Source organism: Suncus etruscus, chromosome 12 (genome assembly GCF_024139225.1).
Source record: "Suncus etruscus isolate mSunEtr1 chromosome 12, mSunEtr1.pri.cur, whole genome shotgun sequence".
Taxonomy (NCBI): domain Eukaryota; kingdom Metazoa; phylum Chordata; class Mammalia; order Eulipotyphla; family Soricidae; genus Suncus; species Suncus etruscus.
The window spans coordinates 10,747,017-10,888,959 of record NC_064859.1 but is presented as its reverse complement, the minus strand read 5'-3'; the positions used below and the strand labels follow the sequence as shown (position 1 = coordinate 10,888,959).

Genomic DNA, 141,943 nt, shown 5'->3' with positions numbered 1-141,943 from the left:
CTTAAAACACCCATTCCAGGAAAATTGTCTCTGACTAAATTCAAGCTAATCTGATGATGGTTTCTCCTGGCCTCCTGTGAAGTGGTGATTGAAAGAGGAATACGTATTCCCTGAGCTCCTAAATCCCTGAGAATTTCAAACGTGAAGAGAGCAATGAAGGTGACTCTTGCTAAGTTCAAGGGGTGACTACTGAACCCCATCTAAGGATGGAGGCTAGTTGCCAGGAGATTCTGTTTTGAGGTTAGAGGGTTGAAGTTTCATGTCCAGCAGAGGAGTTGGGGTTAGAGATTAAATCAATGGCCAATTCTTCAAGTTGTCTGTACTCTCAGGAGTACACGACTCCAGAGCGTTGGGTCATTGAGCTGGTGTCCAGAGAGGACCTAGTGGCCCTTTCCTACATGGGTGCCTGGTCCTACCCATCTCTTTCATCTAAATGTTCATCTGTGACCTTGGCCATTCATTTATAATAAACTAGCAACAGTAAGTAAAATGTTCCTCTGAGTCCCATGAGTTTCTGAGAGCTCAGAAATAGGGTTAGGGAAACTCTGGTTCACATGAGCCCTCGGTCAGGAGGACAGCCAACAACCTAGCCTTCAAGCAAGCAATAGGGCTGTTGAGATCTTTATATTATACATGGTAAGGGTAATAACTTGTTCTTGTGAGACTTATAGAACTGAAATCCTAGGACACTCAAACCTGGGCCTTCTTCCTAGAACCTGCCTCCCACACTCTCATCCCTAGAGCTTTGATGGAAGCATCCAGCCCCAAAGCTAGGTCAGGCAGAATTTCAGAGGGATCTTCAAGGAAGGTACACTTGACCCATTTTACCACCAAAACTTCTGTCGATGCCTGGGTCTTGAATCTGAAATGTAGCAGAACTGTTTTCTCTGTATATGCAGAGGGTCCAGTGAAGGCCTTGGGCCACCCTCAGTGCCTGCTGGGTCTGATGTGGCCACCCTCAGTGTCTGCTCACTCTACCTCCTGCACAATCAGGATCAGGGAAGAGCAACTCATGTGCCCAATGGGAATGTTGAAGCCGAAACAGCTCAAACCTCTCAGAGTTCCCCCCAGGTTGCTCCCCTTTCTCCCCAAGAAAGAGTCCAGGACCTCTCTGATCTGCAAGAAATATGGAGAATGAACAAAACAGTTGCAGCTTTGTCCTAAAGAAAAAGCCCCAATAGATTCATTGATATCTGGTATAACCTATTTATGTATCTTTGGCCTCTGGTGAATCCTATGCAAGCCTGTCTGAACAATATTTTTGAATACATCAAATGAAACACTCATGCTTTCAAGGAAAGAGAATTGTGTTGGAATCAATTTATGAAACAAGTTTTTCAACATGGCAGTGACAAGCATCTCAACTCACGTTATGAAATGCCAGATCTCATCCTGTATCTATTAAGCACCTTCAAAGCAGTGATGTACCGGAGTATTTCAGGATGTCAATGTCAACTCAAAGGTGGAGGAAGATACTGTGAGAGTTCACAAATAGACTGGGCCTGCCACCTTTACAAAGGAAAAAAAATCTACTCAACTCCCCCATCCCAGAAATCTACCTTCTTTTTCAAATGAGGTGAGCTTAGGCCACACCTGGTAATGCTCAGGCTTTACTCCTGATTCTGTGCTCTGTAGCCATTCATGGTGGTGCCTGGGGGACATGATGTGATGTCAAGGATCAAACTGGGGTCAGCTGCATTCAAGGCAAGTGCCTTATCCCCTGAACTATCACCCTAGTCTTCTATCTTCTTTAATCAAGTAATCAAGCAGAAAATGTCCCCCAATTGCATATAAGACCACTGACACCTCCAGAGCTAACATTGTGCCTGATAGAATAAGGGTACTATTGGCTACTTTGGGAAACCATCTTAGGTATCGTGTCCATGACAACATTATTTTACTTTCTTTTGTGGGTTTTAAAAATGTGTTTTATAGGGCCGGAGAGAAAGCACAGTGGTAGGGCATTTGCCTCTCATGCAGAAGGACGGTGGTTCAAATCACGGCATCTTATATGGTTTCCCGAGCCTGCCAGGAGCGATTTCTGAGCATAGAGCCAAGAGTAACCCCTGAACACTGCCAGGTGTGACCCAAAAAAACCAAAAATTTTTTCTTTAAAAATGTGTCTTACTTGAGTCACTGTAATTTACAGCATTCTTCCTGATAAGGTTTCATACATATAATGTTCCAATCCCTCCCCTACCAGAGTGTCCACTTCTTTCTGCTATTGCCTCAGGGGACACTACCCCAACTCAGGTCAGCTCAGTTCTACTGAGTTCTTAGGTTCTATTGCCTTCTGCCATTAGTTGATCTCTTACTAGTGTTCCTTTATATCCCACATATGACAGTCCATCCTGTCTGTCCCTCTCCTTCTGACTGACTTCCCTCAGTATGATACTCCTTGGATCTATCCACATAGCTGCAAATTGCATAATTTTATCTTTTCCTATAGCTGAGTAGTATCCCACCACAGTTTGGAAGTTGCTTTTTATTTTTTATTCACCAATACCACATTCTTGAAAGAACTGAAAACTTCAAGATTAGTGTGAAAAAAAATATGCATTTTTTTCCCACCCAAGTTCACAGACTTTGAAAGACAAGTTAGCATCTTCACTACTTTCAAGGCAAGGGTGATAGCAAAGAGGGGAGGGCACTTGCCTTGCACATGGCTAACCTGGGTCTGATCCTCGGCATCCCATATAGTCCCTGAGCACCATCAGGAATGCGTAGCCAGGACTAACCCCTGAACACCATTAGTTTTGCTCCCTAAAAAAAGCCAAAGTGACTATTTTCTTGTGCCACAGTCTGGCTCCTAGGTATCCCCTGGAGTATTCTAGAACTGTGCGGGACTTGGTTGAATGCTTCTGCTAGGCCCTGCCAAGGGCCTCTGTGAAAACTCAGCCTCCTATTAAAGAAGCTTTCATTTCCTTTGAATAAGTAGCAAGGCTGAGGGAGGTGTTAGGTAACAGGCTGAGCCTGCTACAGGGAGAAATGTTCCAGAACAGTCCATCCTGAAGAAAACATCCTCCATCACACTGCTGCTCAGAGGCACGGGAGGGGCAGCTGGAATGAACCTCCAGCAGCAGCCAATGCTTTCAATGAGGTGCCTCTGCTGAAAGTAAACATGAGGAAGGTGTCACTGCCCTGGCTTGTCCTTGTACCCAGTCAGCTCCGGTTGCCCCAGGCCCTGCCAGGGAAACAGGGGAGGGCCCTGGCCTTGCGTAGCACTCAGTCCCACCCCTATGGCATTGATGAGCCGGCTTGGCACTTAGGCTGGTTCTCTGCTCCCCTTTCTGCTGCGGTCGGATCACAGCTCATTCCACATTAGCTCAGAGGAGCCATAAAGGACTGTGGCTACCTGCCCAGATCCTGCAGGCCGACCTTGGTTCGGTGCCCTCCACTGCCTATTCACTGATGTAACCTGCATGCAACAGTTTTACCCTCTGTGACATGTACCTGCCTCTCTGAGCCCACCAGGAGTGATCTGTGAACACTAAGCAAGGAGTAAATCTCGCAAGGGAAAAAAAATTTTTCATCCCACTTCTTATGAAAAATGATGGAAAGGGAAACAGATTCGATAGCTGGAGAAACTGACTGTCATGGCAGAAAGCTACAAATGGCCTTGTCTGTAGAAAAAGAGGGGCCACAGCTGCCTCCAAAGGATGGAGTGGAGTATTCTAAGGTCCTTCCACCTCTCTGTGAGGCTAACCACTTTGAAGAAAGATGGAAGATCCTGACCTTTGACCCCCAAGGTACAGCAGTAACTTTGAGTAGGAGGCTACAGCTTCAGCTGTGCCCAGTAACCAGCACTGGCCCCGGGACAGGGATGAAGTCAGGGCCATGAACCTACTCTGTGAGCCTGTTAGTCCTACTTGTTTGTGTTTTCATGCGTAGAAGTATTTCCCAGGGGGTGGGCCTGTGCTTGACTTCCACTAAGGTCTCAAAAGTTAAGAACTACAACTCTCCAAATGGGTCTTATCCCACCTCATGCGGTGAAACTGTACAAGCCATGGACCTCTCTCGCCTTCTGCCAAGCCTCTCACCCTAGGGGTAAAATAATGTGCATTGGTGGGATCCACATATTTCAAAATATCTTTACTATTCTCACTTTGGAAAGTTGGAGAGAGACAGGCAATAAACACGAGCGCCAGAAATCCATCCTAGGTGTAGTAGATAAGGTAGATTAGGAAGACAGAAAGGAGTGAAGAACTCTCCTCTAACCTTGTGATCTCTCCAGCTGTCATCCAATCAAATCATCACTAGACAGATTAGTCGGAATATAGAAAAGACTAATTTCCATTTTTGACTTGCTTGATTTTTACCCCATTCTATTGCTTTTCTTCTCTTCAAACGAATCACATAACTTGAACCATCTCAAATTGAGGGGGAAATAATGGAGGGTACCAAGACCAAACAGTTGTATGATCACTAAGTAGTAATAAAAATGGTCGGACTTAAACACCAAATCCAAAGCCAATGACAAAAGAACCTATACCCAATCTACAACAAGCTAGACACAGAGGGGACCACTTATACTAGCATCCCGGGGGTGACGGAGGGGGATATGGAATGCAAGCTGGGAACGGCAGTGGAGGGAGGACAACTTTGGTGATGGGAATCCCCTGATTCACTGTTAATATGTACCTAAAATATTACTGAGAAAGATATGTAATCCACTTTGGTCAAAATAAAAATTATTTTAAAAAAAGAAAAGACTAAATTATATACTCATGGAGAATTTGCATGGATATGGATTCTAAAGCTGCTGGTGAAGATGGAAGTTTATATCCTGTACTTGAAGAGAAGTAGAGACCTAATCTTCCAATAGAGAGAGAAGACAGGTCACACAACAAATACAGGGTGACTCAGAGGACAAAGACTTGATTTGCCCTGCTAAATCCATAGCTATCTCTGAAAGATTCTGATAAAAAAAAAAATCTCAATTCTGGGCTGTCCACTTGCAACATAGCCATGGCAGCTACTACTAATTCCCTCCCCCCCACTTAATGCAGTGAGATTACACCAGAAAGGAGAATTGCTAAATTATAGATTTTGTTAAATGGAAATAACATAACAGACTGGAAGAGAAAGACCTAAAGTATGAGTAGATCTCTCTGAGCTATGTTAGATTCTGTTCTATTTTTTTTCAACAACATATGCTTTTTAAAAAGACACATAAGGGGGCAGAGCAATAGCAAAGCAGGTAGGGTATTTTTCTTGCATGCAGCCTACCTGTTTAATCTCAAACCCACCAGGATAATTTTTGAGTGCAACCCTGAAAGTAAGTAATCCCTGAGCACAGCCAGGTGTAGGCCCCCCAAGAATAATAAAAGACAAAAAACAAGTCAATGTGTGGGTTTCATTGAAGCTAAGTCTCCTGTTAAAGGGCAATGTTCTAAAAACTGTAAGTTCCCGTTTTGTGAATTAATTGTGATTCTATTAAGAAAAGAGAACTGTTCTTTGTAGACAAAAGGTCCTGTTTTTTGTTTTTTTTTTAAATCAAATTCTGAGTAATCTCAAGTTTATTCTTCAAGGTAGTAAAGGGAGTGGTAAAGGCTTTTGGTGATCATGTGGTGATCGTGTTGTGGCTTTAACTTTTAGCGTAAAATAATCCACATGCAAACATGACATACTGTCCTGAATTCCTTGGGGAGAACTGTAATTCATGGACACTAACCAGGCCTTCCATGATCTTTTTCATGCCTTTTCTCTCTCCTAACTCTCCCCAAAGCTCAGATAAAAACCACCTTTTCCCTCCAGACAGACACACAGAGCTTCCTCTCAACCTCAAATCCCAGTCTGGTGATAAGTATTGGGGTGGGAAGTAGGGGGCAATCTAGCTCTTTTCTGCCCTTCTTCAGTCTATGAACTTCCCCACAGAGGGAGCCTAGCAGAAAATTTAAACACAGTGACAATAAAGCACCTTAACAACTCTTCAGCCTGGTTTTGGGAAGATAAGCATATTGGTTTTACTGACTGGAATTAGACAAAGATTGAGTTGACTGACTAGTTGGCTTTGTCAACTCTTACAAGGGGTGACATACAGCTTTCCATAACAAATATGGGCTATAAAAGAAGCTAATTGAAACTACACATCCACCAATGGCCCCTAGCCCCAATTCTGCCCAGATCCAAGGTTTGTAATACAACAAATACAGGCAAATTTCCCATCAAGAGATAGCACAGTGTTTGTCTTGCACATAGCCAACCCAAGTTTTAATCCCAGGCACCCCATCTGATTCCCTAGCCCCATCAGAAGTTAATTCCTGAGCACAGAGGAGAAGTATCTGAATAACATATGACCCACATGATCCCCTGAGCATCACTGTATATGGGAAGAAGGAGGATATACATATAGAGCAGGAGAAGGAAGAGGAGAAGGAGGGAGGGGGCAGGAAGGAAGGAAGGAAGGGAGGGAGGGGAGGGAGGGGAGGGAGGGAGGGGAGTGAGGAAGGAAGGAAGGAAGGAAGGAAGGAGAGGAAGGAAGGAAGGAAGGAAGGAGGAAGGAAGGAGGAAGGAAAGGAAGGAAGGAAGGAAGGAGGGAGGGGAGGGAGGGGAGGGGAGGGAGGGAGGGAGGGAGGGAGGGAGGGAAGTGGAGGGGAGGGAATGAAGAAGGGAGGGAAGGGAAGGGAAGGAGGAAGGGAAGGAGGGAAGGGGGAGGAAAGATAGAAAAGGAAGTTTGATCTTCAGGGGCCAGAGTAAAAATATAGTAGGTAGAGCACTTGCCTTGTGCATAGCTGAACCAGGTTTAATTCCCAATGCCCCAAATAGTTCCCTGAGTTCCCCATGAATAATCCTGAGCACAGAGCCATGAGTATTACTCCCTGAGCACTACCAGAAATAACATCTGAGGAAGGAATAACTAAATAAAAGCAGATTTGTTAAGTTAGAATAACAAGTCTGGAGGAGAAAGACCTGAAGTATTGAATAAATTTCCTTTGGCCTATGTTAGATTCTGTTCTGTTTTTTTCTTTTTTTAAGCAAGCTTTTTAAAAAAAATTTTTTTTTAAATAATTTGGATATGGCCCCACAAATACACAACAAAATATGTTAAAGAAAGTTCGGTCTTCAATAGGAAGCTTGTCTCTGCAATAAGGGTGAAGTGGAGAAGAAGTTAGGAAAGGATCACTAGAACAATGGAGAAGGGAGAAGAGCCTGTCTAAAGGCAGGCTAAGTGGGGCCGGAGGGAAATTGGGGCCTCTGGTGGAGGGAAGTGGACACTGGTAAAGAGATTGGTGTTAAAACATTGTAAACATTTTAAAGTTAAAAATGAATAACTTTGTAATTGTTATTCATGGGTAATTAGAAAATAATAATATTATCTTTGAAAGAATGTTTGCCATTTAGAGGGGGAAAAGTTCAGTAACTAAACATATTTCTATTTTCTAAATATCCCTCTCCCCCAATGACAAATCATGGCTTAGCAACTCATGAAGGACAGTTTGGGGAATAGCTGAGAGGTGGCTCTGAGGGAGGTACTCTGAGGGGGAAATGTTTTTCAGGACAAGAGGAATTATTTTCTAGGGGGTGAACATAATGTGTGTATCCATAATTTTTTAACATATGCATGTTTGCATATGACCCATGTGTGTGAGATAGCATTTGCCTATTTACATATATGTGTTGCTTGTATATTCCTGTTTTTTGCTGTGCGAAAGAAATCTTCCATGTACTTGTCAGTCCCAAAATTAAAGTCTTGCTAAAGCTACATGTATTGGTTAATAATCTGGGGACTTAATGTAAGCCTATCCCATGAGGAAATCTCCTTTCACAAATGCCCATGAATTTCACGGTCTAGATTGCCCTTAACTACACTTGTGTGATCCAGGAAGCCTTTTCTCTGGGGTTTTGCTGCTCCTCTCCCTGGCTCCAGCCCTCCCCTCCTTCCTACATAATCAGTTGCACGCAATGAACCCTCTGCCCCCTCCCACCCTGCAGTCACATCAGACTGTTACTGCTCGTTCTTTAACATTGACTTATTGTTTAAATTGTCTGTTCTGTTGCCACGGGTGATAGGATCAATATTGAAAAAATTGAATGCCTGGAACTCAACTGTGAATAACTTTTGTAAACCTTGGTGCCCTCAAATTTTTATTTTTTATTGTTGGTGCCCTCATTTTTTTAACGATTTTAAATCCAGTCTATATTTTACTTATGTTCTGTGGAGAGAGTTCTTTGAAGAAGTTATGTTGGCTGGTCACTTCCCTCTCAGAATCAAGAGCTCTTGTATTCTTCTATACATATCCATCAGGTGCTGGCAGGCCAGAAGAGAGATGGCCCGAGTTCCACAGTCCTTGGGTGGGGGATATTTGCTGACTCAGCCTTTGCACTAAACTCAGAAGGACAGAAGCCTTTCAGCCTAATGCAGGATGACTGCCCGCTATGACTAGGAGAACTTGTACAACAGTGATAATGTCTCCCTTTGGTCTACTTGTGTGTGCCTCATCCTATGGTGTGTGTGTGTGTGTGGTGTGTGTGTGTGTGTGTGTGTGTGTGTGTTGGGAACTATCCTAAAACCTCTCTCATACCCTACACACAAATCAGAGTATCTAATACACAAATCAGTCAATGTGAATTTATTGATTCTAGAACAACCTCAGCTTATGAACTCTGAAATGCTGACTCTCGTATAGGAAGAAGCTACAAAGCACATTTCAATGACCCTGATCAGGCCAGAGCTAATTAATTCAAGATGCTCATAAGCCATCCATCTGCTGGGATGGAGGAAGCTCTGGAGAAACTTTCTCTCTAGCTATTCTTACATATGATCATAAACTCAGTGGCTAATGACAAGAGAATTATGCTTTCACCCCAGTAAGTCTAAAATCATGGTGAGAACAGGACTTTGCTCTTTCTTTTCTAAAAGGATAGTCTGATTCTTGTCTCCTCTAGCTGCTGGTAATCACCAATGTCCCTTGACTCAGGGTCACATCACTTCCCATCTTATAATAAAGCCTTTTCCTTTGTGACACAAAATCTCCCTCTGGCTCCCTCTTAGAAAGACCCACTACCTTGCATTAGAAGCTCCCTGAGTAACCTAGAATACTCTAGGCATCACCAAATCTTTAAGGGAAACCAGGATGTTATTCAATGGCAGTATATACCTTGGGTGGAGAGGACATGGGTTCTAGTCTCAGCACTAAATCAATAAATCAATAAATTGATTGATTAATTGATTGATTTTTAATTCTTAAATGGATCATATCTGCATTTTTTTTTCAGATAACATGACAAGTGTAAAATCCAGGCACTGGAGACTAATATCTCTGAGCAATGTTGTCTGGCCTATTTCAGGTGAAGATTTTTTGGAAAATATGGAACAAGGTTCTCAATTAAAAAGGTATCACAGATCTTGAACTGAACTGAGATGAGTGAGCCCAGGCAAGACCTCACCAGAGAGAAAAAAATTAAAATATTGACTAACAGCAACGGGAGCAGCTGTAGGCTGTGGGCATAATTTGGATTTTAAAAAGTACCATTTTGAACTAAATTGGTGAGTGAGACTAGACAAGAGCACGGCCACTCAACTTTTTTATGTGACTTCACATTTCTTCTAGTAAGGAGCCCTACCACAACACCTAAAAAACACACCTAAAAAAACACTACTAAGGTCAAAATGGAAGACAATGCAGAACCCATCACACCTTGTGACTGAGATGCAATTTCTGAAGAATCAACAAATACCAGCCACCTACATAGCCTCTTTGATCAGGAGTTTAGAGAGGAAATGTTAAAGCTGTTCAAACAACTCAAAGAAACCATGGAAAGGATCCATAAGTCTCAGAGGGTATGAAAGTAGAAATAAGAAAAATCCAAACAGAAGTATCAGGATTGAAAACCTGATAGATACAATGATAACCTCACTGGAAAGCTTCACCAGCAGAGTAACAGATGCTGAACACAGAATCAATAAGAAGGAAGGAAGGAAGGAAGGAAGGAAGGAAGGAAGGAAGGAAGGAGGAAGGAAGGAAGGAAGGAAGGAAGGAAGGGAGGAGGAGGAGGAGGGAAGGAGGAGGGAGGGAGGGAGGGGACGGAGGGAGGGGGAGGTGAGGGAGGAGGGAGGGAGGAAGAGGGAGGAGGAGAAGGGAGGGAGGGAGAGGAAAGAGAGAGAAAGAAAGAAAGAAAGAAAGAAGAAAGAAAGAAAGAAAGAAAGAAAGAAAGAAAGAAAGAAAGAAAGAAAGAAAAGAAAGGAAGGAAAGAAAGGAATGAAGAAGAAAGACAAGGAAGGAAGGAAGGAAGGAAGGAAGGAAGGAAGGAAGGAAGGAAGGAAGGAAGGAAGGAAGGAAGGAAGGAAGGAAGGAGAAAGAAGAAAGAGAAAGAAAGAAAGAAGAAAGAAAGAAAGAAAGAAAGAAAGAAAGAAAGAAAGAAAGAAAGAAAAGAAAGAAAGAAGAAAGAAAGAAAGAAAGAAAGAAAGGAAGGAAGGAAGGAAAGGAAGGAAGGAAGGAAGGAAGGAGAGAGAAGAGAAGGAGAGAGAGGAAAGAAAGAAAGAAAGAAAGAAAGAAAGAAAGAAAGAAAGAAAGAAAGAAAGAAAGAAAGAAAGAAAGAAAGAAAGAAGGAAAGGAAGGAAGGAAGGAAGGAAGGAAGGAAGGAAGGAAAGAAAGAAAGAAAGAAAGAAAGAAAGAAAGAGAAAGAGAGAAAGAAAGAAAGAAAGAAAGAAAGAAAGAAAGAAAGAAAGAAAGAAAGAAAGAAAGAAAGAAAGAAAGGAAGGAAGGAAGGAAGGAAGGAAGGAAGGAGAGAGAGAGAGAGAAAGAAAGAAAGAAAGAAAGAAAGAAAGAAAGAAAGAAAGAAAGAAAGAAAGAAAGAAAGAAAGAAAGAAAGTAGAAAGAAAGAAAGGAAAGAAAGAAACAAAGAAACAAAGAAAGAAATAAAGAGAAAAAGAAATAAAGAAACAGACAAAGAAATAAAGAAGGAAAGAAAGAAAGAAAGAAAGGAAAGAGAAAGAAAGAAAGAAAGAAGAAAGAAGAAAGAAAGAAAGAAAGTAGAAAGAAAGAAGAAAGAAAGAAAGAAAGAAAGAAAGAAAGAAAGAAAGAAAGAAGAAGAAAGAAAGAAAGAAAGAAAGAAAGAGATTTACAGCAGATTTATCAATTTATCACAAGCAACCCTTTTACCAGGGGTCTCAAACTTTTTAAACAGGGGGCTAGTTCACTGTCCCTCAGACCATTGGAGGGTCTGACTATAGTAAAAACAAAACTTATGAACGAATTCTTATGCACACTGCATATATCTTATTTTGCAATGAAGAAACAAAACAGATACAAGTACAATATGTGGCCCGCGGGCCATAGTTTGAGGACCACTGCTAGGCCCAAAGGCAGTGGTGGGATATAGTGGGGAAAACTCAGCTGAAATGAATGTCTCACCAAGAATATTTCACCCAGCCAGACTTTCATTCAGTTTTGAAGGATATACGGCTTCATGGAAAAATAACAGCTCAGGAACTTTACAGACTTACCAATCTTAAAAGGACTGAAGGGTCTACTTTAAGACAAAGCAGACCCCACAAACATACCAAGTTTTTTACAAAAACATGACACAAAATTTCATGACAATAATCTCTCTCAATGCCAATGGACTAAATGCACCAGTTAAGAGACACAGAGCAGGGGCCGGCGTGGTGGCACTAGACGTAAGGTGTCTGCCTTGCCAGCACAAGCCTAGGACAGACCTCGGTTCGATTCCTCGGCATCCCGTATGGTTCGCCAAGCCAGGAGCGACTTCCGAGCGCATAGCCAGGAGTAACCCCTGAGCACCACTGGGTGTGACCCAAAAAAAAAAAAAAAAGACACAGAGTAGGGGCTGGAGAGAGAGCATCTGTCTTGCATGCAGAAAGATGGCGGTTTGAATCCTGACATCCCATATGGTCCTCTGAGCCTTCCAGGAACAATTTCTGAGCATAGAGCCAGGAGTAACCCCTGAGTGCTGCCGGGTGTGACCCCAAAACAAAAAACAAACAAACAAAAAAAAAACAAGACACAGAGTAGGGGCCAGAGAGATGGCATAGAGGTAGGGCATTTGCCTTGCATGCAGAAGGACAGTGGTTCGAATCCCAGCATCCCATATGGTTCCCTGAGCCTGCAAGCAGTGATTTCTGAGCATAGAGTCAGAGTGACCCCTGAGAGATGCCAGGTGTGACCAAAACATACCTACATACATACATACATAAATAAATAAATAAATAAATAAATAAATAAATAAATAAATAAATAAATAAATAAATAGAGACAGAGTAAGAAAATGGATCAGGTATTGAATCCAACTTTTTTTTTTTTGCCTACAAGAAACAGATCTGAATAGTCAGAAAAAACACAGACTAAAAGTCACAGGTTGAAGAACAATCATTCAAGCAAACAACTCCCTTAAAAAGGCTGAGGTGGCCATAATAATATCAGACAATATAGACTTTAGGCTTAAAAAAGGTTATAAGAGATGAAGTGGAGTATATCTTAATAATCAAGGGATATGTACACCAGGAAGAAACCACACTCCTAAACATACGTTCACCCAATAAGGGGCCAATAAAACACTTAAAACAGGGCCCGGAGAGATAGCACAGCGGGTTTGCCTTGCAAGCAGCCGATCCAGGACCAAAGGTGGTTGGTTTGAATCCCAGTGTCCCATATGGTCCCCCGTGCCTGCCAGGAGCTATTTCTGAGCAGACAGCCGGGAGTAACCCCTGAGCACCACTGGGTGTGACCCAAAGACCAAAAAAAAAAAAAAAAAAAAAAAAAAAAAAACACTTAAAACAACTGCTAATAGACTTGAAGATATCAGGAGTAGCACAGTAATAGTGGGAGACTTCAGCACTGCCTGTCAACCAGGTTAAAACTTAACAAGGATTGGGACCAGAGTGATAGCACAGTGGTAGGGCATTTGCCTTGCCTGCTGCCAATGCAGGACAAACCCCAGTTCAATTCCCAGCATCCTATATGCCCCCCCATGCCTGCCAGGAGCAATTTCTGAGCACAGAGCCAGGAATAACCCCTGAGCGCTGCAGGGTGTGACCTAAAACAAAAACAAAACAACAACAACAACAACTTAACAAGAATATACTGGCTCTGAAGGAAGAAATGGAAGAGAGTGGCTTATATATGAGAGAGTGGGTGTATATATGGCTTTTCTTCCCTAGAAATCTGAATACATATTCTTCTCCAATGCACATGGAACATTTTTGCTGGGCCATAAAACAAAACTCCATAAAATCAAAAGGATATCAATTATCTTCTCAGATCATGATGCACTGGAAATAGAAGTGAATTACAGACACAGAGAAAAAAAAATGAATACCTGGAAATTAAACATCTCACTACTGTACTGTGGGTCAGAGACAAAACTCAAAAAGGAAATCAAAAGATTTCTAGAAACAAATGAGAATGAGGACACGAATTAACAGAATTTGTGGGACATAGAAAAAGTAATAGTAAGAGGAAATTTATAGTTTTGCAAGCATTCATCAGGAAAGAAGATCCTACATAAATAACTTAATGGCATGGCTTAAAAAAAAAACAAAAATGATGCAAAAAAATAAAAAATGATCAACAAAATAAACCAAAAATAAGCAGGCAGTACTAAATAATAAAACTTAGAGCAGAAATTAATGAGTTAGAAACATAAAAAGCAATCCAAAAGATCAATGAAAACAAGTTGGTTCTTTGAAAAAATAAATGAGATTGATAAACCATTAGCAAGACTCACATAGAGAGAAACTTAATAACTGAATTATAAATGAAAGGGGAAGGTCACTACAGATACCACAGAAATTCAAAGAGTAATCAGAGATTAGTTTGAGACTTTTTATACCACAAAACAAGAAAACCTGAAAGAAATGGATAAATTCTTAGAATCCTATACCCTCCCAAGGTTGAACCAACGTGATCTGGATCACAGTGACCTATGGATCACAATGAATTCTCTCAAACCTTTAATGAGAATCTACTTCCAATCCTGAACAGGCTCTTCCAGGAAATTGAAAGAAACATAAATACTCCCAAATAGTTTCTATGAAGCTAACACCATCCTGACACCAAAAGCAGACAGAGACATCACACATCATCATCATCATCATCATCATCATCATCATCTCTATGGGCTGATAAACCTGATACAAAGATCCTCAACAAAATACTGGCAAATAGAATCCAATAGCTCATCAAGAAACTTATACACCATGACCAAGTAAGAATCATTTCAGAGATGATTTAACGTATGCAGGTCAATCAATATAATACACCATATCAATAAAAATAAAAATAAAAATTATGTGATCAAATTAATAGATGCCGATAAAGCATTTGAGATATAGCACCCATTCATGATATAGACTCTCAACAAGATGAAAATTGAATTTTTCTCAATATAGTCAAGGCCATTTACCACAAATCCATAACAAATATAATAAATATTTAATGTGTAAAATATAAAAAACTTTCTTCTAAGATCCAGCACAAGACAAGGTTGCCCCCTCACACCACTTCTATTCAATATCATGCTGAAGTACTTGCCATAGCAATCAGGGAAGGAAAAGACATCAAGGACATCCAGATAGGAAAAGAAGAAGTCAAGTGTGCACTATTTGCAGATTATATGATACTATACTTATAAAATCCTGATGACTCTACCAAAAAGCTTTTAGAACCAACAAATTTGTATAAGTGGCAGGTTACAAAATTAATACACAAAAACCCATGGCTATTTATATACAATAGTGAAAGAGAAAAAAGAAGTCATTAAAAAACTATTTTGCCTCGGAAAATCAAGAACCTTATAGTCAATTTAAATAAGGAGATGAGGGGCCGGTGAGGTGGCGTTAGAGGTAAGGCGTCTGTCTTGCAAGCGCTAGCCAAGGAAGGACTGCAGTTCGATCCTCCGGCGTCCCATATGGTTCCCCCAAGCCAGGGGCAAGTTCTGAGCGCTTAGCCAGGAGTAACCCCTGAGCATCAAACGGGTGTGGTTGAAAAAAAAAGAAAAAAATAAATAAGGAGATGAAAAGCCAATACAAGGAAAACTACAAAATACTGCTTCAAGAAATAAGTGGACAGGAAATGGAGATATACACTTTTGCTGATAGATTGGGAGGATTAACATCATTTAAATGGCAAGATTTTCCAAAGCATTGTGAAGATTTAATGCAATCTCTATAAGAATTTTTATGACATTTTACAAAAAAGTGGATCTTCTTTTCAACACTCTTGAAACTCATATGAAACAATAAATTGCTCATGAATAGCTAAAACAATCCTTGAGGAAACTAAGGGAGGCATCACTTTCCTCAATTTTAAATTTTACAAATAAATCAGTAGTCATTAAAGCAGCATAGAATTGGAATAAAGACGGATCTTCAGATCAATGGAATAGACTTGAATATTCTGAGACTGACCCCTCCAGATATACAATCAATTAATCTTTAATAAAGGGGTAACAAATATAAAGTGGAGCAAGGGAAGCCTCTTTAATAAGTGGTGTGGGGAAACTGATCAACTATACGCAAAAAAAAAGTGAACTCAGATCTCTCTTTAACACCATACATGAAGGGCAAATAAAAATATATCAAAGACCTTAATATAAGGCTTGAAAACATAAGGTGTATAGAGGAAAAGTAGAGAAAACAGCCCATGACATCTAAGCTAAAGGCATCTTCAAAAATGAAGCACCACTGTCCAAGCAAATGGAAGCAAAGGTAAAGGGATTACATTAAACTAAGAATCTTCTGCACTTCAGAGGAAATAGTGACTAAGATACAAAGGCTACCCACAGTATGGGAGAGACATTCACCCAATACCCAACTGACAAAGGGTAAATATCTGAGATATACAAGACATGGATAGAACATAGCAAGAAGAAAAAATATATAACGCCATCTAAAAATGGGGAGAAGAAATGAACAGACAGTTCCTCAAAAAAGAAATACAGATGGCCAAAAGGCACAGGGGGAAAAAATGCTCCACATCACTAATCATCAAGGAGATGCAAATTAAAACAACAATGAGATGTTGTTTCATACCACACATCACAAAAAAAAAAAAAAAAAAAAAACCCAAGAACAACCAGTGCTGGCTTGTATGCAGGGAGAAAGGGACTCTTACTCACTGCTGGTGGGAATGTAAACCGGTCCAGCCTTTTTTAAAAACAATATGAATATTTCTCAAAAAATTAACAATTGATGTTCCATATGACCCAGCAATACCACTCCTAAAGATATATCCTAGGAACCCAAAATAACAAATGCAGAAAAGCCCTCTGCATTCCTATGTTCATCACAGCACTGTATTCAATAGCTAAACTCTGGAAGCAACCCAACTGCCAGAAAATAGATAAGTTGCTAACAAAACTGTGGTGTATTTATACAATGGAATACTACATAGCTGTTAGAAAAAATGGTCATAAAATTTGCTTAAAATTAGATGATATGGAGATTTTTTATATGGAGATTATTATGCTGAGTGTAATGAGTCAGAGGTAAAGGGATAGATACAGAATAATCTTACTAACTTGTGGGTATAAAAAAAATAAGTAGTAATATTTAAAGACAATAGAGATGAGGATCAGGAGGACCAGCCCATGGTAGGAAGCTCGCCATAAAAAGCGGTAAGTGCAGTTAGAGTAGTGAATGGTCCACTGAGACAATGATAATTGGAACTGATCACTCTGCATAAGAACTGGATGATGAAAAGGGATAAAGTGATTTCATGGTTCCCCTTCATTAGCAATAGTGCAAACCACAGTGTCAAAAAAAGAAAAGAGAGAAGTGTTGTGAGCTGCTGCATATTGTGAGCCGGTCCATCTGGCCCCAGTCTCTATTTTTTCTAGGCATTATTACAATAATATCCTTAATTTTTCTTAAAACCTATATATGAGTGAGACTATTCTGTGTCTAAGGAGAGAGAAATAAAATGTGTACCCTAGAGGCAGGCAGGAGAGGGCAGGTGGGAGGAAAACTGAGAGCATGGGTGGCAGGAAAAGTGCACTAGTGAAGGGTGGTGGACAGTCTATAACTGAAACTCAACCATGAACAATTTTGTCACCGCGGTGCTTATATAAAGTCATATTTTTTTTTAAAAATGTATCACATTTTAATGACAAGGATATGTCCTACTACACATTGAACTTGGCCAGTCAATGGCAGCTGCTGAGTTAACCCCACACTTTCCACACTACCGAGCATAGTGGGAGCCCAATGCCCCCAAAGACCCACAACCAGCTTTGATTGGTATCCTATGGTTCTGAATGAAACATGGCCAGGACTATTTTCACTTTCCTCCAAAGAGAGATCCCTTCTTGCATCTTGTGAAAGGGCCCACTGTATCTGAGATATTCTAAATAAAGTCTTTTTTTTTTTATTTTTGCTCATTTGTTTTGTTTCTATTTTGAACCTCACCTGGCAATGTTCAGGTTCATGGCCCAGGTTCAAGGTAGATGAAGTTCAGCAGATTTTGTATCTAATGAAGGTGGAAACAGCAGAGAAGAAATATGTTATAGACAATTTCATGGAGCAATTAACTTCAATTGGGCATCCCTGCAAGGATGTAAGCAGAAGTACAAGGCAAGGTCTCATCTTAGGGAGAGACTTGAGAAGACAATACAATAGGTCCAAGGGAAAGGAAGAACATCAGACTCATTCCCATCGACAGCAGTGGGGACGCATCCTGCAGAAGAGAACAAACCAGCCAGCTCAGAGCAGGGAGCACTGACACTCTCAGTTATGAAGATGTGATTTCTGAAGGTGGCCACCAGGAGCCAGGCTAGGACTTTGAACAGAGGGGATATGAAAGGACACAATGTTAAAAAGAAAGAATCTTTGAGGTTCTCTGTAAGGCAGACTAGACATGAATGAAGAAGGGAAGTAGCAACAGTGAAGGTATGAGGAATTCAGGAAGATTTGCTCACCGTGGCAACCCCATTATTCATTGGAAAATGCTTTTCAAGCAGCATTGAATGTCATAAACTCATAGGAATGCTGAAGGTTTGACACATGTGGTCAAAAGATAGAGTGGCACTTGGTATTCACAAGGAGGACTGTTTTTATGGGCCCATTTTCAGATGAAGAGCCTAAGGCACTGTAGGTGGTGACAGGTTGGGGAGAGAACTGCCCCTGCTGGGTCTGGTGTATGATGGGTAATGTCTGCTGTTCGATGGGGTGGAGCCCTATATCTGCTCAGGCTCTCAAGTCTAATAGATAGGCACAATGGCAAGGGTCCCCTGATGACAGATAGAGGATGGGCAACCTCAAGATTCCTAAGTAACCTAACCAGTGTCTGGGACTGTGAATGTGGATCTACTCCCCAGGAAGAGGAATAGGAGCAAGGCCAGTGCAAGAGAACACTATTCCAACTTAAGAGAAAATTGGATTGCTAAGAGGAAAACTAAATGTTCTAACCATCTGTTGCTACGTAGCAACCACCCAAACTTACCATGTAGAAACAGCAGCAAAGGCTATAAGAAAAGATGAAATCAAAAAAAAAAAAAAAAAAAGAAGAAGAAAAGAAAAGAAAGAAAAGAAAAGATGGAAAGTGAAGATAGTTAGGAGAGAGGACAGACACAGAATAATCTCTCAGACTTGAAAGAGACATAGTTGGGGAAATAACAAATGCCCAAAGGAAAGAAAAACTGAGAAATGGTCTTTGTAGGAAGCTAATCACTGGAAATATGGGGAGGGTGTCAAACGAATAGGAGAAGGGAACACTGAGACCACGGAGTGAACACTGGTAGAGGGTGTGGTGTTGGAATTATTTATGCAAGAAACCTTTCACTAACAATATTGTAAACCATGGGCCCTAAAATAAAATAAAAATTTAAAAAATAAAATCAGCAGCCAGCAGGCTGGGGAAATGCTCAAAAGACTCCTCAGATGCCTTGTATATAGTACAAAGTTCCATCCTTGCACTGAACTTTTACTCTGAGCACCATCAGGAATGGGCCCCAAACATTCCCAAGTGTAGCTAGCCCTCCCCCACAGAAAAAGTAACAACCATTTCTTTCATTAGTGTATCTGCAATTGGAGGTGGTTTAATACAGCTGTATTGGGGAGGGAAGGGGACATACCTGGAACTGTTCAGGGCTTACTTCTGGCTCTCCACTCAGGAATCATTCCTGGACGTACTCAAAACACCATCTGGAGGTACAGGTATTAAACCCAGATCAGCCACATGCAAGGTAAGCAACCTACCCACAGTAGGTCTCTCTGGCCTCTCAAATGGATGGTTTGACGAGAGCTGGAAGAGTCACTTCCAATAGTTTGCTGACATGGACTGGTAGGTTGGTACTGTCATCACTTGGTACTCAGTCAGCTGGACCTGGTGTAGGGGATGAAACCCTTTGGTTTTACCCACCTGGACCCTTCAGCAGGGCTTCCTTACTGCATGATGATGCTTCCAAGAGCAAGTGGCCTGAGTGAAAAAGGTCAAAGCTCTATTGCCTCAGCGACCTGACTTCAGAAATGTCAGTTCTGTCAGAAGTACAAGCTGCACAGTTAAAAGGAAGCAGCAGAGACACCACACACACACACACACACACACACACACACACACACACACACACACTTCACACACTTCTCAGTAAGAAGACTCTCCAACTTGTCTTCCAAGAGCATATGGAATAGACACAAATCTTTAGGAAACGAAACAGCTTTGCCCACTCAACAAAATAAAGTCATTCCTCTTCCAATAGATTGTATTTTTGAGGATTACCATGTGTTCAGTAACCTTTACATCCTCGGCCTCCTTGGTGCCCCAGGTAGGATGATGAAGTTGGTAATAAATAAAAGGGTGATAGATAGCACTGTGAATGAGGGTAAAATGCTTGGGGTAGGAACAGGGTGACCATGTGGAAATTGGAGCCTGAGGAAGGAAGCAGTTCCTGAAAGATTTCATGGAAATATGGCATCCAATCTTAGTCCTTAAAGATAAGAAAATTGGGAAGAGATGGAGAGGTTTTCAGGAACAAGGAAGAAGGTTTACAGAGCTTTGTAAGGGAGAGAAATGTAGTGTTCAGTTTGGGTGCATAACAAGCAACCCCAAGTTTCAGAGCTGTGAAACCACAATACATTAGTTCTCCCTCCCTCCTGTGAAATAGAGGTTGCTGCCAAAAATGACTCAACTTTGAGCTGAGGATCAACTATATTTATTTTTTTCATTTCTTGACATTGACCAGAACAGACTTTATCCCAGGTATGAAACTTAAAAAGAATGAATCTTCCTGGCAACTGGTAGTGTCTCTCAAAGCTGCTGTTCACCCACTCACATTCCATTGGTCAAGCCTATGTGTCACATAGGCAAACTCTGAGTGCAATAAGCCTGGGAGGAAATGGGGCTTCTTTTTACCAGAGAGTGGAAGAATCCAGAACCGCAATTCAGAGGTGGAAGCCTGGAGTAAGAAGGAAGCAAGGTGGAGAGATAAGGTAGACATTCAAGGCCAATGCTAATGGCTTTATAATCTATGCTCAGAAGTCTACATTTCCTCCCAAGTTGATGGGAGCCCTTAGACAAATTTAAGCACAGGAGATGAATTTAAGTACAGGTAAGTCTGACTGATTGGTGATGGGTGAATTGGAAAAGACAGTGCACTGAGCAATAATGAGATGAGGAAGAAATGAGCTGTCATTTGCATACAGCTTCTGTGTGTGAGACACCCCACACTCATACTGGCCACACAATAACAAACCAGAGTAGCCACTGCCTTGTTCTGCCAGGACTGAACTCACAAATCTAGAGACTGGGATGCAGAGACCCTCCCCATATCCTTCCCAATCACCATCACTGGATGGACTAAGAACTAAGATGTCCATATTCTCTCTCTCCCTCTCAACTTTCTCTCTCTTCTTTCTCTCACTTTTCTCTCTTCTTTCTCTCTCTCACATTTGGAGCAAGGCAGAAGGAGTTTTTAGGTTTGGTTTACTTGAGTTTGTTTTTGTATTTGGAGGGGAGAATTGCACCCAGTGGTGCGTGCTCAGGGGGTTACTCTGCACTCAGAAATTACTCCTGACAGTGTCCAGGTGACCATATAGAATACTAGGGATTAAATCCAGATCGGCCACATGCAAAACAAATGTCCTCCCTACCATACCATCACTCTGCCCAGGGAGAAATGTGTTAGAGTGCTCTGTCTAAGCTAGACAGATGCCCAAAAGACTAGAAAGGACTTCACAGGAGCAGGCAGGAGAGAAGGCCAAGACCAGAGAAGAGGTCATTCTGCCACCCAGAGGGAGAAGCAGTGGTTGCGAGATTCTAACTGATCTGGTTCTGGTTCTACCTTCCTAAGGAGTTAATGTCCCCTGCCCTGGGTGCATAAGATGTTCCTGAATCTTTACTAAACCTTAATATTGGGCTTCTTCTGTTGGATGGCATTTCTGTCTGGAACTTTAATGTACCTAGACCAAAACTACTTCATTCTGAGTCTCCCACACTCTTCCCAGGCATCATGAGCCCCACATGCTAACCACACTTGATGATAAGCTATGGGACTGAGCCTACTGGCACTCAGGACACCCCACACGGTGGGCACCCACCCAAGGGACTTTCAGAAACTGAAGGCCCCAAAGCCCAGTCACAAGGTCTGGGGCCAAGAGCTGAGAGGGTAGAATTGGCTTCCCCTAAAATCTAGACCCACCTTTCTGACCCCACTGGCAAATCTCCACCTTCGCTGTAAACTAAAAGTACTAGGAAGGCTCAACTCAAGAAGAAGAAAGGTCTGGGGTGAGGGAGGAGAGTGTGAGGGAAAGGCTGACTCAGAGACTAACGCAGACTTTGCAGCCAGAAGGTACTATTCCACCCACTGTTCTCTAGCCTCTGTCTTACCACCCAGAAAATGGTCCTACTGACTAGGTCAGCTCCTGGAGCACCTTCCAGGCTTAGGAGAGAATACAGTACCAGCCCAGGATAGGCAGCAATAAAAACCCTTCCCATGAGACCTGTGGTGATTACTTAGGGGTGACGGTCTGTGATTTACAATAGTGTAAATCACATTAAATTCACAATAAAGTGTAAACCACCAAACTTTCAGAGGCTCCTTGCTAGCTGTTTGACCTTGCTTCATGTCTTCAAATCCACCATTGTTGAATCAAATAATTAAAGATGGAGCTGGATGGTGAAGGATGGATGGAGGGATCTTGCTCTGCCACCCCAGGCCACGTGGCTCCGCAACCCCCATTCAGCTGGCGGGTCCCAGGTTTAGGTGAACGGCGGAATCAGACTCATCCAGAGACAGGCATCAGGAAGCATCAACTTTATTCATGCCTATCCACCACATGTGTGGCCTATATCATAACCTTTCAAGCATTCAGCCATTCTTAGCTAGCCCTGCCTCTTAACTCCTTTCAGCCATCTTCCCTTTCACCTCCTTGCTGGCCAAAGACTAGAGAGCCAGCCAAAAACCCTAATCCCCTCTGGTCCATACCTTATCTACCTTTTCCAAGACTCCTCCCAGGAATGGGCGGGGTCTTGCAGGTAAGGTCAAGTTACCTAGTGAGAAAGGTGGGGGATGAGGCTTCACACCATCTCTGCAAATACTGACCTTGCCCAATGGATCACATTATGTACACACACTACGTTAGATTTGGGCTTTGTATATCTAAGATGCTCTATTTAGTGAATATTGTTTTGCATTTCCTTCCCCTCTTTCTTTAATGGCCCCTTCTTTATTGTGGTGGCAATAATTGCAACGACATAGGGATTACACACACACACACACACACACACACACACCTGACTGTGATGCTCACATATTTAGTTATGGTGATGTTCACTGAGGGTGACACTCTTCAATTTGTGATGTTTCCACATTTGCTCAGGGATCATCCTTCCTAGCCCCAGGGCTCACACATCCTTTGTAACTGTCGTTATGGACTTCATGTATGCCTGGCTGTTGGACAAATGAACATTGCTAACCATACAGGAATCACAGACAGCAAAGCTGCCGGGCACCAAGAGAGACTTCTATTCCTCTTTCAGCACCTTAGGCAGTGCTAGGAATTCCATGCAAACTTACACTTGCAAGGCAGATGCTAAGCCTTTGAGTTTCCCGTGGGCCCAGCTAGTCTTATTTTAATCAATCTACCTAGCTATTCTGCCAGGTGCAGGGAACCTCAGAGCTTCCACTGGGAGAGCTTTTTTCAGTGGCCAGAGACACGAGAAGAAGCCATGGTCTCCCCTGACACACTAGAACTAGTGAGGTCACACTGCATGCAGCTGTCTTCAGCTTCCAGAGCTGATCTTAATGAAATGAAAAATCCCAAGAATGTCATAAGATAATGCAAATCACTCTTACAACTGAAGCTTGGATTCATCTCCAAACATGAGTCAGCCTTTTCGTTTCCTTAGCTCATTTCCTTTCCCCCTAATTCTGGGAGAGAGAAGTTTGTTTGCCTGCTTTTGATTCTCCTTTGCCTGGGAAAAATGACCCGGAGAAAGATCCACATTCCCACAGTGGCACTAAGTGAAAAGGTAGGATTTAGTCCAGTAAATCAGATTCCAAAGTTCATCCTCCTGCCAAGGGCACTCTTCCTGGAAGGCAAACTGCAGCTCCCAGTGGAGTCTCCTAGGAGGTGCAGCCCTGTCTCTCCTGCTGTGCTGGAGAACCTTCCTCACCTGGCTAACCATCTCCCAGGATGCCCAAAGGCTTGGGAATATTCCTTACCTAGGAACCAAACCTACCTTTTGACTCCTTTCAAGTGTTTTCTACTAATAATGCACAATTACTCAAAGATGCTTTCCTGGCACATCCTGCAGACAATAAATGGCCTCATTATTGTCCACTTGCATTAGGCTCACCATCAGGCTCTCCCTTAGTCCCCAACAGGACTGAACCAGACTCAAGGTGCAAATGCTAGGTGCCTCGGTGGGCCCAGCAAGCCCCAGGCAGTACTTTGATTTTGTTTGTTTTGGGGGGCCTCACCCTGGACTCTGCTCAGGGCTTACTTACTCCAGGCTCTGCATTCAGGGATCGACCCGAGAGGGGGTTGGGGAGCCATATGTAGTGTCAGGGATCTAACCATGACTTGGAAACACCCTGCCCACTGAATTATTGCTCTAGCACCTGGGTCAGTTTTTACCTTCATTTTACTAACAAGACTCCAAAAGCATATGACTTACTAAAGTAATAGTAATGGATCAAGGACCCAGATCTGTCTTAAGTCTCCACTGCTCTGACTTTCCTATAAGAGAGTGTTTGCCAGGACTGGAGAAATAGTCCAGGACAACTATTTGCTTTTCTTGTGATTGCTTTGACTGTGACCCTGGGTTCAAGCCCTGGCATGGCATAAAATCCCCTGGAGCATCACTGATCATAGAGCTAGAAATAAACTCTGAGCACTTCTAGGTGTGACCCACTACCACTACTGCAGAGAGAGAGAGAGAGAGAGAGAGAGAGAGAGAGACAGAGAGAGACAGAGACAGAGAGACAGAGAGACAGAGAGACAGAGAGACAGAGACAGAGACAGAGAAAGAGAAAGAGACAGAGAGTCAGAGAAAGAGACAAAGAGAGACAGAAAGACAGAGACAGAGACAGAGAAAGAGAAAGAGACAGAGAGTCAGAGAAAGAGACAAAGAGAGACAGAAAGACAGAGAGAGATCATTTGCTATCATTTGCAAGTACTGTGACTAAGTTAGCCTGGTACGAATCAAGACTGTCATTGCCAGTATCACCCACACCTATTGTCATGGACCAGAATGCCACAATGTCACCATGCAAACAGAGGGCACTTTTTTGGGTTTGGTTTGGTTTGGTTTGGAGGCCACACCAGTCAGTACTAAGAACTTACTCCGGGCTCTGCATTCAGGAATCACTCCTGGTGAGTTTAGGAGACCCTATAGGATAATGGAGGATCTAACCAGATGGGCCGAGTTCAAGGTAAGCACCCTCCCTGCTATGCTATAGCTCTGGCCTCCAAAAGGGCACATTTTTTGAGGCCAGTTTCACCCAGTCCCTGTCCAGGTGCCCCTGAGCCATCTGCCTTTCCCAGCAGGGCCATCTCGAGTTCCACCTACTTTATTAAAACACTCTCAGCCCCGAGACGCATAAATTAATTAGCACACACTTCTCTATAAGAAACAGCCCCTCAATTTTAGCCTTAATTCACAGGGACAACGAAATCAAGTATTGGGTTTCTAAGCTAAGAACAATATGGGCTTTTTTTTTTTTTTTTTAACCCAAGTCTCCTTTTTAAAAAAAAACAAAGAAAAAAAAAAGAACAAAAACGCAGACCTTGGTGGAAGGCCCTTGTGGGAGGACCATCAGCAGCAGCGCAGCGGGAATGTGCTCTCTGGCCCAGACACTGCCCAAATTTAGAGCACCCAGAGAAGTCGCCAGCCTGGGGTGGGGATGGGGGCCAGAGTATCACTGGTAAATGGGCCCGGTGCAATGTAATTAATGGTAATAAAAATAGATACTGCGCGAAAGAGAAGTGCCAAGCCCAGAATCCTGACTCTCAGATAGTATTTCTCACAGGTAATGGAAAGAAGAAAGGGCCGCTGGGTTGGGGAGGAGGGAGTCCCTTCTTCCAGGAAACCTGATCCACGCGTCGCCTACAAGAATTTTTGTAAAGTAGCAGGGACACGCAGCCGCGGGAAGATGTGTCTAAATCCGCTTAGAAATCTCCCCTACAACCCAAGGCGCCGATGCCAAAGGCAGCGGGACTTGGGGTTTATAGGAGCTGAACTTTATCTAAAGTCTGGCTTCTTTGTACGTACCCAGCCAGCACCCAGGAGTGCTGGCTGGAGGAAGTTCAGTCGGGAGGTCTCTCCCCACGGAGGAGGGCTCGAAGGGAAGGGAGGGAAGAGGAGGACGAGGGCCTTCTCCTATTGGCCTGCGACTCCCCCCTTGGTGCTGTCGGTCAATCCCATTGGTCATTCCCTCCTCCATTCACACATTTCCTGGGTGCTCCCAGTGCGCGGGGCAGAACCAGACGGCGGGACCAGAGCGGACGCGCAACCGAAGGCACCACCGGCCGCGTGGGTGTCTGTCCCGAGCCGCGCCGCCAAGATGCGCCCCACTTCTCGGGCCTCGGGGCAGACGACGTGCCAGGGCCGGGGGACTGGCCGAGGAGGACCTACCCGGGTCCCGCGGGTGGAAAATACACGACGGCGGCTCCCTGGAGCCCAGAGCCGAGCGCCCGGCCCGCACCCCGATGGCCACGCAGCCGCGGCCTCTGCCCAGGGGCCGGGCGTGCCCTCCTCCGTTGGCTGCCAGGAATGCCAAGCCAGGCCGAGCGCGGGCGGGGAGGCGCGGGGAAGCGGCCCGAACCCCGGGATCCCGCCCTCAGCGAAGCCGGATCGGCACCACCTGGGGCGCCTTTGCCTGCGCATCAACCCCGCGGGCGCGCCCCAGCTCCGCTTTCGCAGTTTTCGTTCCAACGAGACCCCTCGGGGTCCCTCGGCTTCCGAGCCGTTTCCGAGTGCGGGAGCAACAAGGCTCCAGGTTGGAGCGGCCCCCACCGGACCCGGGGTCCCTGCGAGTTGGCCCGGGGGAGGCTCTGGCCCGGCCAGCAGCCGCGTGCGCCCCATCCCGAGGCGACCGCTCAAAGCCCGGAGACCCACAGCCTAGCCGGGCTCCGGGCGTCCCGAGCTTCGTTGACGAAAACGGAGTTTCCGCACCGGGCCTGGCGCTGCGAAAAGCGGACAAACGTAAAGTTTGGGGGTTCCGAACACCCGCCGCAAACGATGCCAAGCAGGTCTGCGGGCGCCCGGAGCTCCCGCAACACCGCTGGGCGCCTTCCCCCGCTTTCTAAGAAACCCGCCTGCGACGCCCCAGCGCCGGAGAAGTGAGCAAGCGGCCCCGTCTGCCCATGTGGGGAAGAAGGCTGCCCAGAACTCTTAAGCCCCAAAGTTATGGGCAGGAGTTGTGCCAGGGCCCACTGTGTGCCGAGAGGGGTTCCGCAGCCTCTGCACTCGGAAAAAGGGAAAAGTAAAATAAGAATCATTTTTTGGGCTTCTGGTTTTGAGTTTGGCCCCGAGCCCCCAGACCGCTCTCTGCCTTATGTCTCTATAAGAAACAGCCCCTCAATTTTAGCCCTCCTAAAGAATCCCCACCTAACGAAGCTGACTGTGCTCTTTGCTCCTGCCTCCTCCCAAAAAATACCCGTGAACAGCGGATGAGGCAGTTGTGGGATGAGTCTAGACTGTGGGGCTGGAGTGGCTGCTGGAGCTCGAGCCCAGCGCCAAAATTCCCCCTGCGATGTGGATCCCAGAGGCAGGAAAGGCGCTGTTTCCCAGACCTACTGCTAACTCCAGAATGGCCTGGGGATGGACTGACCAGCCACCCCCGGGCGCAGAGAGACATTTCCATCAAGTGCAAATCTCCACAAATCTCGGAGTCCAGTCTGCTGATGAAGCTGTCCAGGACGACTCCTGAATGAGTTCCCCCCCCCCTCCCAAGAATGAGGAGAGCAGGGCTCTACAGATTGGGGTGGGGTACCCCGAAGGTGGCTGGCACCCACAGGCAGCTGGGGCCGCTGCTCTGAGCACTGAGCTACCAAAGGTTGTCTGAGGGTCCACCAGGAATTCTCCTCCTGATACCTCCTAGGTATCAAATTCTGTAGCCAGGACGGTCATTCAGGGCGCAGCGCTGGGAGGGGACTTGAGAAGGTGTTGAGTCTGGAACTTCCACAGAGCAGGAGGTTCGAGCCCAGACACGCTAGAACCAGTTTCCTGCAAATATGGGGGGGGGAGGTGAGGATAACGCGGTGGTTTAGGAACACACCTCACTGCGCCTTGAGTAAAGGAGGTAGATTTTCAGTGCTCTTGAGCTGTGGGGCCCTCCAATATCCTACTGATGGGCCTCCATATCTGGTCTCCAGGCAGAGCTGGCCCAGGGCCACAGAAAGGGTGAGAGGAGGGCCACTTTGGGGGAAAGAAACTCCAGCAAAGTTCCAGAAAATCCGAGTGGAACACAGTCCTGGGGGAGAAGAATTTCGGTCTGGAAAGTTCCAGGCTCCAGGGAGGAGTGGGCATTGTCCACAAAGGTCTGGCCGAGGTTACAAAACCCCCTTCTTCAACATTAATGTTCTTGGCCCCAACTCTGAGCCAGAATCTGTGGGGGCCTGTAAAAACCTCTGGGAGAAATGGAGAGAATGAGGCGACAGTGCTGACGGCTAGCTGCCCTACCCCCGTCCTATGTTCCCGCCCCTCCCATTCACCCCACCGGCCCGGTGCTCCCAGACACAGCCCCCAATCCAGCCCTGTCTTGGCAAGACATAGAACGTCCGGGCTGGAGCTGGCACCAGCTGTCAGTCATTAGCTGGGACTGAAGAAGAGGTGGCGGGCTGCCTTTACTTAGGGGATCAACACTCTTCCTTGCAAACAGAGGGTCTCCCTGAGCCCCCAAAGCCTTCTGGGCGGGGGTGAACTAAGCCCAGAACCTCCCTAGACTACATCAGTCGTCTGGGCCTCTGCATCTCATTCACGTCTTCTCTGAACTGCTCCCCGGAATAGCACAGCTCAGCGGCCTTAACATGCAGGGCTAGGAGGGTTCGAAGCATCTCTCCTCAAAGAAATGACTCAGTAAACAAACAGCAGCCTTTGTCATGGACACCGACCAAAAGCAACACTTCCACCCAGGGCTCTGGACTCTCGGTCCAGTGCTCCCTGGGAGGACCGATTACCAGGCAAGCGTTAAGGGAGTGGGAAGGAGGAAATGCCAAGATTCAGGTTCCATTCCAGCAGGCTGAAGGCGGAGCCCCAGCTCCGGGCAGGCTCCGCCCAGTAAAGGGGAACGCGCCCGCCGAAGTGAAGTGGAGAGTCTGGAGCTGTTACGCCCTGGGCTTTTCAAAACTATAGAAACAGCCGCACCCCCACACCCTCCACACACACACACACACACACACACACACACACACACACACACCATACCCCTCTGCCCCCACACCCAGTCCTAGCCCTCCTCCTCGCCTCTCCTCTGCAAGCCAGTTGCTCCACCGCAGGTTCCAGTGCGCCGCTCACTCAGAAAGAAGCAAAACAAACCCAAACCGAGCAGAACAGAAGAGAACAGAAGTGTTCGCTGCCTGAGCCCTATTCCCAAGCCCAGAACTCGGGTCCTGAGTCTGGACACCGTCTCGCCTCCTCGGCCCCTACCCCGTCAGTCCACCCCAAGAGCAAACACCACGAGCGTCCAACCTCCCTGCCCTGCTGCGCGGTCCCCGGTTCCGTGTCGCTGCTGAGGGCGCGGGTCACCTTCGCTGGGCCACGCCGGGCGTTTCTCTGGCCGCGGGACCCTCGAGGTTACAGCCACGTCCCCGCCAGCGAGGAGCCAGAGAGCCGCAGACCCACGCGGGGCCGTGGTTTGAAAACGGAGAAAATGGGAAAAGAGACTCTCAGGCGTCCGCCAAACCTTCCCCCACATCTCTCTCCAGCCTCCCTTTCTCCAGCTCCAGGGATGCGCCAGGGTCCGAGATCTAAACGGCCTTCCCACTCCACCGGCCAGTTCTGGACTGAACCAAGGACGCGGTCGGAGCTGGGGTGCGGAGACCCGGCGTGGGGACGGGGTGCGGCTGGGCCTTTGCAAAACGGCAGCTCGGAAAACCACCCAAACTTTCAACCCCAGCCTCCTGGGTACCCCATCCCACCCCCACCCCCGAGGTCTCCGTCCCCTTTCGTCTTGCATCCGCTCCAAAAGTCCTCCGCCTCCTCTGCGTCCCTTTTCCCTTCCCACTTTGGTCCTCCCCCTTTTTTCCTTTCTGCGTCTCCACCCCTCCTTCCACTCTGCACACACCACACACACACACACACACACACACACACACACACACACACACACACACACACACACACACACACACCGTCCTCTTTAGTGCTCTTTGGGCGTCCGCCCCGTCAATCACCGCTGCTGCGCGCTGGGGCCCGGCCCTCCCCTCTCCTCTCCTCTCCTCCTCCCCGGCTCGGGGAGCGCCTCGGGCTGCTGTCGCAAGCGGCGCGGTGCTCCACGCGGAGCCGGCGATCTGTCAGCGCAGCCGACCGGGGTGCGGGGGGGAGCCGTCCGGCCCGCCGGGGCTCGAGTTACCGGTGACTGACAGCGTCTCCATGGCGAATAATTTGACTCCGACTATTGTCTGGCGCGGGCAGGCCCCGGGTCAGATAACCAGACCAATCAGGGCGCGGGCCGCCGCGCCTCATGCCCGCTTAGAATAATATTATTAAAAAAGCAGCGAGCGAGCGAGACGGGAGGGAGAGCGAGCGAGCGAGCGAGCTGGGAGCGGGCGGGCGGGCGCGGAGCATGCGGAGCGGCGCCCCGGGCGGCCCCCGGGTTTGGACCGAGCGCGCACCGGCGAGGCGCACGGACGGCGGGCGCGCGGGGCGGCGCGGGCCTCGCAGCCGGCGACACCTCCGACTCCGGTGACTCGGGGGCGCTGGGCGCGAGCCGGCGGCGGGCCCGGGGCCGGGGGGCCGGGGCGCCCCGCCCGCCGTCTCGGCCCGGACGGGCCCGGCGGGGAGCGCCCATGCCGGGCGGCGCGGCGCGGTGAGCGCGCGCGCGGGCGGCCGCGGCTGCCGCGGGCACCATGTCCATGCTGCCCACCTTCGGCTTCACGCAGGAGCAAGTGGCCTGCGTGTGCGAGGTGCTGCAGCAGGGCGGCAACATCGAGCGGCTGGGCCGGTTCCTGTGGTCGCTGCCCGCCTGCGAGCACCTCCACAAGAATGAGAGCGTGCTCAAGGCCAAGGCGGTGGTGGCCTTCCACCGCGGCAACTTCCGCGAGCTCTACAAGATCCTGGAGAGCCACCAGTTCTCCCCGCACAACCACGCCAAGCTGCAGCAGCTGTGGCTCAAGGCGCATTACATCGAGGCCGAGAAGCTGCGCGGCCGGCCGCTGGGCGCCGTGGGCAAGTACCGCGTGCGCCGCAAGTTCCCGCTGCCGCGCTCCATCTGGGACGGGGAGGAGACCAGCTACTGCTTCAAGGAGAAGAGCCGCAGCGTGCTGCGGGAGTGGTACGCGCACAACCCCTACCCGTCGCCCCGCGAGAAGCGCGAGCTGGCCGAGGCCACCGGCCTCACCACCACGCAAGTCAGCAACTGGTTCAAAAACCGGCGGCAGCGCGACCGGGCGGCAGAGGCCAAGGAAAGGTACGAGTAAGTAACGCCGCCGCGCCCGCACGCACACACACACACACACACACACACACACACACACACACACACACACACACACATCCTCCCCGAGGAAGGGGCACCCTGGACCCCGGCCTCCAGCACCGGTTCGACCCGGGAGAGAGCCTGGTCCGCCGACGAGGAAACCCGCGGGGCTCTGGGAAGGCCGGGGTTTGTCCGACGCGGGCACTGCGGTGGGAAAGGAAAGTTGTCAACTCGCGCGCGCCTGCCTGGGTCGCTGGTGCGCCAGCAGCAGCTAGTTTGGGGGCTGAAACCAGGTCGGGGGTGGGTAGGTGGGGATGGACCCGCTGCCCCGGAGACCCAGGGAAGGCACAGGGTCCTGGGTTGGCGCGACCTCCGAGGCTGAGAGGTGGGAGCAAGGGCGCTCGCTAGCTTGCCCAGGGTAGCGGAGCTGCAAGGGGTGCACAAAGTTACCAGCACTTCGTCCAGAACGCACCCTCAGCCCTACTCAGCGGGGGCTGAAAGGTGACTGGGGCTGGGGTGGGAGGTACAGGGCTTCGACCTGGACATCTCTGGTCTAGACCAGTTGTCGGCAACCTGCGGCTCTCGAGCCACATGTGGCTCTTTACGCTTTTAATTTGGCTCTTCTGTGTGCTGGGCGGCCGCTGCAGGAGTCAGGACTCTGCTCCTAGCCTCTGTCCGTGCGCCAGTGTGCGCCCTGTGTGGCTCTCAAAATTAATTTCAATCGTGGTTTTGGCGAGATTTGGCTCAGTTGAAAAAAAAAGGTTGCCGACCACTGGTCTAGACCACATGAAGGAACCCGGCCAGGGCATTTCTCTGTGGGATCATTTTAACCCGCATGGGAAGGCCCAGAGACCAAAGTTGTTGGGGAGAAGGGAGTTTCTGGGAAAAAGAAGAGAAGCACATGCCCCTTTTCTGCCCTGGCAGTTAGTTCCCTAAGACCTCCCCTCCTGTGACCCCTCTCCCAAGAACCGGCCCTTTTGGAACAGTTTAAGTTGTGGTTCTGGGGTGTCTTGACAGCAGCAGCAGTGAAGTGGATAGTTGCTTACCCTCGTAGAAAGCAGAACTTGTGAATTAGAATTTATGACCTAATATTAGGCCCCTGTGTTCAACAGTCAACAGCCTGGTGACCTGGGGGGGGGGCTCCCAAAGTGCAGGAGGGGATGGGAAATTGGGGGCAGTAAACAAAGCCAGCGTTTGCAAAAAGAGACAGCTGGGCCCACTTTTGGGAAGGTCCTTCCAGGTTTGAACCAGCAGAGTCAGGACCGGATGGGTAGAGCCTGGTCTCTGCAAGATGCAAGAAACTCCCTGGAATCCTGGTTGCTACTGATCTTGGTCTATTGACTGTGACACGAGCCAGGTCCAAGACAGGTTCCATTCAGGCAAACAGTGACAAAAGACTCCTAGCGAGCTTCTAGCCATCAGAGTGGCAGCAAAGAGATAATCTAGCCCAATTTTTAAGATGTGCCAGGCAGGGCAGGAAGGCCAGGCAGGGTGGTGCCAGAGTCCAGCTTCCACTTTCGGGATCCCCCTTGCTTCCAGGCTGTGAGGTTCCCAGGCCAGATGCTCAAGTTCCTCCATTTCTGATTTGTTGGGAAATTTTAACTCAAGCCTGGCCATCTACCCGACCCCTTCTTTCTCCTTTCACCCCTAATTTTTCCTCACTACCTCTAGAGAAAAGGGGAGTCGAAGCCTCAGAGCCTCACCAAGCTGGGAGACTCTCAAAGAAAGAGAGGACCCTGTGTCCCAGAATTTGCCCCCCCCTGCAATGTCCCCACTGCAAAGATGGACAAAGGGAGATTGAGGCCTTCTGTGACTCCCAATTTAAGTTTGGCCACAGATCTGAGGCGTCTCCCACTTTAACACCATTCACTTCTGCCCTGCAAATCCGGGTGTAAAACGCCCAGAGTGGTGTGAGAGATGAGGATATCTTCTCTTGCTGCCTGCCCCGTCTTTCTGAAGAAGGGACGTTCTGAGTTCTGTTTGGGAATAGTTGGGCACAGAACGCAGGCTGGGTCGTGGAACCACAAGAGAGGGACTAAGCGCTTGCAGAAGTGGGGACAGACTACGGATGCGGGCTTTGAGGGATGTCGAGCCCCGCAAGACCAGGGCCCGGGTCAGGCATAGAAAACGGTCCTCCGACGGGGTGTCCCCGAGGTAGGCACGCGGCAGCCTTGAATGGCCCAGAGCGCTGACCTAGCCACTTTACTCCCGGGCTTGCAGGGAGAACAGCGAGAACGCCAACGCCAACAGCCACAACCCGCTGGCCGCGTCCCTGAATGGCAGCAAGTCGGTGCTGGGCAGCTCGGAGGACGAGAAGACGCCGTCGGGGACGCCAGACCACTCGGCCTCCAGCCCCGCGCTGCTGCTCAGCCCGCCGCCGCCGCCCGGGCTGCCGCCGCTGCACAGTCTGGGCCACCCGCCGGGTCCGAGCGCTGTGCCCGTGGCGGTGCCCGGCGCGGGAGGCGCCGACCAACTGCACCACCACGGCCTGCAGGACTCCATCCTCAATCCCATGTCGGCCAACCTCGTGGACTTGGGCTCCTAGAGCCCGCAGGCCTCGCGCGCTGGACGCTGGGGAGGGCTCCCCCGTTCTCCGTCGGCCAGCCAGGTCCTCCTGGAGCCAGAACCCCTCGCTTGCAAGCAGACGCGCAGGCCCGGGGCTCGGAGGAACACGGGGTGACTGGGCCGGGATGGATCATGAGCAAGTTGCTTTCTGCAAGCGCCTGGAGACTTGGGGACCGGGTGTGGACTGGGGGGGGGGGGGTTTCAGTAAATTATGCAGCATCCTTACCCTCTTTCTCTCTCCCTTCTCACCCTCCCCTGCCCACTCCTTGCTCTCTCCCCCTCCTTTCCTTCCTTTTTCTCCTCCGGTCTTGCTCTCCCTCCACGGTTCTCTAGTTCTCTCCTTCTTCCTGGCTCCACATTCCTTTGCCAAGTTTCTAAGTCTTCGCGTCTTCAAAGGCCTCTTCCGTCTCACACCCTGCACCACTCCATCACTTGCCCCTTCCCCAGGCCAACTATCTGCCAGGAGGGAATGAAAAGACAGATCCTCCTCCCAAGAAAGACAGGCCCTTTGACCCCAGGTTTCTCCAGAGACCTCCCCTTGGGTCAGCAGGGGTTGTAACCCGAGTAAAAGATGGGGCTGCAGCTTGGGAGCCTCTAGAAGCCCCCCCCCCTTCTGCTTGCTCTTCACCCTCTCAGTGAGGTGGTCCCGAGGGATCAGCACCCCCTGCTCTCATCAGAGCGATCCCGCCCCCAGAGCCTCGGACTTGCCGCCTTCCCCTACTGCTCTCATGTGAATGTTGACTTCGAGAAATATTTCTGCTTTTATTTTATAATAAAATTAGAAACCATCCATCTCTATGTCCGAGTCAGTGATGAGTCTGCTAGCTACGAATGCTGATGTGTCCAGATCCCTCGGGGACTGGCACCTGGGCTGGACTCTTTCCAGGGGTCCCAAATCCTCCACATAGGGTCCTTGGCCACTCTGGGAGAAGAACTGAGAATTCTAAACTGTCCCCCACTGGGGTTAATATAGCCGGGTGTCATCTTACACGCCCATCTCTATCCCTTCTCCTCTAGGACCCTGTTGCAGAGGGGGGGGGGCAGTTTCTGGAGTCCTCATCCTATGACAGCCTTAGAACAGAGCTCAGCTCATTCTGCACACTAGTCATGTAGCACTGGGACGTGGTAGGGGCCATGTTGGGGCTCAAAGGCTGAGGGTTATATAAGGGTGTTGGGTTTTCTGAAAAGCAAACTCCTTAGACTCAGAGGCCAGTACCAGGCAGGACACACTGGCCAGACCACTGGCCCCAGGGGCAGCCGCTGAGCAGGGACCTGAGTTTGTTGGTAGGACAAGGTTCTCAGAGCTTGGCAGTTCTGTTGCTTTGATGTAGAGAAGAGTTGGGGAGGACAAGGGATGTCGTAGGAAACTTATAGGGCAGGGTTTTTTTGGAGGGCAACACCCACCTGGCAGTGCTCAGGGCTTACTTCTGATCTGTGTTCAGGGATCACTCCTGGCCATGCTATGAGGACTATATATGGAGCCAGGAATGTTCGACCCTGTGCAAGGCAAGCGCCTCACTCTGTACAGCCTCTCTGGTTCCTGGGCAAACTCCGAATGAGGCCAAGTACTGGGCCTGTGATTAAACCCAAAGCAGCCCCAGACCCCCAGCAAGTGGCATCTCAGCGGTGGAGGCAAACAGAAAGCACACAGGACTTCTCTTGTGGTAAGTGCAGGGCACAGTGGTTGGACTGAGACTCTCCTTCTGCACAGGAAGTGTCCGAACCACTCTTAACCCCTGACCTAAGGGGCTGAGGGCTGGTCCAATCATGGGTCTGGAGTGGAAGACAACCCACTCTGACACATTCTCTGGTCAAATCAGTGCCCCCTTGTCAGGGGCCTTTCTAAGTGCCCACATTCTGAGGGCAGCTGTGAAAGAAGTTCCCGAAGGAGGTGAGGAAGATCCCAGGGAAGAAGGCAGGGAGACAGAGTCCCTAAACTACTCCCAGACCCTCACCTTTAGCAGTGCCTGACCTGGCAGTGCCCCTCTGCTCTGAGAACACAGACTGTTTGGGAGTGTCTGGGGAGTTCATCTCAGCTGGTAGGGTGAGATGCTTCCCTGAGGCTCTTGAAGGATTTGAGCAAGGAGTGAACTCCTCACCTGATTCAACCAAGCATCACCTCAGGACTTAAGCTTACTATCAGAAAAGAGGGAGCAGAGCATCACCTGGAACCAGCATTATCCCTCCATACACTCATTTCTCAGACTCACACTCCCAAAACCAGTGCTCACGGAGCATAACCAGTGAAGATTCCATTTACACGGTTTAGATACTGGTACTGCAAATGACACCAAAAACGTTGCTTTCTCACATGCAGTGGCCTCCTGGGGAGACACATACTCTGTTCAATGTGTTCACACTCTGTAAACAACAGAGAAGCAAACACGCCTTCCTTTTGCCCATTTGTACAAAGATGGGTGAAGTGAAGCAAAGCATTCTGCAGGGGACAGACACTCCATGTCCATCTATAGCTGCCACTTCCACTTTACACACGCGCTCACGCACCACACACACACACACACACACACACACACACACACACACACGAATACATACTTGGCTTCTCCCCTGAAACAAGAGCACTCACTCCCATAGGGGTCCTCCCAACTGCCGGCCCAAGTCCAGCATGGAAATGCTATACACCCTGGACCTTGCAGCCAGCTAGCAGAGAGGCCTCCAGCTGGACAGGAGCACCTAGAGAAATACTGGCCTGAGCCTGAGAGGCAGTGGCCTGGCACCCTATCCCGGAGGTTCCCTCTCCAACTAGATCTAAGTGGAATATTTGGAGGCTCCACGTTCATCTCACTGGCCAGCAGGGGGCGGGCGACCTCTCCTGGACTTGACACCTTAAAGAAAATCTGCTCAGCACAGCCCAACACTTGCATCCTGTCTTTTTCCTCTTCCTTCCAAAACCAACCAGAAGCATGTCTCTGGAAAGGACGGAACCAAATGCAGAACTTTGGGAAACAAAGCCACTGCAGACATCTACACAAACCAGCCCAATTCCTTGCTCCCCTCTGAGAGCCGAGGGAGACTCTTGTGCCCAGAACAGAACAAGCCAACCAAACCCAAATTGTATAGGTGTAATGGTGAAATTAGAAACTCCTCATCAACTCCATAAAACAGGGTTCGCTATAGCCCATCACCCATCTTCATGCAGAGAGTGTTGATGTAGCAACGTGGAGGACAAGGGGCGATCTTTCTTCAGTCCTCACAACAGAAATCCAGGACCTAAGTGGTTTTTCCATCACATCCCTTATGAACCTGCACCTGGTGAACAAAGTTGAGTGGCCCATCAGTTGTCAGTTCTCTGGTCAGTTTCTTTCCAGCTCTGCACATGCTGTCCTTGGAGTCACCCTTGCCCCAAATCCCTACCTAGAAACCAGACCACACAGGAAGAGGTGAGTTAAATGGGGCAAGGGCGGGGATTAGGGAGACTTTGTATGAGAGTGCAGGGAACATCACTAAGGTACTCAGACCTGGTTTTGGACTTTGCTTGTTTGGTTTTGATTTGGGGGCCATAGTAGGCAGTGATCTGGGCTCACTCCTGGCAGGGATTAGAGATACAGGATGTTGAGGACTGAACTCAGGGTGCAACATGCAAGGCAAGCACCCTCCTCACTGTTCTATCTCAGAGCTGGTTTGTTTTGTTTTGTTTTCCCAATCCTTGTAGGAAAGACTATTTCTAGCTTTAGGGCTAGCAAGGACCAAGCAGATAAAGATGCTTGACACAGAACACAGGGAATTTGCACCCATCCCCATCAGAAAGCTGCCAAGGTTCCGTGTGTGTGTGTGTGTGTGTGTGTGTGTGTTGTGTGTGTGTGTGTGTTGACAAACAATTGGTGAAGAGCAAGAGAAAGGACCAAGCACCTAGCTCCAGCTTGCCCTGGGACTTACCTGCCAGGTAGGGGAAGACTTGGGCGAAACGCCCCTAGTGTGGGGATGTAGGGAGCAGAAGCACAGATGCGCGTTTTTGTCTCTGGAAAAGGCTGGAGTGCTGGTTTAAGTACTAGATAGGTGTGTGTGTGGGTAGACGCGGGTAGAACCAGCGGGCGCCAGGGGTGGATAAGCGGTGTGAGTAAAAGCCGAGGCTTTTGGCGCTGGAGAAGAACCCGCCTCTCCTCTCACACTTGCAGAATCCAGCCCAGCCCCAGCGCGAGATTGCCAGTCGCTGGGAGCCTTCGCTGCCGCCGTCGCTTAAGCCGGGGGGGACCGATGGACGATCTCCGTGCGCCCAGATCTGATGCTGAGCCTGGAAGACTTGGAGATGGAGTGTCTTGGTCAAAGCCCTGTACCACCCCGCGGAGTCGTGTGGAGTCTCTAAGCGGCTGAAGTCGGCGGCGTCAGTTTCTCCAGAGTATTCGGGCTGGACAGGGTGGAAAAGGCCCAAAATGATGAGGGTTTTTTTCCCTCTCTTGCCCCACAATTTCCCTTGCAGGGTGGATTCCCTCCCCCCCACACACACCTAGTGGAAGCCTGTTTCAAGCTCCAAGAAGTGGAGGGTTCGGGTCACAGCGTGCGAATGCCCCCTCTACAAGGCCCAACTGAATCCCCAGGTGCCCCAAAAGTCCAGCACAAACTCACCAGGGTTTCCACCCATCAAAGCTGTCCCGAGCCTGGGCTTCAGGATGGGCGACCCGGCTCCTTCCCCTTCCCTCAGACTTCCATTGCGCAGGGACCAAGAACGGAGCTTGCCCAAGGCAGCGCAAAGAACCCTAATTCTGTCATTCACGTAGATCCCCATCGAGATGCCACTGCTCCGGAACAGGGCACCGGAGCCCATCTTGCCCACCTGAGCCTGTGTCCGAGGTTCTGCGGGCTCAAAGGACGCTGCCTCAGTTTCCCTGTTGGGATCCAGCCCAGAGCTTGTGATACATCAAGCAGCTGCGGTGTCAGACTTTTTGTACTGGGAAACGAATCGCGCACCTGCCCTGAGAACCTGAGAACTAGACTGACTAGTGGTTTCTTTGTGGCCGTGAACTGGCGGGGCCGGGGTTCACTTTTTATTTTTGGGGTCACACCCGGCAGTGCTAAGGGATTATTCCTGGCTCCAGGCTCAGAAATTGCTCCTGGCAGGCACGGGGGACCATATGGGGCGCCGGGATTCGAACCGATGACCTCCTGCATGAAAGGCAAAATGCCTTACCTCCATGCTATCTCTCCGGCCCCCGGGGTTCACTTTTAAGGAGAAGACAGAAGGCCCGGCGGGCTGGCTGGGAGAAGCAGGACTAGGGTTGATTCCGGGTTAGGTGCTGAGCCTCTGAGCTGGACGCTGCCGCCTTTAGGACTTTTGCAAATACCCAGAGTCTATTTTGCTGGACCGGGTGTGGCCTCTTTCTCCTTCTTGCAGACAGAAGGATTCTATCACTTGCCCGGGGTGTGTGTGTGTGTGTGTGTGTGTGTGTGAGAGAGAGAGAGAGAGAGAGAGAGAGAGAGAGAGAGAGAGAGAGAGAGAGAGAGAGAGAGAGAGAGAAATAGAGAGAGAGAAATAGAGAGAAAGAAATAGAGAGAGAGAAATAGAGAGAGAGAAATAGAGAGAGAGAAATAGAGAGAAATAGAGAGAGAGAGAAATAGAGACACAAGTGCCAGTCTGTGCGCACTTCCTCCTACCCTGGCTCTTTACACACCTAGTTTAATTTTAAACACATCTGTTTAATTTTCACTGTGGTGGCACAAAGAACCTGTTATGTAGAAGAAGCCTAAAGCCGGAGAGTTTCCCAGATCCCTGCCGAGAGCTGGACTGCTCTTCAGTGCAGTCACCCTGAAGGCGGGTTTTGTCTGAGGAGAGGGAAACTGAACTCAACAAATGATACCCGCAGAGGCAAGGCAGAGGAAGGAGCACTGCCCCAGGAGGAGCTTCAGCAGGGTGGAACCGTTTCTTTACGCTGCTATCAGGCTCTTTAACTCTCTTCCTTGCTCACCCTCTCTTTTGAGACTTGAGCACCACCCACGAGCGCCACCAACCGGGCATCACCTACACATGGTTACTGCAGGATAAAGAGGAGAACTGGAACCCCAAGGTGTGCTCCAGAAGATGAAGCAAGTGGACATGGGGACACTGATGTCCGCCGGGGGGAACCCTCTTCTAGGTCTCTTTCACCTTTTCTTTCAGCCCTAGTGAAGGCTCTAGGTTTGAGAGCAATTATTTTAAATGCCTATTCACATATTTATTCCTTCAGCCTCTTTTAATTTCCTTCTTCTTTTCTTTGGGGACATTGTTTTTTTTTTTATAGAAGGCACACCCATTGATGCTAATGGTTCTGAGCTCAGAAATCACTCCTGGCAGCCTAGGGTGGAGGGCAACTGTGATTTCAGGGATCCAGCCCTGTTAGCTGTGCTCAAAGCAAATACTCTACCCACTGTGCTATTACTCCAGCTCCCAGTGAGAGATTATTTTTATTTATTTTTGTTTTGTTTTCTTTGGGGGGGGGCACACCCAGAGGGGCTTAGGGGTTACTCCTGGCTCTGCTCTCAAAAATCACTCCTGGTAGACTGGGAACAATATGGGATGCCGAGGATCAAACCTAGGTCTGTCCTGGGTTGGCCTTGTACAAGACAAATGCCCTACTTTGTGCAAACCAGCCCCCCTGAGAGATTATTTTATAGCAGAAGATTCTCACTGCTGGGTATCAGTCTTTGCCAGACCTGATACCCAGAACTGGCCCAGGCTAGCGCTCACTGCAGAGTCCCCAATGCCTCAACCTTCACGCCCTTCTCTGTGGCACCAACTGACTAGAGCATCTGTTCACTTCCAGCTCTAGTAATGTGCAGCCCACAGAACTCAACACCCAAAATCTGCTCATAGGAGACCCATGCCCCACCCCACCCCCCCAGAGCTGCACAGTTCCTCCATAACACCAACTGTAACCAACACAAACATCTAGGGCATGGAACTACTCCTCTGTCCTGGGTAGAACTGAACTCAATAAGGAAATCCAGGGTCCAGGATCGAGAATGTAAGCACTTACTAGTCAGGCTCTATTAAGGAAGCCACTAGGAAGTGTAGGTTTGGCCTGCCTCCATTTCCCTCCCCTGGAAAGAGCTGAAAGCCCTGGGGGGGGGGGGTGGGAACTAGAAGCATGAAAGGTCACTGAAAGCAAAATAGTTAAGATATTCTTAGTACTGGTGGAGACTGCCCTGGGAAAGTTTCTCTCTCTTCCTGGGTGTAATTTTGACAGTTACCGAGTATCAGCAACAAAGTGATTCTTATTTCTAATTGAAGGGGGTGAGGCTTGGATTCAGTGCTCTGAGTGAGCCCCTAGAGTGGAATCCTGTGGTGTCGCTTTCCTACAGTCTACCATTGAAGAGACAAAGCAGCCCAAAGTGAAGATTGTTGTGGGAGGGGTAGAAGCCAAAGGTCTGGATGCTGCTACTGAAAGACTGAGAGGTAAAGGAACAGATGAGAGCAGCCAATCACTGAATACAGGGGTCTGGGCCTCAGATAGCTCAGAGGCTTAAGCGTCTAAGGCCAGGAGCTCCAGCACTGCTGGCACATCTTCCAGCCTGGAAGGGCTCTTGAAGATCACCCAGTGGCTTAGAAATGGCCGAGGACGGGGCCGGGTAGGTGGCGCTGGAGGTAAGGTGTCTGCCTTGCAAGCGCTAGCCAAGGAAGGACCGCGGTTCGATCCCCCGGCGTCCCATATGGTCCCCCCAAGCCAGGGGCGATTTCTGAGCACATAGCCAGGAGTAACCCCTGAGCGTCAAACGGGTGTGGCCCAAAAACCAAAAAAAAAAAAAAAAAAAAAAGAAATGGCCGAGGACAAGTGAAATCCAGGGCTTAACCCCTGTGAAGATCATGCCCCTCCAATGGTTCATGGAGGGGGGATTAAATCAAAACAGTGTTGAAAAGCATTGAGTCTGAATTCATAGGCAGTTGGACTTGGGGACCTACTAGCTTCTTTTTTGTCCTGTTCATATTTTCGTATTTTATTTTTTTTTTCTTTTTTTTTTTTTGGTTTTTCGGTCACACCGGGCAGTGCTCAGGGGTTACTCCTGGCTCCATGCTCAGAAATCGCTCCTGTTAGGCTCGGGGGACCATATGGGATGCTGGGATTTGAACCACCGTCCTTCTGCATGTAAGGCAAATGCCTTACCGCTATGCTATCTCTCCAGCCCCTCGTATTTTATTTTTATTTTTTTATTTTATATAATATCTTTATTTAAGCACCATGATTACAAACATGTTTGTAGTTGGGTTTGTTATAAAAAAAAAAAAAAAGAGAACACCCCCCCCCCCTTGTAAGGCATCTTAGTGACTAGCAGAGAAGTTGATTAATCTAGCACAGTGTTACAAGCAAGTTTCAGCATAGTTGCAAGATTAATGAGTTGGGTTTGTTTTTGTTTTTGTTTTGCTTAAAATAAAACCAAAACATCAGGAAAAAAACACCCCCCCTTCACCAATGCAATCTTCCCACCACCAATGCCCTCCATCTTTCCCCTGCCCTACAAGCTTCTTTACTGATGTTTTACATTTCTCTGATATTACTTAGGACTGAAGAGATAGTACCGAAAGTAAAAAACTTAGTATACAGTCAACACCAATTTGATCTCTGGCATCCCTATGGTCCCCTGAGTCCTAGGAGCAATCCTTGAGCACAGAGCCAGAAGTTATCATCGAACATAACCAGGTATGCCCTCCAAAAAAAAGGTAGTGATCCACTGACAGGAGTGAGCCCAAAGAATTGTGAGGTATGGAAAGAAAGAAAGAAAGAAAGAAAGAAAGAAAGAAAGAAAGAAAGAAAGAAAGAAAGAAAGAAAGAAAGAAAGAAAGAAAGAAAGAAAGAAAGAAAGAAAGAAAGAAAGAAAGAAAGAAAGAAAGAAAGAAAGAAAGAAAGAAAGAAAGAGAAGAAAGAAGAAAGAAAGAAAGAAAGAAAGAAAGAGAAGAGAAGAAAGAAAGAAAGAAAGAAAGAAAGAAAGAAAGAAAGAAAGAAAGAAAGAAAGAAAGAGAGAGAGAGAGAAGAAAGAAAGAAAGAAAGAAAGAAAGAAAGAAAGAAAGAAAGAAAGAAAGAAAGAAAGAAAGAAAGAAAGAAAGAAAGAAAGAAAGAAAGAAAGAAAGAGAGAGAAGAAAGAAAGAGAGAGAAGAAAGAAAGAAAGAAAGAAAGAAAGAAAGAAAGAAAGAAAGAAAGAAAGAAAGAGAAAAGAAAGAAAAAGAAAGAACGATAGAAAGAAAGGAAGAAAGAAGAAAGAAAGAAAGAAAGAAAGAAAGAAAGAAAGAAAGAAAGAAAGAGAAGGAAGAAGGAAGGAAGGAAGAAAGAAAGAAAGAAAGAAAGAAAGAAAGAAAGAAAGAAAGAAAGAAAGAAAGAAAGAAAGAAAGAAAGAAAGAAAGAAAGAAAGAAAGAAAGAAAGAAAGAAAGAAAGAAAGAAAGAAAGAAAAGAAAGAAGAAAGGTTAGTGAGAATGTGGAGAAATTTGAACCCTTGTACAGTACCCATGAGATTATAAAGCTGCTGGAAAATGTTTAGCAGTTTCTAAAAATATCAACATGGAATTACCATATGACCTAATAATTCCATTCTTAGGTATATAATTGAAAGCATTGAAAGTAGAAAAACAGATACTCAGAAGCCAACATTCATGGCAGCATTACTCATAATAGGCCAAAGGTGGACTCAACCCAATTGTCCATCAATATGAATAAATAAAATAAATACGTTATAAATGCACAATCTAATATTTATAGAAGAAATCTAAAGAAAAATGAATAAACTAAAGTCCATACCACAACATTAATAAGTATATGTTAATGAAATATGCCAGACACAAAAGGATGGTTTAATTTTTTTCTGATTTTGCTTCTGGTCCATGCCTGGATTTGAGCTCCGGGATGAACTGGAGTTAGCTATATGCAGGGCAAGTACTTTAACCCCTGTGCCATCTCTCTGATCCCCAGAAAGGCAAATTTTTACAAATATTAAATATGATAAAAAAAATTACTAAGTGACAGAGATAAGAAAGATTTCCCCCAGTTTCAATCTTTCCAAATGAAATTTCTGAAGCTGAACATTACAATAATTAAATGAAAACCTCACTAAAGAGAATGTAGCCATAGTTTTTATTATCTGAGGAAAGAATCTGCAAACTTGAAGAACCCTCAGTGCAATGATCTTATCTGTCGAAGAGGAAAGAACAAAGCCTATGATCTAACCTATGGTCAGGAGACCATAATAAACACGCTGCAAAGAGAAGGGGTGGGGGAAGGAGCAAAATAATGTTAAAAGTACAGGCTGGGGCCGGGCGCGGTGGCGCTAAAGGTAAGGTGCCTGCCTTGCCTGCGCTAGCCTTGGACGGACCGCGGTTCGATCCCCCGGTGTCCCATATGGTCCCCCAAGCCAGGAGCAACTTCTGAGCACATAGCCAGGAGTAACCCCTGAGCATTACCGGGTGTGGCCCAAAAACCAAAAAAAAAAAAAAAGTACAGGCTGCTGGGCCCGGAGAGATAGCACAACGGTGTTTGCCTTGCAAGCAGCCGATCCAGGACCAAAAGTGGTTGGTTCAAATCCCAGTGTCCCATATGGTCCCTTGTGCCTGCCAGGAGCTATTTCTGAACAGACAGCCAGGAGTAACCCCTGAGCACCGCTGGGTGTGGTCCAAAAAAAAAAAGTACAGGCTGGTGCCATCGTCCAGTAGGTGGGCTGTTTGCCTTGGATGCTGCTGATCCAGATTCCCTCTCCAGCACCCTCTATGGTCCCTTGAGCCCACCAGGAGCTTTCCCTGTCAGAAGCCCTGATCTCCACTGAATGTGACCCCAAAACTATACCAAAATACAAAAAGCTATTAGAATAAATAGTATCTCAGAACATTTCAAACTGATGGGAATTAAAAAAAAAAACTACAAGACACTAAGATTGAATCCTACTGAAAACTATGGAGTCTGGGTAGTAATTCTGTATCACTGTTGGTTCATCTTTCATAGCAATTGTACTATCTGGTGGTACAGTTAAGTTTTAAAAACTAAATTTGTTTTTAAAAGACACTGGCTATGAAAAACAGTGTAGAGATTTCTCAGTAAACTAAGCACTGAGCTGCCATAAAACCTAGTGATTCCACTTCTGGGGATCTACCGTCATGGTACAAAAATTCACTCAAAAGGGCATCAGTACACTATTATTCATTGCAGTGGCATTGAGCAGGGCAGGGTGCTAATACTGGGAGGGGGCTCTGCAGGTATGGAAGCGGGAGGCTTGAGGAGTTCCCTCACTTCTCTTAATTTTGCTGTGAACTTAGAACTGCTCAAAAATCAGAAAAGCCCTTAAATTTTTAAAGCAAGATGAAAAAAGAAATAAGGAAAGAGACATTGGGGCCAGAGAGATAGCACAGCGGCGTTTGCCTTGCAAGCAGCTGATCCAGGACCTAAGATGGTTGGTTCGAATCCCGATGTCCCATATGGTCCCCCGTGCCTGCCAGGAGCTATTTCCGAGCAGATAGCCAGGAGTATCCCCTGAGCACTGCCGGATGTGGCCCAAAATCCAAAAAGAAAAAAAAAAAGAAGAAGAAGAAGAAAAAGAAAGGAAAAGAGACATCCAGGCAAAGGGAATTTGCTCACTGACAATATCTTAAGGACTATACGAAGAGTCTGCTTTGCAGCAGCTATTTTATTATTATTAGTAGTATTTTATTGTTGTTATTATTATTATTAAAATATTTATTTAAGCACCATGATTACAAACATGTTTGTAGTTGGGTTTTAGTCATAAAGAAAAAACCACCACTTCACCAGTGCAACCTTCCCACAACCAATGCCCCCCATCTTTCTCCCCACCCCCTGCCTGTATTCAAGACAGGCATTCTATTTCTCTCACTCACTACTATTATGATGATAGGATGTTGGTGTAGTTATTTCTCTAACTGTGCTCACCAATCTTTGTGGTAAGCTTCATATCATGGACTGGTCCTTCCAAACCTCATCTCTATTGTCTCTGAATATGATTACCATATTGTCTTTTATTTTTTCTTAAATCTCACAGAAGAGTGAAACTATTCTTTGTCTTCTTCCTCTGACTCATTTCTCTTAGCATAGTAGTTTCCATGTCCATTAATGTATAAGAAAGTTTCATGACTTCATTTTTCCTGATGGCTGCATAGTATTCCATTGTGCATATGTGCCACAGTTTCTTTAGCCACTCATCTGTTGTTTCTAGATCCTGGCTATTGTAAATAGAGCTTCCATGAGCATAAGCATGCAGAGGGCATTCTTGTATTGTGTTTTTGTGTCCCTAGGATATATCCCTAGGAGTGGTATAGATGGGTCATATGGGAGTTTTATTTCCAGTTTTTTGAGGACTCTCCATGTTGTTTTCCATAAAGGCTGGACTTTATGAGAGTTCCTTTCTCCCCACATCCCCACCAGCACTGATTGTTCTTGTTCTTTGTGATGTGTGCCAGTCTCTGTGGTGTGAGATGGTACATCATTGTTGTTTTGATTTGCATATCCCTGATGATTAGTGATGTGGAGCATTTTTTTTTTTTTTTTTGGTTTTTGGGCTACACCCTGTGACGCTCAGGGGTTACTCCTGGCTATGCGCTCAGAAGTTACTCCTGGCAACATATGGGGACCATATGGGACGCCGGGGGATCGAACCGCGGTCCGTCCTAGGCTAGCGCAGGCAAGGCAGGCACCTTACCTCCAGCGCCACCGCCCGGCCCCTATTGCCATTTTTTTTTTTGATGTGGAGCATTTTTAATGTGTGTTTTGACCATCTGTATTTATTCTTTGAGGAAGTGTCTATTCATTTCTTCTCCCCATTTTTTAATGGGGTTAGATTTTTTTTTGTTTGTTAGAAATTAAGTTTCTAATTTAAATTTTTTGTTGTTAGATGTTTTGTTGTTTGTTGTTGTTGTTGTTAAATTCTGTCAGTACTTTGTATATCTTAGGTGTTAGCTCCTTATCTTATGGGTATTGAGTGAATAGTTTCTCCCATTCTGTGGGTGGCCTTTGTATCCTAGTCACTATTTCCTTCAAGGTGCAGAAGCTTCTCAGTTTAATGTAGTCCCATTTGTTTATCTCTGCTTCCATTGGTCTGTAGAGTGCTGTTTCCTCCTCGAAGATGCCTTTAGTCTCAATGTCATGAAGTGTTTTAGCTGCATATTCATTATATACCTGTGGTTCCAGTTCTGATATCAAGGTCTTTAATCCATTTGGATTTGACCTTTGTGCCTGGTAGATGGAGGTCTGAGTTCACTTTTTTGCATGTGGCTGACCAGTTGACTCAACACCACTTGTTGAAGAAGATTTCCTTGCTTCATTTTGCATTCTTTCTTAAAAATTTATTTATTGATTGGTTGGTTGGTTGGTTGGTTGGTTGTTGGGCCACACCCAGCAGTGCTCAGGGGTTACTCCTCCATCTGCACTCAGAAATCACCCCTGGCAGGCTAGAGGACCATATGGGATGCTGGGAATTGAACCAGGTCCCTCCTGCGTCAGCCACATGCAAGGCAAATGCCCTACTGCTGTGTCATATCTCCAGCCTCTCCATTTTGCATTTCTTGCTCCTTTATCAAAGATTAATTATTTGTATGTCTGGGGAACATTTTCTGAATACTTGAATCATTGATCTGAGGTTCTGTTTTTATTAATATAGAAAAGTAGCAAAATTAACATGCAAAAGTCAATGGCTTTTTTATACATAAATAATGATAGAAAAAAAAGTGACCTTAAAAACCAACCCCATTCACAATAGTGCCATAGAAACTCAAATACATTGAAGTCAACTTAACTAAAAAAGTTAAGGACCTATACAAGGAAAACTACAAAACACTGCTTTAAGAAATAAAAGAAGACACAAGAAAATAGATACACATAATCTGTTCATGGATTGGGAGAATTACATCATTAAAATGGAAATACTCCCCAAAGCATTGTACAGATTTAATTCCATTTCTCTAAGGATACCCATGACATTCTTCAAAGAAGTGGATCAAACACTCCTAAAATATATTTGAAATACTAAAACACCCCCCCCCCAAAAAAAAGCTAAGCCCTTAGAAAAAAGAAGATGGGAGACATCATTTTCCCAAACTTTAAATTGTACTACAAAACAATAATCATTAAAACAGGATGGTATTATAGCAGCTATTCTTACAGAACCATGACTCTGAACCACCAACTACCATTCACTCCAACTCACTATGAAAAAAATCATGTTTTCTTCCTCCTCTAATTTGAATCCCTTTCATTTTGGTTACTAACAAACCTCAATCATGTAAATCAGTCTAGAGTTGTTTTCAAAAAGCAACTACGGGCTGCTAGAGTGATAGTTGAGGGCTTCAATTATGTGTCTGACAGTCAAGTAGCTGACTCTGGCTTTATTAAGGACAGCATTTGGTCCCCTAATCATTGCCAAGTCCAATGTTTCGGGATCTGAGCTCTGCAAGGGTGGTCTGAAGGAATTCTGAGAACTTTAGGGCCTGAGCTATCCCCCCATCCTCAAGCCCTTGCAGTCAAACTCCAGGTTCTAGATTAGTTTAGAATCTCCAGGAGAGGGGCTGGTGAGGTGGCGCTAGAGGTAAGGTGCCTGCCTTGCAAACGCTAGCCAAGGAAGGACTGCGGTTCTATCCCCCGGCGTCCCATATGGTCCCCCCAAGCCAGGGGCAATTTCTGAGCACTTAGCCAGGAGTAACCCCTGAGCATCAAACAGGTGTGGTCCAAAAACAAAAACAAAACAAACAAAAAAAGAATCTCCAGGAGAGGCATTGGGCCTCCTGAGCACTGCTTAGAGAAACCTTTCTCCCTGCTCCCCCGAAAAAATAATGAGGCTTTATAATGTAGCTTTTCTGGCATGAGTGGCACTGCAAGCTCAATGTCTGGTACCACTTCACATCATCAACTACCCGCCAGCCAAGGTGTGCCACCCCAGCACATTGTGATCAAGTGTGCAACTCCCAGTGAACCCAACAATCAATTGTGCCACCAAGGGCAGCCTTGGAGGTCCTGAGTCACTCATATCAGACTCTTCTCAACACCTGTCACATTTTTCCCTGAGGGACCCTCTGGTCTCCACTTTGTGCTCAGTAGTTATATAATTTGGGTCAGAAGAATTCCACTGCCATGTTCATGAGAAGGGTCTGAATATCTTATGACAGTCACTATCATTCCACCACTGTCACTGAATAGTTGCAAGGAAGCTCTGGCTGAAGCCAACATCAAATTTTGCACACAGTTCTGATCTACGTTTGTTGATTTGTAAAGAATTGCAAAGTATATATGCCTATGACCAGAAAAGGATGAAAATGGTTGGGAGTTATCAAGAGTCAGAAGGCAGAAAGAAACTCTTTTTCACTGCTGGTGGGAATGCCGTCTAGTCCAACCTTTATGGAAAGAGATATGGAGACTCCTCCAAAAAACTGGAAATTGAGCTCCCATACGAACCAGCTATACCACCCCTAGGGATATACCCTAGGGAAAATAAAAATACAATACAAAAATCCCTTCCTCACACCTATATTCATTGCAGCACTATTAACAATAGCCAGACTCTGGAAACAACCAAGATACCCTTCAACAGATGAATGGCTAAAGAAACTATGGTACATATACACAATGGAATACTATGCAGCCATCAGGAGAGATAAAGTCATGAAATTTTCTTATACATGGATGTACATGGAACCTATTATGTTGAGTGAAATAAGTCAGAGGGAGAGAGATAGATGCAGAATCGTCTCTCTCATCTATGGATTTTAAGAAAAATAAAAGACATTTTTACAATAATTCCCAGAGACAAAAGAGAAGAGGGTTGGAAGGTCCAGTTCACAACACCAAAAAGTTCACCAAAAATAGTAATGAGTACAGTTAGAGAAATAACTACACTGATAACTATCATAACAATGTGAATGAATGAATGAATGAATGAATGAATGAATGAGGGAAGTAGAAAGCCTGTCTTGAGTACAGGTGGGGGTACACGCCATATACAAGATCATATGTAAAGTTTATAATAACTTATCCTTCACCTTAGCAGGATTTTATACCTTTGTCCTCCTCCTGTCCCCCACACCTGCCCCATCCTTTCTTTGGTTTTCTTGTTTCTTCTTTCAATGTTGTACTTCTAGCAGGGCTGGAAGAGGTCACGGCAACAAAACTAACTGACCCAGCTGTTGTCGATAACCAATGGTTCAGAGTTCAAAATGAGGACTGTCTGGGGCCGGACCAATAGCACAGCTGGTAGGGTGCCTTCAACATGGCCTATCAGGCATCCTTATAGTTCCCCTAGCCTCCACGGAGTGATTGCTGAGAGCAGAGCAAGAGATCATCCCTGAGCACAGCTGGGCATGGCCCACAATCAACAAACATAAGAAACGGGAACTGGACCTGAGCATTTTCTCCTTTATTGTTAATAGTTGTGTGTGTGTTTCATTTTATTTGTGTGTTTTTTTAATCACACCCATCAGTGCTCTGGAGATACTCCCAGCTCTGAACTCAGGAGTCCCAGTGGTGCTTTGGGGAACATCTGGTATCAGGAGCTGACCCAGTGCTTTCTGCACTCAAAGCCTGTGCTCAGTCCATTGAGATGCCTTTGTAGTCTTCAGAAAATTAACCTGATGTGTTTTTATTGTTGCTGTTCTTGCACCACACCCTCTGAGTGACTACTCTGAGTGACTACTACTGGCTGTTCCAGTCTTTGTGCTGGCAGGAGGCTCAGGCCATGCTCCAGAGCTATGTGGTACTAAGGATTGAACTTTAGATCTCCCACTCAGCCTATTGTGCTTTCTCCTTACCCCTTGCAATTTTTTTTAATTTTGTTTTATTTTTAATTATGAGAACAAAGATGCAAAGAAAGAGAACAAGGTAAAGTTACAGTGGAAGGACAATCACCCATAACATAGTTCTCAGAAGAAGTCCCCTTGCTGTTAACTTTGAACTTTCAGCCAAAGAACATTAAGATAAATAAAACAAAATCCATGTACAATTACTTTGTCCCTCAAGTCTCCAGATTGTAACACATTATAATATTTCTTAACAGCACACAAGGCAATCTAAAGCCATAAAACTTACGAAACTCCTTAAACATTAGAGGCATAGTATTTTTTACATTTCCATGTACATGCATATTAGCTTAAGTTAACCTCAAGTTTTAAGTGGGTTTTTTTTAAGGATTAGAGTCAAAGGAGCACAGTAAAAACGGTGTTAGAGTGGCAATTGTTGTTTGCATAGGCCCACCAAAATATGAGAGGCATGGAAAGAAATAACCTTGGCCTAAATACAAAGAGACCCTACCCCTGAAGTTTCCTGGCATAAGACCAACTCTAGGCTCCAGGCAAGTTAGATCGTCCAATCCACGACATTGTCCATAGTGCCAACACGCTTTTCACACAGTCTCTGTTGTTGGTATCATGTTTCTGTATTAAAGATTCTGGAATCTGCATATCCTACATTGAAGTCAGGATGTGGAGCGTCCTCTCGTTTCACCTCACCATTAAAGGGCAAAGTAGGAAGCCATGTCCTGTAAGCAGGTCATTGTTGTTAAGTCTTCTCAGTGTTAAGGGAAGTCTCTTTTGAGCAGGTCGATGTCTGAGCAGTGGTAGGGTCTTCCGTGGTAGAGGATTGCTTCCAGGTGATGTTATAGACAAACCTGATGTTTTGTGGATGGCTTCCCTGGTTCAGGGGTGAATGGAAAATGCCCTTTCTTCTGAGGCCTGTGCCAGGTCATAATGTCAATGTTCAGGGTGTAAGGCCCCTTTCCCCTTGCAATTTTTTAAATTGATTTTGGGATGGGTAGCTACATCCAGCAGCATTCAGGGACTACAGCTGGCTCTGCGCTCAGAAATTGCTTCTGGCAGGCTCCAGGGACCATATGAGATGCCAGGGATAAAACCCGGGTCTGTTCCAGGTTGGCCATGTGCAAGGCAAACTCCCTACCGCTATGCTATCACTCCAGCCCCCTCAAATTGATTTTGGTTTTGGAACCACATGCATCTGGGCTCAGAGGCTATTTCTGGCTCTGCCTCAGGAGTGAGCCCTGGAGGTGCTTGTGGGACCATATGGGGTGCCAGGGATCTAACCAGAGTCAGCAGGATTCAAAATGTTACATCTACCTCTACTATATCTCCACCCCCCATTGTATTTATTTAAAAGAAAATATGTCTTTCTTTCCTTTTCTTACATAAATCTTGCACATAAGAGTCAAGATGAACTGTCATCATTTTTAGTGCAATTAGTTTTTTTAAACTTCCTAAACTTTGCTGGGAGGCTTGGAGACTTTCCTAGTGATACTCGGCCAACTGCAACTTCATTTCAATGCTCTGACTGAAGGGTGAGATGCTTCTCAGTCCCGAAGTGCGGGGGATTCCCCAGACTTCCTAGCAGTGCTTGGGGACCTCTGAGGATACACACAGCAATTCTCTGGCAGCCATGAGGTGCTGGAGGATTAGCCTAGATCAGTCACATGCTCTGTAAGTTGTGTCTAAGGCTTTTGTGGCACATCAGGGGATGTTGGCTGTAACGTTCTTAGCCCAGGGTTGGCTCCTGAGTGTTCTAAAGGCAGGGATAGATAGTTGGCTCGTGGAGGCAGGAACAACTCCTAAGGCTTTTGTGGCACATCAGGGGATGTTGGCTGTAACATTCTTAGCCCAGGGTTGGCTCCTGAGTGTTCTAAAGGCAGGGATAGATATTTGGCTCCTGGAGGCAGAAACAACTCCTAAGTCGAGCAGTTTGAGTGAGAATAAATAACTGGGATTTGATCTACTTCTCTGTTTCTCTGCCAGCAAATTTTATACTTTTTTTTTGCACAGTTTTCTGGAGATTAAAGAAGATGATGGTTTTCAGGATATGTATTTATACCATCAGAGATACAGGTTATGTTCCTAAGCTAGGCCTGCTGACTTACATAAATTATAAACGTCAAGCAAAATGAGTAGACAGGATTCGGTTTTATTGAATTGTCATTACAAGTGGAAAAAGTACTGACCTAATGCATGGGGAAATGATAATATGACAACCTGTTAAGAGCTACTAAAATTAAACTGTCCATGTATATACAAATATAAATGATGTAACAAGGTGAAAATTACAGTGATCAGTTTACAACAATGAATTAACATTGCCATTTTCCAGTTTGTTTGATTAAGCAGGCACATTTACTCATAAATCCACAACATTTCTACAATTTTATTTGGACAAAGTGCTACTGGAAATCAGCCAGGTTTTTTAACTGAAATGTGACGGGTAGATGATTAGCTCTCTCAGCATTGCTGCAGAGGAAGATAAAGACCTCAGGCTTCAACAGAGGCAATGGATCTAGGTAAGTGAGCAGTGAAGTAATTCTGCTGCACTCTGTGGACCTGGGAGAGGTTTAGAGCCTTACCTCATGGCAGTATCTCTTGGAAAGGGGCTCTGAGAGTTCATTTAACCAACACTGAGAATTTTCTACAACCAGACACTGTCTGGCTCTGGGGATGCCACAGGCAATGAACTGGCCCAATGTTCAAGGTGCTAATGAACTAGAGGCATATTTGTCCTTAAAAAAAAGATAAAGAAATAAATAAAAAGCACCTGCTTTTGTCATCTTGAGTAATTGGAGTACTTAAACCAAATTGATAGACTCAAGATTCAAACCCTGGGTGCTCTGGTTAAGGAAACTCTCGGATGTTGGGTGAGTATTAAATCAGCCCAGCTACTGTTTGCTGGGTGGGTGTTAAATTGGCTTGGTTAGTGAATGGAAGATTAAGACTCTTCTCAACTTTCATAAGAAAAGGGGTCTGACTTACCCAACTTGCTTCCTAGTTATCCCTTTAAAGTTCTAGTCTAACACTGGCAAGTCATGAGCATCCAGAATATGGTGCTAAGTTCTGCCTAACATGCTGTGTGTGTCCAAATGGAGCTTGATGCTGGGAACTAGACACTAAAATCCTGCAGGAAGAATCCCCCAAAGGCAATAAATAGAAATTTGATTATAGGCATAAAAAAGAGAGTAATATTAATTAAAGATACATTTAGTTGGTTTATTAGGTGATTTGACATTTTTCTTTAACAAGAGCTATTATTTATTTATTTTAATTTTCCACTTATTATTAGATTTTGGGAACTGTCTCTTTAATCTGGGAAAGCTCCAGGCTCACTTGTGTGCTGGAGCAAGGCCCATTATGTTGCTGTTTCAAACTTCTCATCTATCCTTTAGCCAACAAGGAAATGGATAGAAAAGGGGGATGTAGAGCATTCCTTCATGTATGTCACGAGAAATTAAGCTCTCTACCTGTAGCTATTAAAGCAGGAAGGTTTGCATATCCATTCAAGACCACCTCGACACTTTAAAATCTCACCTGGGTGGGGGAATCTGGTATTTATTTTCGATTGACTATTCCCTCTTTGCTACAGTTGGAGAAGTATGCATTACCTATTTTCTCTTTTCCTTTTAACTTCAAAAGAAAGATCTTTTTTTTATAATGAACTACATTTCCATTAGGGTGTAATCATTAGCTTGAGTACTTACAAGGGGTGTACTTGAGTACTACAATAGGTGGGGAATAGTACTTTTCCTGGCCAGCGCTCCAGAGTTTTGCTATCAAGCCAAATGACTCCCTGTTGGTCCAGAAGGAAGCAAGCTAGCTCAGAGGGAGGATTTGGAGACTAGACTGCACACTCATTCCTCGTCCTCTAGAGGGCGGTCTCTCCCCCAACTTTCCTTCCATCTCTGCCTGGTTCGGAGAAGTCCCAGTCGGGTTCCATCTCTATCTTCACCTGCGGCACCAGGCACCCTGGGCTCTGCGAGTAGTCGAAAGTTCTTGAAGCTGGACAGGAAAATTTGAAGTGCAAAGTGATGCTGCATGGGAAAAGGGAAAGAATGGGGATGTGGCATCACTGACCAGAAACAGTCCTGGCTTCTCCTGTAAGCTGCACAGACCATATGTCTTTGGCTGTGATCATTTCCCCAATTTGGTTTCCTTTCAAACCATTCTTCACGTTGCTCCCTAAGGGATCACAGACCTAGAAACTAGGTGTGGGGGGGCAGATGCTCACATCCCCAGGCCCCCTCCTGTCCCTGGTTTCTAATCAAACAGACCCGCCTTTGTATGAGAGACTTCTCACTCAGAATCATGGTGCTAACCAGGAACTCCTTTCTTGATTGTTCTTATCTACACTTCATCTGTGATATTTTTTATTTTTTTTATTTTTTATTTATTATTTTTTTTTTTTTTTTTGGTTTTTGGGCCACACCCGGTGGTGCTCAGGGGTTACTCCTGGCTGTCTGCTCAGAAATAGCTCCTGGCAGGCACGGGGGACCATATGGGACACCGGGATTCGAACCAACCACCTTTGGTCCTGGATCGGCTGCTTGCAAGGCAAACACTGCTGTGCCATCTCTCCGGGCCCTCATCTCTGATATTTTATTAATTTTCTTTTTGTTCCGTTTTGGGGCAACTCCTAGTGGTTACTCCAGGGGAAACTACCAGGATTTACTCCTGGCTCTGCACTCAGAAATTACTCCTGGAGGTACTCAGGGAACTGTAGAGAATGTCAGGGATTGAACTCAGACTGCTGCGTGCAAGGCAAATGCTTTACCTGCTGTACTATTGCTCCAGCCCCTATTTTTTGTTTGTTTGCTTTTCCTTGATAACATTTAGTTAAAAAAGAAAACTTCTGTTGTGAGCTGAAGCAATAGGCAGCAGACTGAAGGAACAGCTAGAGGGAAGAGATTGGTGGTGGCACTGTTCTAGCTAGTAGTTCTTAGCTATCTACATCCTAACATTGAGGAACTGTGTGTGTTTGATTCATGTTATTAGCCAGGAGGACAGATGGGTGACTCAGCACCCAACACTCAGGCCTGTCTCCCATAGTATCTCAAGACAGACCAGTGAGGGTCTTTTACTGAGAAACTGGTGGCCTGGGAGGTCCCAGCCCCTCAACTCTCCCACCACTGAATTCTCTTATCAGATACCTGAAGAGTTTACCACCCAAAATTACCTTCTATTGAGTTCTGAGTTGCTGAAGGAAGAATCAGAGCGAGTAACTCCAACTGGAAGATCTTTTTCCTAGCAAGAAAAGACAAATAGCAGCTATAGGCAAGTTGGAGAAGATCCTCTCTCCTGCACTCTCTTGCCTGTTTCTTCTCTGTTACACCATCTCACTTCCCACGAGAGATACAAGATCCTTCCAGGAGTGGATGGCTTCTAGCACCCAGTGGTCTCTGAGCCACTTTAGGTGGGTATAGGACAGGGGAATCCAGGAAAAAGAAAACAAGGAGTATGGAAGGATAAACATGGGAAGAGGGAGGGTATAAAAACTAAAAGAAGGGATGTGCAGGAATTGCCAGAGCAGGGAAGCCTGGCTAGGCCCAGTGAAATGCTGAGCTAAGACTTGTAGAAAGCAGCAAGTTCTCTATTGGGGAGCTGGGACTGGGCACCTCAAGGCTATTTCCAGGTAGCCATGTGGTCCTGAGGAGAGGATGGTGCATCAATAGAGCTGAGGTTAGGGGGACAAAGCAATATCAGAACCCCAAGGATGTGTTGTATGAAAGGAGAGAAGGTTAGCAGAACCCCAAGGAGCTCCCTAAGCAACACCTGACCTCACTGAGACATGACAGGGATCTCCTTCCTTCCACTCCTTCCTTCCATGCAATCTTCTCATCCATTCTTTCCTTCCACTCCTTCCTTCCACCAATCTTTCCTTCCATACACTCCTTCAATCCATTCACTCCTTTCATCCACTCCTTCCATCCACTCCGCTCTTTCAGTAGACGGAAAGGGCTTCTGGTTTATTCCTCATCTAATTGTGAAGTTACAAATTCCTCTGAAAGGGGCAACAGTCTATATTTGGGCTCACAATCATTTCAGCAACCACTGGAAAACAAGACTCCCTCTGGATCAACCTGGTTGAAAGAATCTCAAGAGAGCACCAGGACAAGGGAAAGGTAAAGGGGCTGGGCCTGGACTCAAGCAAAGATTGATCACTAAGTCAGCTTGGACTGACTTTGCCTTTCCAATTGCAGTGGGCCAGTTCATGGGCCAGTTCTCAGGACTCTGCCTAGTGCAGGAATCTTCTAAGGGAATATAGAAAATCTGGATGTTCTTGGGGGAAAGGTGAAAGATCAGAAGGAAAGAGGAAGAGGGAAGAGATGCCACCTTTTACTTACTGGTAATGCAGTAGATACCGTTTTGGGGGTCTGATGGGACATTTTCCATGGGAATCTTTATAACTGAGGGAGAAGGGAACTGGGGCTGGAGAGAAACAAGGGGAGAAACTGATAAACAACATCAACATCACCATTTGGGCTTTCATGCCTAGATGATAAATTCATGTGTTCAGAATGTAAAACACAATCATGTCTACATCCCAACTGAACATTGAGTTAGGGCAGTAAATCCTGTGGCCTGCAGAGGGCAAGTCACAGTTAGTCCTCTGTTCTAACAGGATAGCCCTGTTCCAGAACATTCCTCAGAATAGTTTCAACCTTCACCACAACCTACAGTGAGCCTCACCCAGTGGCCATGTAAAGACACATAGAAAATAAATTTGTTTAAATTAAACCTTATTTTCCCACTTAATGTAAACCAGAGGCACTTTCCTCAAGCCCCAATGGTTCAAGGCATGACATTCAAGAAATATTTGAGAGCCACTCAAATATTTACTAAATGAGTGAATGACAGGTCAGAAGATCATTCACATTAGAGTCTCAGCTGTTCAGGGCTGACCTTTTCAAATTATTTAAGTCACTTATGGAAAAACTACAAATGAATTCAGAGTTATTTTGCTCTGTGGTGGACTAGAATGATGGTCTGGGGGCTTCAGAGGTCACTAGCATTAGAAGATGGGTTAGTGAACTTTCCTGTATAATCATCATTGGTCTTATTTGAAATGTTTTGCCAAAAATATGCACAATATCACAAATGTAACAAAAGCAGGGCTGGAGCCATAATACACTGAGTAGGGCACTTGATACCATCTGGCTGGACCAAGATTAAGCCCTGGCACCTCATTCACTGTCCTAAGCATCACCAGAAGAACCAAGAGTAATTCCTGAGTGTCACCAGGTGGGGCCCAGAGCCCAAAATAAATAAACAAATAAAAAATAAAAATGGAAAAAAAGCACTAAAAATCACTGAACTAAACCCTTTAAAAATGCTTCTTAAATGATAAAAATGAGGGTCGGAGAAATACAACAGGGATTAGGGCACTTGCCGTGCATGCCTTCAGCCCTGGTTTGATCCCTAGCACCATATAATGACTCCCTGAACACTATCAGGAATGATCCCTAAAGACAGAGACCGGAGTAAGCCCTGAGCACAGCTGGGTGTGACCCAAACAGCCAAAAGAGTCAATTAATGGGTCTTATCTGAATTATAGCTAAATTTTAAAATAAAATTACTGTCTATGACCAATTTTCTACTTTAATTCACTAGTCCTGCATCAGGAAAAAACTCTCTGTTCTAAGAGGAATAAATCCTGGAGATGTAATTTGCAATGTGGCAACTAGAATTTACATTACTATATTGTATGTTTAAAATATTTTGAGGGGCCAGAGCAATAGCACAGTGGTAGGGCATTTGCCTTATGTGTAGCTGCCCAGGATGGACATGGGTTTGAGCCCCAGCAGCCCATATGGTCCCCTGAGCCAGGAGTGATTTCTGAGTGCATAGCCAGGAGTAACTCATGAGCTTCACTGGCTGTGGCCCAAAAACTAAAATATTTTGAGACTGTACCTTAAAAGATGTCACCACAAGGAAAAATAGTGGAACTATGCACTCATGGGTGTTCATAAAACGTATTGAGATTATTTTTCATATATGTGTGTGAAAGTATTGTGTGCTATACAAAAAATAACTATGCTTTGGGACCAAAGCTATAGCACAACAGGTAGGGCATTTGCCTTGCATGTGGCCAACCCTGGTTCAATCTCCGGCATCCCATATAGTCCCCCAGTCTTCCAGGAGTAATCCCTAAGTGTCTATGAGTGTGGTAAAAAAAAAAAAATTTATATATGCTTTGTAAATAGGTCCACTTTATAAATTTGCCTGCAGTGTTCAGTGTTAATCACAGCACAATAAAAAACAATATAGAGTTTTTTTAAAGTGGAGCTATGACATTATGTGAAACTTTTTGGTGCTACGGATTACTTTAAAACAGGGTAACAAAGACCTGGTTAGCAGTGATCATGCGTGCAGTGAGATTCCACTCCTGGACCAGCTCAGCCAAGTTTCTTGCCTGGGAAGCCACTGTGTATGAATCAGGCCTGAGAACTAATAAGGGACAGTTGGAGATGGTTGCAGGGTGGAGGGTCAGGTCAAATTGGGAAGGGGGGAGGGCAGAAGCCTAAGCTTCTCAGATACACAGAGTTAGTGTTTGACAAGGAATCAGATGCTCCTGAAACCTTCCCCTGCACACATTTAGTGGGTGCAACAAGTGGGGTGTCCTCCATTGCCTTTGGGAATGTTTTCATCATCTGTCAGGAACATTTGAATGAGACCGTTTTTCTGCCTGTGTTTTGCTAATTCACTGGGAATTTTGTAGTGCTTATTATGATTCTTGAGGTTGGGGCAAGATGGGGAAGAAGCAGGGGAGAAGGGAGACAGGCACCCCAGGGCTGCTCTCTTCTTCTCTATGGCCCTCCCCAATTCCAGGGACAGGCCCCAGATAAAGCCTTGTGCCATCACAGTGCAGGGATGGGTGTCCCCACCCATTCCTGTGCCACCATCCATCAGGTCAAGGCTATGCTTGAGTCCCATCAGTTCCCTACGTTCTCCTTTATTTTAGTCATTATTCCTCATAACCGCCTCCCTACTGGCACTGGGACCTGTACCACCTTTGATAATGGCCCTGAGGGCCCTCAGGCATGGGAAGGCAGGAGCCCCATTTTTCTAGATGTGGTATTCATTCACTCTTATCCAGCCCTCAGCACCCCAGACCCAGATGAGAAAAGGCCCAGTGCTGAAAGGTCCTGCCCAGGGAGCAGCAGCAAGTGAGGGGGCATCTTCAGCCCCACATCCAGGCCCCATTCCCACCTCTTCGGCACTGTCCCGTGTCCTCCTTTGCTTCTTCTTCTTGCTCACTTCCTTCTTCTCCTTCTCTGGGAGGATGTTGTCTATCCAAGCCAGGTCATGCTGGGAGAAGACAAGGTCCAGGAGCCTCCGGACAATGATGAGGCCCAGGATCTACAGAGGAAGTAGTGGGGTTGATCAACCAGTTCCAGAATGTTCTCTACTGGAAGTCTCCAGAGCAACGTCAGCTCCCACTGAGCATCTAAACTATCGCCTTCACTCCTTGTCCCTTTGCATCTGACCTCTCTATCAAAGGCAATGCCTAACCCATTATCCAAGCCCCAGACTGGGGACCAAGTTATTCTTGCTGTGAGTGACTCGAGGACTGGAGCGAGGCCCACATCACCTACAGGCTGCCCCCTCATTTCTCATTCAGGTGACCTAGGGATCTGCTTTTCAACCAAGACCCAAGAGCTATCAGGGCAGCTGTCCAGGGCTACCCTTGGAAACCAACTGTCCCTCTGCCCCATTTCTGAGCATTTCTCATCTCTGTTAGTAAAGCTGCAAGGGATGCCAATTTTTTTTTAAAAATAAGGCTTCACAGCTGCAGAGATAGTACAGCAGGTTGGTTGTTTGCACACTGCTGACCGAGGTTCAATCCCTGCCACCCTGAGTCTGCCAGGAGTGGCCCAAGTACAGGGGCAGGAGTAAATCCTGAGCACCACTGGTTGTAGTCCCCAAACTAGCAAATACTATGGTCTAGAAAGTTCATCTCTTTGGGGCTGGAGAGATAGCATGGAGGTAAGGCATTTGCCTTTCATGCAGAAGGTCGGTGGTTCGAATCCCGGCATCCCATATGGTCCCCTGAGCCTGCCAGGCGCGATTTCTGAGCATAGAGCCAGGAGTAACCCCTGAGAACCACCAGGTGTGACCCAAAAACTCAAAAAAAAAAAAAAAAAAAAGGAAGAAAGTTCATCTCTCTTTAGAGGAAACAAATGAAAGGCAAAGGCAATACTCATATTCTATGGAGGGGGAAGATTAAAATGCTAATTTGAGAGGTGAGGAGAAAAACAGAGGTTAAGGCACTGACTGGCCTTACATGTGGCCAATCCTGCTTTGGTCCCCAACATCACATCAAGTCTCCCTAAGCATTGTCAAGCATCACCCTGGAGCATAAGCCAGGAACAGTCCCTGGATGGCCCAAACCCCACATCACCACAAGAGAAAAAAAAGTGAACTATCCTAACAATGAGAATGTATGAAGGAAATAGAAAGCCTGTCTAGAGTACAGGTGGGGTTAGAGTGGGAAGGAGGGAGATTTGGGACATTGGGGACGGGAATGTTGCACTAGTGATGGGTGGTGTTCTTTACATTGCTGAAACCTAAAAACAATCATGTATGTAATCAAGTTGCTTAAATAAAATATATATTTTAAAAAAAGAGAGAAAAAAAAGGAACCTCTGACTTAAGAGTCCTCCCAAGAGCACCTTTCAGATACTCCTGGGTCTACACCTTGGCCCCAATCTGATGCCCCTGAGTTCTGGGGCCCTCACCACTACCCACACATTATTTTCTCCCCTGGCTACCAATACTGCTGGTTTCCTTTTCCCCTTGGAACAACTTCAAATTGAGCTAAAATTCCTCAAATGATGCATTCCAGATGTACCTCAAAGCTCTCCTGTGTCCAGCTAGAGCTCCACCACCTGACATCACCTCTCCACCTAGTATCCCCTCAGAAATCTGGAACATAGGACCAATTTCGGGGTTGAGGGGATCTAGCAGACTGGGCTTGAAGTTGGCAGTGGGGGTCCCATGGGGGGCCTTGTGGGAGCCTGTGGAAAGTCTTGTGGGGGATCCTATTGCCCTGCTGCATCCGTCCAGCTTCTCTGCCCTCCCCAGAGCAGGCAGGTTGAGAGGCTGATTATGCTGTCATGGGAAACAGGGCTGGTGTAGACTCACCTGCTCTCTGCTCACTCCTCCCCCACCTGCCTCCACCTCTCCTGGACTCACTTGCACCACCCTTATATGCCCTGTACCTCTGTCTAGGGTCCTGGGGAAAAGAGACAGTGGCAGGGCCCAAGTGCAAGTGGCCTTTACACAGGCCCATCTCACCATGACTGGGAAGATGATGGCAGCAACCGTGGACTTGAGAATCCAGAGCACAACAAGGCAGAGAATCTGCACCAGTGTGAAGAGGTGGACCCGGCGTAGGGGCACATGGCGAAGAAAGGCATAGTCTGGCTGGTGCTTGGCGGGCATCAAGAAGAGTTTGCAGCGGTCCCAGAACTGGCATGAGGACAGTGTTGGGATCAGGCAGGCAGGGGAGACCTGGGCTAGGGCTTCAGAGCTAGGGAAGCAGGTGCTGCTATGGAGTATTCTTGAGGGGATCCCTAAGCAGGCCTTGGAGAGAGAGGTTCTGAAGTGGTCCACAAGTATCTAGGACATGCACTAGATCTTAGAGGACTCTGCTGAGTCTTGGTGGACAAGCTCTGGCCCTGCAGCTGGCTTCACCTGAACATCGTCCACAGACACGAAAAATAATGAAAAGGAAAAATGAGCTAGATGAAGCATATTTCTCCTCCATGAGGAATAAATGGCTGGAGAGGGAAGAGATGCTGTTGTCTCTCCTTAAATACATAGATTGTGCTCCCTGCGGAACTCTTATTCTGGGAAGCTTCAATCCCAGGTCTAAAGGGGAGATAAATTCAAACTCTGAGACAGAGCCTACGGGGCCCTGGCATTGTTGTTTCATTTGTATATTCTACTGGGTTCCACAAAATCTACTGGATCTGAATTTTAAGTTCTGAGCATAAAACAGCACAGGGTTCAGGCAGGTGGGGAGAGGGGGAGGTGGAAGATGCTGACTCATTTTCCTGTCTGTAAAAAGGGTATTAGCTGACCTACACATATTGGCGGACTTCTAGAACACCAGTAAAGTGCCTGGCATGACCATTTCACTTGACACATAGTGACTGGGTCATGTCCTGACTCTTTACTTTGACCAGGGAAGGAGAGAGCTCGAGGCCTTGGTCATGTGGATCCGGACAGTCATGCTGATGGGAGGTCAGTTGAGCAGGGAAGGGGCCTTACCTGGACGCCATTCAGTGAGGCCACACCCAAGTAGAGGAAGACTCCATACAGCCACTGGCAGGGGAATGTGCTGAAACCAGAGACAAGGCCAGGTGCTTGTCTTGCGTGCAGCCCACCTAAGTTCTGTCCCCCAGACACCCCATATGGTCCTCTGAATCTTCAGATATCATTCCTGAGCAGTGCCCAGGTGTTTACCCTCCCCCCCAAAATAGAATAATCTATAGCTTGGAGAGTGGTGACAGGGTGCAAGTGAAACACAAAAATGAAACTGAACACAATCTTCAGGCCTTGTGATGGGGTGGGAGCCTGCAGTGCTGAGGGAATGTCTCCTCTGTGCTGCCCTCACACCTGGCTCACCCCAGGAACCTCACTGGAAAGAGAGCCTCACCTACAAGGAGTGCCACACTAAAGGCACTGGGTACCACCATCCAGAGAAGTGGTAATGGAAAGAGATGGTGGTAGATGGAGAGAGGCAGGAGGAGAAGAGAGAGGGAGGGAAGGGGCCTTCCTTGACCTTCTGCGTCAGTATTTTCATTTAATAAGATTCTGAGATGTGGGGATGGAGCACAGCCTTGCATGTGACTGCCCTGGGTTCCATCCCTGGCATTCCATAGGATCCCACTGACCCTGCCAGGAGTGATTTCTTTGTGCAGAGCCAGAAGTAATCCCTGAACATTACTGAGTGTGTCCCAGAAACAAACAAACAAAAATTCCCAAATGATTTTTATCCACACTATAATGTGAGAATTTCTCACACAGAATACTCCTAGAGAAAAGTAGGAACAGTTAATAACTGCTAATAAGTTAATAACATTAATAAGAACAGAAACACTAGGGCTGTAGTAATAGTACCTCGGTGAGGTGCTTGCCTGGCACACTCAACTGGGATTGATCCCCTGAGCCCTGTATGTCCCCCTGAGCCCACCAGGAGTGGTCCCATAGCATTGAGCACAGAGCCAGGAGTAAGCTGAGTACCACCAGGTATGTCCCAGCACCACAAATAAATTTTAAAAAACAGGGAGGGTGCTCACACAATAGCATAACTGGTAGGGCATTTGCCTTTCCAACCTGGGTTGGATTTCCTGGCAATACATGTGGCCCACGCGGCACCACCAAGAGTAATTCCTGAGCATGGAACCAGGAATAACCCCTGAACACTGCTGGGAATGGCCAAAAAAACAAAAAACAAAAAAAAGAAAGAAAAGCTCTTGAATGTCACCAGGTGACACTGGTCCCCACCACCAGTAGCATCACAGCTAGGTCTGATCTATAATCACATCTCTGGGTCCAAGTACTGAATCTTTAGACATGCACAGCCAGACTGAGATTTGCAATAAGCTCCTCATCCAGTCAGAAGAGGTGAACACAGACTCCAGGCTATGATGGGTGGCTGTCAGGCAGCCCAAGAGACAGTCTTGGTAAGCTACCAGCACTACAACCCTGAATTCTCCAATATTGAACTTCGAGAGAAGACCAGCCTGAGGTACTCCATTATTGCCACCCCAAATCCAAACAGATGAGTGGAGGAAAAACCTAAGAAGCACAAGACCAATTGGCGGGGAAACACGCTCTGAATGGAGCATCTCCTTGATTGTGTTCTTACTTTTGTGGTGCCTGTACCGCAAACCAAATGCCCTATCCCCGAGACACACCCCAGCCCTTCAACTTAGGATCTTCTCTTCCAGATGGCTTGGAAGCCTCTATATGTGAAGAAAGTTGCCCATGTGCCCAAGATAGACAAGAAAGAGGCACAGAAAGCCAGGTGCCCCAGATAGCTACAATTTCTCCCCACTGGAAGCTATAAGTTTCTACAAAGGGGTGAGTCAGGAAGCCTCTGGTGAGCCATGGACAACATGGAAATGCCTGATGGAAGCAAGAATGGAACTGGGTGGGATTTTCTGAGAGAGATTATCTTCTAAAAGGCTCTAAAAGGTGAATGGGGAGGGGCTAGTGGGTGGGGAATGAGCAGTGATGAGGAGTGTCTGGTGCTGAGAATAAATGCCACCCTGAGGTATATTGGAGATAGGGCAATGGTGATGAAGAGGAAACATCCCTGGATTCTTCTCCTTTCTGGGGCCACGTGGGACACCTCAAGTAAGTGTCATCAAGCCAGTGCTGACAGAGTTGCCAGTAGGGGAGAGTCTCACCTTGAGGATGGGAGCCAGGAAGACGGAGATTCCTGTCAGGATGAAGACGATGGTGCCCGTCACCCTCTGTTCCCTGGTGAGAAGAGCACACACTTAGGAGATCTGGGAGATGCCCCTGACACCTCTGAGGGCTCCTCAGTCAAGATGCCCCACTCCAGACTGTAAGTCTGAGGCCCAGCCAACCCTCATAGGGAAGGAGAGGGATCCCTCTAAGCCAGCATGGGCATTTGGGAGGGGCAGTCAAGAGCCTGCCAAGAGACCTTCAGCTCTTCCTAGTTGTGAGGCATCAGACAAGGCCCTAAGTGCTTTCTGACTTGGTAGTTCAAAAATAACAGCACCTACCTCAGAGTGTGATTGTGAGGAGAAAGTGAGATATAAAGATATAAAGTTGGGTGTAGAGGCCTCTGAGGCTCGAGAACCCCGTGGTTCAGGGACTGAAACCAGGCAGACATGCCACTGGTTACACACTATTATTTTACTTGCCCTTCACCCATGTTTGTGAGGCAGGACTAATAGGAGGCAGGACTAATAGGAGCTGGGGGCTAGGGGCTCGGTTCCTGGCAAAGCTGATTTGAGGGTCAAAAGACCAGGATTCAGGTAGAAGCTTGGGTACAAGCCAGTTGGAATCAGAGGCTTAGGGTGGCGCCTGGCCCTCATCAGAGAAATCTGAGCTCATACCACACAGCCTGGATGAATGGTCCAATGCAAGGCCAGCCCGGCTTAGGCTCACCCCAGGAAAGCCTGAGAGCCAGGAGAAACACTTCCCATGCCTGAACAGAAGGCCAAGGGAGAAGAAACGGAGGAAGAAAACGCCACAGTTCCAGGACTGAGAGTGGGCCTGGGAAAACAGAGCCTTGACCACACAGGCTCTGTGGGGTAGAGTTTGAAGAGGAGATAAACAGACCAGTGGGGCTGTGAGACACCTGAGTGGCCAATACATGTGAGAGTGTGTTTAGAGGTGTTTTGAATCCAGTCATTAAAGTCTCCATTCCTCCCTGCCTTTAGGAACCAGGGCCCAAGTGGGCATCCCCAAATACCTTGATAGTAAGAAAACCCAGTTCCCACCACCTTCTATTCTGCTCTGATCCTGCCCTTCTGGTGATGTCCAGGTCCTGGTCCTACCTACCTGACCCCCAGGAATTGGGGCTGCTCTCCAGGGGCACTGGTCTCCGTCTCCATCTTGAGGCTGTCAATGTGGGCAATGGAGATGACGGTAGCAGCCACGTACCAAGGGAGCCCCATGAAGGAGCACAGAGCCATGAGGATGCCCACCCAGAACAGGTCCAGATGGTAGCCAGCAGCCTTCTAAAGGAATGATGGGAGGAAGAAGTCATGTAGGGAGACTGACTTTTCCTGACCAACTAGCCCAAGTGGGGTGGGGAGACAGACATTTCTTAGCCCTAAGCAGCCTTTTTTGTGGATCTTGGTTCAAGGGTTCTCCTCAGGAGGCTAATACTAAGGTGTTTGGGACTCACCAACCCCAGGTGTGGCCTCTTCAACCTTCCTGTCTACACAGGTGAGCCAGCAAATGGACAAGGTAAGGGAGGAGAGGGGACTCAAGCTCAAAGAGTTGGGAGTTCTGAAGAAGGTTGCCTACCATTAGCTACCACACAAATAGCTCCTGAGTAGGGAACCCCTGTGGCCACAGACCAAGCTTCATGTGATCCAAATTGGGGGAGGCAGGAGAAAGCCCAAATCTCCGACTCCAAAGCTGGAGAATTCCAGACAGGAAAACTAAGGAAGCATTTTTGCTTCGTAGTTCAAAATTGCCCTTTAGCATCTGCTCCAACTCCTCCATCCAAAGTCAGGAGGCATAGAGCTAGGACAAGCTTTGGGGCAAGCAAGAAACATAAGTCCTGAGAGGAACACATCCAGGGTGGTTACACTGAGAATGAAGGACACACAGCCACATTCACAGACCAGAACTTCAGTCTTCCTGCCTCCCATTTTACCTCACCCAACACCTTGAAAGAAGAAGCTTCCTCAGTTCCTTCTGGCTGAGGGGGCAGCAAGGAAAAAGAGGTCAGGCTGCCCGCCCCTTACCCTCAGCTTGTTCTCTTTCCGGTTAACTATGACTGCTGTAATCTGCTGGTCCATGAAGATCAAGATGGTCACCAGCAGGGCAGGCAGGATGCTCGCCAGGTACACCCACCATGGATTCTTCCCAAAGGGGGTTTACAAACCAGCCTCGGGTCAGGGTCGTGTGGGCTGAGGGGAGCAAACAGAAACAGCATTTTCTTCATGCTTGGGCCCACTGCCTTCAGTGCCTCCCTGCCCCTGCTAGCCAGCTGCAGTCTTGTCCCTGAAAGCTGCAGCCCAAAAGGAAGAAAACAGAGAAGCCAACAGGCACATGCAAATAGTAAGGTCTTCTCTGGGGAGCTAAGATGGTTGGCAGCTGCCAGCCTGAGATGCAGGGAGGTACACTGTCTGGGGTGATCAAAACATAGTATTAGTGGCAAAACATAAAGCCAAAATAAAGCCCAAGGGGCCAGAGAGATAGTCTAGTGAGGAGGGTGTTTGCCTTGCAAGTGGCTGATTGGGTTCAATCCCCAGCATCTCAGAGTGTCCCCCAAGCCTGAGTGAATATACAGGAGTAACCCCTAAGTACTGCTGGGTGTGACAAAATAAAATAAAATAAAGCCCAAAGTCAAGAAAGAAGACTAACAGGATGGATGCCCTGGTGCCTTCACCCTCTCATGATTCCTGTAGAGGGACTACAAAGTCAGCTAAAACACAACAGAATTCAGACTCACATGCTGGGAATAAGGAATTTGGTCTGAACAGGGCCTGAACTGAGGTTTCTCTTTAAAGTACTATTGAAGACCATGGGGCTACTAGATTTTGAGGGTTCAATAATTGTCCTTGAGTCTTTATAAGATTTGTTTAAGCGACTTAGGAGGACTTGACCGTAAAATGTCCCAAAGGTAAGTTCCCACAGGCTGTGAAGACCAGCTCTATTTATGCCCCATTTCCACAGAAGGGGGCAGGACCAGCTTAGGAAAGGGCATCACAACACTGGTGCCAGTGCGTTCCTGAAGCAAAGGTTCTTGGTCTAGTGCTCTGGTGGGTCTGTTCAAATGCCGAACACTAGGCCCCAACCCCCATAGTTTACTGGTTCCCTTGGCTGAGGATGGCCCTGGAAAATTTTGCATGTTCAGCACATTTTCAGCAATGATACAATGCTGTTTGGGGGGACACTCTTTTGAGAATCATGTTAAAGGCAGCTCCCTCTAGCCCAGCATTTAGAATGCCAGAGGACATTGAACTGTGGACCCACAAATGAAAACCAAAGGGATTCCAGGTTGGCTATAGTAGGATTCCAATCCCTTCCCAGTGGGTAGAAATGTATGTGAAAAAGTCTCCTCTTAAAGCTGAAAGAGATGATGCAGTGGGAAGAGCATTTGCCTTGCACACCAGTCAACTTGGGTTCAATACACAGCATCTCATACCCTGAGCATTGCCAGGAGTGATCCTTGAGGTGCACAGCCCAGGAGTCAGCCCTGGAGTTTTATTGTGGTACCAAAAATGAAGGAGGGGGAGGAGAAGGAAGAAGAAGAAGAAGAAGAAGAAGAAGAAGAAGAAAGAAAAGAAGAAGAAGAAAGGAAGAAGAAGAAGAAGAAGAAGAAGAAGAAGAAGAAGAAGAAGAAGAAGAAGAAGAAAAAGAAGAAGAAGAAGAAGATGACAGGAGGAGGAGGAGGAGGAGGAGGAGAAGGGAGGAGAGGAGGAGGAGGAGAAAGAAGAAGGAGGAAGAAGAAGAAGAAGAAGAAGAAGAAGAAGAAGAAGAAGAAGAAGAAGAAGAGAAGAAGAAGAAGAAGAAGAAGAAGAGAGAAGAGAGAAGGGGCCCGAGAGATAGCACAGTGTGTGTTTGCCTTGCAAGCAGCTGATCCAGGGACCAAAGGTGATTGGTTCGAATCCCGGTGTTCCATATGGTCCCCCATACCTGCCAGGAGCTATTTCTGAGCAGACAGCCAGGAGTAACCCCTGAGCACCACCGGGTGTGACCCAAAAACAAAAAAACAAAAAAACAAAAAAAAAACAAAAAAAGAAGGGAGGAGGAGGAGGAGAAGGGGGAGGAGGATGGGAAGAGGAGGAAGAAGGAAGGAAGGAGAAGGAAGGAAGGAAGGGAAGGAAGGAAGGAAGGAAGGAAGGGAGGGAGGAGGGAGGGAGGGGAGGGAGGGAGGGAGGAGGGAGGGAAGGAAGGAAGGAAGGAAGGAAGGAAGGGAAGGAAGGGAGGGAGGGAGGGTGGGAGGGAGGGAGGGAGGGGAGGGGGAGGGAGGGAGGGAGGAAGGAAGGAAGGAAGGAAGGGAAGGAAGGAAGGAAGGAAGAAGAAGGGAAGGAAGGAAGGAAGGAAGGAAGGAAGGAAGGAAGGATGAGAAGGAAAGAAAGAAAGAAAGAAAGAAGAAAGAGAAAGAAAGAAAGAATGAAGAAAGAAAGAGAAGAAAGAAAGAAAGAGAGAGAAATAAAGAAAGAAAGAAAGAAAGAAAGAAAGAAAGAAAGAAAGAAAGAAAGAACAAGAAAGAGAAAGAAAGAAGAAAGAAAGAAAGAAAGAAAGAAAGAAAGAAAGAAAGAAAGAAAAGAGAAGAAAGGAGGAAGAGGAGGAGAAGAGAAGAAAGGAGGAGGAGGAAGAAGAAGAAGATGATGATGATGACGACAACAACAAAAACGATGGCAGAAGAGGAGGAGGATGAGAAGGAGGAGGAAGAGAAGGAGGAGGAAAATGAGGAAGAGGAAGAAGAGGAAGAGGAGGCCTCCACCCCCACCTTCATCAAGGCTCCAGCCTGGGTAATTGTGAGACACACCCTCCCCCAGAGAGCATGCAGAAGAGATCACTAGAGGCTCATGTGCTTGCTGAGAGTAGCGAAAGTCTGGTCGAGTGGTGGGCAGGAGAGAGTCTGTGGTCGGAAGGCCGGAGGGCAGGGCCAGGGCAAACCTTGATAACACTGGGCACATGCAGTTTGGGAGTTTGCAGGCCGAAACAGGCATCAATTCCACAGAACAGCAGGATGGAAAAGATAATGGAGAAATCAGCTACCAGTGCCCGGACCTGCAGAGGGAGGAGTAAGTGAATGAGAAATTCGCCTTTGGGTGCAGTCTCCAGAGAACAAATTTAGTTAGATGTTTGGGTTTGGGGCCAGGACATAATTCAAGGGGTAGAGCATGTGCCTAACATGTGTAAAAGCACGAATTTAATCCCTTGAACTACGTAAGTGTAGACTTTGCATTTGGCAGACATGGGTTCAATTTCCAGCAAAATTTCAATTTCCAGTCGGTCCCCTAAGCACTACTAGGAGCAACCCCAAGCCCAGAGTAGCACTTGAGAAACACAGGGTGTGGGAAAAAAAAGGCAAATGAACAACTACAAAAAAACTCTCAATAAAATAGAAATGATCAGAGCCTACCTCAAGATACTAGCAGCCATGTCATAGGCATAACCACCACTGACATTACACTCAATTACAAAAACAGAAAGCCTTCCCTCAAAAATCACATAGTCAATAAACATCTGAAAGATTTCAACTTCATCAATTATCCAGGAAATAAAAATTCTTCAGTATACAATCCAGTTCTAATATGTAGCATATGTCTAAAGGTTAAAGTTTTTGACAATACCAAAGAGGACTTAAAAACCTCTTTGACTCCAATGACTAAAAAAAAAAATTCCATTTTACTTGTTGTTATTTTTATTTGTTTTGTTTTTTGGTCCATACCCAGAGGTGCTCAGGGCTTACTCCTGACTCTGTGCTCAGGATCACTCCTGGCAGGCTCAGGGGGTCATGTGGGATGCCAGAAATCAAACCCAAGTTGGCTGCATGCAAGGGAAATGCCCTCCTCACTGTACTATCACTACAGCCCCCCTAAATATATTTTAGATTTTTAAAAATTGCTTTATTAAACACCGTGGTTTACAAGGTTGTTCCTAATAGTATTTTTTTCATATTTACAAAGTTGTTCGTAATTGAGTTTTAGTCATATAATGTACACCAGCGTACCAGTGCACAGTTTCTGCCACCAATGTCCCCAGTTTCCCTCCCACCCTTGATCCTGCCCTCTCCCCTGCTTGCCTCTGGGGAAGACACTTTTTCTCTCTCCCACCCTCCCTTCCCTTTCTCTGTCCCTTTCTCTCTCTCTCCACCCTCTCTCTTTTCTTTCTCTGTCTCCCTCCCCCCCTCTCTCTCTATCTCTCTCTCTCACCTTCCTCTCTCCTGCCCTTTTTGTCATTAGGCACTCTGGTTTGCAATAGTTACTGAAGGGACATCATGCCTCTCACTTTATCTTCAAAATCATTGTCATCCACTTGAACCACACCCTAGACCACTCCAAGTCTGTGCTCTAAACTCGATGCCCCTGTGAGCCTGGGTTCATGTGGCACCATGCTGTAGGGGGCTGGCCCCAAACCCTCCAGGCAGCTCAGTGGAGGGAGACTGACCTTAGTTGGGAAATACCGGCTGAATTTGAACTTCTTCAGGGCCAGAGTCATGGAGTAGGTCCCAAAGAAAAGGATGAAGGACAGAAGGGCCAGGTCTGGCACAAACTGACAGGAATCTCCCAGTAGGCGCCCACCATACTTCAGACACTCGTTCTTGCTCAGCAGAGACCAGTCCAGCGCTGAGAGGTTAAGGGGGTTGTACTTGAGGACCAAGCATAGGAGAGAAAGAGTCAGGCCTTTCTGGAGGGGGCAGTGTGTCCTGCCTGCCACAATCTCAAAGAGTCCAAACACCCCCCTTCCTCCTGGCCAGGATCCCTAGCCCTAGTGGCTCACAGAACACCATTAAGAATTGCTTCCAGGAGCCAAGGAATACTAGCAAGGGCCAGGTCCCTTTCCTACACCCTTCATCCCTGGTGCTGCCGCCTGCTGGCACCCTGCACATAAGTGCTCAGGCACTGGCACTGATTTCTCCCTTCTTCCTCCCAATGTTGGGGGAGAAAAGGCTTGAAGGTTCTGGGAAGGTCCCTGAAGTTACACTGTCGCTGGGTAATGAGTGCCCAAAGGAGGGCACTAAAGGGTCAACTCTGGGATGCTAAAAATCAACCCCACATCCCGCCTCTCTGCCGATGCCTGGTTGGCCCCCAGCTGGGATTTCCCAACCTTAGTACCCAAGGCTGGACTCCATCTCCTGAGGCCTCTGGCCCTCATTACTAGTAATCACAGTCCAAGTGTGGGAAGCATTAGCAAAGTTTTGGGGGACCTGGAACTGAATGAGGGGGTCACAGGTAGAAGGTGAGGAAGAAGGTAAAGAGGGATTCCGGAGCACAGTCAAGTATAGTCAAACCCTCTCAATTTTTAAATAAGATGAGGGAATAGTAACTAGTAGTAGTAGTAGTTAGTTAGTTAGTTAGTTAGTAGTTAGCTAGTAGTAATTAGTGGTTAGTTAGTAGCTGGTGATAGTTAATAACTACTAGGGTTAAGGCACTTGCTTTGCATGCTGCCAACCCTCGTTTGAGCCCCAGCCACATTTGGTTCCCCAAGCACCACCAGGAGTGATTCCTGAAACCAGAGCCAGGAATATATCCAGAGCACTGCTGGGCATGGCCCCCCAAGAACAAAAATCAGCTAAGCTATGAATGATCAGTGAGCGTCATGAGGGTCAATAGCACATACTGCAGACAAAGAGACACACACAGGCCGCTGTGGTGACCCTGGCTGGGCTAGGCACTGCCACCCACCCCTGTCTCTCACCTAATCTCTAACTCACACTGCGTAGCACCTGGAGAACTCACCAGAGAAGTGTTGGTGCTGAGCAGGGTGGAAGCATTGAGCACGGTCATATTTGCTACAGAGAAACAAGGACAGGAGCAGGTCAGCAGCTGCCAGCTCAGGAGCCTTGGACCCCCCAGGACTCCCCACTCTGCTGGGATTTGGGGGACCCACACCCATCAATGCTTAAGCTTCCTCCTGGCTCAGCACTCAGGGATCATTCCTGATAGTGCTCATCCTTATGGGATGCTGAAGATTGAACCTGGGCCTGCTACATGCATGGCTAGTGCCCTCCCTGCTGCTCTGTTTCTCCAGCCATAGTATCCCTTTTCCCTGATCCCTCCTGTTCCTGGTTCCTTGTTTTTGCCACCCTGGCATCTTCTTCCCCTTCAAACTTTGGGAGTGTGGGGTGGCAGAAGAGAGCTGGGCCCACAGCTCCAACAAGCTAGGCAGGTCACCCAGCTTAAAGACCCAAGTCCCATGCCCTCTGCTGCTCCATGAATGGTGCCTACTCCGGTCAGCAGTTGCACCCCTAAACGTTCTCATAGAACTTATACCCTAGAATGTGCAGGGCAAGGCCCTTCCCCACATCTCTCTCTGCTTCTCAATTCCCAAAAGTTCTTCCATCTTTACAGATGGGGTAACTTAGGTCTGAGAGGTTAATAATCTGCTGTTAGCTGCCCATGGTCCTACGGTTCATTGTGGCAGGACCCCAGCACCTCCCCGCACAGCCAACATGCTCTCTTACACATCCTCTCACACACACAATACTAGGTGCTATTACTTTTCTAGACACTTTGAGCCCACAAGAACCTGTCTTTTCTCTGTTCTAAGCAGACTCATGAATCAGGAAATGTTAGGAAAAAATGACATTGAGCCAGGACCTGAAAACAAAATGAGATCCCAAAGGTACCACTGTCCTTTACCCCACCTGCCTTGCTCTGCACCCCGTTTGCTGCTTGTGAGTTGAGTGGATAAGGGTGTCCCTGGGAGGGCAGGAAAAGAGGTGGGTGAAATGCTAATTTCTCCCCCCCACCTAGAATGTGGCCCTTCATTTACAAGGCGTTCACCCCATCAAAGCCAAAGAGGCAGGTTCAGGCAGCCAGCCAGGGTGGAGGAAAGATCCCCCCAGCTGCCAGCTTACAGTCCATCCAGGAAAAAAGGCTGCCCTTGTCTCCTTCCACAAACTGTCCCCACAGAGATAAGAACTCAGAGCCAGAGAAAGGAAGGACCCATGTTTTCTTAGCCCTCCAACCAGCATCTCAGGAAAATGGGGTCCCAAGACCCTTCGCTGACCCACTTCTGGGGGTCACTTCAGGCGGGCTGGTAAAGGTTCAGGAATTTGGTCTTGAGCAGAGGCAGAGCTTCCAGAAGCTTCTAGAAGCCCATCCGTGTGCTCTGATTAACCCGAGCAACTTGGCGCTTCCTAGAAATCACACCAGCTGCTACCTTTCCTCACCAAAGCTGGCCAAGAGGTGAGAAAGAATTCACAGGGAGCATAAAAAGAGAAGAGGCTCATGGGTTCCCCATGTTCCCCCCATAATGTGGCAAGGTCCAGAGTCTTCCATGAGCCTCACTGCTAGACCAAAAATTCCCTGAGTATCTTCTGTTTTTATACCAAGACATGTGGGGCATCACTTTAAGATAAAAAAGGAAGAAATATGACAAGGAAAAATTCCAGAAGGAATCCAAGGATGACAGAGCTGTAAATGCTAGTGTTTGCCCGGTGGTACTCACTTGGGTTTGAAAGCATCCAACTCAGTGTGTGCAGCATTCATAAATAGAATACAAATCAGTTACAATGGAATCAGAGTGAGTCAAAAAGAGAAAGTTCCCCAAAAAAAGCTCTTCTGAGGAAAGGGGGTAAAGAGCAACTGGACTTTTTATGGTCAGACTGGGATCTGCATCATGCTAAGAATATGAAAAAGCAAGTCAGCCATGGGCTAAGGAGAAACCTTCTCAGTTAATCCCCTCTTCTGACATCCAAGTATCAAGAACTTTTGCTCTTTATATTCTCTGACTCAAAACTAACTTGTTCTACTTTCAGTTTTTTACTCCCTGGGAAGAGATGGAAAATCCAGCTAACCTTGCAGTAACATGGGCAGCTGATAGGACCCCACTGACCATTCAAATTCAATCGAGCATGCATTAGAAGCACCCAGAAACATTTATCTACCTGGCCATACTGCCAGATTTCTGATTCTGCAGATCTAGGATGGAATCCAAAAACTTGATTTTTTTCTCTTTTTTGGGGGTAGGAGTAGGACATAGGCCTACAGGGGTTTCTCTTGATTGTACTCAGGAAAGAATCAAATGGGATTCTGGGGATCAATCTGGGGTTGGTAGCATTTTGCAAGGCCAGCACCTTCCCTGCTGTACTAGATCTCCATTTTGAGGACCAGAATAATCATATTATTCTAAAGTAGTAGCATTGGGGCTAGAGCCTGCCTACAGAGAGAAAGATGATCACCTTGCTCATAGTGGACCCAGGTTGCATCCCCAGAACCCCATACCCTTCAGTATCCTGAGCATAGAGTCAGGAGTAAGCCCTGAGCAGCACCAGGTATAGTCCAAGTCCAAAAATATAAATAAAAAATTAAGAAGGCAGGTGACTACAGATATCAGCAAACTCTGCAGGGGATCAAGCTGGTGGGTCTTATGATGCCCCTTACAGCCTATACCCTGTGCTCAGGCATCTCCACAATGTACCCTACAGTTCCCCCTACTGCATCCACCTAGAGCCCCCCTACAGTGTTCCCTCTATAATGCTCCCATACATCCCTCCCCCTACCATGTCCCCCTATAATGTTCCCTACATCCCTCCCTCTACAGCACCCCCTACATTGTCACCCTATAGTGCTGCCTATAGTGCCCCCCGTAACACCCCCTACATCCCTTCCCCTACAGCACCCCCTACAATGCCCCCTATTATCCCCCCTACATCCCTCCCCCTACAGCACCCCCTACAGTGCCCCCCATTACATCCCCCTACATCCCTCTCACTACAGCATCCCCTACAGTGCCCCCCATTACACCCCCCTACATCCCTCTCCCTACAGCATCCCTCACCAACCAGGCTTCATTTCTTCTGCAGATAAATGATGCTCACTAGACCCCAATCAGAACCATCTCTGAGAGATCAAGAACATTGTCCCCACAAGAGAACCCATGCTCATTGCCCTAAGTTCATAGGGGATGAGGAGCAAGATGGTGGGGCTCCAGAAGGAGGCAGGCCTGCTGGATTCAGCCACAGACTTGGGATCTGCTGGTGGGAGGAATGAAAAGGGCCCTCAAATTGGAGCACCTCAGTCTCCTGAGAAACCCATGTGATCCGGCACCAGTCGGAGAAAAATGTTCTCTTCCACTGGACTTGAGCTGAATAGCTCAAAACTAATGACAAAATAGACATCAAACCAATCAAACTAGACAAAACCAATGTGTGACAGTGAGTCTCAGGAGGACCACCTGCTATTCTTGGCTAAAAGAGCTAAAGACATGGTGCTGCTTAAGCCCTGAGGTACCAGAGATATTTGGCAGTACCAGAGTCCCAAGCCTTGCTCTGGAGACCACCGTGCCAAGGATGAGGCCACTGTCTCCCAGCCCCAAGGGTATATCATCTTCATCTGCCATAAAACCCCAGATCACAGGGCTGCACAGTTAATAGCCAGCAAAGGTTTTCTATGGAATTATATTAATTTTTTTCTCAAAAGTATGTATTAATGGGGGGGGTTAAAGAAAAGGGGGGTTAAAAAATTTTAAAAAAGTATGTATTAATGGACTGACAAACAAACACAACACAACATGTGCTTGAATCACATTCCAGCCTGATCTAGGGAGATCTTCAAACTCCTCACAGGATTTCCACAAGCCCAAGAGAGAAAAACTGAGGTGAGAAAAGATGACTCTGGAATGTCCAAACCTCTTCACATTGGCTCTGTGAGACCAGCCTGCCAGTATCTGGAGGCAGGTTTTGAGTCTCACTCTGTGACATCCCCAGTAGGTGCTGTAGACTCCTTGAGACATGACTGACTGAGAAGGGAGCTCATGTTTCAGAGCACGGAGCTCTTACTTCACAGAGAGCCTTTCTCTGGTCAGTAGCAACCATGCAGGACAGAGCCTGAGTATGATCAGGTTGACCAGTTGTCTGTGTCAGTCTCTACCCAGACCTTCCCTTTCAAAGCACCTTCAATAAAGGTGCCTATCTAATTAATCTGCTGCCACCAAGAGGCTGTCATAAGCTCTTTTCTGAGTCCAGAAGCACTTGGTTCCCTGTGACAGTCCCCTCCAACCTCCTGCAACCTATCCTGTCATCCCACAGGGTCCCTGTACCCTTCTCCCACCTTGTCCTAGATTACTTGCCCCAAAGTTCTCCAACTGCTCTTCAAATGACACAGTGGCCTGTTGGTTCCCCTCTGAGACCTCCCATGTGACGGAGGAAGCCCTCCTCCAGACTGGCAACCCACTAGCACCACCACACTGGCAGCGCCATATCAGGGTGAGCCCAAAACAATACTCAGAGGTCTGAAATGCCTTAGAAACCACTGATGATTGCTGGCCTGATGCTAGGACACTAGGAACATTCCCGACTGCTATGGCCTCTGTTAACCAACTCTGAATGGAGCAAAGCCAGCCTTGCCCCTTACTGGCACCCCCTTTACTGACACCCCTCCGCTGGCATCATGGTCCTCACAATTTCTGTCTCTAGCAGTAGATAGTTCTGGGGCCCAGAGCCTTTGAACCTTAAGCCATCAGCTGAACAGCCTCTCCCAAGCAGGGCTGTCCTCCTGGGTTTGAGGCAAGTTGGAGCTGGGGAAAGAGTGGGTGGGGAGGGTCACCTATGTCAGGGGCGACACATTCACACTTGTAGGTGGTGATGGAGTCAGGCTTGAAGTCTCTGTTGATGGGGAAGTACTTGAAGGCTCCGATCATCTTTTTGATGGCGTCATAGATGAAAATGAAGCTGATGAGGGTGGAAAAGCCCTCCTCAGTGAAGCGGGTGATGTATTTGATGATGAAGCTCGCATCCGTGGCAACCAGGACCAGGCACTGGAGGGCTGAGTGGAGGCCGATCCACAGGCGGAACTCCATGTAGTCCAGGCCATTGCCTCTGGAAGGCACAGGAGGGTGCCAGAGGCCTTCAGCCCAGAGCACTGGGGCCTCAGCACCTAGCCCAGGGCCTGAGTGTGACATTGGGCCTCCCCAAGGTCAGAGGGTTCCTCCTAGGACAGGGACCAGGGAGGGGACCATTTGGGGATAGAGAGAGGGTTGAGTGATCTTTGGGAAGTTCTGGGAGAGAATTGTGAGTGAGTGTGTGTGTGTGTGTGTGTGTGTGTGTGTGTGTGTGTGTGTGTGTGTGTGTGTGTGTCCAGCCCCAAGGTTCATGCATGCAAGGCACGAATTTTATCACTGAATATCCTCCTCAGCCCAAGGAAAGGGCCCAGGAGAGGAAGGGCAGTGCCAGTTGATCTGAATTCATCCAATCACTGACACATCTGCATGAGAGAGCCAGGAGTTCTAGCTGGTCTCAGAAATGGCTCCAGCTGTAGTGGGCCATGAGGAATAATGGGAAGTGCCAAGAATATAGGGGGGGGAGCGAGCTCTAAGCTCCTGCCTGGGTATGGGAGCACTGACTTCCTCCCCAGATCAGGGGAGCACTAACCTCCACCCTGAGTTGAGGGAGCACTAGAGGAGCTCAACTATCCAACCATGCTCCCCTTCATGCTCAGGAACACAGCAGGGAGACTCTCCTTTCCACTCAGACCCTCAGGGGAGAGCTGGAGTCCCCCTGCACCCCACCCTGTCTCTGTCTCTCACTCAGCTATCCCTCTGCCCCTCCAGCCTGGCTGACAGTCCTGGATGTGGACCCTGGCATGAGCCTGCCATGGCACCTACTTGCTGAAGTCGAAGAGAAGCTTCTCAAAGATGAGGATGGGCCCTGTGCTGCTAAGGATGATGAGAGGCTGTCCCGAGAAGAGGCAGAACAGGGACCCAGACATGGCAGTGCCCAGGAAGCTCTCCATCACACCCTGGCAGATAGAGGGGTCACAGGTGGCAAGAGGCCAGCAAGCACCCAAGGGCCCAGTTCCCTCAGAGTCTTTTTCTCTCCTCAGGGTCTGCTCCTCACCCCCACTACACCCCCAATGTGAGCATCTAGATGGAGCCAGCATGATCTCCCTGGCACCCCAGAGGCTGATGGAGGTGCCTGTCACCCAGTCTCTCATCCTTCCACCAGGCTCTGTGTGGGCTTCTCAAAGCCAGGCCATTCATTCCTTCAGAACCAGAGCTCAGGTCCATAACTCCCATATAAGCCACTGTGCCAGATACCAGGCACTAGTCGTGACTGGGGCAATGGATTCAGGCCACTTCCAGACAAGTGTGCCTAAACTTTGGCATTTCCAGTGAGTTCTTGTAGAAGCAGCTTGTCCTAGGCATGTTGGTCATTTTGCAGCTTCTCTTTGTTTTATTTTGGTTTGGTTTGGTTTGGAGGCCACATCAGGGATGCTCAGGATACTCTGAGCTCAGGGGTCACTCCTGGCAGGCTTGGGGACCATCTGGGATCAAACCTGGGTTGTTCACATGCAAGGCAAGTGCCCTCCTTGTGTGCTGTCTATCTCTCCAGCCTCTGAGAAGATAATTTGACCAGGAGAAAAAAGGCCAGTGGAGAGAAAAGAAAGAGAATTCCAGGTATAGAGGCCACAACTGAGCAAGCAGTGCTCAGCAGAGTAGAGAAGAGAGTGGCTGTGGGTATCCCCTCCCTTCACTTCTTATTTATCCCACCTGAATGATCAGAACTGCCCACACCTGGAATGGGCGGGTAAAGGAGGCTGACTTGAGGGGAGAGAGGAAGAGAGAGAGAGAGAGAGAGAGAGAGAGAGAGAGAGAGAGAGAGAGAGAGAGAAGTGTGGCAGAAGTGAGAATCAAAAGTGAGATTCAACAAAGAGATTTAACATCAGATTCAGCATCAGCAAAGAAACAGTACAGTAGCTTCAGCAAAGGGAGTTAGTCGGCAAGGAAGCCTGGAGAAGCAGCTAAAAGGGAGACAGAAGCAGAGAGAGCCAAAGAAAGAGCAGAGAAGTGATTGCTTGGAAAAGGCTTAGCATAGAAGCCATGTGAGAAAATGTATATGTTAGGTTATGACCATGAAATAAAGCTGGCTGACTCCTGGAACTTTATCCGACTGCTTTATGACTCTCTCTGCCCTCATTCTGCAACCTTCAGACCTGCTAGGCCCTAGGGGCTGCAGGACCTGGTCAAGCCGAGAATGGTCTCACCATCCCCCTACCAACAGTAGGACTCTTTAATTTATATTAAAACAACAAGTGGGTATAGGCTGAGCAAGGAACGGGGAAAAGGTGCTCCTGGCATGGGCCCATGGAGATGGGTTGGTCAGCTGCTGGGAGAACCCGGCCCTGTCATTGGCCATACTGGGGGAGCCTAAATTGCCACAAACTAGGCCTGTGACTTGGGGGATCGCCAGGGCAGACTTGTGGAAGTGCAGGAAGCACCAGAGAGCAAGATGAGCTGGCCAGAGAACAATTGCTCTGCTGCCCATGGAGGGGCTTCACTGCAGCTCATCTTTGGCCCTGGAGTCCCTGAGCCCTGCTGGGTGAAGGATGTTTCTCAGTGGAGATGACGTTTCCCTGGAAGGACTGTGTGGCTGTCAGAGGAAGACCTCAAAACTCTCGGAAGCCCCCTTTCATCCCCTGACAGGACAGACACTATATATGATCTCCTGAGCATCTCCAGGAGTTATTCCTGAACAGAGCAAGGAGGAGCCTCAAGCACTGCCAGATGTGGCCCCAAACAGAAACGAAAACAAAACAAAAATTCAAGCTGGAGAGATGGTACATTAGCTAAGATAACTTGTCTTGTATGTAACTGACTTAGGTACTACTGAGTGTGACCCAAAAACCAAAATAATAAAAACATATTTCTAAAAACTATTTTATATTAAAAAATTTTAAGTCTCAATTCCATGCAGAGAATTTAAAGATATATGTTTTGGGTTTTGTTTTCTTTGACTTAATGTTGATCAGGGTTTGCTCAGGGATCACTCCTGCTAGTGCTCAGAGGACCATGTGTAGTGCCAGAGATCAAACGAGGGTCAGTTGCATATAAAACAAGTGCCCAACCCACTGTCCTCTCTCTCTGACCTTGTTATTGCCTTTTTTTTAAATGAAGTGTGATAAGATCACAGTAAATGACTCAATTAATTTCAAGTATAAAATTACTAAATAATAGAGTTGAGTATTCATCTTTAAAGTGTGCTCTAGTTACACATCCTTGATCTTTAGCCACATGATTCCACTTTAGAATTTTTATTGAGGCTGATTTGTTACTGTCTTCAGGTTATGACTGCAGAGAAGTGGCCCAGAGCAATAACACAGCAGTAGAGCATTTGTCTTGCATACAGCTGACCTGGGACGGACCCATGTTCAATCTCTGGCATCTCATATGGTCCCCTGAGCCTGCCAGGAGCAATTTCTGAGCACAGAGCCAGGAATAATCCCTGAACACCTCCGGATGTGGTCCAAAATCAAAATAAAACAAAAACAGAAGTACTGTAGCACTGCTCTGGCATCTCTGTCTGTGCCCTGGATCCACCAGGGTTAAACCTGATGAGTTACTTTAAAATATAATAATTGGGGCCAGAGTGATGGCACAGTGGGTAGGGCATTTGCCTCATATGCGACTGACCCAGGTTCAATCCCTGGCATCCCATATGATCCCCTGAGCCTGCCAGGAGTGATTTCTGAGTGCAAAGCAAGGAGTAACCCCTGAGCATTGCTGGGTATGACCCAAAAACTAAACTAAACTAAAATAATAAGGATGAAGATTACTGGGATCTAGGGGTCAAGGGACACAGGTACATGGGTGGTGTTAAGGAATGGTTGACCTAAATAACCAAACCAAACCACAGAATCAACAACACTGAAATCATGAGACCCAAACTTGAGCAATGGAACTTGAAAAGGGGCCTGGCTGGCAGATATGGGAGGAACCTGGGAAGATTGGTGGAGGAAAGTTGACATTGGTGGGGCCAGTGCTGGATATATATTAGAACTCAACATGAATAACTTTATAACCACTGTGCTTTAATAAAATGACACAAAACAGTCTCACTCATCTATGGATTTTAAGAAAAATTAAAGCATTTACTATAATTAGGTCCAGAGACAATAGAGTTAAGGGCTGGAAAGGCAGGAAGGACCAGCTCCCAAGTTGAAGCTCACCACAAAGAGTGGTGAATGCTGTTAGGGAAATAACTACACTAACAACTAGCATGACAATGTTAAAGAGTGAGAGAAGTAAGAGAAATAGAATGCTTGTTGAGAATATGGGGGGGGGGGGGGCATCGGTGATAGGAATGTTGCGCTGGTGAAGGAGGGTATTCTGTTTATGACTGAAACCTAACATTAACTACAAACATGCTTATAATCATGGTGCTTAAATACTTATAATTAAAAAATAAAAATAAAAAAATAAAATGATATTTGTTGGGGCACACCCTGTGACACTCAGGGGCCACTCCTGGCTGTGGCTGTGTGCTCAGAAATCACTCCTGGCTTGGGGGACCATATGGGACTCCGGGGAATCCGTCCTAGGTCAGTTGCGTGCAAGGCAAACGCCCTACCGTTGCGCCACCGCTCTGGCCCCTAAAATGACATTTTTAAATAAAATAAAAAGATTACTCGGCAAGAGTCGGTGTGAACATGGGCGGCTGTGAAGCCCTTGCCTTTGCTCCTTACTGCCACCTGGTGGCCACAAATTTTCCTGCTGTTGGCGCCTTCCAAGGTACCACGCACCTGATAGTTGTCTGTGGCGTCCCCCAGGAGCCCCCCAAAGGTGATGGCGTTGGTGATGCAGCCGAGGTAGATAAACAAGATGGCAGAGATGGACTGAATGTGGAAGCCATCATAGAAGTCACTTGGGAACCAAGGCAGTTTCCTTTTGACATCCAGACGCAGCCCACCAAAGAACCTGCTCGAGACAAATGGGTGGGAGTGGGAGTGGGGTTGACTCAGAATCCGGGGTGGAGAGGGATCCTGATCATTGTGGAAGAGGGGGTAGAATATTCTTGCCCAAGCCCTGTGCGTGAGAGAAGCCACAGACTGAAGAAAGAGGGGCAGGTGAGAGAGGACATTGTCAGGATGGGGTCCCACAGGCCCCATCAAGGCCAGGATCAGAGGTCTGGGGATGTGGAAACAGTGAATTTGGCACCAAGTTTGTCTGCCAGGGATACTGCAACCCTCGGGAATATTGCTCTTTGGGGCTAGGTAACTGTTGTAGGAGACCAGTCTATGCCTGGGAGCTGCTGAGCACCAACCAGCCTCTATCCACTCTAGGCTGGGTTCTCGCTTGCAGGTGTGATTAACAAAATGGCTCTGAATGCTGTCATGTCCCCCTGCATAAGGTTTCGAGGTGGCAGGCAAAAACTACACCCAGCTGAGAACTACTGCAGGCCTGAGCCAATAGCCTATCCGCCTCGAACCAAGGAATAGCCTGGGACTACAAAAGAACCCAAGCCTGAAGCATTTTATCATTTTTTTTTCTTTTAAAGGTGTTTGAACAGAGAATATAAAGGTAATAAGCTTCCAGAAGGAACTGTTGAGGAGACTGGAGTGGTAGTATAGCAGGCAGGGCATTGCTTTGCACACAGTGACCCAGATGAATCCCTGACATCCCACAGATCTCCTGAGTCCCACAGTTAAGACTCCTGAGCACAGAGTCAGGAATCAGCCCTAAGCACCACTGGGTGTGGCCCCAAAACAAACAACAAAAAAGGAGCTGACTGTTTAGGATATAGTTGCACCCTCCCCCAAAGATAGATAGAGATCTTCACCTGCCTTCCTCAACCACAGGTGGACAGGTATCCTTGTCAGAGGGACAGGCAATAGGAAATCAGACCGACACACAGACAGACACACATGGTGAGGTGATCACAGAGGCCAAGGAAGGAAGATCTAGCCTCGTCTTGGATCTGCAGCTTCCACACCAGCATCCTTCGTGCTCCCAGAAAACTCAGAAAGGCGAATGTGGGAGTCTGGGGGGAGCTAGAGTAGATCTGGCGTCTCTCCATGGAGACCAGGAGGGGCACAGGATGCTGCAGAGGGGAAATAAGGGCGAGCCGAGCCCTGGCATACTGCAAGCAGTGACAGGATCTTTAGTTTTGGAATGAGGGAGAGAAGGAGAGGAAGAAAAAAGAACAGATGGAATGGAGAGGAGAAGGAGAGGAATCAAGGAGGGGGCAAGCCCCGGGGCACCTCCCAGTCCAGGTGAGCTCCTCCCCGATCTCGTGCACCGCTGGCATCTCGCTGTCATCCCCGCTGCTGCCGCCGCCACCAGCCCCACCGCCGATGCCTCCTCCGCCACCTCCGGCACCACCGCCTGCAGTGGCCCCGCCGCCGCCCACAGAGCCGTTCATCTGGCCTAGCTCCGCCACGGGGAACACAGATTTCCTAGAGGAAGGGGGGGGGGGTCGGGGGTCGGCATACCTGACAAGGGCCCAACTCCCCCAGGGTTGCCCCCACAACTGCCCTTCCCTTCCCACATACATCAAGAGCTATTAACTTGCATAAAAACGGTGCCACACATATCCTTTGGATTGCACAGAGCCCAGGATATTTCCTTCTAAACATTTTGGGTTTTAGTGAAATGAAAAGGGGACTAAGCGTAACTCAAAGGGCTGAGCACATGTTGTGCATGCAGAGGGGTGCAGGGGGGAGCAAGCTGTAATATGCCCGGTGCACCGGGGCCAACCCTCAGCACTGAGTCCCCAGGGGCCTCAGGACACTGTGAACATGCAACCTGAAATAGAAATAAAACAGAAAAGAACAGAGCCCCCAAAGAGAATGCCCACATGTCTTCAAGGCAGCTGAGTGCACACCGCATTCTTTTCCATACCTCTTGTCTGCAGAGGGGACCTTTTTAGGAGGCTCAATTCTGATATTTGGGTCCCATTCTCCAGGTGGAAGAACGATGACCTCATCAAGAAACTCGTCGATTCCTGCGATGAGATCCTCCCGGTTCCGGGCCTTATAGGCCACATCACTGAAGAGCTGAAGAGGGCAGAGGGTGAGGAGAGAGGTGAGTGCCGGCTGGAGCTGTTTTACCCCTTGTCAGGGTAAAACACATTTGGGAAAAAAGTCACTGGGAACCACAATTTCTGCCCCAGTAGGAGCTCCAGGGTGAGACTGGAACATAGTCGCCCACCCCATATCTCATCCACTGCTGTGGGAATATCAACAATCTTGAAACAGTCTACACACTTCTCCAAAAACTATAAATTAAACTTCCATATGACAACTTTGATGCTTGGCATGGACCTCTAAAGGTCCAAAAACATTTTATAATATCTGGAAATAATCTGTGTCCAAGAAAAGAGGACTGAATAAAGAAACTGTAGTTATCCTAACAACAGGGGAAAGAAAAAGACATCAAAGGGATCTAGATTGGAAAGAAGCCAAACTATTACTCTTTGATGATGATAATATACTTAGAAGACCCCAAAGAATCAACCTAAAAAGCTCCTAGAAACAACCAATGCTTCAAAGTAGCCAGCTACAAACAATACACAAATATTAGTCATATTCTTATATGCAAATAATAAAGTAGAAGAGAAAAATATCAAATAGTCTACTCTATTCATAATAGTCTCCAAAAATATCAAGTCCCTAGAAAACATCTTGAGAAAAGCTATGAGAGTCCCTTACAATAAAAACTACCACTTTGGGGGCCGGAGAGATGGCATGGGGGTAGAGTGTTTGCCTTGCATACAGAAGGACTGTGGTTCGAATCCCGGCATCCCATATGGTCCCCCTAGCCTGCCAAGAGTGATTTCTGAGCATAGATCCAGGAGTAACCCCTGAGTGCTGCCTGGTGTGACCAGCCCCCCCCCAAATAAAAAAACCCTGCCACTTTTGAAAGATGAAAAAGACCTTAGTATATGGAAACTGATTAATCACATGTAAAAAAAAATGATGCTGGAGCCATCTCTCACACGTTACATAAAGGTCAGCTCAAACAGGCAACCAATAACACTGCAAGCAGGAGGCCCCAACTACAATAACTAAACTTCAAAATGTTCCCATCAGGAGGCAAGCTGGGGGATGAGAGGGAACCAGGAGTGAAGGGAAGATCACTCTGGTGGTGGAATTGGTATTAGAACATGGTATTACTAAAATTCTACTATGAAGAAGTTTGGTCTTTAATGTTAAAAACCTATTGGGGGGGGCGGAGAGATAGCATGGAGGTAAGGCATTTGCCTTTCAAGCAGAAGGACGTTGGTTCAAATCCCAGCATCCCATATGGTCCCTTGAGCCTGCCAGGAGCGATTTCTGAGCGTAGAGCCAGGAGTTACCCCTGAGCACTGCTGGGTGTGATTCCCCCCCCCAAAAAAAAACCTATTAGGGGCCAGAGCAATAGCACAGTGGGCAGGGTGCTTGCCTTGTACACGGCCGACTCAGGTTTGATTCCTGGCAGAAGTGACTGCCAAAAGTGATCCTTGAGCACAGAGCCAGGAGCACCTGAGCACCTCTAGGTGTGACCCAAAACCAAAACACAAAATACATATATTCAAAGTACCGTATTTTCCGGCATATAAGACGACTTTTGAAACAAAAAAAGTCAACTGAAAATCGGGGGTCGTCTTATACACTGAGTATATCCTGAAAAATGTTTCAATATGCCACTAAATGAAAATGCCACAAAACGAATTTTTTTTGTTTTTTGTTTTTTGTTTTTGGGCCACACCCGTTTGACGCTCAGGGGTTACTCCTGGCTATGTGCTCAGAAATCGCCCCTGGCTTGGGGGGACCATATGGGACGCAGGGGGATTGAACCGCGGTCCTTCCTTGGCTAGCGCTTGCAAGGCAGACACCTTACCTCCAGCGCCACCTACCCGGCCCCACAAAACGAATTTTTCAACTCGATCCTGCACCAATCACTGCAAGGCTGTTCGGACCGCCTCTCTAACTCAGCCAATCCAAGCAGGCTTTTGATGCATGCAAATTAGACAATGTTCTGGACCCGAATCTACACTGTAAAAGCCTGCTCAGATTGGCCAGAGTCTGAGAGGAAGTCTATTACAGTATAATCTTTGAACCTTTGCTTGTTGTGATTGGCTCACTGTGGTACATACAGTTGCAGCATAGGAACATTCTGTCTGATACAGAGAATATAGGCCTAAACCTATGTTTTAACTACAAAATTAGGGGGTCGTCTTATACGCCGGAAAATACGTAATTGGGGCCAGAGCACAGTGGTAGGATATTTGCCTTGCATGCAGCCAGCACGGGAAGTACCTGAGTTCAATCCCCTCATCCTATATGGTCCCCCAACCCTGCCAGGATCAATTTCTGAGTGCAGATCTAGGAGTAACCCTGGGTGTGGCCCAAAAACAAAAAAATAAATAAAAGTAATGGTAATACTATGAAGAAAGCTAGATATAAATACAAATATAAACAAGTCATTTATATATATGAAAGAAAAAGAAGCTGGAGATCAGGGTTAAGTGCTTGATAGCCTTGTGAGTGTCATTATAAATGCTTTCAGAAGAATTAATTTTAAATTTAAAGAAAGAAGAAAACTGTATAGAGAGGCTGGAGGTAAAACAGAGTTTAGGGTACTTGCCTTGCCTGGGGCCAGCCTAGTTCAATCCCTTTCATTGTGTGAGCACTAGCAGGGCCAGGGGAAAGCCCTGAAAACTACCAGTATCCAAGGAAGAGAGAGGCTACCCCACCTGATGCACCCTCATTCTCACTCCTCAGCACCCACACAAGGCCTGGCACAGAGGAGCCCCCCAAAATGAGCTGTAGCATGGGCCCTGCTTCAAATACAGAAGGGACAGGGCAGGGTGAAGATGGCTCCCGGCACCACACACACTCACGTCGTCCACCATGAGGGTTGCTATGGCGCGGCCAATCTCGTTGTAGGATTTGGCTCTCCCGGAAGGGCCCAGCAGGATGAAGAGGAACCTGCAGGGCAAACAGAAGAGGCTGAAGTGAGGAAGCAGAAGCCCTTGAAGAGAAGATCTTCTGGCTCTGACCCATTTGCTGTCTGAGCTCTTTAGCCATAAACATGTCCTAACCTGCTTTGGATCCAGCCCACTTCTGCTTGGGAAAGACATTTCTCCCTCTCAGGCCCTAGCACCCCCTCCTGGTCCCTCCCTGTCCTCGTATCCCCCACTAACCCCACAGTCCTGCCCAGCTGCTGACTCCTTGAGAATGAATTAGGGCTGGAGAGATGGTATCAAAGGGATAAGGCAATTGCCTTGCATGTGGCTGACCCCAGTTTGATCCCCACTACCACATTTGGTTCCCTGAACACTGCCTGGGTGACACCTGAGTGCAAAGCCAGGAGTAAGCCCTAAGTATATCTGGTTTTGGCCAAAATTTCCCCCAGCAAAAGAAAGATGCCTTTACTTTACTTGATGCCTGCATGTACCACCAGTGACTCACGTTTATATGTGATTCATCAGAAATTTGAAGCAGCCAGGTGATGTGTTTTTTAAAATACACTCTAGGGCCTGATAGATGAGAGAGCAGAGAAGGCACTTGCCTTACCTTGGATCTCTAGGACCCAATAAGGTGATCCCTGAGCAAAGAACCAGGAATATAGCCCTGTGTAATACCAGGTGTGGCCCCAAACCAAAAATTATTTATTTTTTAAAAACTTCTCCTCGACAGACTTGCTCCCAGACAGCTCTTTAATGTCCTCCTCCAGCCCAGGGGTGTCTCCCAGGTCTGTGAGGGAGCAATCAGGACCCATGCTCACCTGGTGGGGACGGGAACCTCCGTCACCCCACCCAGCATGGCTGACTGGACAAGGCGCACGAAAGCGATGAAGGGTTGGTCCAGGAAGTCTACCTCGCCCACCAGCACATTGGATGCTTCCGAGTCCTTGGGAATCTTCTTCATGAACTTGTTTTTCCGCTAGGCAGGGGCGGAGGAAAAGCATAGGCCTGAAGGTTCTGGCCAGAGGTGGCCTTGCCAGGCCCTCCAGATGGCCCTGCATGGCCCTGTATAGCCCTGGATGGCCCTGGATGGCCCTGGACAGCCCTAGATGACTCTGGATGGCCTTGAATGTCCCTAACAGCCCTGGACAGCCCTGGAAGGCCTTGGATGGCCCTAGATGTCCCTGAACAGCCCTGGATAGACCTGGATATCCCTGAATGGTCCTAGATGACCCTGGACAATCCTGGACAGCCTTGGATGGTGTTGGGTGGCTCTAGATGGCTCTAAATGGCCCTGAACAGCCCTGGACAGCCCTGATAGCCCTGGATGGTTGTGGGATTTGGGTGCTGCCTCTTGGGGGATCTAAGAACTTGCCAGAATATCCCTGGGCTGAGTGAAGCCTCATGTGGTTTAATCCCCCGGACCAACTATGTCTTTATAATGGGAAAAAGACTGCAAAGCTGTCAGCAAGGATCCTGAACAGAGGATCAATGGGAAAGTGAACTGAGGCAGGGGGAGAGGAGGCTCATCCTGTCCCCACCTACTGCCTGTCCCCTGTCCCACACACACACACAGCCCAGACCCATCTCTGTCAGAAGCATCCCCAGAGTGACACTTGCCACCACCCTGCTGGAAGGCTATGAACCCCAGACCATGCCCCAAATCTGTGCCCCACGTCACCCCTGGGTGCTTCCAGCAAATCCCTAGCTTCAGAGCCTTTTAGAAGAGACAGAGGTCAAGGAGTGGGGAACAAAACAGGAGAGCCATGTACCGAAATGTGCTTCTCCTAAGCTCAGTGTGGACAAGGCTTTTAGCCCCCAGTGAGTGTGTGGTGTGGGCTTGCCCCACCGGAGCTCCTTCCCCGTCTAGAACTGCCCTGAGTCCTCACCCCACCACCACAGGAGCACCCTACTAGGTGGCCCCAGTTTTAGGAAAAAAGGTGAGCAAAGATATTCCATTTGAGACCTTCAAGCTGATGAGGGGCAGATGTCCCCAGGTGCCCCCAAGAACCACTGAGGCGGTCCTCAGGACAGACAGGAGCCCCCAAAACTGCCACAGAACTTCTTTTTAAAACAACAGTAACAAGCTCAGAAAACAGGGCCTGAGAGGTGGCCCAGCAGGGCATTTGCCTCTAATACAATTGACCCAGCTGGGCTTGATCCCCGGGACCCCATATGGTCTCTCCAGCACCACCAGAAGTGATCCCTGATCTCAGAGCCAGGAGTCAGTCAGCCCTAAGCATCATCCAATAAAGAAATAAATTTAAAAATAAATAACCCCTTGGTGGCAGGAGCACAGCAGGGAGCGTATTTGCCTTGCACACAACACACCCAGGTTTGACACCCGGCATCCCATATGGTCTTCCAAGCCTTCCAGGAGTAATTTCTGAGCACAGAGCCAGACCCTGAACGCCACCAGTTGTGACCCAAAAAACCAAAACAATAAATAAATAAACCCACCCGTTAGCTCTCCAGACCTAACATCGAGAACAAGCAGGGGCAGAGTGAGGGAAACTCAGAATTCCCAACATCTCCACTTTGTCCTTGCAACTGGGACAACTGGAATGGAAGCACTTTGGGGTTGGAAGGCTGAGTATGCCACATTCCCCATTGCCTGCAAGACCCGTGATTCTGGGGAGACAACAGGGTGGGTTGAGCCCTTGAGAATGAGGCCTTAAACAGCCATTCGGGAGCGAGGGAGTAGGTCACAGGACAGTGAGGAGGAGGGCATATGCCTTGCACGGGTCCAACCCATGTTCCATCCCTGTCATCCCCTCTGGTCTCCCAAACACCGGGAATGATTCCTGAGTGCAGAGCCAAGAGCAAGCTAACCAAAATAAAAAGCCAAGAAAGAAGAGCCCAGGAACAGCTGAAATGGGCTACGGCCGTCAGATCCTCTCCTGCCTTCACCACACTGTGGCCTTCTTACCTGGTCTGTGTTTGGTGTGTGGGAAATATCATTCATGCTCCTGCTCTGGGCGTGACCTGGGAGGGGTGGGAGGGAGAGAGAGAGAAGAGAGAGAGGAAGGAGAGAGGGGGAAAGAGAAGAGAGGAGCTCCTCCCCTCCTCTTACCCCACTCCCTAGCCCTCAGCCCCTAGTGTCCCTGCTGACCCCCATCCTGTGGAAGTTCTCCTAAGGGTGCCCCCTTGGCCCTGGACCTGCTGCTCCCCTCTTGGGGAGATTATGTGCATGGAGTGGGGAAACACAAGGCTAGCAGTTGAGAAGGAAGACTGTCCATCTCTCCCCATTCTCCTGGCTTGGGAATCTGGGGAAAGAAAGCAGGGCTCCCCGGGCAGGCAGGGGTGGGGAGAACTGACCAAAGCCTCCTAGAGGCAGGAGGAAGTTCTTGAGAAGACAAATCCAAGAGCCCTCCAAGCCACGTCATGGGCTCTGTGTCTCTGTGGCCCCTGCTTTTCCTCAGGCTCCCATCTCTGCCCTCCTCCAGCCAAGGCCACCTCAGACCCCTGCCCCAGGGTGAGGAAAAGATTTTCAACTACGTTTGTCCAGGGTGTGTGTGAATGATGCCAAGGTGGTATGCTCAGGTGGCCCTGGTGGCTGGTTGCTTTTGGCTCAAAGGGGGTGAATGCTTTAGGGGGTGGGCACTGAAAGATGTTTCCTCTAAAAGGGGCCATAGCCAGATGCCCCTGGCACCCTCTGCCCAGCCCTTCTCTGCGGGCTCTCTAGAAACCTCCTTTTACCTGGAGCCCCTGGGGAGACGCTGGGTGGGTGGGAGACTCACCCAAGCGTCCATAGGCCGCTCGCTGTCGCATTCTCAGGTCCTCAGTGGAGCGGCGCAAGTTCGGGCCTGCCGCAGGACTGCGGGCTGGGCTGCGGGCGGGACTGCGATCTATGAGACATTGAGACATTGGGGACTGGGCAGGGGGAGCTGGGCCACAGAGCCAGCCTCCCCTGACAGAAAGCACAGAAGGAAGTGCACTCCCCTTGAAAGTGGTCCACTTGGGTTCAACCCCAGCATTCCATATGGTCCCCTGAGCACCTCCAGGAGTGATTCCTGAGTGCAGAGCTAGGAGTAACCCCTGAGCACCACTGGGTGTATACCCAAGAAAACAAAAATTAATAAATAAAAAAATAAAAGGACCCCTAAATAAGGCTGAATGGCAAAACTCTCTTCCCTTCCAGGAAGAAATGAAGGTTCCTGGACTGTATTCTCAAAGCAAGTCAATCATCTGAACCCAATGGCAAAAAAAAGAGTGTGCAAGGCTAGAAGTGGACACCCAGCTATTAACCCAAAACAAAGGCACTGCCCATCTTCCTCTTGTGACTCTGGGCACCCACTAGCCCCTCTGTGACCCACCACAGGTCTGTGAAGAGAGGAAGTACGTTCATCCAGAACTAGCCCCCACACAAAACACTATCCTCGCTAAGCAATTTGGCCATGAAAACACTTTCCACACTTCAAAGATCTTCCTTAAGGCACCTGAAGCAACTGGCTCCTGGTTCCTGCATTTATGCAGCTGGTCCAGCCAAACCGTCTGAGCATCTGGACCAAGGGGTCAGGGGTGAAAGGGCACAGATCTGAGCCATTCGAGTGGAGCCATCCAGACCTGGCGGGAGCTGCTACTGGGAGTGATACCTGCGCACCACTGGGTATGCAACCTGGCACCCTCAACAAAAGCCACCCAACCCTTCATACCACCTTCATATACTTTCCCCAAGGCTCCTGCTTCTCCTTTTCTCTAGGGAAATTTTCCCATAAACCAGCCACCTCTATCCACAATTTGCAGCCCTGGGAGTCTATGAGAACCTCCGTGATCCCCAGCTGTGATGCCATGGATGGAGGCAGGGACTGGTGTCAACCCCCGAGGTAACTGCAATGCAAAGACCCCATCGCTGCCAAGGAAAGAGGTGGATGGACCCCTAGGATTGCTTCAGGATGATGGAGTTTGCAAAGACCCTGAGCTCATAACCCCCACCTGCCCAGGCCACTCACTGGTGGTGGAGACGGACTTGCCAATGTCCACCAGGGAGCGGTGGATGGGCTTTTTGGTCTGGTGGCGGTGTTTTCGTAGGAGCACGTAGCTGACCCTCTCCCGGAGCTCAGGCCGCAAGAGGCCAGCCTCAATCTGCTTCTCAATGACGTCGTCTGAGTGGAAACAAACCATCATTAGAAACACCTCAAGTTTGGGGTGACTGTGCTGTTCGGGGCTCACAGTGAGGAAGGAGTAGCCACGTGAACCGTTGGACAAGTAAACTATGTCTCTTTAGATAGAAGAGTGTGTGTGTGTGTGTGTGTGTGTGTGTGTGTGTGTGTGTGCAAAGTGGGTGATGTATATGCAAAGTTTTGTGTTACTGTGAAAAGTAGATAAAATAGCACCCATGAAAGTAACCAAAGAAATACTGGAGAACTAGTACAGACATACAGAACCTGCCTTGTACGCAGCTGACCTGGATCCCCAGCACTGCATATGGTCCCCTGAGAACCACCAAAAGTCATTGCTGAGCAGAGTCAGGAGTAACCCCTGAACACTGCTGGATGTGTCCCCCCAAGACCCCAAAGAAGCATAAAAGTACTGTGTCATACAGCTTTGGCCTTGTCATGAATTCTTTGGTATGGAAAGAATACTATAGGCTTTTGTCTGCATGTGGCTGACTTGGGTTCAATTTGGCACCCTGTTTTGTCCCCTGAGCACTGTCAGAAGTGATCCCTGAGTGCAGAGCCAGGAGAAAGACCTAAGCAACACCAGGAGTGATCCCTGAGCCAAGAGCAATCCCTGAGCACAGCCGCAAGTGGCCCAAACCTCTCCACCCTAACCCAAAATGCACTTTGGCAAATACACTTGGAACAAAATGTCATGTGTTAGAACAAGGACCGACCCCACCCTTGGCTTCACCACACTAAGGAGCTGATTTCCTAGAGCCAAATGTAGGTGATTCTCGGGAACGAGACCCAGGCTGCTGTGGTGCAAAGTGACCCAGGTCCCACAGAGTACCCTGGAGGGACAGGGCCCATCTCACCAATGATCTGTTGTAGGGAGCCACCATCCAAGTCCAGCAGCACTGTCCCAGTCTGCAGGCAGCTCCGGAGCTCGAAAAGGCTGTGCAAGGACAGCGTGGACACGTGGGGCTTGCTCCAGCGCTCACCACCTTCCTCGACCTTCTCTTCAAACTTTATCCACCTGCAAGGGATGCAGGAGACTGAAGATGTGCCAGGGCCCTCAGGGGACCCAAGAGCAGAGCCATACTGTCACAGTGTTGGTCTAGACTCTCACAGGGACCCCCGTCCTCCTCTCCTTCCAGCCACATGGTGCTCAGCACAGATTGAGCTTTAGACAGAGACCTCAGAGGGGCCCTTTCGGAAATGCTCTAACTGGACTATAGACTCACAATTCTGCATCTAGGCTAAAATACTTAAGGGTCCACTGGGAATTACTGAAAATAATTTATCTGTACACTTAAGACTAGAGAGAGCACAGCAGGTAAGGCGCTGGCCTTGTATGCAGCCAACCTACGTTCAACCCCCTGTCCCACACATAGTCCCCTGAGCTGCGACCCCAGTGAGTGATCCCTGAGCACAGCCAATGTGGCACCTCCTCCCCCAATTAAAATAAATTAAAAGTAACTTTACTTAAAATTAAAAGTCCTGGGGGCAGAAGAGGAAGCATAGTGGTAGGGCGTTTGCTCTGCACACAACCTATCCAGACCGACGGTGGTTCAAATCCCGGCATGCCATATAGTCCCTGTGCCTTCCAGGGGAAATTTCTGAGTGCAGAGCCAGGAGTAACCCCTTAGCGCCGCTGGGTGTGACCCAAAAATAAACAGGCAAACAAAAAAAGTCAAATTACAGATGTGCAAAAATGTCCTTTCTGGAAGTCAGGAGACTTAGCCGGTGGAGGGGCCCAGGAGACAGATACAATTGTTCTGTCTGTCCCGCCCTGCAGAGGGCAGCACCGACCCACAGATGCACGAAGATGGGCCAGGAACAGTTCCAGAATCACCAATCTAACTCAGCATCCCTTTGCAGCAGGTGGATCTGAGCCAGTCAAAATCCCCAGAGCCTATCTTCAAGCGCAAGACTAATCTGGTTTCAGAGCTAAGAATAGGGCAGGTACAAAACTTGCTGAGAAGAGCATCCACAGAACAAAAACAGAGGTCCAGAAGCAAATCTGGGCTCCATGGGGCAATTTTGACAGAAGCGTTTGTCAAAAGACAACCAGCACAAACAATTGTTTTGTTAAATTTCACTTCATACCAATGATGATATTAAATTCTAGAAAGATTCAACTCTCACTGTAGAACCTATCTATATATCTTGGAATATTGGTGAGCCTTGTAAAGGCAGAAATGTTGGGGGGGGGCTGCCACATGCATCAACATGGAAGGCATCACAAGAGGGAGAGCTAGCATGGCTGATTGTTAGGTGGGTATCTGGGTCCTGGTGCCAAGGACCAAACCCAGGGTCTCAAAACTGCCAATCAGGCTCTTTACCATGAATATCCTTAACCCAGTGGGATTATGGCTGCAGATCTGCACATAGTAACACCCCCGGATGCTCACTGTAAATTTCTGCCAGTCTGACCACATCAATCATGTCCTTGCAATAGCAGAACCAGCCCAGGTAACAAATAGGCAATGATAGGGCAGGCTATCGATCCCTTTTATTAAAAAGAGGCACACATGTCTAAAATTGTCCAGCAGGGGGCCGGAGTGATATCACAGTAGGTCGGGCACTTACCTTGCACACAGTTGACCTGGGTTCAATCCTCAGCACACCATAGGGTCCCCAACAGCCTGACAGAAGTGATTTCTGAGTGCAGAGCCAAGAGTAACTCCTGAGCACCACTAGATGTGGTCCCCCCAAAAAAAATTCAGCAGGAATTTTGTTTTAGGTCTTCTTTTTATTCATGATTATTTTATTCATGTTATTCATGATTGGGTTTCAGGCAACGTGCCAACACTGATCTAATCACCAGTGTCCATTTCCCTCCACAAATGCTCCCCACCCCATTAGCCTCCCACCTACCAGTCTGCCTCCACAAGAGGCATATATATATATGTAGATATATATATATATGTAGATATATATAAGCTTTTACACTGTGGCTTACAGAAGTTGCTAACAGAATTTTATATGTGACACTTTCCTACCATTCAGCATCTCTCCTCCTGTTGAGCTCCTCCCACCACCACAAATCATTCTGTGTTGGTCTCTCTCCCTCTGACTAATTTCACTCAGTATCATACTCTCCAGGTCTCTTTATGTTGCAGCAAATCTCATTACTTTATCTTTTCTTATGGCTGAGGAATATTTCATTGTGTAGATGTACTACTGTTCCTTTATCCATTCATCTATTCTTAGGCACTTGGATTGTTTTCGGATATTGGCTATTGTGGACAGAGTTGCAAGAAACAAATGTGCAAATGCCTTTTCTTCATTTTGTTTTTTGTTTGGGGGCCCTTGGATATATCAAGAAGTGAAGTTGCTGGATCAAATGGAAGTTCAATTCCTAGATTTTTTAGGAATGCCCATGTTGTCTTCTAGAAAGTCTGGACCAGTCCACATGCCCACAACAATGAATGAGAGTCTATTTCTCCCAGCACTGTTCTTGTTCTATGTGATGTGTGCTCCATCTCTGTGGTGTGAGATGATACTTTATTGTTGTTTTGATTTCCATCTCCCTGACCATTAGTGATATGGAATTTTTTTTTGATATGGAATATTTTTTCATTTGCCTTTTGACCATCTTTATTTATTCTTTGGATGTTTTTTCCTTGTAAAGTCCTACCAGTTCCTTATATATCTTTGATTATAGTCCCTTATTAGAGGATTGGTATGTAAAAAATTCCTCCCATTTCACAGGCAGTCTTTGTATCCTGCTCCTCATTTTCTTTCAAGCTTCTTAATTTAAAGTATTCTTGTTAGTTTATCTTTGCATCCACTTGCTTGGTCAGTGGTGTTTCATCTTTGAAGATGCCTTTAGCCTCAATGTCATGGAGTGTTCTGCTTACATTTTTCTCTATGTACCTATAGATTCAGGTCTGATATTAGGTCTTCATTTTGATATGGAATTAGAAAAGTATCTGAGTTCATTTTTTATGTGTAGCTTACACATTTTCCATTGCCACTTTGTTTTGTTTTGTTTGTTTATGGGTCACACCTGGCAGTGCTCAGTTACTCCTGGCTCTGTGCTTAGAAATAACTCCTGGGGCCCGGAGAGATAGCACAGCAGTGTTTGCCTTGCAAGCAACCAATCCAGGACCAAAGGTGGTTGGTTTAAATCCCGGTGTCCCATATGGTCCCCTGTGCCTGCCAGGAGCTATTTCTGAGCAGATAGCCAGGAGTAACCCCTGAGCACTACCGGGTGTGGCCCAAAAACCAAAAAAATATATATATATAACTCCTGGTAGATTGGGGGACCCTATGGTATGCTGGGGGTTGAACCCAGATCGGTCACTTGCAAGACAAATGTCCTACCTGCTATTCTATTACTCTAGCCCCTTCAAAACCACTTATTAAAGAGGCTTTCCTTGATCTTCTTAATTTTTTTGCTCCTTTATAGCATATTAATTGATCATAAGCCTGGTAGTGTGTCTAAGGATATTCAACTCTATTCCACTGATCTGATGGTCTCTCTCTGTAGCCACATTTGCAAGCAGCAATGTTCACAGTAGTTAAGACCTGGCAGCATCTCATTTTCACCAATAAGTGACTGAAGAAGCAAGATACAACAAGACACAACAGAATATGTCCACACCAGAGAAAGAGGAAAATGCTGGCATGAGGGCAATTGTTCCAAGGGCTATAGCTCATGCCTCATACACACACACACACACACACACACACACACACACACACATACACACACACACACTTGGCCCTGGGTTCAACCCCCTGAACCACCACCACAGCAGCCAGCACCACTGGGCCCAAGCACAGCACATCATCTTACCTGAGGACTAAAGATTAAGTCTGCATATCCAGGTAAAATAGGGTACCACTCCTACAATGGTGGATAGAGGAGTCCAGGACTAGGATATAATTCACTGAGAGAGCACATAACTCAAATAAACAGAAACAAAATAAACTATAATTCTGAAGGGCTAGAGAGACAGCACTTTCCTTTGCATGCAGTAGACCTGGTTTCAATCCCCAGAATTCCATATGGTTCCCTGAACATTGTCAGGAGTAATTCCAGAGTGCAGAGCCAGGAGAAGCTCCTAGCACACCTCTATTTTGGTGTGGCCCCACAACAAAACCAAACCAAAAACCTATAATTCTGATACATGCTCAACTTAGATTACCCTTGAGGACATTAAGTAAAATAAGCCAATGAAGGGGACAGAAAACATAAAGGGGCCTGAGGAAAGAGGAAGTCATAGTCATTGATTAAATGGATTTGGACTATGCATTTTATAAGATGCAAAGAGCTAGGGCATGAGGTATGGCCTGCCAATGATTTTACCAGCATAAATATACTGGACACCAAGATCATGTAGAAAACATATGGGGCCAGCGAGGTGGCGCTAGAGATAAGGTGTCTGCCTTGCAAGCGCTAGCCAAGGAAAGATCGCGACCACGGTTCGATCCCCCAGCATCCCATATGGTCCCCCCGAACCTGGGGCAATTTCTGAGTGCTTAGCCAGGAGTAACCCCTGAGCATCAAACAGGTGTGCCCCCCCCCCAAAAAAAAGAAAGAAAGAAAACACAGTGGGGGCTGGAGAGATAGCATGGAGGTAAGGCATTTGCCTTACATGCAGAAGGATGGTGTTTTGAATCCCATATGGTCCCCCGAACCTGCCAAGAGCCATTTCTGAGCATAGAGCCAAGAGTAACCCCTGAGCACTGCCGGTGTGACCCAAAGACAAAAAAAAGAAAAGAAAAGAAAAGAAAACACAGTGTATTTGGAAGCCTTTATGTTAATTATAGTTTACCACAATCAAGAAAAATAATAATAATAAATTGGAGGGGGACCGGAGAGATAGCATGGAGGTAAGGCGTTTGCCTTTCATGTAAAAGGTCATCAGTTCGAATCCCGGCGTCCCGTGCTTGCCAGGAGCAATTTCTGAGCATGGAGCCAGGAGTAACCCCTGAGTACTGCCGGGTGAGACCCAAAAACCAATAATAATAATAATAATAATAATAACAATAATAATAAATTGGAAAAGAAGAGTGGCAAAGGGGAACAAAGAAGGAGGTTAGTTCTTCTAGAGTCACAACCTATAATATTTCTAGGTATATTGATGACCTGTCTGAATCCTGTGTGTCCTAGTGGGCAGAGAAAGCCATGTGTCTCCTTAAAGCTGCTAAGGGGTCCACACGTTCTTATCTACTGCACACGACTCATATAAATTAGAAATATATAAATTTCCCTTATCAGGGACTTAACTGCTGTTTGAATAGATGAAGGAATGAGCTCTTCAAAAAGTCTCTGACCAAAGCTAGACTCCAAAATCACATGGTGAGTGCAGAATCCTAAGCGACTAATTGCAAACTGATCTTTGTGTAGCTTTGTTGGCTTCAAAGAGCAAGGAATTAGTGCTAGAAAAGCAGGTCAAGTGGAAAGAACAATGTTTGGGCTGAAATGGAACTCTCAGGGATTTTGTCCAGTCCTATGGCAGACCCCGGGTGTCCCTCAAACAGAGGGAAAGAGCTGGCCAGAGCATAAAGATGCATGTCCCAGAACTCAGCTCTCTAACACCCAGTGTCCAGGCTGAGCTCTTGTCTTCATCTTTTAACTCATTCACAGACACAGTGAAAGGAAACTCCTGATCAGCTAAGACCAAGGGCAGAGGTGGAGCAAGGCACAGCCCAGGACTTCTGAGGCTCAAACTATGTGAGATATGAGAAGAGGAAAGCTGGCATGGAGAGTTAGGAAGGGGGATTATCTTAGGGCACCCTAGATGGCTCTGAGATGGAGACCTGCAGTCTGATTCCCCCTTCTCCACAGGTAACATAGATATTGCATAGTCAATGCAACTTAGTTAGATCCAGAACATTTGGGAGCTTTTCACAATTCCAACATTTGGACTGACTACCAGACTATGACAGAAGAATTCAGGAACCTGACAACTAGACATTAATACTAGTATATTTTTAAAAGGAAGACACGTGCCTTTGAAAAGACAGAATAATGAGTAAGTCTTTGATAAACTATATCAAAACTTATAGAGTTATGTAAATCATTGTTACCTCAATAAAAATGTTATAAAGGGCTGGAGCAATAGTCTAGTAGGTAAGGCATTTGCCTTGCATAAGGCCAACCCAGGTTATGTTCCCCAGCACCCTATATGGTTCCCAGATTCCATTAGGAGCAATCCCTGAGCAATGCCTGGTATGGCCCAAAAATAAACAAAAGAATGTTTAAAAATTATAAGTCAGAGACAGGAGCAATAGCACATCAGGTAGGCAGAGTGTTTGCATGCAGCCAACCCAGGTTCAATCCCTGGCATTCCATATGTTCACCGAGCCAGTCAGGAGTAATTTTCCCGCAAATATCACAGGTCATGACTAATCTCACTCCCAGTGAATTGTCTAAGGTAAGCAGGGTCTCTGGGCTGCAGTCTCTGGACCCTTCTCAGGAAGGCTTCTCAGTTAAGAGGAGAAGCACGTGCGTGCATGCGCGCGCGCGCACACACACACACACACACACACATACACACACACACACCGGCAGTCCTCAAGCATATAAACAGTTCAGCTCTACCACTTCATGACTAATCTGAAAGAGACACCAAACTGAATTACCCAGTTCCACAGCCCTTGAAGCTTGTGGCTGCAAATGCCTCCTAATTTCAAAGTACTGACTGCCCAGTAGGAACACAGCAAATTAGATGGGGAAATCACATAGAAGCCACTAAGTCCAATAAACAAAAACAATAACACAGAAATCTCAACTGGCACCAAATCCTCCATGACTTTAGAAGCACCATTACAAGATATGTGTCAAGCATTAGAAAGTAAATTTGTGCCTGCTAAGAGGGTAGGCTTGGGGGACAGAGGGGAAACTGAACACACTGGTAGTGTGGACGTGTTGGATCATTGAACATCTAAACAACTCTATTGTGAACAACTGTAAATCCCAGCATTTAAATACAGTTTCAAACAACACTTTAAAAAATAGCACAGATCAATGAAAGAACTTTCCTGAAAAGTCTATAGAATCATTAAATTTTCCCCTAGGTGACTCTGGGACAAAACTCTCCAAGAGATGATGGAGATGTTGTATGGAAGATAAGTCTTGGTGTAACCTGGGACCAAAAGGCTGGGGGGCGAGGTCTCTGGTATGAGCCCTGGCAGAGTGTGACCACCTGGGGGTCTGTACTCACCCACTGGACTCACTCACTGGACTCACTTACTGCCCCTGCATCAACCCAAACTCCTCGCCCACTGCCCCTGTAGCCCCCTGACTCCTCTCTACAACAGGATAATGCTCTGGTGGACAGAGTCCCCCAGCCCACAACTCCCACTACCCCCAAACCCCAACCCTTCTCTTTTATTTTTCTTTTATTGGGAAAAGTCGGGGGTGTTAGGGCAATCCCAGCATGGGTCTGGGTTTCTCCCCTGGTGGGACTCGGGGATCCAGGGATCAAACCTGGGAGGCCACCTGCAAGGCAAGCGCCTTACCCACTGCACTTTCTCTCCAGACCCCCAAACCCGCTCTTTTCCCTTTGACTTAACATTTGGCATGATCCAATCTCTCACCTCCATATCCTTGGTCCTCACTAGACAAGCTCAGGTAAGCACCTTCCTGCACCAACATGCTGCTGGCAGTCTCAGCAGGGCCACTACCCCCACCCAAGGACAGTGCCTCAGTCTGAACTGTGTCCCTTCCCCTCCTCTGAACACCCTACACACAAGCGATCCTGGGGCTCCTCCCTTCTCCCATGTTCTCTGTTATGGGTTTGATTTCTCCCAAAAAAAAAAAAAGTGAAGGGTCCCATATCTCAACCACTGGTTGCAACCAGATCCCTATCTGCAGGGTCACAGGCCAGACAAGAACCCCAAGGAGCTGTTGGGGAAACGTGCTTCCTAACACACTCAGACTCACAGAATGCCAACTCCAGTGTGACCCCTAAATGAACCACACACTTCAGGAGAGAAGGGCCAATCTACTGAGGTACTTTCGGGGATTTGTATAATTGACCTTTTTGGGGATGAGAAAGCAGGGGAGCTGGGCATGGCCAAGGGGGTGGTACATGGGAAAGCTCTATCTCCCATCAATATTGCTGTAGGTAAAAATGGATTCAAAAATATACATATCAGTAGGGCATAAAGATAGCATAGTGGGGAGGACAGTTGCCTGGCATGCCCCTGACCCAAGTTTGATCCTAGTATCCCATATGATCCCCTGAACACCACCAGGAGTGATTCCTGAGTGTAGAGGTGGGGGTAACCCCTGAGCATCACCAAATGTGGCCCCAAAACAAAAGTATATATATTTCAAAAGAAATATAAGAGAAACCCACTTCTCACTGCTCTTCCCAGCAGTGTGGGGCTTGCCCAGGGCTCTCAACCTGCCCCCTGCTTTATCCAGCCACACAAGAGCTTCCTGCTTCCTCTTCCTGGATCCCCAGAGGTGCTCCCTCTTCTGAGCCCTCCTTTACCCACCAGCGTTTTGCCCAGTCCTCAGGCCTCCTCCCCCTGCTGGGCCCCATAGTACCCCATCACAAAACGCCTGCTCATTCATCTGTGCACCCGTGATAGTAGGGGAAAGTTGGGGTGTGGGTTGACTCTGCCATGTATCTTCCTCTGCCTGCAGGGAGCAGGCAGCTCTTTAGCAAACCCCAGTGGAATGATGGATGAGATTGGCTGACCTTTGTCCCAGACACTCTTGTCGACTGGCCTACTCTTCTAGGGAGAGATCTGGCCCTAGAGAGGTGGTCCCAGAGGACTAAGGAGGCCACAGCATTAGGAGATGGGCTCTGCCCCCAATGAAGAGGACAGGTGACCTCACCAGATTAAGTGGGGGGAACTTTAGGGTCGAGAGAGAAAGTTCTGGCTTTTTGGCTTTCTCCTCCTTCAGATGCAGTGAGGAGGCATCACATCTCCTCAGGGAAGAATCTGTGGGACTTCAGAAAAAGGCACCCAGCTAAGCTGACCCACTTCTGCCCCTGTCTCCCCTGGCTGGGCCACCACAGGAATGTTCCCAGAGCATTTGCGTCTCACAGGAACCTTCTGGCAAGTCCACACAGTGTTGGTCTGCTCTGTGAGGAGATCAGAGGCAGCTGGTTTTGGAATTTGCTCTGAAAGCTCATAGAAAGCCCTAAGCTCAGGCTCTTTCTGAATCACCCCAAAGGGCCCTCCACTCTTGGGCGGGTTCCAACCTGAACCATACTTCTCCCTTCCCTCCTTGCACTTCGGGATGAGGGTGGAAAGATGGAGGGATTCTGGGTAAATTATTTCTGGCAGCAGGAAGAGGGTCACCCCACACCCTCCTGATCTGGCCCTGCCTTCAGGCAAGGTCAATGTCAGCAACTGCCCATCTGACCTTCCCCCAAAGAGACAGAGTTAATAAAGATCAATCTTTTCATCAGTCTGACCGACCAGCAGAGATCACAGCAGTGAGTGACACAGCACAGTCCCCATGACCCATTATGAGGAGCTCAAAAGCCACTTAAATCTGCTGAGGAGAGCTCCCTTCCCCAGGAGTCCTGAAACATCCCCAGCTAATAAACCCCAACAAAGCACTGCCAGGGAAAATTCCTCACGGATTTGAGATTTTTTCACTCTGTTAATCTCCTAACTCAATAAAGCAAACACTCTTGAAGCGATTTAAGTGCTTTTTATTAAAGGCTCCCTCTTCTTCTCTTTGATGTGAGATGGATCTGTGCAGGCACACACACATACACAAACACACACACATACACATACACATACACACACACACACACACACACACACACACACACACAGAGGCCTGGGTGTCTGGGGCTGGGGACAAGCTCTTGTTATTTTCCTCTTGTTCCTGTGGCTTCCAGAACCCCTAGAAATGGCTAGTTCTTAGATCCTGGAAACTTCATGACCTCTGCTTCCATGTGGACACCATGCCCCCAGTTGAGGATGGCACTTCTCTCTTTGTGAGGTCCCAGACCACAGGCCCAGTCCCAAGCATCTTCACAGTTGGAGTTTACACAGAGAAAAGGTGCCAGTAAAATCATCCAGGGTTAAACCCTTCTTCTCGTCCTTAAAGAGGCTACCAGTCCTGCTTCCAGTGAGCTGAGCACAGAGCAGGACTGGCTGGTGGGCAGAATCGAGAGGGACCCAGCCCCGCACTTCCACTGCTCCCTTCCAAAAATCTGCCTCTCTTGCTGCCCCTAAGGTCTGCCTGGAAGAGGAGGTAGGCTACCTCCCTTTGCCCTCTCTGCTGCAGAGCCTCAATCCTGGCAGATGCTGCAGCCAATACTGAGCTAGTGTTGCAGGAGATAGTGTGGGGGTCATAGCCCTTGCCTGGCCGCAGCCAGCTCCAGTTTGATTCCTGGTACCACACAGGGTCCCCAAGAATCACAGGTCTTATCCCTGAGCACAGAGCCAGAAATAAGTCCTGAACACTGTCATGTGTGGTCTCAAAGGAAAAAAAAATTGCCAAAAGTTTAAAAAAATAAAAGAATTGACACACACACATACCCATGTATCCCTTTTCCTGCAGGGTTTGACGTGTGGTGGTCTGAGGCTTGGCTTCCAGAGCAGCAAGACCAAAAACTGAGTGTTCCATCTCCACAGCTGCAGTGGCTGCAGGGCCCCAAGACTCAACAAGGATACGTCACTCATCAGGGATCTCTAAAAGGTCTGGGGGTGTCCCCAGCAGTGGTATGGTCCTTAAAATGATGATGTTTTGCCAAGGGCAGGGAGATAGACATCCTCTGTGTTGTGGGCTTCAGAGAAACCCAATCCACCTTCCCTTCCTTGCTAGGGAGGTCCCAGACCCCAGAGGAGTGAGGCAACCAAGCCCCAAGAGCGCTGGTCATCACAAGTGTCCTCCTGAGTCTTGTCAGCCCCAGGAGATCCTCTGACTTGGCCTGGATCCTCCACCCTTGCGGAACAGCTACCTGACTCATGTTCTCCTTCAGAAAGCAAAACAGAAATTCTCAGAGTTGGAGGAAGAGGAGAGAAGTGGCTGAGGAAATGAGGAAGGCATACAAAGGGCATGATCTCAGCAGGGGAGCTAGACCCTTCTGGACTAGAACCCAGATTCAGCTACTGGTACACTCTGACCCTTAGCAAACTATTTGCCCCAGGAAATGTTCACACCCTCAGCTCTGAAATGGAGACAAAGGGCAGTTCCCATCCTCAGGGTCACTATCAAGCATGACTGGGAAGAGCCTGGGAATTCTTGCGCACACCAGAAGTAATGGTTGGCGAGGCTGATGGGAAGAGGGCGCTAGGAATCCATCTGCTCTTCCCCAGGTCAGCAGCAATTTACTGTACTAAGGCCCTTCCCTTCTTTCAGGAACCCAGAGAGACTGGGGGGAGGGGGGGGGAGATGTTGGCCTCCTCACTTTTCTGTGTAGAGTTGGGAGGTGAGGAGGACTAACTCTGGGAGGAGGAAGTAGTCAAACTCTGGGTATCATGGTGGGTCCCAGGTAGAGCCCATCCTAGGCACAATGGGTCTGTTAGTCTCAACAAGGTGATTTGGTCCTCAGGGGAGCAAATGTGGGTTCTTGGGGGAACAAATTTAGACACTACAATGATTTGGGGGAACTCTCAAAGCTCAATCCAAGCTGACAAAAATTGACTATTCTCTCTATGAAAAGCTGACCACTGAGAGTGACTATGGGGTTGGACAACCTATTATGCCTGGAACCTTGAGTTGGTCTTATGCCAAAATACTTAGGGGGTAAGATCTCCCTGTTTTTTAGGCCTTTCTTTAGGTCTTTCTTTCAAATTTCTTCCATATTTGCTGTGCCTATGCAAACGACATCTTACACACACACACACACACACACACACACACACACACACACACACACACATATATATATATATATATATATATATTTTAAGTGTATCTTCCATCTCTAAAGAAGAAAAAAAGGAGCATACTAAACCTTCAGCTATTGCATTAACGACTTTATTGATGACTTTAATTTTCACAAATATAACTGCTAATGAACTCTCTCCCTTTCTTTTTTCATCTTTTTTTAATTCTCTGTTTTCTTTCTATTTTTTAATAACGTCACTTTCTGTCATCCTTGAAACAAATATATTGTGATTAGTATGTCAACTATGTGATACAGTTTCTTCTAATAAATTTTAAAAAATAAAATTTAAAAAGAAGCTAGTAGCTCTGAACAGCAGAATAACAGAAGCTCAGCAAAAGATTAAGGATGGATGGAAGAAACACTATGAAACAACAGAAGGTGGAAAATACTCCAAAAAGAAGTGATCAGCATATAGAGAATATGGGATGAGTTCAAGAGAAACAATATAAAAATCATCAGAGTCACTGAAAACAGGAGGCAACTGTGATGATGAAACAATAGTCAAATTATTGATAAGAGCTTCCTGAGTTGAGAGTTACAGATACCAAGATCCAAGAGGTCAGATACGTCCCAGTGAAAATAGACACAAGTAGGAAAGCTTGAAATACCCAAAATAACAAAAGCCAAAGTTAAGAGATAGAATGTTGAAAGCAACAAGATCAAAAAGAGGAACTTGTATACAAAGATGTCCAGCAGATCTATCAAATAAGAAGATTATCTATCAAATATGGAAGGATATGATTCAAGAACTCAATGAGAAGCTAGAGAGAGAGCATAGTAGGTAAGGTAAGCCTTGTACATGGCTGCCACCAGTCTCAATCTCCGGCATCCCATATGGTTCCCCAAGCAGTACCGAACGTAATTTTCTGAATCTAGAGCCAGGAATAAGCTCTGAGCACTACCAGGTGTATCCAAAAAAACAAAAACAAGCAAACAAACAAACAAACAAACAAAAGAAATGAACATCTCACCAAGAATACTCGACCCAGCTAGATTATCATTCAGATTTGAAGGAACAATACACAGTTTGTATTGTTGTATTATTGGATTGTATTGGAGAGGCAACAGCTTGGAGATTTTATAGACTTGAAACTAATTTTTCAAAACACATTAGAAGAGCTTCTCTAGAGGACAGAAGAAACTTCTCATCATGTGGCATTGAGTATGGCACTCATTGATGGTGCATATGGTTTTCTGCTAGATTAAGAAAGGTTAAAAACAGGGACTGGAAAGATAGCACTGTGTGCCTTGCATGCAACCAATCTGGGTTCAGCCTCCTGCATCTCATGGTACCCATAGTCCACCAAGAGTAATTTTTGAGAGCAGAGCCAGAATCAACCCTTGAGTATCTCTGGGTGTGGTCCAAAATCTCTCCCAAAAACAAAGGTTATAAACATATTGTAATTAATTGTGATGAGTTGACTTTTACTGATTTACTTTCTCATAAATTTTCTATTCCTTTAAATTTTATTACACTAAGTAATATGAAATAAATTTGTTATATGTATGTCAAGGAGGGAAGAGGCATTGGTTGTAGGATGAGTATTGGAACATCCTATGCCCGAATCAACTCTATTATGAACTACTTTATAAATCAATGTCTCAATAAACATTCTTAGATGAAGGAAATACATTTCTCTCAATGGCAAAGAATTAATGCAAAAAAGATGGAAACAGGTTGGTATGTCTGCCTTCTAGGCTCTCAACTTCCTGCCCTTGTGCCGTCCTTCTAGCCCTGCTCCTGATGCCCAGGTTTGGCAATGATTGCCATGCCAGCGTGTTACCTTCCTCTTCCAGGCACCAGGTCACATTTGCCTCTCCTTATCCTGACCCTCCTTCAGTTCCATGACTTTGTCAGAGGGTTTCTCATGGCCTCTGGCTCTCCTGTACCACTGCTCCTTTATCTAGAGCTCTCTCTCTCTCTCTCTCTCTCTCTCTCTCTCTCTCTCTCTCTCTCTCTCTCTCTCTCTCTCTCTCTCTCTCTCCCTCCCCCTCTCTCTCTCTCTCTCTCTCTTCCTCTCTCCCTCCTCCGTCTTTCTCTATCCTCTCCTTCCTTTCTCCTCTTTCTTCTCTTTCTCTCCAACAGGTTTCCCTACTGTGTTTGGCCACTCTAAATACTGCCAAGTCCCTCTTCTGCAGGGGTTCAATGGATTCCTTCATCTAGACCTTTCATAGTGTGCATTCTCCTTCCCTCCCTCCCTCCTTCCTTTCTTTCCTTTCTTCCTTCTTTTTTCCCACCCTCCTACCTCTCCACCCTTCTTTCCTACTTTTCTTTCCCCCCTGCCTCCTTCTCTCCTTTCTTCCTTCTCTTCCTCCCTTGCTCCTTCCTTCCTTCACTCTTTCCCTTCCCACCTTTCCCAGTGGATTTGGTGCTTTCCCTTCCCCTACACCATGTAGTTGAACCATTTGACAAGCAAAAATATTTGACCTTGTATTATTTTCTATTGGTTGCTGCTTTGGAAATTTGTTTTTCCTTCCCACTTGGGTTTTTAAGTTTTTTTTCTTTTTCTTTTCTTTCTTTATTTTTTATTTTTCAACAAAGTCCTATGTTTCTGCTTCCTTCTTAGTGTCCAATGCAGTTATGAACACTAAGGTAGACCAAGGGAAGGTTCTTGAGAGTCAGAACTCATGAGAAACAGCTTGGCCTGCAGCAGAGCACCCAAGGGAGCACTCTCCCACCTCCCTCCTGGGGTTCAGCTCACCTGGCTGACTCCTTCCACTCCATCTGGTCTCCATCATGTTGCAGCGTGTCCATCTCCGTGAATAGGGTGGGGTTAGGAGCCTCATCTTCCTCCCCCAGGATGTACTGGAGCTGCTCTGCAGCTGGAGACCCTGCAAAAGGGAGGCAGGGGGTCTGCTAGGTGTTCCAAAGAAAGTGAAGGGCCACAAGGCAACCCAAGAAGCAAGAGTCAAGCACAGGGACACATTCGCTCCAGCTGCACATCCCTATGAGCAGAGTTAGGTGGGATATTCTTTGAAAGAAAATGATAAAAGGATCTAGTTGATACACAAGTGCCAATATTACCAACTTTATCAATTGGGTGAAGCACAGGAAATGGCTCAAACAGAGCAGCAGTAAGGAGACTAGAATGAAAAACTGAAATGGAAAAAACTTAGATCCAACATCAGTAAAACTCAGGGATCCCTTGGCCCTTTGGCCCCACACCAGTCAAGTCCCTGAACAGGCCTGGATGGGCCATGAAGGTGAAAACAAAGGTCTGGCACGACATGCCTCCTGGACCCTTCAATACAAGGTCACAAGATGTTTGCTGCTCTTAGCAGATGTGATCTTCCAAATGTCTGCCAGCACCCTGAAAATCATTGAACAGTTAAGTTCCCCTAACATGATTCCTCCTATGTTCAACATCCCCTTTCTTTTTTCTCTCATTCAATATTTAATTCATACCAGACATTGCTCTAGGTGTTGGAAAACAAAGCTGTGAGAAAAACTCATATCCTTGCTCTCTGGAGCAACTGTTTTAGCGGCAGAGACAGACAAAACAAAACAATCATAAAGAGGAAGTAAATTGACAATGACAAGTGTTCTAGAGGAAAATAAATAATGACGTGAGATCATATGATTAGGAAAGCACTGGATGAATTGTGATTTGAAAGATGAAAATAAGCTTCTAGGGACCAGAGTGATAGCACAGCAGTAGGGCATTTGCCTTGCACGCAGCCAACCCAGGATGGACCTTGGTTCGATTCCCAGCATCCATATGGTTCCTGAGCCCACCAGAATCAATTTCTGAGAGCAGAGCCAGAAGTAACCCCTGAGTGCCACCAGGTGTGACCCAAAAACAAAAAAGGGGGGGGTAAAAAACTACTAGAAGAAAAGTTCTCTAAGTACACCTAAGGCTTCAAGGAGAGACTGTAAGAGACAACCTGATGTCAGACACCAAGGGTAAAGGCACAGTCAAACAAGCATAAATCCTGGGATTGCCTCCCCTCCTGTCTCACTTCCCGACTGCCACTGCCACTGCCATATTGATCCTCACCCCTACCCTAAGCCAGTTATTGATGATGATTAAGTGGTCTCTCTCACATTGTACATTGTCCACTATCTCCTGTGCTTTGTCAGGTTGATCCCTTCCTTCAACTTCTGTGTCCTCAGTTCGTCACCCCTTTGGTTCCCATTTATTCCTCCATGGACTCCCAACAGTCCATAGTTTCAACACTCCTTTCTTCAAATAATCACTCTCCTAACTTTGACTTCCCAATATAATCAGTCAAGCCACTGTCCAAACAAGAATTCTCTAGCCCCTTCTCTATCTCTGAGGTTACAAAGACAAGCAGCTTGGTGGAGGCAGGAGTACAACCAGATATGGAAGAGAAGCTGCCTTGCCACTTACTTGCAAGTAAGGGCAGCATGATTGAACAGTGTCTGAGAGAAATAGCTCCAGAAAGGAAAATAAGGCTCATGACATGGGGCCTAGAGTGTGCCGTGCCAGTGCCCCTCATCACCAACTCCAGCACCCAGGCCATGAGGACTCCCAAAGAAGTCTAGCTAACTAGATAGAGCACTTCTGTTCTCAGCACTCCTCAGAATAGCAGCCAACTCTGATTCAAGTCTGGACCTTTCTGGAGATCCTGGATGCCATTCCTTGTCCCACTCCTCTCTTCAAGCCCCCGGTTCCTCTGCTCCCCCTTCACCCAGGAAATCAGGCCTCTGACCATGACCTCCATCTACATCTTCCCATAAAGTCCTTCTGTGTGTCTTTTAACAAATTATCCTCCAATCAGGTCCTGTTTCATTCCCTTCCAATAGAGCCTTCTTGCTTCAAAGAGTCTACTTGGCTTACATGAAAAGTTCAGTTTTGCTCTCTATTGTCTCTCTAGCTACCCCCAAAAGCTCTTCTCGCCATTCATCCACCTGCTATACAATCTCTCCAATTTAGGGCTGGATCAATAGCATAGCATTTGCCTTGCACATGGCTGATTCGGGTTTGATCATGGCATCCCATATGGTCCCCCAATCCCACCAGGAGTAATTCCTGAGTGCAGAGCTACTCTTGTCTCCTAGTACACAAACCAAGCACTGAATCTATTTGTCCTTATCTCCTGAGAGCTCCCTGCTAGCCCTCTCGGCTGCCTGGCTTTTCCTCTTCCCTAAGTCCTTTTAGCCTTTTGGGGCCACTTGAGTCTTTGGGCATCACCCTATACATAAGGCAAGCTACGTACATCTCCAGATCCTGCAGGTATTGAACATCATCTGTTGCTAATAGACTGTGACCCCTGGCAGTGGTATAGACAATCTACTGGGAACATCTGAACACACTTTTCTGACATCTCAGTTCCCCCTTCTCTGTTTGCATGACTAGCACTCAGCTGTCCAAACAAGGAGAGGCCTCCCTTGGATGCTCTGTGACCACCCTCTACAATCATGTGGCTTTGGCTCCCTAGAGTCTGGAGCTCTCTCCCTCCCTAATCTTCCCCCTGCCACCATCTGGGCTCCAGTGTGCATGCTCTTCTGAGCGCCATACCAGCCCATTCCTGTGTCGCTGTGGGGTTTATTTCTAAAATAGTTCAGGCCTGGTCATGTGATAGTCTCCTGGAAGACCTGGTGCTCTTTGGGCCACACCCTGGCCTAGTGTGCCCCAAGTTAGAAGTGATTTTATTAGCAGAATTCATGAAATACATATATATACACTATATACACATATGCATATTGTCTTCTATATCTATATCAAATAGTTCATTTCAGCCTGTTTCTATTTCTTTAAACTCACATTCATTTCATGGACTTATTTATTGCTGGTGCTAGCTAACAGATGCTCAAAGCTGAAGGAAAATTTGGTTTGGTTTGGGGCTCCTCCCAGCAGTGCTCGAGGTTTCTTCCTGGCTCTACATTCAGGAATCACTCCTGGCAGGCTCAGGGAACATATGGGATGCTGTGGAATTACCGTATTTTCCGGCGTATAAGACGACTTTTGAAACAAAAAAAAAAGTCAACCGAAAATCGGGGGTCGTTTTATACGCCGAGTATATCCCGAAAAATGTTTCAATATGCCGCTAAACAAAAATTGTCTGAATATTGCCACAAAACAAATTTTCCAACTCGATCCTGCACCAATCACTGCAAGGCTGCTCCAACCGCCTCTCTAACTCAGCCAATCCAAGCAGGTTTTTGATGCATGCAAATTAGACAACGTTCTGGACCCGAATCTATACTGTCAAAAGCCTGCTCAGATTGGCCAGAGTCAGAGAGGAAGTCTATTACAGTAGAACCTTTGAACCTTTGCTTGTTGTGATTGGCTCACTGTGGTACATACAGTTGCAGCACAGGAACGTTCTGTCTGATACAGCGAATATAGGCCTAAACCTATGTATTAACTGCAAAATTCGGGGGTCGTCTTATATGCCGGCAAATACGGTAATCTGGATCAGCCTTGTGCAAGACAAATGCCCTACCCTCTGTGCTATCCCTCCTGCCCTGAAGGAAATTTTATGGAAGAAAAACTAACAATTGAACAAATCACTTCATTTAGCCTTAGCTGGTGAGACCACCCATTCTCCCTAGGATCCAAGTTGAAGCTAGAAGACTTGAGTAGGAAACCAGGTTCTCTATTGTTAAAGGTCTAGCATCCATTTCTCTGTGACCAAACATTACTGGGATAAGACCCTTTCTCTGTTCTGCCAAGTCCCTGGCCCCTAGATGTCTGCCCAGAGCCCTGGTCACATGGGGCCCACACACCATCCTCAGAAGAGCAGGGTACTTTTGTGTCCACCATCCCTCACCCTGGCATCCCCTTCTCCCTTCAGGGCAGACAAAACAGCCTATACACAAAGCAGCAAGAGAGGGCATTACCTGCTCCCTGGAGTAGCTGAGTGCAGGGGTCTCCAGCTGTCTGCACGGCCTCTGGCCCCAGCCTGTTGGTGCTTCGGCCACTGGCCAAGGCCAGCTGCTACTTCCCTGCTGGCCTGTTCCCCACCGGCACAACAGACCCACTTCACATCCGCTCTAGCGCTAGGCAAGAGTTTGGAGTGGAGGAGGAAGAAGGAGCCAGGAGGAGAGTGGGGAAGATAGAGAAGGAATATACGGAAGATGGAGAGTAGAGACAGAGACTACATAGGAGAGAGATGGCCTGGCTCGGGTCGGAAGTGGGTCTACAAGAGAAGAACTGTGGAGAGGGAGTGAAAGATTGCGAGCATTACAGCGTGTGTGTGTGTGTGTGTCTGTGTGTGTGTGTGTCTGTGTGTGTGTGTGTATGAGAGAGAGAGAGAGAGAGAGAGAGAGAGAGAGAGAGAGGCAGTCAGAGACACAGAGACAGGTAGAGACAGCGGCCCAAGAGGGAGGTAGGGGATCTGGGTGCCCAGAGACAAGGCCTCCCCAGCAGCTGCCTTAAGGGCCTGTGTGCAGAGCAGCTGTCCTGGCCCCTCTCTTCCAACCTACTTGTTGTTGGGGCTCCAAGGGAGCCCCGGCGCCTCTCCCGGCCTCTTTATAAAGGCAAGGGTAGGATTTGCCCCGGCTCCCTGGGGCTTCTTTAAGAGCCTTAGCCCTGACTGCCTGGCAGGTGAGAGCAGTATTCTGGGCCCTGCTGGGGCACTTCTGGTCAGAAGTTCCAGTTCTTTTTCTCAGTCCCAGCTGCTGACCTCTGAGGTCTCCATCCCCCAGGTTTCCTCCACTTCTGACAGGAGGATCTTCCTACAGGCATGGATCCAGCGAGTGTCTCGGAGCCTCTTGAAGTGCAGAGGGTGCTGAGCTCCCCCTGGGAGCTGTTTTGCTTGCCTGAGAAACTCCTAATCTGGGTTTGTTTCAACAAGTGCTTACCTAGAATGTCCTCACTGAGAAAGAGCCCTTCGAACATGCCAAGGTTGATTAGAGGTCACTCAGACTCCAAAGCGCTCTGAACCCTGAAATTGGCTCAGTCTTGGAACTGGAAGAGAGCTCAGCAATCGTCACTGAGTCCGAGCCCCTGCTCCCACAAAGGAGAGACCCTCTAACAAAGCATCGAACCCAATTTTTTTTTTTTTTTTTTTGGTTTTTGGACTACACCCAGCAGTATTCAGGTGTTACTCCTGGCTCTTTGCTCAAATTGCTTCTGGCAGGCTTGGAAGACCATATGGGATGGCCAGGAGCACCAGAGTGGGAGAGGAAACAGGCACATCATCACATCACCTGCTAGACTTCAGGACTCTGAGAGATACTCTGGCTTTTCTTATACACACACCCCTCCACACCATAAATCACACACACACACACACACACACACACACACACACACACACACACCACACTCCTGAGCACAGAACCTGTCAGATGTGGCCCTAAACCTCGCCCCATAAAAATAAAAATGAAGAGTAAGATGGCCACTCCCCGGAATGGTGGTGACTGTCCACAGAAGGGGGAACTAGAAGCCGCTTCCCCGAGTCAGCCCAAAGGTCTGGGAGGTCTGGAGGGTCAGACCTAGGAACCTGCATGCCAGAAGTAGTGCCCAGTCAATACCACACGTTGTTCCAAGCTGGGGGTGGAGGGCAGTGCCTGAACCAGGATTTGATTTCCTGAGCACAGTCCCTCTTGGGATGCCAAGGACCCTCTTGGTGATGCCTCTCAGGACAATGAAAACGGGGGATTTTTCACAAATTGGACAGTTAAATCAGAAGGATCATAGTGGAGGGCTCAGAGACTGAATAATGGCAACTTCAGAAGAGGGGTAGATAGGGCCCGAGAGGCACAGCTGAGAAACACCCACACAAACACTCACATACATTCACACACACAACACACACAACAACATACAGTATACACACAATATACATGTTTACATAGAGCAAGACTCCCAAATACACTACACGTTAAAGACTCCCCAGTGGAACCAACTTCCCCAGCACCCTCGGATACTCACGGGCTTGGCTGACATGATCCTCGCCGTGGTCCCCAGTACTTCCAGTGCCCAGTGGCTCCTGAATCAGCCTGTCAGGGTGTGGGCCCCAGTGGACCTTTGGCAAGCCCGAAAAACATGCCCTGGAGTTTCTTTTTCTGTGTGAGTCGCGTGGCACTGAGAGCCCGATGTGGAGAGAGCAGCAGTCTGTGGGTCAGCATAGGAGAAAAGGCATTACCGGGTGGGGAACTGCCCTCCATCCCCCAGACAGGGACCGGGATTGGGGGCAGGCAGCTATGCCCCCTGACCCCCAGACCCGGTTTTAACAGAGCCCCAGTTTCCCACGGCCAGAACCTGCTGGAGCTAGCAGAGCCTACTGGTTCCTCCCTGGTCATGCAGAGCTGTGATGGCCACACATAGTGAAGAAGTAAAACCCTCTTTGGGCCAAGCTCAGTCCCAAAAGCCCTGGCCCTGGTGCAGCTGTGTGGGAAGCCAAGCATGCTCCATGGAGGACCATTTCCCTGTGACCAGGACTATGTCAGCCATTCACCAGAATGGGGACAAGGCCTTTCTTCAAGGCAGTCTGAGGTCCTGGGATGCCTCTGGCCCTAGAAATCTCCCACCTGTCAGGCTATTCTGCAGAGCCACCAAAGGGCTGTGTTCACAGAGATACTTGGGGTTCCCTCCATGACCCCAAGAACTCGTCTCTGTTTCCCAGAGGCTGTTTGAGCTGGCCAACTATTCTTTCAATAAAAGCCTCTTGAAGTTAGATTTTACATTTACAGAATAATTAAACAGACATTACAGACTGTACAGAAATGCCTTCCCCAGCTAGACTACACTGACCCGTGATTCCTTCTGTGACTGTTCACCAAGCCAGAGTTGACAGAACTAAGCCCCCATAGTTGACAATCTGTGAGGACTGAAAAAAAAAATTCAGATTTGACTCCTAGTGCCACCTGGGCCTTCCAAGCACCACTGAGAGGAACCCCAGGATATGGTCCTACACCCTCTCCCCAAATAATCAAATAAAACACTGAATGGATTCAAAGTGTACAACATAATGTACATGCTGCAATAAATACATTAGGACAAAATGACACCACAATTTTAGTTAACATTCACCACTTCAAGTTACAATTTTTGGCTTGTGATAAGTACCTTTAAGATCTATTCTCCTAGCAACTTCCAAATAAATAATACTCTTTTTTTTTTTTTTTTTTTACTATAATCACCCAGAACTTATTAGTCTTAGCTATGCTCCAACTGTCATTTCCATTCTGGCTCTGCCCATCATTCCTGGAGGGCTCTGGAAACCATATGAAATGCCAGTGATCAAACCCAGATTACCCTACCTGCTGTTTTATTCTTTGGCCCCTGGATTTATTTATCTTATCTGAAATATGTATTTTTTTTTTTTGGTTTTTGGGTCACACCGGCGGTGCTCAGGGGTTACTCCTGGCTGTGTGCTCAGAAATAGCTCCTGGCAGGCATGGGGGACCATATGGGACACCGGGATTCGAACCAACCACCTTTGGTCCTGGATCGGCTGCTTGCAAGGCAAACACCGCTGTGCTATCTCTCCGGGCCCTGAAATTTGTATTTTTAATCAACAGTTTGTCCCAGTCCCAGTCCCCGACCTGAGCCCCACCCTCATTTCAGGCAACCAATCTGTTCTGTGCTTCTGCCTTCCGTTGTTGAACTCCACAAACACAGTAGGACTGGACAGTAATTGTCCTTTCCTGACTTGTGTCAGTTAACATTATGCCCCGAAGTTCGAATGTGTGTTAATTGTCCTTTTCCACTTTGATCAAAGAATACTCAGTTAACTTCAGTTCAGACTTGTTTGTTTTGTTTAGAGATCATACTCAGTGATGCTCAGGCATCACTCCTGGCAGACTGGAAAGACCAAATGGGATGGGGTGCAGGGATCAACTCTGGGCTAGCATGTGCAAGGCAAACACCCTCCCTTCTGTTCTATTGCTCAGGCTCAACAGTCAGACTCTTCTTGTTCATAGTGATGATTTGTGTTGGACTGCAGGCCTGTGTTTAGAGGTCAGAACTTCTCCTCACAGAGCTGAGAGTATTGGGGCCTCCCAGCCATGAGTCTCTCTATTCTTTACTCTTTCCTTCTTAATTTCCTTTTCTGTTCTTATGATTGCCAGCATCACACACTTGGCAGCCCTTGATTGTAGTACTCCCCCATATGCCCATAGCGGGCAGCCCCCCAAACCGTGGTGCTTACGGTTGGTCATACTGCACCGAAGATCACACTGTTGTTGGCAACCTGTTAGGCTGTGAGGATGCCAGGGAGGAAGCTGGAGGCTCACCCCTACAAGATGGGCAATGCCAGAACTCTTGCCACACCATCCCTACTCTCCCCCTGACACTGGCCCTGAGATATCAGAAAGGGTGTCCCCCAATCAGGGGCACTCCCTGCCTGTGCTCACTTGCTGTGAGCTCCCACCTGCCCCTCTGAGACTCACCCTTACTCATAAGGTGGGAGGTAGAGGTCATCTTTGATTGACGGACAAGGTTTTCAGGAGTAAAGAAGGGGAGTGTATGGAAACATGGGGTAGAAGTGTAAAGAGACTATGAAGTGTGTCCTTATTAGAGGACAATATCCTCTCTTATGGATATAGCTTATCCCATTTTTCTTGTTTCTCTCGTGCTCATCAGAATGGCCACCCTTCCCCAGGGCTCTTCCTGCCTCTCATGAGTCTTTCCTTTCTCTGAGCATCTACAGAGGCTCACAACAGTACCAGTTTCCCTACTGCCCCTTTATCTGTGCCTATGGGCCCAACCTGCAGCAGCTCCTTTCCAACCTCTTCATAAGAGCCTGAGGCTCTTCTCTATAGACTGCATTACACTTCGTTGCTCCAAGTTAGCAATTCTGCAGTCAAATGCTGCACTACTGACCTATACCCCTGGGCCAGCAATTCTAGAACAAGTCAGTATACTCTTGCAGAAATTAAATCAAATTCTGGAGCAATTTAATGCCCTCTATTGGAATTAATCCAAACTCTGGAGCAATTCAACACCAATATTCTGGTAGGAATTGAAGAAAAATGTCAACCTTTCTGAGCCTGAGAAACAATTGAAATGAAAGCTCTGAAAGATTGACTTGTAGCAGCACGAATAGAGTTTGACCTATGAGGGGACTTAATGTTTGCAATGAGGAAGCTGCACCCTAATCAACACCAGCCAAGTGTCTCTTCTCCATTCTGAGGGGAATGTGTGGCCCCTTTAAGCTGCAAGGGCAGCTTCGTGGCACAATGGATAGTGCATTGGACTTCTAAGCTGCAAGGAAGGTTGGTACCATTATCTAGAGCAACTATGGGAAAGGCTTGGGGAGAGAAGCTCTCTAGACTCTGCAGCTAGGAAGGTTGTTTTGAGTTTTTGCTTTTTGGTTTGGTTTTGGGAGGGGGCCACACCAGCAGCACTTCTCTTATTCCTAGCAGGAGGGACCAAAGGTGATGTCAGGGATCAAACCCAGGTCATCAGCATGTAAGACAAACACCCTCCCTGTTGCGCCATCACTCCAGACCAGTGGTTCTTAAGATAGTTAAGGAAGCCCTGGTTCTCCGGGATGTGTATCCAATGGGCCTTACCTTCCCGTTCCTGACTTTGCCTCCCGAAGTTAGTGGAGTCTAGTTTCCCTGGCCCAGCCTTCTCCTCCTCCACCATCATAGCTGAAAAACAAAAGATGAAAGCAACCTCAAAATAGATACAACACTGGGGCCATAGAGATAGCATGGAGGCAGGGCGTTTGCCTTGCATGCAGAAGGATAGTGGTTTGAATCTCGGCATCCCACATGGTCCTCCGAGCCTGCCAGGAGCTATTTCTGAGCATAGAGCCAGGAGGAACCCCTGAGCGATGCCGGGTGTGGCCCAAAAACCAAAAAAAAAAAAAAAAAAAGGGTAGCACAGCAGTGTTTGCCTAGCAAGCAGCCAATCCAGGACTAAAGGTGGTTGGTTCGAATCCCTGTGTCCCATATGGTCCCCCGTGCCTGCCAGGAGCTATTTCTGAGCACACAGCCAGGAGTAACCCCTGAGCAAAGCCGGGTGTGGCCAAAAAAAGAATAAAAAGAGACACAGAGGGAAAGGCATTTGCCTTGCACTCTGCTGATCTGGGTTCAATCCCTGGTATCCCATATAGTCCCCTGAACACCACCAGGAATGACCCCTGAGCAAAAAGTCAGGAGTAATTCCTGAGCACTGTTGAGTATGGCCCAAAAACAAGCAAACAAAGGAGACATAACCAAAATGGTAAATCATAAAAAACATTAGGTGAATGCTATAAAAAATTTCATTCCAATACAACTAAACAAATATAATAAGAAAAAGGTGGGCCCGGAGAGATAGCACAGCAGTGTTTGCCTTGCAAGCAGCCGATCCAGGACCAAAGGTGGTTGGTTCGAATCCCGGTGTCCCATATGGTCCCCCGTGCCTGCCAGGAGCTATTTCTGAGCAGACAGCCAGGAGTAACCCCTGAGCACCGCCGGGTGTGGCCCAAAAACCAAAAAAAAAAAAAAAAAAAAGAAAAAAGAAAAGGAAAAGGTCCATTCCAATGTTCCATGATCTAGTTGACTATGTCATGTCTTCTCAGCAGTAACATTTTTCTCCCCACCCCATACAGGGAAGGAAACTGAAGAAGGATAGTTTTGGATACTCAGAGATTCAAAGCCAGACATCTCTTTCTGTAAAGGTAGCTCTTTGCATAAGTCTAATTAATGGGAACCTTGTTAGAAATGACTAAAATTGACCTAAAAAGCATTTAAAAACCTGAATTAGCCAATAACAATTACTTGAAGTGTTTATGAGATTATGATTGAATCTAGGTTATAGGTACAAAAGAGTCATCATATTTTGTTGGGGGTTTTTTTTGTTTGTTTGTTTGTTTTATTTTTTTGGGTATTTGGGCCACACCCAGTGCACTCAGGGGTATTCCTGGCTCTGTGCTCAGAAATCGCTCCTCGAAGGCTCAGGGAACTATATGGGACGCCAGCAATTGAACCGGGGTCTGTCTCTGATCAGATTCTTGCAAGGTAAATGCCCTACTGCTCTGCTATTGCTCCAGTCAAGAGTCATCAAGTTCTTGCTCCTGTTCTTTGTTGCATTTGAAAATTTTTTGCAATAAAAGTCAGTGTCAGGGCTGGAGTGGTCACGCAAGTGTTAGGGTGTCTGCCTTGCATGCGCTAACCTAGGACGGAGTGTGGTTCGATCCCCTGGTGTTCCCAGGAGTGATTTCTGAGCACATAGCCAGGAGTAACCCCTGAGCGTCACTGGGTGTGCCCAAAAACAAACATAAAAAAATCAGTGTCGATCATAGATAGACAATAATTTTTAAGCTTTAAAGATTAGAGCATCTAGGGCCCAGAGAGATAGCACAGCGGCATTTGCCTTGCAAGCAGCTGATCCAGGACCAAAGGTGGTTGGTTCGAATCCCGGTGTCCCATATGGTCCCCCGTGCCTGCCAGGAGCTATTTCTGAGCAGACAGCCAGGAGTAACCCCTGAGCATCGCCGGGTGCGACCCAAAAACAAAAACAAAAAAAAAGATTAGAGCATCTCTATACAGGGAGGTTCTTAAAACAGGAAGAAAGGACACTGAAAACAGACAGTTCTGAAGACCAAGAGAGAGTGCAGAGCCAATTGAAGAAAAGTCAATGGAAAACTCCACAAGAATGATACCAGATATTCTGGAAACAAGAAAAGGAAATCTCCACTAGGGGTCCATAGAGGCCTTGGGCCTGTCTCTCCTGCGCTCTCATCTCCAAGAAGTCTTCCTGCTTCTAATACAAGGGGTTAGATCAAAAGACCCCAATAGCTGAAAGGAATCACTTCAACAGGCATCAGGGAGTGAGGAGAGGGGACAAGAATAAGGACTTGAGGGGGGTGAGGGTTAACTTTGGGCTGCTCCTGGCAGTGCTGGGGGATAGGAACAGCTTGAGATCAAACCCAGTCTTCTACTTGCAAAGCACAGATTCTGAAATGTGGGTGAACCATTAGACAATGGTATCGTTCCATCTGGTTGCCATTGAATCCATCAATCAATAACACCAATTTGTCAAACAGTTATTTGGCAACTGCCCTCTAAACTCTTAACCATGAGCTATCAGAAGGACAGTGGAAAGGCAAAGAGTCATGGTAAAGCTACCATATATACTTGAGTATAAACCAAGTTTTTCCAGCACAAAATCTGTGCCGAAAACCCTGAGCTCGGCTTATACTCGGATCATACAGATTATTTGCATGCACGCGCTGAATCAAATGCACAGTCTCCAGTCGTTTTCTGCTGGGTGCTGGAGGGTGCGGTGCTTCAGCTTAGTCCACAAGTCGCAGCTGAGCTCAAGGGGTAGGCTGAACTGAACTGGATGTAACTGAATTATTTAACCCACAATTTTCTGCGCTTTGTATGAGACCAACAGCAGTGATGATGATATCTGCGAACTCAGTGATGATGACAATGTCTATGCTGATCCCCTCACATAAGATACAGCTGAAACTCTGTTTGAACATACAGAGGAGCAGGAGGAGGAATCCAGTTTTGAAGGATTTTTTTTTTTTTTTTGGTTTTTGGGTCACACCCGGCAGCACTCAGGGGTTCTTCCTGGCTCTATGCTCAGAAATCGCTCCTGGCAGGCTCGGGGGACCAGATGGGATGCTGGGATTCAAACACCATCCTTCTGTATGCAAGGCAAGTGCCCTACTTCCCTGTTATCTCTCCAGCCCCCAGTTTTGAAGGATTTTAACCTTTGGATTTAGCTTAATTACCTGTTAAGCTATGGTTTTCTACACTTTATTTAAAGTTTTAAAGTTATTATTGCTAGTTTACAGTTTTTCTTTAGCAATAAATATTGAAAACAATTTAACCTACTGATTCCTCAATTATTGTAAATTTTGGGTATATATACACCATATATATGTAATATATTGTAATTTTTGGGATATATATACACCCTGTGACTAGCCCAGAGACCAAAGCATAGTAACTACAACCAAAAACTAATCTAATTAACATCTCCACGTAGACTAGACAAGACACTATCTACAAACTTTAAAAACAAAAAAAAAGGCTAGGCAGCTTTTAAAGGGCTGTCACCTGGGGCCCTTTCCTTGCTCTGGCTCCCCAAGCACCAGTCCACACCACTGCCCCACAGCCCAGGAGGCGCTCATCTCACTGGGCCCTCAGCAAGGAGAAAAAGAGCAGCAGGAAACAACTGAGCAACTGATGAAGTACAGAATGAAACAGACAGACTTAAGGAACAAGCCAGCGAAGAGATTTTGAAAACAGGACAGAAATATAACAAACTCCACCAGCTGTTTTTTCAGAAGAGGTCAGGATTGATTGCCAGAATCCCCAATTTTGGGGTAACAACATTTGCCAACCATCCACAAGTGTCTGCACTCTGGGGAGGAGGATGAAGAAGCACTGCTTTATTTGACAAGAGATAAAGGGACAGAGTTTGAAGATATTAAATAGAATAGATTTTTATTTTGATGAAAACCCTTATTTCAAAAATCAAGTTCCCTCCAAAGAATTTCATCTAAATGAGAGTAGTGATCCACTGCCAGAAGGCACTGAAATCGAATGGAAATCTGGAGAGGATTTGTTGTTGTTGTTGTTGTTGTTATGTTTTGTTTTTGGGTCACACCTGGCCAAGCTTGGGGGTTCCTCCTGGTTCTACACTCAGAAATCATTCCTGGCAGGCTTGGGAGACCATATGGGATGCCAGGATTCAAACCACTGTCCTGCATGCAAGGTAAATGCCCTATCTCCATACTATCTCTCTGGCACCGTCTGGAGGGGATTTGATGAAACATTCAAGTCAAACAAAGAATAAAGCCAGCAGGGAGAGACAGCATGAGGAACCCAAGAGTTTTTTCTCCTGGTTCACTGACCACTCTGATGCTAGGGCAGATGAGCTGAACCCTTGAGGTTATCAAGGATGACATTTGGCCAAATCCATTACAGTACTACTTGGTTCCTGACATGGATGATGAAGGGGGGAAGGAGAAGATTATGATTAAGAGGAAGAAAAATTGGAAAATATTGATGAAGAAGGGGATGAAGATGAAGGGGAAGAAGATGGAGATGATGATAAGGAGGAGGAAGGAGAGGATGAAGAAGATGGCTAAAGGAACACAGACAGTTTCCGATCTCTTCTCATTTTCTCCAATCCGTGGGAGGAAGTTGCAGTCTTTTTCTTTTCTTCTCCCCTCTCCACCCCTCTTGTACTCAGTCAACCTGTTTTCCACATCTCTTTTCTCCTTTATGCCATGGTTCTCAACTTAATTTGAGAAAATACCTTGAACAGAATTGAGTGTGTGTGTGGGGGGAAGATCTGGTAAATGCTAACTGTTCATATTCACATAGAAACACAGTGTGATCTCTGAGCCTGATACATAAAGAAAGAAGGGAAAAGTTAGAATTCTATACACCAGCATATATCTGACTATTTTCTCTTGCTTAAAAAGAGAAAAAAGGAGCCTGAGAGGTGGCGCACACAGCTGACCCAGGATGAACCAAGGTTCAATCCCCTGGCATCCCATATGGTCTCCCAAGCCAGGAATGATTTCTGAGCGCATAGCCAGGAGTAACCCCTGTGCATAAAAAATAAATAAATAAACTAGTGATTATTAAATCAAAGTTAGAAGGAAATTTTCTTTCTTTTTTTTTTTTTATCTTTCTGGGTTTTTTAGGAGTCACACCGGGCGGCGCCCTGGGGTTCTTCTGGTTCTTCAGCCAGAAGTCAAGTTCAGGGGACCATGTGGGAGGTCAGGATTCGAACTGCTGTTTGTCCAGGGTTAGCTGCATGGAAAGCAGTCGCCGTATCCATTACACTATACTCACTTTCTTAGAAGGAAATTTTCAATGAAAGAAAACATCAGGACAGAGAGACAATACAATAGACTGACACACACAGACTGGAGACATAGGTTGATCACAGCACCACACAGTTCCTTGAGTCCTGCCAGGAACTACTCTGGAGCAAAGATAGTGTGAGGAGTAACCACACACACACACACACACACACACACACACACACACACACACACACACACACACACGAGTTGGAAAAAATGTAACAGTTACTAAAGTACAACTATAAAGAAATTTTGTTTTTGTTTATTTGTTTTCTCTTAGTTTGGGGGCCACACCCAGTGGCACTCACGGGTTACTCCTGGCTCTGGAGACACTCTGACAGGCTCAGGAGACTCAGGCACTCACGGGTTACTCCTGGCTCTGGAGACACTCTGACAGGCTCAGGAGACCCCATATGTGATGCTGGAATCAAACCCAGGTTGGCCAGGTGCAAGGCAAATACTCTACCCACTGTGCTATTGCCCTGGACCCCCTACAAAGGAAGGTTTAATCATAAAAAAAAAAGGCAAGAAAATTAAAGGATCACTCCAGGAGGTTTAACATCAAAATAATAAGAGGAAGAGAGATCAGAAGAAAAAAAAATAGGAGAAAGGCAATTACAAAATATTTCACAGAACTAGAGTGATTTCCTGATTCTGTTGGGAGACTGAAGAAAAATCAATTATTGTACTAGTATTGAGATAACTTGGTTTACACTAGTGCTGACATTGATACTTTCAGCATATGAAGTTACTCTACCACCAAAGAGCTATTAGCCTTGAACCACTGTCCCTAGATTCCTTGTAGGTTACCCTGACCCTCCCCCCAAGCACCTCAATCCCATTGGGTAAACTTAACTCCACAGTCAGAGCCCAAGAACTGGTTTTCATACACCACTGTCCTTTCTATACAGATGAATGTGTTCATCTGGCATTTCTCTCTTTCCCTTTGTCTTTGTTACTCATTGTGGCTTCCCCTTCTTCTACTTCCACTTAAGTAGCAGAAGGCAAGGTTCCATCCTTTGGTAGTATTGAATAGTTTCCCTTGTGTATATTTCCTTATCCATTCATCTCTCCATCATTAAGCATTTGGGTTGTTTTCAGATGGCTATTATTGTAAGTAGTATAAACCATGAACCTAGAATGTACATACCAAAAAATATATATTAATCCATTCCAAGTCACATCATCATGAAACACTAAATATTAGAAATAAGTGGTATCTTTGTGTTTTTTTTAACATTTTCAGTTACTTCATTTATTTCTCATCTATCAGTGCTAAAATTCAAACCCAGGACCTCACACATGCAAAGCAACTAACTGCTCTGTCACTTAAAGCCAGTGCCCCCAACCCAGATAGGAGGTAGCTTCTTGTTGTTGTTGTTGTTGTTGTTGTCATTGTTGTTTGGTAATTTTGTTACTGTTGTTTGGGGACCACTCCTGACAATGTTCAGGACTTATTTCTGACTCTGAACTTAGGGATCACTCCTCGTAGCAGTTGGGGAACCATATGGGATGCCAGGGATAGAACCCTGGTCCAATGAGCCCTCCCTGCAGTGCTATCACTCTAACATGTGGCACATAGAGAGCTGATTTTTCCTGTGATCACATGAGCAGCAAAGAGAACTGAGAAACTGGGCCTGGAGAGATAGCACAGCGGCATTTGCCTTGCAAGCAGCCGATCCAGGACCAAAGGTGGTTGGTTCGAATCCCGGTATCCCATATGGTCCCCCGTGCCTGCCAGGAGCTATTTCTGAGCAGACAGCCAGGAGTAACCCCTAAGCACCGCCGGGTGTGACCCAAAAACCAAAAAAAAAAAAAAAAAAAAAAAAAACAAGAGAACTGAGAAACAAATTCTTCCACAAAGTCTTTTCACAGCCTCAGAGTTGAGCTGGCCCAGACTTGAGTTGGACCATTCTCATCATTTCTATTTGATCCTCTGATCACTGCCCGCTGATAACACTGGGATGTTGTTAGCTCTCCTGGCCCTGGGAGGAAGGTCCAAGGGAAGAGAAGCAGCATAGAAGGCCCTGCGTTCCTAAATCCCTTCATTCTGCACTGGCCTTTGGCAGTTATCGTGTATGGATCAATTTGCCTTCTTTTTTTCTGTGTTTGAATTGAGTGTCTGACATTGCAGACAATGGTTCCTGATACAAATAAAAAAATTTGAAGCCATAGCACAGTGGAAAGTGTTTGCCTTACATGTGGCCCACTCAGGTTTGATCTCCAGCACCTCTGAGCTCCGACAGGAGTAATTTCTGAATGCAGAGTCAAGAGTAAGCCCTGAGCATCGCCAGGTGTGGCCCAAAAACTAATTTTAAATAAAAGGCAAATAAAGTTACCAACTCCCCACTCAGACTCTAACCCACGTAAACCTTCTCTCTCCAATCTTTCATCTAACAATTAATGAAATGCCAGGTACTGTGTTTTCAGAATTTCATTTAATGCTGACTAAAATGTCAATGAGGTGCATATGGCTCACCCCCATTTTCCAGCAGAGGAAATGGAGCCTTTCCTGGGACCTAGAACCAGTTATGGGAGAACCAAGAATGAGACTGAATTTTCTGCTGGCCAGACTTGAGGAATGAAGATGTGAGAGAGAAGAGGAAGGATTATGGTGGCTTCCAGTACCCTCCATTGTACATGTCAGGCCTTGCTCACTGAGTACTGGTCCTTCTATTAAAGCCCCTTTCTCTTGGGCTAGTAACTCAAACAGCATTCATGAGTACAACCACACAGGACAAAGTTCTGCCCACGGAACTGAGTTAGCAGCACTCTAGCTTCCTGAGGTGCTGGGAGCTCAGTTACAGCCCCTCTGCTCTGCTTCATGCCCCCAAACCACTTTAGATCATTGTCCCCTTGTGGGGGTCTTGAGAGGCAGCACGGGACACCTTTCCACTTGGCAGCTCCTACCTCCAGTCTGGAATCACAGCCGGGGTCCTGGAGTGACCCCATCTTCAGGCCAAGTAATACCCTAAGCCTGTGAGCTGGGACTCTCGAACCACCCAGCCTGCCAGCAGCCTTTGTGCCCACAGCAGATCCTGCCTGAGGCAGGCAGCATTGCTCAGCCCTGATCCACCCACTAGCAGCATCTGTGGTCTCACACACCTCCACAGAGATGGCAGTGCAGCCTAGCTGGGCTCTGGGGTCTGCAACAGGCGCTGAAACAACAGAACAACCCCACTGAGTTCCCAGGGAAGAAGGATGAAACACCCTCAGTGAGCCCTCAAGATCAGCCAGCCTAGTCTCTGGAAGATGGCAAAGGAGAAAGTTGGGATCGGCTCGAGTTGGCCAGTCAGTCTTTCCTATGTGGAAGCCTCTGAGCGTGGAACTAGCCCAGTACTTCTCAAATAATGGGGCTCGCCCCTGGGAGGGTTGGGGGGTTGTGCGTTTGACCTCAGCAAACACTGTCATAACAAGCTAACCCCCGTGTTTATATCTTGGTATGTCTCTAGAGCTGAGAGTTGCTGAGTCCTGTTTCAAACCCCGCCTTGCAAAGCTATGCATTGCAAACGTGATCATTGTAGCCATTAATCCAGACATCACCTCTGATTAAAAAATCAGTTCATGGGCCCGGAGAGATAGCACAGCGGTGTTTGCCTTGCAAGCAGCCGATCCAGGACCAAAGGTGGTTGGTTCGAATCCCGGTGTCCCATATGGTCCCCCATGCCTGCCAGGAGCTATTTCTGAGCAGACAGCCAGGAGTAACCCCTGAGCACCATCGGGTGTGACCCAAAAAACCAAAAAAAAAAAAAAAATCAGTTTAGGGCCCGGAGAGATAGCACAGCGGCATTTGCCTTGCAAGCAGCCGATCCAGGACCAAAGGTGGTTGGTTCAAATCCCGGTGTCCCATATGGCCCCCCATGCCTGTCAGGAGCTATTTCTGAGCAGATAGCCAGGAGTAACCCCTGAGCATGGCCAGGTGTGGCCAAAAAAAAAAAAAAAAAAAAAACATCAGTTCAGGGGCTGGAGAGATAGCATGGAGGTAAGGTAAGGCATTTGCCTTTCATGCATAAGGATGGTGGTTCAGATCCCAGAATCCCATATGGTCCCCCCGAGCCTGCCAGGGGCTATTTCTGAGCATGGAGCCAGGACTAACCCCTGAACACTGGGGGCCGGCAAGGTGGCGCTAGAGGTAAGGTGTCTGCCTTGCAAGCGCTAGCCAAGGAAGGACCACGGTTTGATCCCCGGCGTCCCATATGGTCCCCCCAAGCCAGAGGCAATTTCTGAGCTTAGCCAGGAGTAACCCCTGAGCATTAAATGTGTGTGTGGCTCGAAAAAAAAAAAATCAGTTCAAATTATTTAATATATTTTTGCTTTTCAGGTTAAAGTTTCTTTTAATAAAGATACTATTTACAATCGCGTGGGTGGGGGGCGCAAAAAATGTTTTCTTCTTCCTTGGGGGGCATGACAGAAAATAATTGAGAAACACTGATCTAGCCCAACGTGGAGACCAGTGAACCCCGGGTCGCTGGTATTTCAGAAAAATTCCTCCAATTCCAAGGCTCACCTGGAATTATTTTGAACCCTCATGTTGGGCTGAAAGAGAGGTCAGGGGTCAAATTCTAGTGTTACATGCAGATGACCTGGTTTAATCTATATCACACGGACTTTCCCAAGCACCATCAAGACTAGCCCCTGATCACCTCAAGGTGTGGCCCCCAAACCCAAATTAATCGATCGTAAAAAGCTGAATTAGAACCAAAGATTGGGGGGGGGGCAGAGAGATATCATGGAGGTGGTGCATTTGCCTTGCATGCAGAAGGTCGGTGGTTCAAATCCTGGCATCCCGAATGGTCCCCCAGGCCTGCCAGGAGCAGTTTCTGAGTATAGAGCCAGGAGCAGTTTCTGAGTATAGAGCCAGGAGTAACCCCTGAGCGCTGCTGGGTGTAACCCAAAAACCAAAAAAAAAAAAAAAAAAAAAAAAAAAAAAGAACCAAAGATGGGGTTTGCTGGCCATTGTCTTCTCCATTGCCTCTGGGTCCTACAAACCCCTACCCCTTACCTCATGCAGGCCCTAGGAGAGAATAAACAAATGAAAGGGGCAGGGACAAAGTCCAGGAACGCAAAACAGGCCCACCCGACTCTCATGACATGAAGGTCAGTCTCTCCCTTTGCAGTCCCACACTGGTGCTACATGCCACCCATTTTCTAGCCAAGTTCTAGGGTGGAGGCAGGGTGTAGCCTCATAAACTCGGTCATTGCCACAGAATGTCTCTGTCCAGGAGAAAGAGTCTCCAGTTCCGCAGATGAGACGGAAAAAGGCAGACTAGAGCTATGGCGCAGCCTGGTTCACAGCTGATTGGGTTTCATCCCAGCATTCCATGTGCTCCTGACCCCTTCAGGAGCTATTCCTGAGAGCAGAGCCATGAGAAACTCCTGAGCACCGCTGGTGTGGCCTAAACAAGAATGAAAAAGCACCACTTGGCCCAGTGCAAAGATAAGTGGTTTCTTCAGAAGAAAGTAATTCGGACCAGGAGGCTCAAGCGCTGGGCTGATTAGAGACTGTCTTAGTGCAGGGGGTCCTTTTCTTTAGGAAGTATGAGAGGAGAGAGAGTTCCAGAAAGGAAAGAAAATGTAGTTTCTTGCCCTAAGCTGGGATGTGCTGAGATTCCAGAACAAAGAGTACCTATAACTAAATATTGAAGACACCCCCGTATACCATGATGCAACGCTCTCTCTCTTTCTCTGTCTTTCTGTGTGTGTGTCTCTCTCTCGCTGTCTCTCTGTCTCTCTCTCATCTCTGTTTCTATCTCCTCTCTCTCCTTTCTCTCTGTCTCATTCTGTCTCCATCTCCTCTCTCTGTCTCTCTCTGTCTCTCTCTGTCTCTCTCTGTCTCTCTCTGTCTCTCTGTCTCTCTCTCTGTCTCTCTCTCTCCCCCCACCCTTTCTCCTTCTCAGTCCCCCCACCCAAGAGCCCTACTCACCTTCTCGCTCTGCAGGAACCTAGCCCTCAAGCTCAGCAAGGTCAGGTCCACACTCAGCCTCTCTGTGGGCGCTGCTCAATCCCCTGACCGAGCAGTATTTGGGGCACTGGAGATTGACTGTGGGGCTGAGTGGTGGCCAGCATGTGACCTGGAGGGGGAAGGGACCATCGTGCGGGGAGAGAGCCGAGGCTTGGTTGGAGGACAGGCTGGGTCAGCTCAGGGGCTCCACAGCAGTGGCTGCGCTTCACAGGAGCAAACAACTAGGCTCTCAATCACTTCTTGAACTTTTCTATGGTTCCCTAGTTCCAGCTGCGAGACTCTGGCTTCTATCTGTGCCTGGGTTTCCGGCCCATTTTCCTCTTTTGAATCCTGTCCTTGGGTGGTATTAGAATACACCTTAGAGATAACCCAGTCCCACCTCCTGGGACCCCTTTAGAGGAGACCCCTTTATAGGACTTTCCAGGTGTGTGGTGGCCCTTTTAGGAGCCTGCAGAGGCCTGGGACTGGGATCCTAATACTGGACAAATCCCACTGTCAAGTACCCCAATATTACATTTACTAGAATATCTTCAATCTGAGTTTGGATGACACAAACTTTAGTCACAAATTTTAGACCTCACACTGCAGGAGCCTTATGCCGTCATTAGGATGTGGCTTAGAAGCTGTGACTGTGATCACTGGGATCAAAGATCTTGGATAAACATGTTATGTGTGTACATCTCCTACAGTCTTCACAAAACACTTCACAGTGGTCCCTTTGGAAGGACCCTCAACAGCTCCAGAGAGAGTTCATTTCTCCCAGGTGTCCTGAGGCCACAGATGGCTGTCTCACTTCCTCCTGCCTCTCTTCTTAGATGCTCTCAGCTGGCTGCCTACTCACAGGGGATGATGAACCCCAAGAGGTGGAAGTGGGTAAGAAAAATGGGGGTGGGGGGAGGACTTACAGATTGAAAGTAAACTGTAAATGAGGTGTGGAGGAGTAAATGGAAGTGGTGTGTGGAGAGAAATAAGGTACGGGTAGAGACTGTGACATTGGAGATGAGGTTAAGAGGTATGGATAATACCATGGTCCAGAGAGGTTGGAAAGTGTAGACAAAGAAGTAAAGAGAAATAAGATGGAGAAGAGAGGTGAAAATGGAAGCAGAGGGGACCAGAGAAATAGTACAGTGGTAAGGCATTTGCCTTGCACACAGCCGACCCAGGACAGATCCACGTTCGATTCCTGGCATCCCATATGGTCCCCAAGCCTGCCAGGAGCAATTTCTGAGCACAAAGCCAGGAGTAACCCTTGAGCGCCACCAACGTGGCCAAAAAAACTAAAATAAAATGATAAAGGCAGAGAAAAGGATATGGAGGAAATGAGTGTGGAGAGGAGGACGAGGATGGAAAAAATGTATGGAAGGGACGAGTGTGGATGGAGAAAGTGCTAGGACAGCACTTCTGGAGGACAGAGTAGAGTATTCTGGCCACTATGACATGGATGAGTCTGTAAGGGCCTACTGCCATGGCACCAATGAGAAACCTTCAGATGCTGACGCCAGGAGCCTTCTTTCCCCAGAGTTCTGGGGAACTCAGCCCATCCATTACTTTTCCTCTCTGAGCAGAATTTTCTCCCAAACATGGTCTATCAGGGGAAACTCATTTCTGTTTGTCTCTCAGCATGTTCCCCTGCCCCTCAGCAAGAGCATCGACCTTCCTAAAGTCTCAAGACAAGTCCTCCTCTCACTCCCTTCTAACAGAGGACACAAATGGTCATGTGCCGGGAATTTAGGAGGCTTAACTGGGCATGTGGGGGACACTCAACCTTGTAGAATGGCCCAGAACTGACCTGGGCATCTCTTCACCCCCTTTTACAGTCATTTTTCAGCAACCTCTGGGGTTTTTCAGTCCAGTGTAGACAAGTTTGATCGGGTCTGGAGATAGGAGAAGAGTAAAAATACTTGCCTTGTATGAGTCTACTGACTCCAACTCAAGATCCCATGCCCTGAGCATCACCAGAAGTAGTCACTGGGCACTACCAGGTTTGAGAAAATTGACTGAAGGCATTGTCTCCTAAACTAAATTCTCAGTTAACAAGCTTTCTCTGTTGTTAGAAAGTTACTTTTATTCCTAGGAGTTTGGCTTGAATTATCTTATTTCTCTCCAATTTCAGCACAGAGAGATGCATTATGTCCACACGCCCCACATTACAAGCAGATGAATCAGTATGAGAGGTGCCTTGGGGTGCTGATCTACAGACTCTGTCTCCTTCCAACTCTGGCACCCCATAATTCTTGGGGTCTATGTCTGAGGCAGAACAAGCAACTAGTCATGGAACCAGCCCAAGGCTGCTTCTCTTAGCAGACAATTAGACTGAGTCCTAACTCTTTTTTCCTGCTTTCAAACCAATGAGATCTGAAGTCTTCCAACAGCTTTCTCTTCTCCACCTCCAGCCCCCTATTGGTCTGTCTACCCTGTTCCAGTCTGGGGCCCTAAACTGGGATCCTTCCCTTCCACCTTCATTGGTGCTCATAACCTATGCTCCTTCCCTGCCAAGCTCTTGACACAAATCAGCCACTCACTAACCTTCCCTTCCTGCACTAAGCTCTCTTCATCTCTGGGGGCAAAAATGAAACAATGCATGTGTGCAGACGCGAGTGCATGCATTAGAGCGACAAAAAGAACTTGCCCCTGCGGGGGAGGGTTAAAGATAGCATAGAGGTAAGGCGTTTGCCTTGCATGCAGAAGGACGGTGGTTCAAATCCCGGCATCCCATATGGTCCCCCGAGCCTGCCAGGGGCAATTTCTGAGCATAGAACCAGGAGTAACCCCTGAGCGCTGCCAGGTGTGAACTCCCCCCCCCAAAAAAAAAACAAAAACAAAAAAAAAGAACTTGCCCCTGAGTAGGCAGAGGCTGGCACAGCAGGTAAGTACTTGCCTTGCATGCAGTCAACCCGAGTTCAGTCTCTGGCATCACCTTTGGTCCTCCGAGTCCCTCCAGGAGTGAGCCCTGACCACTGCCCAGTATGACCCCAAGCTAAAACCAAGACCAAAGTGAAGTAGCTAAAGCAGACTTTGCAAATACCATAGCTATTTGTCTGGTTCTTTTCTAAGGTGGAACTTTCTTTCTCTGGTTTGCTCACATTCTCTGACATCCAGATAATAAATAATTCAGTTTAAATCCTCACTGTCCTGACTGTGGGATTTAGAGAAAATGACTTTTCTTTTTCCCCAGCTTTTTCCTTTGATTTCCTCAACAGAAAGGGAAGGAAGGAAGGAAGGAAGGAAGGAAGGAAGGAAGGAAGGAAGGAAGGAAGGAAGGAAGGAAGGAAGGAAGGAAGGAAGGAAGGAAGGAAGGGAGGGAGGGAGGGAGGGAGGGAGGGAGGGGAGGGAGGGAGGGAGGGAGGGAGGGAGGGAGGGAGGGAGGGAGGGAGGGAGGGAGGGAGGGAGGGAGGAAGAAAGCAAGCATCATTTGAGGTTTCTCCCTGCTGCCCTCTGGAGGCCACTGTGAAGAGTCACTTCCCAGAGATCTCAAGGGCTCTGTGCCCTGATTAGGTCAAGTCCATGGAAAGGAGAGGCCCAGGTTGCTTGGCTGTTCCAGAAGCTGGTACAAGGGTGAATTCTCAGGTAACAGTGAATTCTCAGGATCAGCTGACTCTGCCAGCTGATAATGACAGTGGAATCCTCTGTGGGACCGTGGCCTTCTAAGGCCCTCGAAGTTGCCCATGTCTCACTTCCTGCTACAGTATGTAACCTTGTGTCTGAGCTATCACCAATCAAGCGCATTCCCTGCATAAGTGAGGCCTGGCTTGGATCTCCAGTGCATGCTTCTTGGATGATAAGGGGTTGTCAGGGAATGATGAGACAGACTACTTAGAGGCTGGAACATATGTCTGCTATGTGTGAGACCCTAACCACCTGTACCATCCAAGATCACCAGGTATCAGCCTAGAGCACCAAGGGGGAGGACTCTCACAAAAAGACATTAAAAGGTTCGGAACAATAGCATAGCAGGGAGAACATTTGCCTTGCATGGTGAACTGACCTGAGTTTGATCCCCGGCATCCCATATGGTCTCCCAGGCCGCCAGGAGTGATTCCTGAGCACAGAGCCAGGAGTAAGTCCTGAGTGCCACCAAGGGTGTCCCAAAAATCAAATTACTACTACTAATAAAAAGTTTTGTCTGCATATTAGAAAATATAGACCCTCATTAGTGAGATTGGTCTGTAGTTTTCTTTTTTGGTGGTGTCTTTGCCTTCTTTAGGAATGAGTGTGATATTAGCCTCATAAAAGGAGTTGGGGAGGATTCCTGTTTTTTCTATGGTTTTGAAAAGCCTATGGAACAGTGGTAATAAGTCTTCTTGAAATGTTTGATAGAATTCACCTGTAAATCCATCTGGGCCTGGGCATTTGTTCTTAGGGAGTCTTTTAATTACGTCTTCAATTTCCTCTGAAGTGATTGGACTGTTTAGAGTTTCTAGGTCTTCCTTTTCCAGTCTTGGAAGAGAGTGTTTGTCCAAGAATCTGCCGATTTCTGGTGGGTTCTCTAGCCTAGTTGAATATAGTTGTTCATAATATGATCTCATGATATGTTGTATTTCTTGGGGTTCTGTTGTAATCTCTCCCCTTTCATTGGTGATCCTAGTGATTTGGGTGTTTTCCCTCTTTTTTTTTGGTAAGTTTTGCCAATGGTTTGTCTATCTTATTTATTTTTTCGAAAAACCAACTCCTGGTCTCATTGATTTTTTGTATTGTTTTCTTAGTCTCTATGTTGTTTATTTCTGCTCTGGTTTTTATGATTTCTTGCCTTCTGGTTGTGGTTGGATTTCTCTGTTGCTGTTGTTCCAATTCTTTGAGGTGATCTTTTAAACTGTTGGTTTTGTTATTTTCCTGTTTCTTAACATAGGCCTGTAATGCTATGAGTTTCCCCCTAAGTACTGCTTTTGCTGTATCCCATAAATTCTGACATGTTGTCTCTTCATTGTCATTCGTCTCAAGGAATCTTTTTATTTCCTCCTTGAGTTGTTCTTTGATCCAGCTGTTGTTAAGCAGTATGTTGTTCAATCTCCAGGTATTAGTTTTCCTCCATTGCTTCTTCTTGACATCAATTATAAGCTCTGTTGCATAGTGATCTGAAAGGGTACTTCTAATGATTCTTACCTTTGTGGTCTTATATAGGTTGGCTTTGTATCCTAAGACATGATCTATTCTACAGACCAATCTCACTAATGAACATTGATGCAAAGATACTCAACAAAATCTTAGCAAACCGAATCCAACACCTCATCAAAAAGATCATACATCATGATCAAGTGGGATTCATCCCAGGAATGCAAGGTTGGTTCAACATACGCAAATCAATCAACATTATACACCACATCAACAACATGAAGGACAAAAACCACATGATCATATCAATCGATGCAGAGAAGGCGTTTGACATAATCCAACATCCGTTCATTTAAAGACACTCAGCAAAATAGGGTTAGAAGGCACCTTCCTTAAGATAGTTACAGCTATTTATGAAAAGCCTACAGCCAACATTATACTTAATGGCGAGAAACTAGAAGCATTCCCACTAAGGTCAGGAACTAGGCAAGGCTGTCCACTCTCTCCACTCTTATTCAATATAACCTTAGAAGTCCTAGCAATAGCAATCCGACAAGAGAAGGGAATCAAAGGAATTCAAGTAGGGAAAGAGGAACACAAGCTAGCTCTATTTGCTGATGATATGATGATATACATCAAAAACCCTAAAGAATCCACAGAAAAACTCCTAGAAACAATCAACCAATACAGTAAAGTGGCTGGATACAAAGTCAATACACAAAAGACAGTAGCGTTTTTATATACAAACAATGAAGTTGAGGAGAGAGAGATTAAAAATACAATTCCATTTAAGATAGTATCAAAAAATATCAAATACCTAGGAATTAACCTTACAAGAGAAGTGAAAGATCTATACCAGGGAAACTTCAAAACACTTCAGAAAGAAATTGAAGACGATCTAAAGAAATGGAAGAACATCCCATCCTCATGGATAGGTAGAATTAACATAGTCAAAATGACTATTTTACCCAAATTGCTATATAGATTTAATGCAATCCCTATCCAAATCCAGACACAATTCTTTAAAGAAATAGAACAATCAATTATAAAATTCATTTGGAACCATAGAAGACCCAGGATAGCTAAACACATTCTGAAAAATGAGAAGTTGGGAGGTATCTCCTTACCTAACTTGAAACTATACTATAAAGCCATAGTAATAAAAACAGCATGGTACTGGAACAGAGACAGGACCTCAGATCAGTGGATTAGAACAGAATTCCCAGACATAAACCCCCAGATATATAGCCAACTAATATTTGATAAAAGAGGCAAGAATATGAAATGGAACAAAGAAAGCCTATTCAACAAATGGTGTTGGTACAACTGGAAACTCATATGCACGAAAGTGAAAATCGACCCATATCTCACTCCTTATACAAAAGTCAACTCAAAATGGATCAAAGATCTGGAAATCAGACCTGAATCTATAAAGTTTATCGAGAATAAAATAGGCAGAACACTCGAAGACCTTTATATTAAAAGGGTCTTTGAGAATGGAGCACCAATGGCAAAAACGTTAGCATCAACTATAAACAAATGGGACTATATCAAACTAAAAAGCTTCTGCATGGCAAAAGAAACCCTACTTAATGCAAGAAGACAGCTAACAGAATGGGAAAAAATCTTTTCACTTGATATATCAGATAAAGGGCTGATATCTAGAACATACAAAGCGCTCAGAAACCTGAGTCCTTCAAAACCAAACGAAGCCATAAAAAAATGGGGAGATGAAATGAATAGACATTTCTCTGAGGAAGAGAGAAGGATGGCCAACAAACACATGAAAACATGCTCACCTTCACTCATCATCAGGGAGATCCAAATCAAGACAACAATGAGATACCACCTCACACCAGTGAGGTTGGCTCACATCAAAAATAATGGGAACAACCTTTGTTGGAGAGGATGTGGTATGAAAGGAACTCTCATTCATTGCTGGTGGGAATGTCCCTTGGTCCAACATCTATGGAGAAAAGTCTGGAGAGTGCTCAAAGAACTCAGAATTGAGCTGCCATTTGACCCAGCAATTGCTCTCCTAGGCATATATCCCCAAGATGGAAGGACATTCATTCCAAAATACATATGCACCCCACTATTTATTGCAGCACTCAGTATAATAGCCAAATCTTGGAACCAACCTCGATGTCCAACAACAGATGAATGGATCATTAAGATGTGGTACATATATACAATGGAATATTACATGGCAGTTAGAAATGATACAATCACAGACTTTGCAGCAACGTGGATGGACCTAGATCATATTATGTTAAACGAAGTAAGTCAGAAGACAAAAGAAAAACACAGAATGGTAGCACTATTCTGAAACACCTAGAACACATAAAAAACAAAAAAAGGACATTGAAGAAGCATAACTGCTAGAACCACAAAGAAAGACTTCATAAACTCCATTCCCTGATCTGCACAGCCACTAAGACCTCTAGAAACCGGTCTGATTTTATCATCCAAGATAAAGTAGAAGTCTTCCACATACCACGAAAGCAGCAAGAAGAGAATAAATGATCTATTTTTTTGACGTCTTTATTTTGGTGTGGAGATTACGGTTGATGTCTCCAATATTATTTTATTTTATTTTGTTTTGTCTTTCTCTTTCTTTTTGCACTTGAGTATGATTTGATTTCAGAACCGAGATTATTGTGTGGTGCCTGTCTTTATTGTTGTGGTGCTTATCGGTTATTTAATTCGATATTTTTTTGTGTGTGTGTGTGTATTGTTGTGGTATTTTAATTACTTTTTTCACATCCTCTCTCAAACTGAGGTTGGAAGCCTCTAGACAGGACTCTGCCTATTTTCAGTATATTTGATTTTTGATTGAGAAGAGGACATATTAGGTGATGGGTATTCCCCTGATTCAATGTGAATATGTACCCAAAATACTACAGTGAAAGATATGTAAGCCATTATGGAAAAAAAATTGTGTTTTTAATCAGAAACTTTCTTTGACTTACATGTATTATTATTATATCAATTATATTATATGTTATGTTATGTCACTATATTATGTTATATTAGTTTACCTCATTATGTTAATCAATTTTGTCCTTTAAATGAATTCTTACTTAAAAAAAAAAAAACAACTTTAGTTTGCCCTGAAGAAAAAAAAAATAATAAAATAAATAAAAGATAAAATAAGGCCTCCCAATTCTTACCACAGGCTGTGTTCTTTACACTGGCTGTATAGAATGAGGAGGTACAGTAAAGGCACCCCATATACACCTCAACACAGGACCCTTGCCGGGTATGTATTGTGAATTGGGGGACAAAAAAAAAAAAGAAAATATAGACCCTCAGGCCGGAGAGATAGCATGGAGGTAAGGCGTTTGCCTTTCATGCAGGAGGTCATCGGTTCTAATCCCGGTGTCCCATATGGTCCCCTGTGCCTGCCAGGAGCAATTTCTGAGCCTGGAGCCAGGAATAACCCCTGAGCACTGCCGGGTGTAACCCAAAAACCACAAAAAAAAAAAAAAAGAAAGAAAATATAGACCCTCAAAGAGAAAGAAAACACAGATAAATCTCTAGTGGAGCTTTCAGAATTATGGTGAAATTAGAGTAAAGAAATGAGTGGTGGTAGAGCAATTGGGCAGGCTTTACCTATCTATGGTGTCCTGGCACTCTGGTCTTAGGCCCATGGATTAAGTCACCTTCCCAGCTGGCCATGACGCCTCAGGAGGGCACTCCCGACCCTCTGAGCTCTGCTTAGGAGGCTCAACCCCAAAGCCACAGAGAGAGACAGACAGTCAGATAGAAAGAGACAGAGAAACATAGATAGAGTGCTGACAGTTTGCCCCCTTCTGTAGGGGCGATATCCCAGGAAGAAGCCACAGAAACTGATCACAGCCAGGATAGATAGATTGTTTAAGGTAGGACCTGTGGGCATCATATAAACCCTTGTGCCTTCTGTGGAATCTGCCTGAGAAACAGTCTTTGTTCCAAAATGATCTCCAAGGGCCAGAGAGGTAGGATAGTAAGTAGGGCACTTGCCTCACATGTAGCCTATGCCATGTCGAAGTCCAGCACCTCAGCTGGCTCCCCAAATACCACCAGAATCCCTGAGCACAGAACCAGGAGTAAACCCAGACCATAGCCAAATGTGATCCACAAAATGAATAAACCAGCAAAAACAAGCTTAAAAAAAAAAAAAAAAAAAAAAACTGAGAAAAAGAAGGCCTGGATTGATGGAGTTTTGTTTGGGGTTGTGACCAAGGATAAAACCCCACCTTTTTTCTTTCCTAAACCCTCTTTCTTCCCTTCACTCTGTATGCTCCTGACTCAGCATGGTTCTGAGCTGGACTCAGGATCAGGGGACGCAGGGACCCCCAGTGGCAGAGTGTGTGTGTGTGTGTGTGTGTGTGTGTGTGTGTGTGTGTGTGTGTGTGTGTGTGTGTGTGTTACTGACCCTTGGAAACTCGGCTGCAAACCTCACCTACTCTCCTGAGCTGAGTCCCAGATCCATCAGCTCTTCAGCAAGCCTTGTCACTGAGCAGGCAGATAAACAAGAACATCGTGGGCCCCTCATTATCAAGTTGCAATGTTTGAGAACCTTCTATCTGGAGGACAGGAGCAGGCATGGCTCTGAGCAGCAAGCAGGGCAGTGAGCACTATTTCCTGGTTGTCTCCCATGGCCGGCAAAGATAGGCCTCTTTAGACAGGACCCCCTAAATGCACTGGACTGAGAAGTTTGTAAAGAGCAGAGCTGGAGTCTTTGAGAAAAGACTTTGGAGTTCTAGGAAAACCTTTGGCCCTGAGTTCACAACAGCTCAGTGCTAGGTCTCAAGGTGCCTGCTTGGTGGGACAGTAAATGCCTTTTGCTCAGAACCAAGACCTGCCAAATGAAGGACTCAGGGAGTCTCAGTCTAAATTTCACCAAGAGCGGGTGACCTTTTCTCCAGAAGGTTTAGGGATCCCCAAGAGTCCACTCGTCCTGCAGCATGTGCAGGGAGAAGGGAGACGTCGGCTACTGAAACTGCCAGACTCTCTCCCTACAAGCTAGAGAAGCAGGTGGCACTGTCAGAACGGGAGTAATGTCCCTCACTTCACACTTAGAACCAAGCCCCATTCAATCCCTGCTGCCAAGCGTGGTCCCTAGAACACCACCAGGGTCATTCCACTGGGGATGGCCCAAACCACCTTTCCTTTAAAAATAAGCCAAGAAGCAAAATCTATGTTAAAACAAAAATGACCCCAGCTTTAGGTCAGAAAGCTCAGCTTAAGTTTCTGCTGCAATCCCACATTTCCTGGACCCAGAAGCTGTGGAGAAGACGAGACAGAGCATCCCTTGAGTTAGAAGAGCATGAAATAGGCAGCAAACACAGCACCATGATTCCAGGGCAAACTCCACTATGGCAGGACCCTACCTCTGTCCTGGCTGGGCAAGTTCAGGCTGCCCACAGGCTCACATGCCTGCAATGAGCCTTGGAACAAAGCAGCACCATAACCATTGAATTGACTCGCTTGCCCGGGGCTGTGATGGAAAAGACTTAAAATTCATCTCCACCACTTAATTAGTGCTTATCTCTGCTGTCCAAGTAAGTCTTCACAAAACCAAACACCTTCTCACCTTCCCCCACCAGACAGGGGCAAGTGTTAGGGGGAAGGGGGAGGCCTGCCTCTACTCCCCAGACTCATCTCCAAACCAGAACAACCAAAAGGTTAAGCCTATAAATCTACTCACCGCCAGTCCAGTTGTTCCCAGGGCCCCTGAATTCGATCCCTTTGGGGTGGGCCCCTCTGTAGAATCCACGTGAGCCTCTTCCCACCAGCTCTCAGAACCACAAAGACTTTATCTATTCACTGGAAAAGTAACATTTGCTGTATATTTTTTTTAATCTACTGTCAGGGCTTTCCATGCTTCTCATTGGCTTATCTAATTAGCTCCCGAGGAAGGTCATCCAGCCCAGCACAGCCCATTGGGCACTTAACCACGAGCTCCAACTCAGCAGAAACAGTCCTAGAGGGGCCGTGAGAACTGCAGCTGCTTTTCACCATGGGCTTGAGATCAAGGAGAATGTTCGGTGGCCCAGCAAGCCCCACATCCCAACACTTCAAGAGATACAGGGAAAACAGACATGGCTTGTAAACACCCCTCCCCACTGGAAAAGTGTGGTGGGATCTGAGAAGGGGCAGCTCGCATGGATAGCACTCGTGAGGCCCAGAGTTGGACCACAGGCATGGTTCTCCGACATAAAGCACCCATGAGAGGGCCTTAGGGGGCCTCAGGACACTGGCCTGTCACCACTGAACTGTTAGGCCCATGCTGTCCCCCGATTATTGCCACAAGAGTCCCCAGGACAACCCTCCCGTGATGTAGAAAAGTAGTCTGTTGCCAGAAAGAAGTCTGCTGCTTATGTCTTAGATGTTTTAATATTTCTTCTGATTACTAACCTTTAAGAAACTCAATTTCTTCAGTAAATACTTCCATATTGGAAAGCCTTTTTATTTCATTTGGGAGGATTTTGTTTTGTTTTGTTTGGTTGGTTGGTTTTGAGCCACAATTAGTGGCGTTCAGGAGTTACTCCTGGCTCTGTGTTCAGAAATTACTCCTTGGAGGCTTGGGGACCATATGAGATGCCGGGGATAGAACTTGGGTCAGCAGATAAATGCCTTTCCCACTATGTTATCTCTCTGGCCCCTCATCTGGGGGCTTTTTGCTATTATAGTTCAAGTGACAGAGCCGGAGTTAGTGCTGATGTTAGTGGTTTGAGTGTCCAAAGTCACCATGCCCTCTCTCCCCTGTGTCCTAAGATGTTGAGACCAACAAACAGCAAGAGCTTTGCAGACCAGAGGTCCAGATTCCATCCCTAGCACCCCATATGGTCCCCTGAGCAAAGCTAGGAGTGACCCAGAGCACAGAGCTATAAAAAAGCCCTGAGCATTGCTAGGTGTGGCCTAACACCCCAAAAAAAGTACTGAGGCATAGACATGATATTTGTCAAGTGGTAGAATTGACTTTTCAATCAGATTAAGAAATAATAGTTTAGGGGCTGGAGTGATAGCACAGCAGTAGGGCATTTGCCTTGCACGCAGCTAACCCAGGACGGTCCAGTGTTCTATTCCCAACATTCCATATGGTCCCCCGTGCCTGCCAGGATTGATTTCTGAGTGCAGAGCTAGGAGTAATCCCTGAGCACAGCAGGATGTGGTCCAAAAACAAACAAAAAGAATAATAGTTTAAAATGCAGCACAGGGCCCGGAGAGATAGCACAGCGGTGTTTGCCTTGCAAGCAGCCGATCCAAAACCAAAAGTGGTTGGTTCGAATCCTGGTGTCCCATATGGTCCCCCGTGCCTGCCAGGAGCTATTTCTGAGCAGACAGCCAGGAGTAACCCCTGAGCAACACCCGGTGTGGCCCAAAATCCAAAAAATAAATAAAATGCAGCACACACTCCCCACATACCACCAGGTATAGCCCTGATGACATCCCCAAGCACCTCCAGTAGTGACCCCTAAAAAGACGAGGGTCTAATAGGCATTTGGGGAGTGGTGCCTTTTTCTTTGGTCACACCCAGCAGCACTCAGAGGTTACTTCTGGTTCTACGCTCAGAAATCTCAGAAATCGCTCCTGGCAGGCTCAGGGGACCATATGGGATGCCGGGATTTGAACCACCATCCTTCTGCATGCAAAGCAAATGCTTTACCTTCATGCTATCTCTCCGGCCCAGGGGGGGTAGGGGGTGATGCTTTGTTAGTTAGTACTTGTTCATTGTGAAAGTACATGCTTGATAAAATCCTGTATGGGGAACCTAGCCTTAGCACAGCGGGGAGGGCATTCACCTGGCACAAGGCCAACTGTTGTTTGATCCCAAGCATCCCAGGAGTGATTCCTGCCTGAGCACTCCCAAAAGTAAGTAGCCAAAGCATATGATTTCTTCTTCTTTGGAGTGAAACAAG

General features: G+C 46.9%; 2 protein-coding genes, 1 non-coding gene and 2 pseudogenes across 3 annotated transcripts; 4 read left to right on the top strand and 1 right to left on the bottom strand.

Annotated features, from left to right (window-relative positions):
* Positions 1 to 30,469: 30,469 nt before the first annotated feature.
* On the top strand, positions 30,470 to 33,583 carry SIX2 (SIX homeobox 2). Its single transcript, XM_049784370.1, has 2 exons — positions 30,470 to 31,029; positions 33,259 to 33,583. The coding sequence occupies exons 1-2, from the start codon at positions 30,470 to 30,472 to the stop codon at positions 33,581 to 33,583; spliced, it is 885 nt and encodes a 294-aa protein (XP_049640327.1).
* Positions 33,584 to 52,451: 18,868 nt separating this feature from the next.
* SLC4A5 (solute carrier family 4 member 5) lies at positions 52,452 to 108,161 on the bottom strand. Its single transcript, XM_049784389.1, is given in 25 exon segments — positions 52,452 to 54,355; positions 55,498 to 55,565; positions 56,666 to 56,750; positions 59,532 to 59,681; positions 61,620 to 61,793; positions 62,598 to 62,648; positions 62,650 to 62,667; positions 64,745 to 64,817; positions 65,871 to 66,049; positions 66,788 to 66,952; positions 69,675 to 69,788; positions 71,172 to 71,372; positions 72,464 to 72,516; positions 77,276 to 77,547; positions 78,333 to 78,466; positions 82,247 to 82,421; positions 83,705 to 83,899; positions 84,345 to 84,499; positions 87,328 to 87,415; positions 88,215 to 88,372; positions 90,323 to 90,378; positions 91,134 to 91,241; positions 92,346 to 92,498; positions 93,371 to 93,531; positions 108,034 to 108,161. Coding segments are annotated over 24 exon segments (3,006 nt in total). The 5' UTR covers positions 108,087 to 108,161; the 3' UTR covers positions 52,452 to 54,355; positions 55,498 to 55,530.
* Positions 56,037 to 56,078, top strand: LOC126024917 (uncharacterized; annotated as a pseudogene).
* Positions 108,162 to 113,637: 5,476 nt separating the features above from the next.
* On the top strand, positions 113,638 to 122,293 carry LOC126024598 (protein SET-like; annotated as a pseudogene).
* Positions 122,294 to 137,189: 14,896 nt separating this feature from the next.
* On the top strand, positions 137,190 to 137,322 carry LOC126024851 (small nucleolar RNA SNORA51). The gene has a single exon (XR_007500950.1). It is a non-coding gene; the product is annotated as a small nucleolar RNA SNORA51 (small nucleolar RNA).
* Positions 137,323 to 141,943: the final 4,621 nt, after the last annotated feature.

Excerpts from the sequence above, each read along its gene's own strand:
- SIX2 (XM_049784370.1), top strand. The coding sequence starts at position 30,470 with ATGTCCATGCTGCCCACCTTCGGCTTCACGCAGGAGCAAGTGGCCTGC. Across the intron at positions 31,030-33,258 it reads GCGGCAGAGGCCAAGGAAAG|GGAGAACAGCGAGAACGCCA; the intron begins GTACGAGTAAGT and ends CCGGGCTTGCAG.